Source organism: Epinephelus moara, chromosome 17 (genome assembly GCF_006386435.1).
Source record: "Epinephelus moara isolate mb chromosome 17, YSFRI_EMoa_1.0, whole genome shotgun sequence".
NCBI classification, from domain to species: domain Eukaryota; kingdom Metazoa; phylum Chordata; class Actinopteri; order Perciformes; family Serranidae; genus Epinephelus; species Epinephelus moara.
The window spans coordinates 14,068,916-14,213,094 of NC_065522.1; the positions used below are offsets into that span (position 1 = coordinate 14,068,916).

The window sequence follows — 144,179 nt, forward strand, 5'->3', positions numbered from 1 at the left end:
ATAGCAGCGAGGGCCCGAGGCGTAAATGGGCTTTCATCACTAGCTCATTTTTCCATCCTGCTTTAAAATCAATAGGATGCCTTTGTTTTTACACGAGCAGTGCAGAGAGATGGCAGTCAATAACACAGACCATTAACAAATGTGGAACAAGCACATTGCAGTGTGTTTCTAGATCTTTGCTATGTCACAGTACCATAGTTGTTTGGCACAGTTCCAGTTAGCTTGTAGATTTACCCATTATTTGGGTTCACACTGATGTATCTCGACAAATATTTGATGGGTTGTCTTAACATTTTGTATAGACCTCCGTGGTCACCAGAGGATGAGGCCTGCTGAATTTGGTAATCCCTTTACTTTATTCCTCTAGCATGTTCATGAAGTTGCTACTTTTGTTTTTTAGTGAAATGTTTCAATTACATGGATTTGGTGCAAATATCCATGGTATCCAGAGCATGAATCTTAATAACTTTCGGAACCTCCTATATTTCATTAAGCACCACAAGCAAGTCAGAATATTCACTTATCCAGTGAAATATCCCAACATCTGCTTGATGGATAATTTTGATACAAATGTTCATGGTTAATGCACAATGTATTCTAATGACTTTGGTCATCGCCTGATTTTTTTCTGAGGCGCCACCATGAGTTTGATATTTGTGATTCTGAGAGAAATGTCTTAACAAATGTTTGATGGATTTCCATTACATGTCATACATACATTTATATTCTATTTTTTCTTATATTCTGTACTCTAGCGCCACCACCAGCAGGTCAAAATTTTAATTTGTTCAAGATTCTTTGTTTTATGACCATCTGCAAAACTGACATTCCTATCAGCCTCAGCTGTACTTTGCGTTTAATGCTAATAGCAAATGTTAGCATGCTAAAACACTAAGACCATGTTCAACTTTAGCCCCGTGTGAAATTAGGCTAGTTTAACGACACAGGGGTGCCAACACAGAGGGCCCCAGCAAACAAACACAGAGTCGTCCAAAAATAATTGAACCTGGCTTAGCTTTTGTCCAATCACAACATTATCCGGGAACGTGCTGTGATCAATAAGTGAAAGTGCACATTATAGATTACGTACATAAGTATGTTAGCTTCAATATGGCAGCATTTACCCGGCTATTATCATGATGAAATATAAAATAACCGCGGTGGTGATAACTTTCTAGAGTTGCAAATTCCAATTTCAAAGTATTATAAGCGAATGTGCAGAGTTTGGTGTCCGATAATAAGTCTTCAAACCCATGAAACTGTTACTCAGACTTGACCTCATGGATCTTTTTTCATGTCTCATCGTTACCTTGCCCAAATCTCATAGAGCTGCCAGACTGGCCATAGGATGTTGTTCAGTTAAAAGAGCTCTGTACAGTATTTTGAGCATTAATATAGCAGCAAACAACCATTTGCAATGTAAAGATATAGTGGAATATATTATGGTAATGGTGTCCTGAGCAGTGTTCGTGTGTAAGTTCCATGTGTGTATCCCACTGGCTAGCTAATCACTGCCACTCTGCACTGCTTTCATACCCCTGATATCTGGATGGCAGTGGTGAGGAAGCGTAGCGCTCACCCTCCAGTACCCCCAAGTTAACACTGATAGCTTTGTCAGCACTGTTGCCTTGCTATGTTAGCACTGTTAGCTGCTAGCTGCCAGCTCAGTCACCTCCATGCTGAGAGCCATGTGCAGACAACCTCTGAATATTGTATAGATCACCTTTAAAAACAACATGAGTTCAGGACTTAATTCTCATAGTATGTTGAATTAAATTAATAATCTGTTTGTATGAAGATAAGGGATCAATATTTGGCATGCATCATTTGATTTAATGCCGTCCTTGGTCTATGTCTGTATTTTTAGTCTATAAATGCTGGTCCAACAGCCCTGCAGTCGCGTCCTTATACAAGGTCAGACATGTGCACCTCTCATGGGCAAACAGGTGATTCTTCCACCCTCAGCTCTGCAAACATTTCCCAGCGGCTGTGTCACTGCATTACTTTGCACACAGCTCATAAAATGATGATTACACACTCTACCTTATCAGGCCTCAGTCGCGGTGATGTAATTTGAAGCTGTAACTGAAATGCAAACATACCAAGAGAAATACGCAAGGTGTGTTTGAGACAAGCGATGGCCTTACGGTGAGGCAGCTTCCTGTTATCAGAGATAGAGTGTAGTTTACTGCATGAGATGGGGCCATTAAAAACCCGACCTGTCTGCTGTGTTGTTAAGTCTGAGCTGACTCGACTGTTTGTATTGCTAACATGTAATAACTGCACTTTAGGGCTAAACACCAAACATTTAATGTCAGTGTTTGGTGTTCCCTCGCTGAACATGTGCTCTGTTGTCTGTGTAAACAGCAGCCTCAGCCCTCACACTCCACTTTGTGCAAACACGCCAAAGGTGAGGAGGAAATCCGATCTTGCATGATGTCATCGCAGCTTTGGTTAACTCCCAGCTTTATTTTAACAAGAATGCATGAGTGTGTGCTGAGCTGAGCTCCTTGAAATGAACACACTGTAAATCATGATAACATCCAGCTTCCTGCTCGCAAAATATGACTCTGGCATAATTTGGGGTTTTGGAGAAGAAGGAAAGTATGTGTTTGTTTGTGTCTCGACTGTTTACTCGGAAAAATATAATTGTTAGCATCTAAATAAAGGAGCATAGTTATATATCTTTTTGTTTGTTCTGGAAACAGGACACCAGAGTGAGGTATGTAAAACTAGAGTAAACAAATGAAAACACCATATACGCAGCGCTGGATGAAATTTGTCATGCAAAAGGTTTTCATTCTCGTTCCTTATTCATTCTACTAGCAATAATTCCACACTCCCAGTTGTTGTTAATCAGTATTAGGTAATTTTCCCTCAAGGTTTGGCCTCATTTCCCATTGTCTGTGGTTATCATTAAACCTTCAATAAAGTTTAATCAAATCTAAAAGTTAATCACACATACTAATCACATAAACAAGAACCTGGCATAATGAGCTGCTTCCTCGCATTCCAATGTTTATTAGTCATTTAATGACACTAATTCACAATACATTAATTCGAGAGGGCGATGTTCGTCTGACATGTTTGTCTCCAGATAGATTCTGTTGTCACCAACAATCTACACCCAATTTATCTGCAGTTACACCATCGCTGTGTCAAGAGGAAGAACTGTTAAAAAGCAACTAGTGTCTGCTGACTCAAACAATGCCGAGGATTGTGTGCGCCTGTGATGTGCTAATCTTTTTGACAGCTAAGTAAAGACTTAGGGTGACAGAGTCAACGTGCAGAAAGGTCAAAGGCTTGCCTCAGAAATATTTTTTCACAGCTCTTTCCTTCAAAGCTGGTGAGGGGGGGGAGGGGAGTATTGTCTCCCCGCAGAGTGGCGCGTTCATCAAACAGCAATTTTACACCACCGCCACAGTGGAAATTTAATTACGTTTGCCAGTTTGTGTACATGAGGCCACGTCATTGGGAGGGCAGGCTTTGAAAGGTGACCTTTTTGAGACCCTCTGTTCTCCAAGACAAAAAGTAACTCACCATGTAAAGGAGATGTCTGATTATGTCTGACTCTTTTCCATGACGGCGAAGAGTCCAAAAGGTGGATCAGGTAGTCAGGAGATGAATGATGTTGTTAAACCAAGCGTGTCTGCTGAGAGCTGTGTGTGTTCTCTGTGACAGTTTGATATGTCAGGGCAGGTTTGAGGGTGGCAAAATAATTTTAACACTTGTAAGAAAACAAATAAGAACTAGATGTTGTAGAAACACTCACTTTCCTTGTAATGTCATGTGAGGACATGCCTCTGTGAGACTTATGAGCTGCCAGTTTTTCATCTGGAATATTTAGAATAATAGTCTACAGCCAAGCTGGTTGTTCAGTAGGCCTGCACTAACGGCAGGCATGGCTAAATACTAATGCTAACATGGCAGCAAACTCACAGTGACAATGCTAACATGCAGATGTTTATTAGGTACAATGTTTACTATGTTCAACATTTTAGTTTAGCATGTTATCATTCTAAAGTTTGCTATTAACACAAAGTACAGCTGTGGTGAATGTCATTAGATTTGCAGGTATTTAAGAGGAAGGAGAGGCTATTCTTTAATTATTCCTGCAAGGGGAATGTTTTTTTTTTCAATCTGTTGATAACCTTAACTATATTCACACACATTCACAAACAAGTGAATACCACGAGATTTGGATTTGCCACCTGGGTTACACCTATATGCATTATGTACGTTTGAAGAGATGCTATAGCTAGGCAGCTTCACAGGATGGACCCCAATTAGTTTAGGGTTCTCTGCCTTGCTTAAGGCCACGTCATCAGTGCCGAGGAGGCAAACTGGCATTTTTCCACAGACCAGTCCCTACTCCGTATTTGGTCCATGCGAGTTCTTGAACTCGCAACCCTCTATTTCTCAAGCTAAGTACCCAAGGACTAAGCTTCTATTTGGTAAGCCAAAGTCTTGGACAAATTAGAAAATTGACCTGATTGTGGTGTTTTATGAAAAGTTACGGCATCAGCAAAGTGATTGCTATTCATCTGGAGGGGTACATGAATGTGTGTAACGACAGACAATCATGGCCGTCCAATTATGGTTGAGTTTTCTCAAAAAAGTGTAACTGTCGTGGTGGTGCTAGAGAAAACACTGGGTTGTCACCAAAGTCATTAAGCTTTACCCTCTAGGGACCATGAATGTCTCTACAACATGTGATGCCAATCTGGCAGGTAGATGTCGAGACAGTCTCGAAACCCACTGGCTGTCAGTCTGAGAACAATAAGACTCTGGGGGGAATAGCCAATATTTCAGGAAACCAGTGTAGCCAGCAGATATCTCCACCAAGACTTCCTCTTCCATGTGCCAGTCATTTCGGTCAATCTTTATAAACAGGTATTTGCATATGAATACAGATTTTTACTCTATAAATAAATCTCTAGACGATAGCCGATGTGTTCTGAGATTGCATTACGGCCAATGCGTCAAACTGTTACCTGCCGCTCAAACGTAATTGGTCAGACTTCAATACCAATATCTTGTCCTGTTGCCTACAGATAGTGCATACATTGCAGATACCTCTTTATAGAGGGAAATATAGAGTTTTTTCCATGGGACAAGTGAAAACTTTGACCTGCTAATGGCGTTATTTAGGAACAATCAAGGAATCCCCAAAGTCATAGTATTCTGGGCATCATGGACATCTGTATCCTTTTATGACAACCCATCCACTAGTTGTTTCACTAAAAACCAAAAATGTCAACCTGCTGGTGGCACAAGACAAAAAGTCAAGGGATCGCAAAAGTCATTAAGCTCCATGCTCCGTTAACCATGAAAGTTTGTTCAAAATTACATGGCGGTCCATCCAATAGTGGTTGAGATATTTCAGTCTGGGCCAAAGTGGTAGACTGACTGACCAACTGACTGACATTGACCCGTGCCACTAGCATGGCTACAAATTATAGTTGAATTACTGTCAGTTGTGGAGGAACAGGATCAGAATTTAGGGACTTTTTCTGTCAGGTCCATTCTTGTCAGTTTAAGACTGACGCACTCTTCCATCAGAAAAACTTGAGTCAAGGAAATGACATTTACTGCGAATGGGTATAGCCTACAGTTAGATTTGGTAGATCAAAGACTCTGGAAAGTGACAAGAATTGCATGCTTAGTACCAGTTCTTGGCCACATTTGTCAAAGAAATTCACTGTTTCAAGCCAGAACAAAACATACTTTGACACTGTCATGATTAAAAAAAATGTTTCCTCCTTTATTTGCCCTCTGATAATCAAAGCAATTGAGCAAAACCCCTTTCAGCAGTTGAACTAGGATGGTGGTATCCGGTTTGGCCTGTTTGCTGAGTCATAGATGGCCAACTAAAGGTTTCTGTTTGCTTAACTTCTTGATAGCCAGTGTGGAGCTAGCATGAGTCATGATGATACAAAGCTCTGAAATGTTTGAACGAGTGGAACAAAGTCATCTCACAGGCTGAATCTACAGCTGTGGTCAGATGCTTTAGTTATGGAGTTGACATTTTGCATGGAACAGGGCATGAAAAGTGTCTTTGTTATAACTCCTGTTTATGAGGTCCAGATAGAAGTCTTGTTCATGGCCAGATTCCATAAAAATGCACATAGAGGCCTGATTGACATCTTGATAACACGATCTCTAAAGCGATTTAGGTTTGGCGCCATTGACACTTTACACCATCTGCCCACATTCAAGCCAAGCGTGACGCGGTGGCAACATCTGATCTCACATCTAAAAGGCTTGTGCAGACAAGTCTTGTGTAAACCAACCAGCGTCTCCTGAACCTGGAGGGAGGCTGGGTAACCTTTAAACCCACCGGGACCATTAAAACAACAGGTGCTTGAGGCAAGCTCAGCTGTCGAGTGCTGGCGGTAGCAACCTTGCAGTTTAGCTAGCAGCAGCTGCGGCTAACTGTGTTGACCTCAGGGTGAAGAAGTCACCCAACAGTTGGCAATATACTTCTACTGTAAAAGAGTGTTACTCTTACAGCCCACTGAATCTGAACCGACCCCAGGCTTCATTAGAGAAAGGGCTTCAGAGGTCCTGCGTGACTCGTGTGATTAATTGGTAGCCCACATGTTTGCTGTAAAGCGACTTAAGAAATGAACTTCAAGTACAGGACTCCACACAAAGGGTGTGACAGGCTGTGAAGCAGCTGTGCTTGCCAGTGTACAGACAGATGGGATGCCATATTTTAATGGAGCGCTCCGGCTCTCTCTATCCAGGCTTTATTGAGTCTCAAGTGACAACAGAGAGTCTATTCAAGCAAGTCCACACGTGCTGTTCCATATCATCCCATATCTATAAATCTTTTTGCATTTAATTTCAACACGTTTGAGCTTCTGACTTTCAACCATTTGCCTCTCATTTAAATGTGACCTCCTGCAACAGTGAATTGCTTTTATCACCTGGCTGGAAAATGTATTCATGTGATGTATGGCAGATGTGATGTATATACTGTACAATAACCCAAGTGTTCAGTGAGGAGCAGTTAGATTGAGTAACAGCTAGCGCACTTGGAGAGCTGCCCTACGTTTCATGCTCGGCTATTATTCATTTAATAACATTATATTTTTATATTTAAGTTTATCGTCACTCTGCAGAGTTTTCTGGGTGGATTTATTTATGAAAATGCAAAGGCGATTGAATCCAAAGGTCACTTTTATTTAATTCAGTGTGAATAGATTCAATACTGTCACACTGACAGTGCTAGAGACACATATTTAAGGTGATAAGACAGAGAACAGACAACTCCCCCATAAACTAGACCACACAACACATGCCTAATGGCTTCAGAAACTACACACTCCATGACTTTGTTTTGGGTAAACAGTAAGGTTGATATGAGCTCAGGTCCTTTATATAATCATTTGACAAGTTAAACACTTCAGAAGAACCACTTATCCACTCCAACATAGATAGCAGGTCGTTTGCTTTTCTGTGCACATTAATTAATACTTAAAAAAAAAAAAATCCGAATACTGACATAATACCTTACATATCGGCTTTAGCAGCACTATATTTCAGTGAGTTGGTCACACACACACACACACACACACTCACGCACACACAGTTCCTCATCTTGTCAAATGTGCACTCAAAGCACGCTTCTTCGTTTAAGGATTTCACATCTTTCTGTGTATTTACAATATCAGACTTCTGGCCAGCAGCATTTCAAAATGCTCTATTGGCCACTTCTGCTAAAACAACAGTGACTTCATGATAAGTTGATTAACACCAGTTACAGTAGCATCAACCTTTTAGGAAAATCAGCATGATGAATTGCCAACAGCAGTGCAACATAAAAGACGAATAATGCTATTATCAGCTAATATAGCCATTAGCTAAATTCTGCTAATCTGTTAATTGCCTCACGGGTGTTTTCATGCTGTTTCATGCTCTGAATTTATTGGGAGGTCACCCCTATAAGTGGACCCCAGACTGTAAAGAACCTTGAAAAATAGGCCTCTCCTCTGTAGAAATATTCTGATATTGCTCTAGGGTTCTCTCTGTTGTAAAATACTTGTGTAAATAATGATCTTATAGTCCATTCATTTCAATACAGGAAACCGCAAAATACTTGAATCACTATGTTCAGTGAATACTTCAATCCAGAGCAATGGAATATAAGTCAGATGAGATAGCTAATGATGTGTTCACACAAAACACAAAGCAAAGTTTCACCTCACACTACTCCCTGAATATGGCTGCTGAAGTGTTTTTTGGGCTGTTTCACAAATGGCAAATTCGCCCTCAAGAGTTGTGCTAACATTTGTGCTACTAACTGGGGAAGGCAGCTAACGGCTAACTTGGTTCGTAGTTAAGTAAAACCAATAGTTGAACAATCACGAAACAACTCTAATTAGGCTACTTAGAGCATTAGCATGAGTAGTCCCACGGCTTCACTCACTTCAGCAGGATTTATACTTTCGAGTCAAATCAACTCCGTAACTACGGCGTAGGTCTGCGTTGACGTAGACACAGTACCTATGCCGTATCCTACGATGTGAATCTCCCCAGAAATGTAACTACACGTCACAGCGAGGCAGACCTCCTGTCTATTTTTGTAAGCTGAAACCATTTCCCTCAGTCGAAACGAAACTTTTATTTACTTTGCTTTCACAGATAAGAAACAATAAATGTGTGAATACAATGAAGCCTCCACAGAAGTAGCATTTTAAGTCTTGTGTGTGATTTATCCTGGCTTCATATGACTAGAGGAAATCTCCGCTTGTCAAGCCATAGGATTGTGCTAGTAATGTTAGCATGGTACATTTGTTTGGAAAGCGCATTTAGTATAAGACAGTTGTTTTGTTGGTGAACCTTGAGAGTTGTAATGGAGCCAAACTTTGTAACGTTACCATTGTTAAATGTTGCTGTTGTCCCTGGCTTCCCATGGGAAAAGTCCGCTAGCCACTAGGCTAATTTATACAATGTAAAATACCATAGGCTTCAGCTAAAAACATTAGCATGTTGTATTTGTGGGGGAAATGTGTCCAGATAAAGACAAGTGCTTTGTCTGTGAATGCTGCGAGTTATAGTGAAGCTGATTTGTGTACTTGTGTTTGAAATTGTCTCTATTAAGCCATGTTTAATGTGTGTTTTGAATCAACTAAACTTTACAGCACATCATAGAAAGTATAAATGCTTACAATGGCATAAGCTCTGCATAGAGCTGACACACAAGTATAAATCCCACTTTATCTTCAAGCTCTCTTCTGTCTCTGTAAGGTTCTGACATTGAGTGGTAGAGTGGGTGCCAACAGACGGCAACAATAAGTTTGTTCTCCATTTCATGTCAGGAAAATTTCAACAAGATCTCACCCCTAGTAGGCTTTTGCATCATTGCATCACACAAATTTCTTGTGTAAGTTTAAAAATTTCAGCTTGTGCAAATACCCAAATTTTGCATGTTCTCATCACGTCATTTGCGTTGCCCAGCACAAACTCCTGTCTATTCATGTTTCTGCATTAAGTTTGTATGTGATGTCGCTGCACGAAAAACTTGCTTAACATTTGGTGTGAACACATCATACTATCCTACTATTTACAACCTCTTGGAGATTCATGTAACAACAAATTAAAACTGTATGGCAAACTATAAATTCATACTTCATTTCTACTCTACATATTATTTTGAGAGCAATTGAGGTGACAGTGAAAAGCTCTTTTAGCTTTAGTTATCACGACATACATGAGTCTACTTACTGCAGACTTCCGTGCATCACAGTGTTCAAAGTTACATTGAGCAATAAACTTCTTCATGATTATCAGTAAATAGTTGTTCCTATTTCAGTGTGCATATTTTCACAGATGAACATCTGCTGACATTCACACAATCTTCCAGTTGCGAAATATTGCGGGTTCGACTTCTACTGCTAGACATGACATCACACCTGCGAGGTGTGTTGCTATTTTAAAGTTTGTCGTTATAGAAGTGGATTAACTTTGCGTGTGATAAGAAGTTTTGGAAAAGTAGTGAAGATAAATTTGTGCAATTGTGAGTCTATGAAAGCACAGTGAGCGTGACAGTTCCTTTGGTCCTCTTCAGGATGCCGACAGCTTCTTCATGAGTGACGCCCTCCAGGGTCTGCCCGTTAACCGCCATTATCTGGTCCCCTCGCTTCAGGCGTCCATCCTCTGCTGCTGCTCCCTGAACATGTGCAAATAGAGTTTCATTAACACCAGGCAATTTGTTAATTCTGCAAATGTTAAATGAAGAAATTTGCCAATTACCTTTCCAAAAACAGTTTTAACATAGATGGGCAAGTCTCCATGGGGGCTGCCATACCCTCCAACTATACTGAAACCCAGTCCGTCTGGTCCTCTTTCAAGATTTATAGTCTTATACTGAGGTGGGCTGATGGAAACATGGATACAGTTCAGAAAGACAGTTTGGTTGCACCTGCTATTACAACATAGCAAAATCGTCTTCCTGTGTAATAACTAGTTCATACCCAAGGTCATCCTGGAAGATGCAGCTGGGTGTCAGACTTGCAGCTGCCTGCTCCTGAGAGGGACCCGTCACGGTGGTGTCGCCGCCCGCTACCACCTACAGACGCATTAAAACATATACACACTTTATTTTTTTATTGACAGACTTGCAAGATAAAGACTGATAGCATAGTGGCAGTGCTGCATGAGAGAGTTTTATAGTACTTCAAAGTCTGCCGCTCGTAGCTTTCGACTGTTCTTTTCAGGTGGAAACTTTGTACGCAGATAAAGAATAAAGAACGTATTTAACTGGAGATTATCTAACTGTGTCTGTAGGTTTATCTAATTAGAGCAGAGAGGGTGAGAGAACAAGTGTGTGTGTGTGTGTGTGTGTGTGTGTGTGTGTGTGGTTTGAGACCTGCAGCTGTATTGTGCCTGTGGCGTTCTTGAGCAGAGTGACAGCCTGTGAGTGGGTCATGCCTTCAGCAGAGGTCCCACAGATACTGACAATGCGGTCCCCGATCTGGAAAAGTGAGAGTTTAGCACAATTTAAAAGGATGCATGAGAGGGGAAAAAAATAACTTGGCACATTCAGCAGTGAAGCTGTTTTTTCCATGTTTATGACACATCAGTGTTTGGGTTGGAAACAATGTTAACAACAATGGAAATATGACAAAACTTTGCTCTGTGACCTATTTTGTAGAATGAACACTCAAATGTTTTCTTATTCCCTAAAACTGGTATGAATATGTATCACAACAAGGGTACCGCTTTTTAGAACCGTGCAGAAGTGCTGTTATGTGATTTCTATGATTTCAGTGTTACTTGACAGAAGTCTCAGCATGATACCAGGATGTGGCTGATACTATTTGAAAATTTAATTCACCACGCCACACAAAAGCAAAACTATTCAGTTGAGTAATTTCATTATGTTGCGTTCTCATCTCTCACTCTGGCTGAAAAAAGATAAAGCAGCATGAATATACTATTCAAGATTTGCCCCTATTCATTTCAATGAGCTCTTATGTTGGCTCACTGATCTGAATGTAGGAGTGGGAGATTTATTATCTGTGTTTGCAATGGCTATTGTCCTCCTCCGGTCTGTGTCACACAGAGCTACAATTGTCAGTTTCTCTGTCATTTAACTGCGAAGGTCACTGCTTAAGGCTGTCGGCTCTTGACCTTTGGGAGCCACAAACTGAGTAAAGTGAGTGGGAATACGATCGCCGTACATAATTAAGATTCACATTAAATCCCACACAAGAATTACTGGCATGCAAATTCTTAGTTTTGTATTCTGCTGGTCGCTGAGTAAAGGTTACTGAGAGGGAGGTGTAAATCTGGTACCTTGAGCTTCTGGGTGTGAGCGGCCAGGCCGACAGGATTCATCATGGCGATAAAGATGGGGATATCACCCAAAGGGCTGCCCACACCCCCTGCTATACTGATCCCCAAAGAATCATTGGGACCTTTCGTGAACTCAACTGTTCTGGTGTCCTGCTGCTCCGGAGCTGTAAAGACGTGCAAAATTATACAATGCTTTGGCCACCAATTTTTTTTTTTGTGTGTGTGTGTGTTGTTATGAATTAATATCACTTACCATCAGGACTCCTACTTCGTTTTTCGGGATCACTGGGAAGGTTCCCAGAGTCCAAGCATGACTGAGAGGCCACCTTGGTGCTGCCTGATTCACTCATCTGAAACAAAGACATTCAGTGTCGGTTCTTCCTTTGTTTTGTTGATTTGTCAGTGTATTTTCAATGAGACATTAAAGGGATAGTTTGGATTTTTCAAAGTGGGGTTGTATGAGGTACTTATCCATATTCAGGGTATTACATACAGGAGATGTTGCTTGGCACGCCCCTAGTTTGAGAAAACGGCAGGAGTACTGACACGAAAGCTAAAGAATGCACTGCTGTAGAGAGAGGCAGAATCAAAACGCATTTTAGCCACCCAAAAAAATCAGTTACAGTTTAAGTGTATGCTATATTGAAAATATTTTCACTGCTTTACATTGCTGCAGACAGCCCTTACTGGCAGGGAAGCCATTAACAGCTTCAGTTCCCCATCAATGCTCTTGTCAAAGCCACCAAACTCCATTGAGAAAATGAGTAATTTTAGCTCCCTGAACACAGGAGCTGCTGGGCTACCACTGCCACGATCAGTTAGTTTGTACATGTTATTGTGTGACTTTGGTGAATCTGATCTGACAACTTTAAATGCCAAAGTCACAGAATAACACAAACAAACTCACCGATCGAGGCAGCAGTAGCCCAGCAGCTCCTGTGTTCAGTGATGTTAAATTACTAGTTTTCTCAATGGAGTCTGGCTTTGAGGAGAGCGACATAACAGCTTCAGTTCCCCGTCGGAAATCGTTGTCAGATGGCAAGGTGAAGAGCTGCAAATATTCTAAATATAGCATACACTTAAAGTGATATTGAATTTTATAGATGGCTAAAATACATTTTGTTGCTGACCCTCCTAAGCAGTACCTTAGCTTATGTGGTGGTACCTCTCCAAACTGGGGGCATGCCGACTGACATTTACTGCAGGTAATACACTGACTATGAGTAAGTACCTAATACAACCCCACTTCAAAAGATCTGATCTATCCCTTTAAATGTTATCTTTCAAAGATGTGAAATCACAGTACCTGACTACTTTGAGACAGCCTTCTTTCCGAGTGGAAGGGGCCTGCCTTAAACCTCCCTACTTCCATTTTTATAGGCCCCACGCAGCACTAAAACACAAGGTACGTTATTTTTAATATAGTCATCCAAGGCAGTTTAAAGCAGATGTGCCATTCACTAACTATGTCCTTCTGAGGGCCAGTGCGATAGATGTACCTTGAGTAGTGCAGCCACGGCCTCCTGTGTAGTCGACCTGACATCCTCACCATTGACTGACAGGATCTGGTCGCCCTGCATGAGTCGGCCATCAGTGTCAACCAAACCTCCTTTCACAATGTCGGACACAAACACTCCCGTGTCATTCCTGGTAGGACAGTTGAAAGAAATAACCGTGAAATAGCAGTTCACCTTGACTGTATCACACTGCTGACTTCTTTTGATTCAGCACTTTCACATTTTTCCAGTGGACCTCTGCACAAATGTGGCTTGTGCTCCTTGGGAAGCGGCAGACAAACAGCTGCTAAGATGGAATACTTAATAGCAAAGAGTGTGTTTACCCCCCAACGGTGCCCTCAAAAGATGTGTTTTCCATCTCGAATCCAGCGTATGCTTACTGTGAACATGTTGCAGTCAGACACAAAAGTGAGAAGCTTGGAAAACACTTCTTTTAATGACTTCACCTGACTCACACTTACTTCATGTCCTCTAAAAAGTGTATTGGCGAGAGTTCTAAGAATCATCCTTCACCAAAAAGATGCTAAGGAGATATGAAGCCTTTATGAGAGGCATGTGTTGAGGCTTGTTTGCTTGACTGACGGGTGTCTACACCTACCACAGCCAGCTATAGCGACTGCCACCTGCTTGTCCCTCCTCAGCCTCTCCAAGGCTTTCCCTCCTTTTGACCCAGTTTAGGTTTTGAGGCTCTATTATCTGCCAAAAAAGCAGTGAGTGGTAAACCCAAGCTTAAAAACATCCTTTCACGAACCATTTGGTATTGTCACAGGAAAATACAGCATGCCCTTGTTTGTCTAAAGCTAACAGTCCCAAAATCTGCGCTAGCTCTGAGCACTGACCTCTGGGAAATTAAGTTAACTGCAGAGACCTGTGTGTTTCCAAAAAGCACATCTCCGCTGTTGGCCTTGCATATCCGAAGTGCAAATCTCCACGTGGATAAAACTACCACGAGCAGAAGCTGTGAAGCAAGGCAACTTGATCATACAATCCCCAGTGCCAGAGACACTTGGCTGTCACAGCTCCTCACCACTAACTGCTAGCTTGCACTTTCCGTTTTAGCCCAGGATTTTAGGTTGTCTGTTATGTTGCTGCCTTTTCCATCCTCCTGAACTTTGCAGTTGTTTTTTCCACTTGTGCAGCAAAACCGCTCTGACAGAGGCAAAGATTTACAACTGCATTTAAAGTTGATCTACATACTGCTGTCCAAGCTGTTCAACCCATGACCCCAACTTTTACCCTGCAGCTGGCTCGGATGTTACTGAATTTTGTATTTTTCTTTTTTGTAATGCACAAACATTTGCACACTTGGACAAACCCAAACACTTATACACACATACAATCAGCAGTGCATATGCACGTGTGGTCTGCAGCCATTCCTGAGGGTTATCCCAGAGGTGAGATCAATCACCACTCTCTACACACCTGACTGTTAAAAACTGTCAGCATGTGGACCAGCAGACCTTGTCCCACATGAGTCTTAACCCATAAATGCTCCATCGAGAATAGAAGCCTGAGTTAAGTTTATGTAAGACGGGCTACAATTTGTCAGCCCACGTTCCTTGTAAGACTTGTAAATCTTCAGTCACGGGTCTAATGGGAACAAAAAGCAGCAACATTCCCAGATACAGCCAACAGTCACTGGCAACACACCGCAGTCATGATCACTACTAGTGCCGCTAGAAATGAGCCGCCCAGCCAGGCAAATAAACAATTATTCAACCATAAAATAAGATTTATAGACATCATTTTGTTGTGATTTTTCACAGTTAAGTGTGACAGTACAGAGTGTTTTTTTTCTATTGTGCTTATTTTATTTTTACTGATGCTAAAAAAATAAATAAATAAATAAAAAAAAAAAAGAAGAATTAGCTATGCCTGGTGCAAACCAGTCAAGTTGCAGTTACAGTTTGCATCCATGTCTGTGAAAACATGAATGCCTCGCATATATCTTCCCCCCGGCGGCACAGACGATCTCTAAAGGTGGAAACCCAAAATTAGTGTCACCAATTCAATCTGACCAAAGGTCTCCCCTCCTCTTCCAGAATTACGATGTTGAATAATGGCCAGAAAAGTGTTTTTTTCCGGAATATCATAATGTCCCAGTGAAGCTGACCTTTGACCTTTTTGATATAGAATGTCATCACTTAATTATTTTACACTATTAGTTATTTTGTGAAATTTTGTCATAATTAGTGTATGTTGACTGTTGAGTGTGAGTTATGGCCAAAAACATGTCATGTGAGGTCACAGTGACCTTGACCTTAGACCTTAAACCACCAAATTCTAATCAGCTCATCCTTGAGTCCAAGTGGACATTTGTGCCAAATTTAAAAAACAAAAACAAATTAAAAATCGTGAAGGTGTTTCTGAGATACTGTGTTTATGAGAATGAGTCGAAGAATCGATACAGCATAGTATCGCAACATTTTTGTGTGGCAATATTGTATCGTGCCAAGTATTGATTTTTTTAATTATATGAATTATTAATATTAAAATTCAAAGAAAACTTTAGTCAGCCTACTAGAAAAATATAATCAGTTGCTTTTTCAGTCCTACAGATACAGTTTTCTGTTGTAAAAAAAATGGCTTAAATGAGATAAACAGACTGAAGACTTTATTTTGTTAGGTAAAACGGAGTTTTCCTTTGGGGACATAATTCAGAGTTGAAAAAGGTAATAAATCACAATATATCGCACCATATTTTATCTCAATACTCAGCTCATCGCAACATATTTGCATCGTAATAATACGATACGATACGTAATAATCCCACCCCTAATATCTACAGGTTAACACCAAATATAATACTTTACTATTTTAATTACACCTAGTTGTGTTGAGGGCTCCATAAGCACAAGGCCCAAAAACAAATACAGGGTAGCAAGTCATGACTATACAGTTGGCGATTTATTATCTATTGGAAGATCTCAAAACTCTTTTTTTAAGCCTGCTGTGTTTTAAGTGTGAATAAGCTCTCTATCATCTAACTCTCTATATACTACACCCTGTCTAAATATACAAGCCTTTTAAAAATGATTACCTCTGATCCCGTGATCTGCATTAAAAAAAAAAGATCATACAGTTACTGTCAAACTGTGCTGACTCTCAGATTATTTGCTATTGATTATATTACCGATACCATTCTATATCTAGTTATTTATATCTGTAGTCCCACTTTTGGGGTTTATTTGCTCTAATGCCTGAGCTATTTATTTCTACTTGTACTATTAATTGTACATGAGGGTTTACCAAGCTTCCTAATATGCTACCTTTTTTTTGTGACCTCCAAAAGCAGCGTAATAATAAATTCCATGCTTAACATTATGCAGTACTACTAATAACAAATGTCTGTCACCTCCTCCCTACGATGCTCAGGCCTAGGCCCTGGCCAGGCTGCTTGTGAAGCTCCACAGTGAACGAGTCCCACAGATCTTCCTCCTTGTACTGCGTCTCGTCCCTGAAGACCGTCAGACGCACTCTCTGCGGTGTCTGCCGCAGCACATTGATGGCTTCGTCATGACTGGCTGCGCGCAGGTCGATGCCGTTCACCTGTGACGAGAGAGAAGGAGGTTAGTATACACTTTATCTGAGGTTCATTTTAAATGTATAAAAACAGAAATGTTTGGGCCAATTTCCATTTTAGGGCATTCTGCAAAACAGCAAAGCCCTTTCCTTCCGTCTCTGATATAAAATGAATGCAGCAGAGGGCTGTAAAAAGTGCTAACAGCCTAATTTAACGCTAAAGCAGAATTTTCCCCTACCCACTGAGATCACATTTCTTCTTTAGAAACCCAAACTGCTGAGCTATCTGAACACTGGATCATAATATAAAAATATTACAACACTAAAATCTAACTAGAGGGAAGCAGCCTTCCCACAAAAGTCTGTGAGACCCTTGAGTGGTCAGTTGATGTCGAAACTTCTTTTACCACATTAAAGTGGGGGAAATAGCCCATTAGCTTCTGCCATGGACATGCAAAGGATTTTTCCCATCGCAGCTAATAGCATTGCTGTGGACTGGGAAACCGCTCTTTTCACTTTTCCTCTCTGACCCTGTTTTCTAAACACAACGGCTTGGCTCGGGGACAGAAATGAATAGCAGAGGGCAATTAAGTCATAAGGGTGTGTGTATGTGTGCGTGCATGCATGTGTGCCTCTGATTCAGGTCTACTGATTTGAGCTACCATAACAAAACTCCTGGGCTCCACCCCTGCCCTCCCTCTGTGACAAAGTATGAGGTCAGATGGAGGGCAAATCCAAGTTGAGCTGGGATACTTAACTTACTCTCCACGTAATACGTACAGGGTTCATACTAGTTGGTGCTTTCCTCTCACTTTTTTTCTGGGAATCACTCACAAACAGCAATAAGTCTTTTGGTTTGAGTGTTTTGTTGCCAGATAATGATATAACTTTTATATATGTGAGACATATATCAACATATTTATCACACTGTTTGATACTCGACTGAACCTGGGAGCCAAAGCTTTGATGTTATGTCTCCTCAGGCAGCCACGTCTCAGTTATTGCAATGCGTTCAGCCTCTTTTTAATCTAGGTCATGCGAGATGCTCATTATACTGCACCGCACCTCTAGGATTTGGTCTCCTGCCCAAAGCCTGCCATCTTTCGAGGCTGCCCCTTCTTCATAAACTTCATGGATAATGATGGCCCCCTGGAGAGACGGAGAAAAAAGACAGTAAATAAGTCCAGAGCAGGAGGAGAAGGTGAACGGGAACTGACAGAGACGAAATGAGAGACGTGATGATTTATTTGGAGGAAATGAGAGGGAAACAGGACAGCAAATAGCGGAGGAAAAATACAGACTGTATTAAAGGAGAGAACAATTTAAAAAATTTTGCATTTGACAGCAGACTGACGTTATTTTGGATTCTCATTCTGTGAGTGTACGTTCCCTGACTTCCAGTGTGCTTTCTCTGCGCTCCAGTGTGAGTGTCATTTGGGGTTCAGAGGTTACATTCCTGGGCTGGATATTGTCTGCTGCGGCCGAGGCCAGACAAAGAGCTGCTCCCCCAAGCCTGACTGAGCAGACAGAATAGATGGGCCGAGGAGAGGACGGGAGGAGGAGGAAGGCTGTGACAACATCATTTCCTACATTCCTGAGCCGCCATGGCTATTTCCAACCTGGGTCGCACCACCACCAAAGATTCTCAGTGGGTGGCACGTTGGTTGGTAACTTTAAAGTACAGTCATGTAACTTTTTAAAGTTATTACAAGATTAAAGTATATTTCAGATTGTAAAAAGTGCAAATACTTATTTAATAACCTTATTTGTATCGTTAAATGAGTTATAGAAAAGTCAGATACAGCCTCATTAGCAGACTGTAGTCCATATTATTTTCAGTCCCTACCAGCAGGGTGTCACAGCCTCCCACGATGCTGAGCCCCAAGCCCGTGCGGCCCTTGGAGATGTCAATGGTGGTCTCACAGCCGGGGATGATGGGACAGGTCGCAGGGTCACAGGCCAGAGTGGAAGGGGTGGATGAGCGGCTTGGACCTAAAACAGAGGAAGCATAGAGTAAGCCGATTGATCCATTGTTTATCTTCCTGAATAAGAAGTAAAACGTCTTTAAATGGTCTTACCAGCAACTGCGTCCGGCTCTGGTTGACTCAGGGTAGCTGTGGCAGCAACAGGCATGCTAGGTAGGCTGGCAAGGGCGTCATCCGAGCAGTCCCCATCTTGGCTGGATGACTGGGGAAAGGAGAAGGAGGAGTGGGTCTCATTTGTAGAGAACGTTAGCTTCACTGGACCTTTGGCTTTTCTCAGTAGAGAATTGACCTAAAACACAGTAGGATTACTAATCAGACTCCAGCTTTACATCGTGACTAGTGTTGCTTTCTACGTAATTCTTACAAAGAAGAAAACTTAGGCAGATACTTGTCTTTATATGAGACATCATATGATGATTGCAGTGACACTGTACCTTTTTCACAGTGTAGCCGAGCACTGATTCACCATTCACAGCTAACAGTTTGTCCCCTGGTTTCATGCAGCACTCCTGCACACAGCAGATCACAGTTTTGTTAGCAACCAACTTTATAATTTACACAAACCATTAGCTGCAGTATATAATACAGTGCATACTTTGCCCGTGTGTCCTTTCACTTCAGATATACTCTGAATCTCAACTCCAGTCTCAGTGTTCCCCTCCACAAAGGAGATGCCAAGTCCTCCGTCCTCCTATTGAAGCAAGCGCATAGATGGGATTTAAATTGGTACCTTTTGGTACGGTGCATCCGAACATAGCATGCAGACTGACAGATATAGCTTTAACATGTGCTACTGTGTAATAAAAGAGCACCACCAGTTACCAAAAACCAGTATTACTGATGACAGTTGTTTCCAGAAAGATAATAAGCCCCAGCTTCACCTTAGATCCATCACACCTCTGATCTTTTGTTCCTAGTGGGGTATTTTCTTAAAGGGTCAGTTCACTGGAATCACAAATGATCTCTTGTTGTATGTGGTGATGATGTTTTCAGTTTAACGGGTAAGGTTTTGAGATACAGAGGGAGCTGATCTGGAAGGCGAAGCTTTCGATTTACTGGTCCATCTACATCCCAACCCTCACCTATGGTCATGAGCTCCATCTACATCCCAACCCTCACCTATGGTCATGAGCTCTGGGTAGTGACCAAAAGAATGAGATACAAGCTGCCAAAATGAGTTTCCTCCATGGGGTGGCTGGACTCAGCCTTAGAGATAGGATAAGGGGCTCGGACATCGAGAGGGAGCTCAGAGTATAGCCGCTGCTCCTTCGTTGTCGAAAGGGGTCAGTTGAGGTGGTTCGGGCATCTGATCAGGATGTTTGGGGCACGGGCCACTGGTAGGAGGCCCCGGGGCAGACCCAGAACGCGCTGGAGTGATTACATATCTCATCTGACCTGGGAACGCCTTGGGGTCCCCCAGGAGGGGCTGGAAAGAGTTGCTAGAGAGAGGGATGTCTGGGGCGCTTTGCTTGGCCTGCTGACCCTGCGACCTGGCCTTGGATAAGCGGATGAAAATGGATGGATGGATGGTTTTGAGATATCCTTACAGTGAGATCTTTGTAATATGACGGAGCTGAAAGGTTGCTGTTATTGGTGGTCAAAGAATGACATTTAAAACAATCTCTCAAGAATCCGATCACTTTACTGTAGAGCAGTTTTTAGTAGGAACTTTTCACTGGTAGGGATATTTGTCAATGCTTGACACGTTAAAAGTTTGGCAGATAAACCTGAAAACATCTCCAGGCTATAAAATAGACACCACAAGGGGTAAAAATCTGTTCCTCTTTTTATTATTGGGTGAACTGAGCCTTTATGTCCCTTTGGAACTGCTCTTCTCCCATTCACGTGTTGAATTGTTTAAGCGCTGTTTTTATTTGACAATTTTCTGTCTCTTTTCTCTTCCCTGGCAGCTTGTCAGACTCGACTGCTCCTATGTGCTCCCTTTCTCTTTCTCTGTCATACTCCATTAACTTTTTTGTGTCTACCTTCCTCATTATGGCGTTGCTTCCAAGACTTCCTCTCTATTATTATCTTTATTTTGGTATTCGAAAGGAACAGGGTTGTCCTATGCATGTGTATTGGGTGGTCCAGTGTATCTCACCTTCAGCTTTATGCTGTGATGCACATATTTTGACGTTTCGGCGTCGCCGTTAGCAGCAGTTGTTTCTATCTGTGAGGAAACAGTAGTAATAGTTGGTACAATATGAAGTAAACAAACTTGTGTTCGTGTCTGTTGGTTAGTAGGAGTACAGTGCCGAGTGTGATTGTGGTTTCTGGTTGTCTTGGGAGTTGCACACAGGCATGGGAGGTTGGGAACTCCAGGACCACACAAAAAGACTTTTAGGAGCAAACATACATGTAAACAATTCAGTAGCATGACACAGTGTAAAAACCTAATTACACAAGGGTAGAGTCAAAGTACTAATAATGGTTTGGGTGTGAGTTTTAATAGCTTGTTATTGAGCTGGAATGTCACTCCCCAAAAAGTTTTTCTGGCGTAGCGTTTGTGCATGTGTGCGACTCGTGTTACGTGTGTGGCCACGAGCGCAGACGTACCTCAGCGTGGGGCTCCACTGTGTCTCCCTCGGGTTCTCTCACAGGTCCCACAGCCATCTGGTTCAGCGCCTCCGTGTTCCTGTTCCAAAGAGTCATAACTCACGTAAATCGTCGCTCCTCTGCTTCGTGACAGCGGAGCCATGATTTACGTGGGCTGATCACAGTGTCTCTTTCAGGGGGGAGGGGTCAGGAAAGGGATGTGAGTTAAGTAGAAGGTTAAGTAGTGTGATCTTGGCAAGGGCTGTTTGAGGAAGGGTCAAGGGTCAAATGTGTCTGACTTGGTCTTCTGTGCCAATATTCCAGCTGCTATGTCACAATTCCATACTGCATACTGAGCTCAATAGCATTTACACGCCATACTAATCTTGATAGGATAGGGGAGACAGGGTTGGTTGTCACATTTATCACGTCTCCTTCCCAAGAGGGTGCTACTACAAACTGTTGGTATTGAATTATTCAGAATTGGGGTCAGAGTTCACCTACAAAGTCATTTCAGGAGTAAGACACTTGACACTGAGGTGAGATGACTTTCAGTGTTTTTGTAAAAATGTAAATAGCCATCTTTTGTGTGTTTCTCTTCTAGGCTTTCACACAGTGGGTTTATAAAAAGACATTATAACCATAACTAAAAAGTAAAAAGAGAGAGCTACAGGTTAGTTTTTTCTCAGTAGGGCCACGACATGTGGTTGTTAGATTGGTCGTTAGCAGAGAATCCTAGCTGGGGATACTTTTCACATACTCTGGCAGTAATCACATGCATTGCTCTTTTTAATTGGCAAATCACATTCAGGGCACCCTACTTAAACTGCTCTGGCCTGCCTACTGTTGCTGCTTCCTCTGCAAGCTGTTTTGCAACCCGCCTCCACCCCAGCTCCTCCTCGTTGTGTCTGACTTATCAATATCATTTCTGCCTGTCACTGACGCTGCTCTGTTTTGTTTCTGGGGGGTCTTTGCTGCTGCTCTCCCTGCATTAGGCTTTCCATGTAGGCACATGGAAGGGCAGGGAGGCTTGCTCTCTCTGCCTTGGGCTTTCTGCATAGGCCTAGGAAAGGCAGAGAGGCCCCAGAACAGAGCCATACCGCCAAATATAATACGGCAAATGGAAAAAAGGTTTTCTTTGACTAAAGTGGTCCTAGGTGAGATAAGCTTGACATCAAAAAGGGAGTCTACTGAGGAAACAGTCTTTGAGGGATTCAAATGAGTGACAAAAGTAACAGCCAACCCTGTTCTCCCCTACTGTTTTTGTGTTTAGTGTATAAGAAGTAAGCATTTGCTGTTTTTTTTTTTTTTTAAAAAAAGTAATATTTATTTTTTAAATATATATTCTAGGTGTTTTGGGAGCTTTTTCACCACCGTCAATACTAGTTTTAATTATTTGCAGCTATTAGGAGCTTTTCCATTTCCTTTGTGCATTGCATTGTGGGAGAATAGTATACATTCTCAAAGTTTTGATGATTGATTGCCAATTTAGTGAGCCAATTTAGCAAGTGATTGAGGGCCACACAGGTAATCTCAGTTCCACATTAAACTGCAAAATTGTCCACTGAAATGAGAACTTTTACCAGCAGCACTAGGACTGATGAAACAGCATAATTGCCATGACACTTGCAAGGTGCCAGTGTTTGCCATACAACCACCAGCTTTTTGCAAGTTGTCATTCCTGTTTAGACAGATGCTTGTGCTTAGTGTACTGACTGTAAGTTTTCATAAGGACAGTGGATGATTACAATATAATGCATGCATTTGGTGTGATGTTTAGGGGCAGCGCAAAATGTTTCTGAGGGCTGTGGACCGCACTTGATGGTGTGCATACTGGCATACTTAACTGTCCACATCACATGGACAAAACCTGTTTAGAACTAGTATGTAGTGCAGATTTGGCGAACTCCTGTAGTCAAATGTTACCTTGATTTTGTGGTTTTAAAACCCCTTTTTACATACACTTTGACAAATGCATACAAAATTAATAAATGACTGAAAAAACTGTGGTTTCAGCTAATAAACATGCTTCTTCTTGTCTGATGTGCACGAGTCTGTTAGTAACCACTGAATATGGATGGCAGTACTTCACCTTCAAGTGCATCCCTCTGTTGAATTACAATGGCTCCCTCTATTGAATTTTGAATAACATTACACTAGACTTGAACTTTTTCAGGTCAGTTTTCATTATATGCAGTCCGGCAATGAAATGCAGTTGCTGTTGCCATGGAAATTTATTCATAGAGGCTTCAAAAGGAAGAAGAAGTGTTTTCATACCTGACAAAGATGATTTTGACTTTAGATGGAGAGCTCTTGATTATGGAGGATGCATTCTGGTGACTGTGGCCGTAAAGGACTTGCCCGTTGATCTGACAGGATACAAAAATATTAAATTAAACACACTTTTTCCCCCAAAAGAAATATGTCACAAAACACGACCAAAAACATAAAACAGTTAGGTTTAAATTCTATAACTTTAGGGAGTCACATATCCAGCTAACTTTGTTTATGAACCCACAAGAGTTTAGAGCCAAAATCAATACACATCTTACCTCCAGCAGCTCATCCCCCACCACCATACGTCCGTCCCTGTTGGCCGCCCCGTTGGGGTCTATTCCCACCACGAACACACTCATGCGAGAGCGGTCCCTGTTCCCCGCCAGGCTGAGGCCCAGTCCTGTCTTGCCTTTCTCCAGCTCAATCATGTGTAGGACACCCGGCAGGCTGCCATATCGCTGGATTATGTTCTCTGAAAGAGGCAGGAGAAGTCGTGGCAGACAGATGTAAGCTGACAATACTGCTGAATAGTGCCAAATACATCTTGAGCCTGGGCCTCCGTATCAGTTTGTGTCGTGTTGCTCAAATGAAGAAGGCAGGTGTTAGGACTGGGTGAGACAAAAAGTCTGTGAGTGGCACAAAAAGTAAAAGTTCCAAATGTCAGACAGCTGAGTTTCTATCTCTTTGTCTCAATCTTGTGCCCATTGTTATCCCTCCCCTTCTCACTCCAGCCCCATCTCTCTCTCTCCACCTCTCCTGTCTCTGGTGTGTTAGATAGCCCCTGTTCAGACCAATGGGCTCCTGTTGTTCTGGGCTCCCTGCCACTGTTGGACCATCAGTCCTGTACTAATCTCCACAACTCACCTCCCCGGGCCTACCCTCATCAATCTTATCCCCGCAGGATAGGAGCACTCTCTCACACACACACATTCACCACAGTCCCAGGTGTTTGGAGGCTGGAAGTCTGTCCTTTATGCTTGTTGCCTGAGTTGAATGCGACTGGCTGTGACCTGTTCTCCTTGAAGCTTCGACTTCATCCTACAGTTGACATTAAAGCATCTGCAGGATGTTAATAGCTTAATTGGGACATTGAGTCCTTCAAGTTTTGCTGAGGTACAACCACCTCAAGCATGTGAATCAGTACTCTTTTATTGCACTCTAGATTAATTTATAAGTAGTCAAAAAACAAAATGTACCTTGGAGGACCTCTAGTGGCAGTTAGGTGATAAAGCATGCCAAAGAATGTCAGAATATGCTTTCTTTCTCCATCAAGTGATTCTGTGTAAGTGAGTGTATGTCTCTATATTCACACCAATGATTCACACAAACCAGGATTTACTTAGGATAGGCCAGTGTTAAATAAAATAAACCAGTTACAAAAAAATTAACAAAACAGGCAATTGTATTGTTGTTCCTAACAGAATATATAATTATAACCCGAGAAAAAAGACAAACTGAACTCACTCCAGTTGTATCCAAACTCATCCTCCGCCTCCTCCTCCTCCTCCTCCTCCACCTCTTCCTCTGCCTCAGCAGGTCTGCCAGGAATCTCTGTCAGCGTGTCTGTATCAGTCTCTCCCACATGGGGCACCACTGGCAGGGGGAGGACAGCACTGGTGGGAGATGCCTTTGCCGCTTCACGCTTCACCGGCTGTCACGCCGCAGATGGAGTTGGAAAATAGTTTATTAGCGAAAGGTAAAGAGAAAGGAGAAGGTTTCATCTTTGCACTTCAGTCTGAATCAACTTGTATGAGGTTTACAGAGAGAAGAAGGCTCGTGAGCGCTGTTGAAGCCATATGCTTGGTTTGCATAACAGCTTCATCCATTGTGGCAGGATTTGTTAGTTTTAGGCTGAGAAATGATAATGTGATGTGGCTCCATAGATGCCACAGGCTCAAATCAGCATTAGTATAATCAGCCTACTAAAGCTACAGCCTTATAATATATAGTAAAATTATGCTTACTGAGTCAGAAATGCTACATTTAATTGCCATTTATTACTGCTGTGATACAGTGACTGTATATAAAGATGGATGCCACGTCACCTCCTACCACTGTGCAAAAATGAAGCCAAAATATCCTGGATACAGCTACTGCCATCTTGCGCTTGTGATGTCATTTGGAGCCAGAGTCTGCACCGTAGTGATGTCAGCGGTATCGAGTTCCCACCCATACACCCATCCAACCAATTGTGAACAGCGCCACTGATCACAAGCGCACCAATTGGCGTACAATCATGTCACTGAACCCCCTTTTTATAGCATCAAAAAACAAATTAAAACCAAAGTTATCAGAAAAAAATTACGTATATTAGCTTGACAACTACCTAACACGTCAGTAACATGGAAGGGGTGGGTTTTACGACCCATAGTGCAGCCAGCTACCAGGAGGCGTTTGAGATATTTGGCTCCACCTTTAGGGATCTGTCATGTTGTCCATCTTTATATACAGTCTATGCTGTAATTACTTATTAAATTAGTACTTCAAATCAAGTATTCACCCATGAGATGTGCACTTACCTGAAAACTAGATCAACACATCATACTTTTAATTATTTTAATTCTTGTTTAAAAGCAAAATCTGTGTACAAACAAGATATCACGCTGTGATCCATTAAAGTGAGTACCAATTTTAAAAGGAAATGGCTAAAATCAAAACACAGAAAGGACAAAACATTCTGATTTCACAAACTGCACAAGGAATTCAGATGGAGGAGATGTTAGGACGTGTTTGAGTGTATGCATGTACAGCATGTTGGAATATATTCAACACACAAAGTGCATTGTGGTACATCAACACATCTGTACAAGCATAGGCAGAAAGGGGAGAGTGGAAAGCACAACACAGAGACCCACAAACCTTAAACGGGGTAGGAGTGAAAGGGTTAGTTGGGGAGAGGCGGAGGAAAAGTCTACTGTGACTGTAACCCTCCTACAGAGAAGAGACAAAGGGCAACAACTTTAGAAGACAGCACATTTCTGACAGACACCTCTATCTATTGACAGGCATACGCCAGTGTTGCGTTTGACAACATATTGAGTTCACGATGAAAAGTTGAACACATCTACGTTTAGTATTTCAAACCTGGTCTCTAGTGCAGTGAGCATTACTTTCCTACAGTTGAATGTGGAGCAAACATATATAAAAAAGATAGGAGTTGTCAGTGGAGGGTAATTGCAAACACCAACCTTGTCCTTGCTGTCCCTTGTCATAGCTGCAGCTCTGTCCTCACTGGAGTCTGTTACTGATGACTGCAGTGTATGAGACAGACATGAAGGTAAATCACTCCACTCTACATCACACACTCACAATAAGGAATTTCAAATTAATTTGTGTCACGTATGGAGAGCAAATTTATAACATTCACTTCAATGTCATCATACAGTGCATGATACTATATCACATTGTAATTCCATTATTATTAATAAGTTCATACAAAGTTACGAGTGTCCTGCATGACTAAAATCAGGACCATATGCTGTATCATGAAAAACAATGTTTATAAATGCTACTACTGAAAAAAGCTCACATTTCTTAAATAAAGAAAAACTTATTTTCTTAAGCAAACTTGAAGCTTGGCAAAACCAGACTCAGAGCAACAGGAAAGCACACAAACACACTCAGCCACGCCAAAACATTGATGTGTTGAGTGAAAAAGCCAATCCAGCGCTACATGTCTATCCAAGCTTGACCATTTCTTCCCAATGATCGAGCATAAAAGGTTTTGCCAGAAAGTCTGGCATTTAAAAAAAAAAAAAAGAAAGAAAGATATTGCAGTTTACAGTTCTTCACATAATAGTATTTGTGTTGAGTGCCGACTGTCTTATCAACTTGTCTTCTTTACGTTGGCAGCGAGACACTCAGGACAATGTTTGAGGGATAATTGGGAGAAATTGGGCCCCTCAAAGCCGCGGACAGGAGGAAAATAAAATGCACTTATAGTAAAAGCCTCGACTGTGATTTAACTTCTTGTTTGGTGCGACAGAAGGACGCAGCAAAGCACAGAAGGAGAGATATAAATAAGGCAGCATATGTTAACAGATGAGGGAAAAGTATAGATTCAAAATAGTCACACACACAAGTAGGACATAAAGTTTAGGATAATAATTTTCATGTCTGACAGCAGAGGTTTACCATAAAGGGAAATAAAGGTCACGTTATATAACTTGGCTGCACAATATGAGGAAGATATGCAGTACATGATAATGTTGCATATTGCAATAACAGTATTACTTAAAATAAACAGATTTAAAGTGTACTAATTCTTCTGCTACTTTCAGTATACTGCTGAGATATAGCCAATAACTTGTTGAATTGAAATACAAGAATTACCGCCTTGCAGTTGTATGCCTTCGCAAACCAGTCAAGTTGCAGTTTCAGATCCATGTCTGTCCAGACTTGTATAAAGCCTTGACAGTTGACAACAGTTCAAATATGGATGTTGCTTCAAAGAAGCTACATATTCTAAAATATGGAATGTCTATACACGTAACATCTGTACCCAAGATAAGTGTAACCAATTCAGTGTCAGACCAAAAATCTCCCCTTCTGTTCCAGAGATATGATGTTGAAGAATGACGACAAAAGTGTGACTAAAGAACATTTGATGTTTGTTTGTTTGATGTTTGATTTGATGTTGGTGTTACTACAGAACATTTGATGTCACAGTGAAGTTGACCTTTGACATTTTGGATATAACGTCATAACTCAATCATTTTATTCTACTAGACATTTGTATCAAATTTATCAAATAATTAGCGAATGTCTTCTTGGGGAAAAAAAAAAGAAAAAAAAAAAAGTGTGAGGTCACAGTTACCGTGACCTTTGACCAACAAATTCAAACCACTTCATCGTCCAAGTGGAGGTTTGTGCCAAGTTTGAGGAAATCCCCTCAAGGTCCTCTTAAAGGGATAGTGAACCCAAAAATGAAAATTCAGCCACCTAATGGAAGCTTGCAGCGCCCCAGATTCAAACATCCAAAGACATATAATTGAAACCACAAAATATCTCCATACTGCTCGTCCGTAGTGATCCAGGTGTCCTGAAGCCCCTACATAAAAAATTGTTTGGAAAAACATTATTTGAATGGACGAGCAGTATGGAGATATTTTGTGGTTTCAATTATGTGTTTTTGGACGTTTGAACCTGGGGCGCCGTAAGCCTCCATTAGGTGGAGTTTTGTTGCTACCCCCTCTCCCCTTGGATCTCCGCAAGTGTTGTGAGGACTCTAAAACTTCACCTGAGCCTCCATCGGCATATGGGTGAGTAGATAATGGCTGAATTTTCATTTTTGGGTGCACTATCCCTTTAAGATATCCTATTCCTGAGCACTAGACAAATGCAAGGTCATAGTAACTTTGACCATCAAAATCTAAAGTCCAAATGGACGTTTGTGCCAAATTTGAGGAATTCCCTCATGGCCATCATGAGATATTGCCTTCACGAAAATGAGGCAGTTTAGGTCACAGTGACCTTGACCTTTGAATTTTTGGCCATCAAATTCAAATCAGTTCATCTTTGAGTTCAAGTGGACGTTTGTGCCAAACATGAGGAAATCCCCTCAAGGCCTTCTTAAGATATTGTGTTCACAAGAGTTAGACAGATGAAAGATCACAGTAACTTTGACCACCAAAATCCGATCAGTTCATCATTGAGTCCAAATGGACATTTATGCCAAATTTAAGGAATCCCCTAATGGCCATTTTGAGAGATTGCCTTCACGAAGAGGCAGTTGAATTCACAGTGACTTTGACCTTTGACTTTTGACCATCAAATTCTAATCAAGTCATCTTTGAGTGCCAAATTTGAAGAAGGGTTCCCTCAAGGCATTCTTGAGATATACTGAATAAATTGTGAACTGACCAAAAAAAGGCACAAATAAAAAAAGAATGACAGCTACAGTTTAAAGTGCATTTTGTTTCAATTAACCAAAAAAGATCCCTGAGTGCAATGTCATAGTCTTTTGCAGTGTGTTTATTGCGCAAATTGAAATCGCAATGACAGTATGATATATTGCGCAGCCCTTGTTTTAGTGCAACACATGGCTATCTTGACACTGAAATGCCCTAATGTGGTAAACCTGCATGCAGACTGATAATGAATAATTAAACCAAGACTCCACACAGACACACAAATGCTTTCTTTCATTCTTCACGCATGTCATGCAGCTCATTATTGACACAATTTCAAAAAGTCAAGGGGTCAAGTGAAGGACACACCCATACACAAGCAGGCAGACACAGGGTAGCTTTCTAACCTGAGGGAGGGCAGGTGCTAAGTAGGTTTGATTAGTGCAGCGAAGACTCAACTCACGCTGGCTATTTAGCTGCGGAAAGGGCAGGGGCGGCCTCTAAAAGCAACACACAGGACCAACAAGCTGACAACATGACAAATATTTAATGTGATGGCTGAGCCCTTCTGACAGAATGGAATCGGAGGCCATCCGGGAGAAAAAAAAGGAGGAGTGTGTGGAGGACAGAGGCACCTCAGGTTTTATTTAAATGAGTAACCATTAAAGCAAGCGGCTTCCTTGAGGACAGCCATTCCTCTACATCAAAAAAAAAATCAGAGCAAAGTCTCTTTCTCTGAAATACTTTAACAAAATGTTTCAAAGATTCCTCCAGGCTACCTTGAGATTATTCACTGCTTACAAGAGAAGGATTTGAAACTTAAAGGGAGCCAGCATGGATACGCTATTATACTCTCTAGGTGGACCCCAGTGGCTGCATTTAAAAGCAGCATTACTGACCTGCCTGCAGCAGTTAGAGGGATCATCCAATCAAAATAATATTTTTCAAACTATTCAGTCCATTTTTATGAATTTTCAGGGACGCTGCAGCTCAATACCATAGACTTTATTGAAAAGATGTCTTCTTCCTACATGTCATAGGTAGAAGCAGTCTTGAGCATGTTTTGACAGCCGTCTAGTCACACAGGTACGAATGATTTCCCTTTTTGCTTTTTTATTGTTTACTTGATGAGTTACTTTATAAAATATAGCTCTGAAATTTCAATAACCCCCATGGTGAAATTGCATTAGGAATCTTGTCTGCATGTGCACTGAATGACAGCAATACACACCTTCAGTACAGGAGGTGTCTAAAATACTTTCCACTGCCGGTGACAAAATTGATTTTACCATTTGCAAACCCTTTTGATTAAACACATCATTGTGGGTCATGTCATTGTTACATTTAGATTACTCTGATAGAAAATAGGATAGGATATCTGGATATTAAAATAAACTCCTGGTTCTTTTTCTCCCAGAAGGAACCTCCAACTCTAGTTCGTCTTTATTTTCCATCAATACATACATTATGTGTATATCAAAGTCAAAGATGCAGTGAAAATGAAAGACTCAGCTAACAGTGTGAGGGGCAGAAAGAAAGAGGAGGCAGGGAGAGATAATGCAGCAAAGATTAACTGTGATGGATAGCTGATGCAACAGAAATGAGAGAGACAAAAAGCAAGAGACAGATTACCTGACATGTGCGGTGTGGCATGCATGTGAAAGAGGTGGTGTGTTTCTCTACGGCAGGCGGTGGACCTGGGTTATATATTGACTCAGGCTGGGAAAGCAGTGCGGAGGAACATAGATGCAGGTATGAGGCAACTCATAATGTAGTAACAGTAGAAAGAAAATAAATACTAAACATAAGGTGTTGACCTCTTTGAAGGAATTTTCAATATTTTTTGAAATATAGTTAGATGAGATGCCACTCTCATGCCTGTATGCTAAATACAGTATGAAGCTACAGCCAGGGTATGGTAAGTTTATTTTTAGCATAACGGTGTTAGCCTGGCTCTGTCCACAAATAACAACCATAGACTGTATGGTGGGAAACTGCAGTGTTAATGTGTAAATTAAAAAACTTAACAGGTGCTGATAGGCCAATTATGCCTCCAGACTATATGCTTTAGCTTTTTACATATTTCTAGCCTTTGAGCTAACTGTCAGCAGGCTGTAATGTTAGCTTCATATCTAGCTAGCACACTGATATGATTGGGTATCAATCATCTCTCACATTAAACTTTCAACCAAAAAAGTGACTTAAAGGATAACTTCGGTATTTTTCAACCTGGGCCCTATTTCCCCATGTGTATGTGTGCGTACAGTATTGAGGGAGGCGGATGCAACCGGGAGCCGCGAAATGAGCTAAAACGGTAACGGGGGCAAATATGTCCCGTATAAATTTGCGCAATAAAAGTGCTTTTTTTCGCCACTGACCGGTTCAGATCACCAGTGCTATGAGTGCTATGAGTGGAGTCAGCTGTCAGTCAGTGTTGGAGCAGAGAGGGGGAGGGCTGCCCCGCTGGGTACTGTAAGTGAGTATGTGTGTATGAAGTGTGTGTTTTTTTCGCCACTGACCAGTTCAGATCGCCAGTTTTATCTCTGTAAATAGCATACTAACTTAGCCTTTCCCTTACCTCTGGGCTGTGTGATGTCACGAGCTTTGCACTGTGTCTGTAGCTATCTCTACTCGTGGGGCAGCCGTTTTCTTGAGGAAGGTGTTTCGGGATTGGATGTCCTCTCTTCTTCGGCTGGCAGTAGTCATCTTGGGAGAAGTGAGCACTGCAGACCCGATGGTCTGCAAGGCGCAGTGTCTGGACAGGAGTGTTAGCATCCATTTGTAGCACAACTAGCCACGACATCTCGCCGTCCGACAAAGGCAGGCTGTGAAAGCTGTACGGGGTGTTGCGCGACATCTTGTTCTTGTGTTCGGGAAAAAGGCCAGTTTATTTGAGCACTCCAAAAACTCCCATAACACTCCAGGGGGTAGCACGTAAAAGACTCCGTCCCAAACTCTGACTCTTCTAGCGTAACACACACTTCATACACACATACTCACTTACAGTACCAGGGTTCAAACTTAACTTTTTGGCTTACTAGCCAAGTGGCTAGTAAGCTTTAAAAATCTACTGGCCAAAAAAATGTTTTCTCTAGCCAAAAATCATAAATAGCATTTTGGTATATTTTCAATGTGTTATTACTATAATAAACTCGAGCAATTCTCAAAATACAATATTAGCATAATTTTGTATGGAATTAAGGAATGAGTCAGATTTGATTGTTTAAAATACTTTATTAAAACATACTTTGCTTAATAAGCTTTACATTAAATGTATCAACTCATTGTTATATACTGGCGCATCTCAATAAATCACAATATTGTGAAAAACTTTAATATTTTTGGTCAGTTATTTCTATGGCTGTACCCAAATATTCGGATATTCGAATATTCGTTTCTATGGGTAGGTATTCGTTATGAAAATTTGGTATTCGATATTCGTTTTTTTATTTACTTTTTTTTTATTATTATTATTTATTTTATTTTTTTTATCTAACTTGTAGCTGTTTTTTCGTTATCTTTTGAATTTAATATGAATTATGGAACCGTTTTTGTCAACGTTTGTTTCCCCCATTTTGTACAATAAATTATTGTTTAAAGTTTCAACAAGTTTCTTTTGGAGTATGTGACACAAGTGTGTTTTGAAAATGGCCGCGGATTGTCACCTGCTCAATGCATCAGTACCTTCGGATGCCATGACAGTAATAGCCAATAATGTCAAAATATCATTTACAGACCGATTTAACAGACGATCACTGCTGAACGACCCACAGGTCCATTTGCGGGTCCCGCGGGTTACGGGCTGACCCGCGCATCACTACTCAGCTCAGTCTATAAATGCTGTACACAACAGTAGACATTATATTCTATTCAGGCCGGCAGAACCAGCAGCGCATCGGCTCTACAGTGCACGGCACTGCTGATTAACCATTTCATTGCAGAGTGTCTGCCAGCAACCAATTACTTGCAGAGGCTTCCTACAACTTGTTTCAACGGTTCCGATTTAATCAGAAGACAAATTAAACAGGATGACTAGCCAATGTGAAAATCAAAAGAAAGCATAGAATAATGTACTGAAGGAGACTGTTGTGCCATCACATTTTTTTGTGGTTTGAGAGCAAAGATCCGGTCGCTGGAGTGCTTCGCAAGGAGTCTTTGAAACGAGCCGAACCTGGCGTAAAACCGGAGAGAGCAGGCAGCACGGCCACAGCACCCCCTTATCAGCCTTTCTAGGGCATGGAAATGGTGGACCGCGGATCTCCAACTGCACGCTCACGTTCTAGCTCCCACTTTGCGGCATGTTGTGGGCTTGAAGATCTGTTGTACGACACCGGCACGCAACCAATGACATCACGTAGCCTACACACAGCCAGGGGCGGGAGAAACAACAATAACAGTAGTTTGGCCCTGTTTTTTTTCACTCGCCAGAGTGGCTGGTTAGGTGACTTCATTTACTGGCCAAAGGGTTAAAATTAGTCGCCTCTGGCGACTGGCGACTGCTAATTTTGATCCCTGTACAGTACCCAGCAGGGCAGGCCTCCCCCTCTCTGCTCCAACACTGACTGACAGCTGACTCCACTCATTCACACTCACCACTGCCCCAGGGCCGCTACAATATGCTATCTTCAGAGATAGCACTGGCGATCTGAACTGGTCAGTGGCGAAAAAAAACACTTTTATACGGGACGCATTTGCCCCCGTTACCGTTTTAGCTCATTTCGCGCCTCAATACTGAACCAATTTTAGAACGAGTGGTACCCATGAATCACACGCACACATACACATGGGGAAATAGGGCCCAGGTTGAAAAATACCGAAGTTGTCCTTTAACATATTTCTCAAAATGTTGAACCGTTACTTAAAGAGTAAAAAATGCTATGCTCTTGTGCTGTTTTTACTCTACTGTGGTAGTTAAGCTAACATTATGCTCAACAGGTGTAGCTAACAATTTTCAAACCTGCATTACCTGATTATTTGGCCACTTGGGACAACAAAAAAGACTGTAAACACAACACTGACAAAAGTGACTTAACATATTTCCAAAAATGTTGAACTTTTGCTTAAAGGGTAAAAAATGCTATTCCCTTGTACTGCGTTTACTTTACTGCGGTAGCTAACGTTATGTTCAACTGGTGTAGCTAACGTTCTCTAAATCTGACTAATGATTTGGCCTTTTGTGACAGCGAAACAGGCTGTAAACACAACACTGACATATTATTATCTTTTTAGTTTCCTTTTTTTACATATTTCCAGCAGACACATAGCAACATTAGTATTCATTCCCTGGTCTTACTCTCTTTGTATCTCCGTTATTGGTCTTCAACAACACCTGAGGGAAATATCTGGCTGCTAAGTTAAGCTTATAGCTGCTGCATACCAACGTTACTGTTGTTGCTGACGTTGTCTGTCTGCTGTTTATTTGCTAGGCATTTAGCATAAATTGGGTTATAAGTTTTTTCACCAAAACCAGCTGCATGTTATGGCTGAAAACTATTTTATGAGAAGTACACCTTCTGTTGTTGTTAAAAAAAAAAAGATTGATTCTAGCTAGGGGTGAAAGAAAAAAGGGTTGGGCAATATATATCGCTATTATATTGATATTGTGATCGTAAGTTCACTTAAGTAAGTGTTTAAACATTTCGTAAAAGCACCAATATTCAATCCTACAAAATTGTATCGATACTGAGGTATTAGGTCTAAAATATATATTGCGCAGCCCTAGAAGAAAATATTTCTACACTTGAGTATCACGATATTGTGTTTTATTTACTACGATTCTCAAAAATACTCTCAATTTTTGCATGATTATTTACATGCAAAGATTTGTGTCAGCTAGCTCCTTAAATTAGATTTAAAAAAATTGCAACATATTGCCTTCCTAACAGTATCACAGTATATTGCAATATATTGATTGGTTACCCCTGTATCATGATATAGGGGAGAGCGATATGGCCCTAAAATAATCACAATATTTCAGGGTATTTTTGCGATAACGATGTGAAATGGTTCTACATGTCAACCTAACAGTTTGCAATGTATCGCCTTGCTTATAGTATCACAATATATCCCGATATATTAACCCCCGTAACGTGATATGTTTTGTATTGTCAGATTATCAACAAAACACAGCTTTAAGATGTTTTTTAGAGTTCCCATAGTTGAGTATGATTTTTCATTAACATCTTGCCCCTCTTCGCATCCTTCCTCTGCATGTGCTACAATACATTATGAGTTGCTACAAGGCTTAATGAGTTACCGGAAAGCATGTGGGAATATCTCATAGATGACAATGCAGGTGATTGACTATGAGAGATCTGACACTGTAGTCAAACCAGTTTCAGCCCCAGCAGGAGACTCCTTAGTCATGCTTTAAAAGCCTGAGGGCACTTTCAAACAACAAACGGTGTTGTTGATAAGGTGATTTTCAATGAGTGTAGCAGTTAGAGGTTAAAACTTGCTAATATATTTAATATGCCACACAGGGTTTGTTGTTGCTCTCATAAAAGATTTCAAAATGGCTTTCTTTGAACTATCAAAAGCAAACTGAGGTTGTAACAGAGGTTGTATATTGTGCATTTTAGTTTTTGAAAGTGCCCTAAATGGCCTGTGCATATGAACTTGTACGTGAGGTGAAAATGGAAAAAGAAATTGTGACCTTTAGATTATGAGGTAGTTACTAGCAATTGTTCAGATTCTATTATATGGACTTACCCGGGGCCTGTGGATAATACTCTGGACCAAGAAGGAGACAGGGTTGCCTGCCCTGCGTATGGCCTCCACTGCCTCCTCGTGACTAGCATCTCTTAGATCCACTCCATCCACCTGACAAACAAAGAATATATCAGGGAAAAGACTCTGTCAGGCTGTCAGGTACCCACAATCTCCACTCCAAATGTTTTTTTTAAGGATTTCAAACTCTCCTCAGGCTTTTTTGGTTTTCTCAAATGAATGCATCTGAATAAAATAACACAGGGTTAAGTAAATAGTTCAAAAAGAAGTCTTCAGATTTATTTAAATTTTCTTCTACATCCAAAAAACAACTTCAAGTTTATTGGGTCTGTGACCTGAAATGTTCTTTTACCTCTACGATTCTGTCTCCAGGCTTCAGGGTCCCGTTCTGTCCAGCCGGACTGTCCTCCAGGATGTGCTTGATAAAAATACCCCTCATCACCTCTCCGTTGCTCAGCCGGCTGCCCATCCCTCGGCCCCCGACGATACTGATACCCAGGGACTTGCCTGGCGCTCGGAAGAGCTCCACTCTGAGGAAGGTACCAATATCAGCATTTTTCACTTCAAAGCTGTGACTCTGGCACTGAGTTGATGCTGTAACTTTTATTGTACGCTGGGCAGAAAATAAGATTTTTTATCTCAGAAATGTACTTTTCCTAAGTTTCTTTGTGTCAGGACTTCAAGCTTGTGCCATCATTCTGCTATACAAGGTCTCCAAACCGTATCTGTCATGGACATGTTCGCAGAATTAAATTAGAAGCTTAGATGCAGTGTGTACTCACTTCCGAGGTTGGTTCCAGTTGCTGTACGAGGCACTTTCCTCTCCCTCTCCATCTTCCCGTTCAGGGAGGTTAGGAATGTCTCTAGATAGACAAAAGCGGAAGGAAAGGGTTTGATAAAATTAGAAAAAAACTCATTAATAATTATTAGGGGTTGATTAAAGCTCTAGGGAAAAAAAAAACGAACTATAGATGTTGTTATATAGCATGACTTAAAGGTACCCTGTGGAATGTTTGACCATTTAGCTTTGTTTGCGAGTAGGTCCCTGTTGTATTTATGTCATGTTATACCACTGATTGGCAGTTGGTGGCAGTAACACACAAAGAAGTGTAGCATGATCAAAAAACTGGCTTTGCAGTGGATTCTGAGGAGGAAAATTCATTCAACATATTTCTTGGACCTCACAATACTCACAATGTGTTCTGATTAGAAACGCCAAATGTAAACATAAGTGGTTTGTTTACAAGGAATCTCTACAAGGCACATTTTAAGTTTACCCATTTGTAAATGTAATTACATGACAAAAGTTACTGAGGACATACTTTGGATCTGGAACTGTGACCGGAGCTGTTTCAGAGAAGACATCATCTTTAGCCTGCTCTAGGCTGGCCTTGTACTCCTCCAGATACTCTGCTGGAACATATGTAATGCTGAACACACACAAACACACAAGCACAAACACACACACACACACACACACACACACACACACACACACACACACACACAAGTGAGTCAAACATTTCTTAAAGCAAACAGCTTGGCACCACCACCCCCCCATTTTTAGACACTCCATTTCCCTCCTTAGTGGCAATTATGCCCCCGTTCACTGTGAACTCACAGGGCAATTTAACCAAAAATAGAGAACTGGCATTCAAGTGCAAACAGGTACGAAAGCACTAAAACCCCTTTTCACTGCACAAAAGAGCTTCTTTTAAATCTGCCTATTTACATTCAGAAACTTGTTTTTCTCAAACTCCAGCAAATGTACCCGTAAGCAAAAGAGTAACACTCAACTGTCTATTTCTCAAATGCATTCTCCCTATCACTCGCCCAAGGTGAGATGCAATGAATTCTGTATAAGCCTTGACATCTGACTGTTCAAAACAGATGTTTACCTTCATAAATGTCTGAGCAAATCAGGTCCTCTATCACCTACTGTGTGATAAACGTGACAAATTTGAAGGGCGTAACCATCATTAATTCATGAGCAGGTTACTAATTCATGCTAAGAAATGAACCAAAAGCTAGCTGACCAAATCTGACACCCACTTAAAGTCCCGTTTCCAAACAATTCAGAGTTGAAGCTGATTCTGAAGGGCACATTAACACATTTAAGTGAAGCTGACAGATCTCCAACAGATGGGTTGATTTGGTTTTTAAACACGACGGCAGGCAGACAGAGAGGAAAATGAATCCGACTGAAATAATGAAATGGATGAGTCAATTCATGGACACAGCATGCAGTGAGAGACATGGCAGAGCTTCAAAACCGGTGGTTAATATAAAAACAGTTAAGAAGTGAGTTATAAATGGTACAAGAGAAAACATCCAGGTAATAACTGATGTTAGTCACAGAAATAAAAGAAAAGAAGTTAGGTGGCAAGTTAAGTAAGTGATGCAGTCAATCAAGATTTATCCTGACTATATTTGTTATTTAAAGTTTTGTGGCCACAGGTCAAATTTAAATAAATTATGGTTCATAAACAGTGCACTGTCACAACATAATTAAAATGTTAATCATCGAATCCGAATGATATTTACAACAGCACTTTCATCAATTATACTTTCTGCTGTCAGTGTTTTGACACTTCACTAAATGGAACCGACTGTCTAATTCTGTGTCTGGATAAAGCTCTTAAAACAGACTGCAGTGAAGCCCGACAGCAGATGGAGAGAACGAGAGGAAGGGAAACCAAAGATGGCAGCTTTTTGCCGAAACGCCACCGGCGTGGAAGTTAGTCATACTCACACATAAAATGGGCACAGATCGTCCTCAGGTGCACAAGCAGATCTAGAATGTGAAGAGTTTGGCTTTTTATGCACCGGAGCTAACAAAGTGCCAAGTTTAGTTCAGCAAGCAGAACTTGTGCAACACCACCTCTAATTTTCTTGTGGAATGGTAATGGCAGGAATAATAACGTCAATAACATAACACTATGAAAGAGAAATTCATTTATTTTGCTTTTAGAATTACAATGCAACTTAAACAAACCTCTTTAACATCACCCAGTTTATAGTAAGAGTAATGGGCATAATCAATTACACACATTAAATGCTTAAAACTAAATACTTGATGCAAGCATTAAATAAATCCACATGTATTATTTGTAAGGCTTGTATTTAAGCCGTCCTGATGTGATTGAGGTTGGACCTTGAGGTACACCCCTGTGTAGGAGAAATACAAAGCAGCTCTACTAGCTTCTAGAGTTAAACTGAAGAAACGCTGAATATCTCACCAGCATTAGTTTTTCAATAGCAAAGAACAATTTCACAAGACCTTGATACAAGACTTCATACAACCCGGTGCTTTTTCACTACAAACAGAATTTATTTTGCAGTACAGAGAATTGAAAACTCAAGCACGACCAGTAGGCAAAGAATGCTTGATAGGATTCTTGACTAATTTGTAATCGCTAATGCAAACTGGTATGTAGTGTAATCAACAATGCTGTATCCTTGCAAGGGTGTCAAACAACAGCACGTTAAGAGGAATGCATATTTAAATCACAATCTATCTATACTGTATTAGAAAGAAATCATTTTGGTATTGTTTTTAAAACTCCGTTTCATCTGCTACTTCTATTGAACAATTTTACAATACCTGTCTGTTTGCATTTCTGGCAAAATCATCTCCTTCCTTTGCAGATTTTCAACAATACGTGTAAACATGTGCACTTTGGTTACTGCTGTCTAATTGTATTGTCTTACCCCAGGTCTGGCCCAATGAGCGAGTGTCTTCTAAGCATGGCGCGAGCCTGAGCATTGGTCAGGTTGGCTGTGGGCTCTCCATTGATGGCCAGGATGAGATCGCCGACACCCAGACGTCCATCGCGGCTAATGGATCCACCATGGATTATACTGCGGATCAGCATTCCCAAACCATCTTTCTTGGCACTCACAGTCATCCCTTGGAGTATGAGAAACTGTTACACACTAAACTTGGATTTTGATCAGAAATTGATAACAAAAAGTAACATTTAAGAGCTATCGATGATAAATGAACCCCTCAAAAATCCTCAAAACATCAATGCCACAAAGAAACATTTCAGGACTAATTCCATTACAAATGCAGAGGTACTCTTAATGTAGTATAATTTTACTGATAATTTCCACTTAACCCCTTCTACTCCACAAGGATGCAGATGAGTTAACCTAAGGAATCCACTGGTACTAATCATGTCATGCTAGCTTATCGGGAAGGGGGCTAAATAACGCTCCAAAGTTAGGCAAAATTTTGACGAGGGGAAAACTGCCATGGCCATTTTCACAGGGGTCCCTTGACCTCTCACCTTACGATATCCATATGACAATGGGTTCTATGGGTACCCACAAGTCTTCCCTTTACAGACATGCCCATTTTATGCTACTGCAAATTTGGGCAAAACAATACAGTTTTTTGCATGCAGTACAAGTGTGGTATTTTCTCCAATTGTATCTGAAGATTTCTGCATACTGGGGTCCCTAAACAGTCTTGGAACTGCATAAATTGGGTATGACTGGAAAGCTGAGACTCTTTTGGATTCAATAAGCCAAATTTTATTCATGTTTGATGATGTCAGCCCCCATAGCAGCCATTTCTATGTGGTGAGAGCATTTTTTAGAGATGGACATCACAGTACAAAATGATGTATTGTGACCTCTGGGTTTATCAGAGCCTCAAGAAACTTTATAGCCACAAACTAGAGACCTTGGATTCAGGGGATGTATTGCTTTCATAAGTATATTGACGATGAGAGGGTTTGTTAGCAGTTCTTACAGAAATCTCCAAACGTCAAAAGTTTTTTGATAGCAAATGATAGAATGGATTCTTTAATGGTGTTCGTCAAGGTCTTGGAGTATTGATGTAGTATTTTGGAGGGACTGACTGAGCATATGAATGGTCCTCATATACTTCCATCATAATTTTCTAAGCCCTTATGCACTCTTATCTTTAAAAGTTTGAACAGGTGCCTGACCAAAACACAATGTTTATTACATATTTATGATTAGAAAAACTTAACACACAGTCCTGAGAAGCATCTTAAATTAAAGCTTTTAGATGAGGTATACCACTCCATGTGGCATATACTGTTGACCTGCTATCTCCCCCTAAAGATCCCCTGTCCTGCCAATGAAAGACACAAATGGGTCTATGGTAGAGAGGGGTGGAGTGGAAGAGGTTAAAAATAAATCTGATTCACAGTTGTGGTCTCAGTTCTGAAACAAGAAAACTTTCCCATATCCCAGCAAATTATCCTAGAAACTGTCACAGTATTCACAAATTTGTGTTTCAATACACTCTCAGTGGAGTAACTTCAGAGTGGCATAATATATTTGGAGACCAGTCTATCTAAAACTTTCAAACTTTATAGCACAGCACGCAGGGATTCTTTTGCAAAGATCATAAAAATAACATCACTGTGTTCTATGTAGGAGGGGATTTTGGTTTTGAAGTCTGTGTGGTATAAAGATTACAAATACAAAACCCAAATGTATTATAGAAATTTTGAATAGAACATGAAATAGAAACCTTCTAAGAGTACTAAAAAGCAAAATAAGGCACTGTTTTCAGTGGGGCAATGAGGATTATAAACAGTGCCTTCATAACACCTATTTGTTTTAGAAGCTAAAACGTAGTATTCTCTGAGCCAGTAGCAGCCCCATGGGTCGGTTTTGAAATGCAAATACCCTGTATAGCAATGAATTTACCCTTTCAGACTGGAAAGCAGCCAGAAATTGTCTCTATCATTTTGCCTTGGATCTGGCATTCATTAAAAAAAATAAAAAATGCCACCAACGTAAAAGGCCAATACGCCTTTCAGTCCCGCAACCTCATCTACACTACTGTGAATGAAAACAAAATAAATAAAAGAACAAATAAAAGAATGTGAAGAAATTAACACAAACCAAGGCTGGAGTTGCCCTTGACAACTGTGATAGTCCTTTCAAAATTGCTCCCCGAGGTCAGTCCTTCCTTGTCACCGTCTTCTGCTGATTCATTCACACCAGCCTCCTCATCCTTGAGGGTGAGAATTCAACACAGTTATTCATGAAAGTTAATGAAAATATTAGCTCAGATACCAAACAAAGCCAGGGTCTCTAGAGAAAAGGGAGGTGCAGCCAATTGGCCATGGAAATGAAATGAAAACAAATAGGCTTGAAACTTTGTGTGTCTAATGATTAAAAAGAGTTTCACGTCTAAAAGGTTATATGTTACCTGAAGAAATTGTTTTCAACAGAAGATCAAGGATGAATTTTTATTAGTTTTTAAAATGCACCTTGTCCTATCTGTGATATTCAAGGCACCCATGCTCATTCATTAGTCACACAAATTACTCTCTGCTCATCTTTTTTCTTTTTATCTACAAAATCCTCCAAATCTATGATTTACAATTAGATTTTGTTACCTTGATCAAAATCTTCATGTCTGCAATATCTCCAAAAGTCATGGGTGGCTCATTCTGATAGTGAAGAGACTCCACGGGTTCATCTGGGACAGACGATCTGGTCCCTATCTCAGCAAACGGGCTGTATGAGTTCAAGCCCTCCACTGCTTCTTCTGTGGCCGAGTGCTGTGCCAGGAACTGATCAGAGCTGCTCAGTATGGCATTAAAAGTCGGGACGTGACCTCTTAAACTCGGAGGAGTGAACGAGGCAGACTCCTCCGGGGGGAACGACCGAGTGTTGTCTGCAAGGCCGGACGGTGTTGCAAAACAGGGATGCTCATCCAACAAGTCCAGGCGAGCTGTCAGCTGGGGTAAAACAAAGCAGAGCAGCTGAATGAGCGTTCCACTCTGATAGGTAGACAATTGCCCAACAGGGGGAATTCATCTTGCTCAGTCGCCATCCTGCCCTCCTTGTAATGAGCCATAGAAAAGCCATCAGTGGCCAATAGAGAGCAGCAGAAATTACTGGTGATCTTGAGCTCGCTGTGCACAAAATGTAGTTTTATTGTAACAGCATTTAAGACTTTATTAGAACCAGACTGAGTGGTGATGAATCTCAGCCAGCTTTCCCCTTTGGGAGCCAGGAGAGAAGTATAAAAAAAAGTTAAAATATGCAAAGACATAATACAAGTGGGGCTCAAAAAGCAGACATGAGAAGCAGAGTAGAACAAGAAATAGGAGGTTTCATTTTAATAAGGTAGTGCTATAAATTTGGAGTGAACTGGGCTGTGACGACTACAGGTTTAAGTCTTCCTATACTGCAATTATGACAGTAAAAAGACATTCACAGGGAACAGTGTATTTTTGTGTGTTTTGAGAGAATAAGTAAGGAATTGCTGTACTGTAGTGGTATAATATTGGTATGTCTACAGTAAAATCACACCATTAAAGAGTATATGACATCATTATATGTATATGTAAATGATTTTATGGCATTATCAGAGAGAGGCTGACACAAATAGGAGACACTTTTGCAAATATCTAAGAGCAGGATCTTTAAACACTCCATTAGCATCTAAATTAATTACATTTGATATTAAGTTATTATCATTAAAACAATTCAAACGGGCGTACCCAAATAAAGCTCAAGAAGCCATGAAATCCGTGATTTTTTTAAACCACTTTGTAAATTAATCTATTCATAACAAGAAATGATATTATTATTAGTCTGGTTTGGTCTGTTAAAGTCATCTTTAAAAGGGCACAGTCTTCCTTAGCGTCGGGAGAGGTGACACCATAGTGCTTTCAAAAAAGGCCTTAAATATATTTTTCTCTGATCTTGAACAGAGCAACCAATGCATGAACACATGAATGATTCTCCTCAAAGCCAGACACCAGAAAAGCAACTGGCACGACTGTAATCTATCAACGCGCTCATGAGAGAAAGAGCTGTCACTGCTTTATTGACAGTGGCTCGGAGGCTGACTTTGTGGACTCACTCATTTGATCTTTAACACCCAGTTGACTTTTATAGGTATGGGCCAGACAGAAGAAAAACATTCATATTCCTCAAAAAAAAAAAAAAAAAAATCACCCCACTGTCAGCGAGCCTGAAAAAAGCGGGCCCACCATTTACTGTCACTGAAGTCGATTTGAGATTTATCAACAGACTTGTTGTCTCTCTCTGGAACTTTAGGGAAAAAGGAGTTCATGATCACAAGAAGACAGAGCTGTCTGACCTCATATAAACATTTGAAATCTGTTTTATGAAATCCCCCAGTACGATAAAATGCCTCACGTTGTCCTGCCACATGTCTGTCCCTTACGGCTGCTCTATTATAATATAAATGTCTAAGGAAAGCCCTACAAATAAGGTCAGCTGTGACCTTTGGGAAAACAGTTTGTAGGGCTCTTCTTTGTTTATTTGCCTTATAATTGAATTTCCATTTGGGGAGTTGCTGCTCTTGGGGCACCCAGTGCAAACAAAAACACCAACAAACTTAGTAATGTTGTTACTGCCTTAACAAAGACAAAACATTTCTCGTGACATTTTGGCTCTCGATAGCAAAAGACAAAGAATAATGACTACAAGCTGTAGAGCTCATTGTGACAAAGGGCAGTTGCTGTTGCAGTAACATTTAATGAAATACGGGAATAATTTCAAGTTGTGCTTTTGATTTCAGTTGTGGATCTTTACAAAAACAAAACAAACTGCTGCTTACCTTGGGCGTAGATGAGTGCAAGTAATCCAGGTCTGCGCTACAGCTGCTGCCATGAAGAGCAATCATGGATGCCTGGAAAGTGTCGTCCTCTATCCCAGAGTAAGTGTGATCTAACACCTTCTCATCAGACAGGTCTGCTTCGCTGGTGTCGATCTGTGATAGTGAATGAAAGTAGTGTAACCAACTGGGACACAAAACTGGACTTTATTGCTGATCAATTTGGTGAACTACTTATCTAACTACGATATAACAACATATATGTATCCCTTAATCCCTTAGTGGGTTCTACTTGTCAGAATGATGCTCACATAAGATAACTGTATGCATGATTAGGCAGAAGCAAATATCACATGTTAGTACAATTTGTTTTCCATTTTCCATGATGTTCTGATTGATTTTTCAGTTTTATTTTTCCCCCAAACGCTAACTAACCAATGCAGGCTCTGCTCGGTAAACGATGCCCTCAGCCAGTCCTTCTTCCTCTCCTTCTTCAACCAAAATATTGTTGAAGTCAAATGAATGGATGGTGGATGATGATGTAATCTCCTGCTCACCATATGGGTGTGGAGAGTGGGAATATCCACATATTCCCTAGGAAAGTGGAGAAATTCTTTCAGTGTCTCCAGCTTCATGTAATTTGATTTTAGACTTTTTTTTATTGTGACCAAATCGAGTACAAAAAAATCGTAGAGAGTAAAAAAACACGTTAGAAGTTATTATTTTCATACACTGATTATAGCATTAAATACTGATTTGGTGCACAAGTGTTCAGGCAGAGAAATTGCTCAAAATTGCACATTCAACATTTCATATGTATTCTTAAGTCTAGCTCTTGATATTGATTTTGTGTAGCAAGCAGACTAGACAGGTATCAGAAAGCCAAAAAGGCATACTGGAGGATTACACTTGTCAGACTCAATTTTGAGAGACAATACAACAGAATACCCCTCAGAAGTATATTCCACGTCCTGCAGGAGAGTTGGATAACTCCGCAGAGGCTTCCTACAGCTCTGTAATCCAGCTAACCTTGGCAGCCCACGGGTCTCACTGTGTAATCCAGCGGCAGATTCAATACAAGAGAAATGTAGCTCTAAAGCTGAAGGAATGCGAGCAGTTTTGCAGAGAGAAACATCCCATACAAAGAGTACAGGTGCCTGGAGCGATGAGCAGGCCGTTGGACGGACCCAATATTTTGACAGGTGCCCCGATGTGTTTAAATGTACAAGAGGGTCTGTGATCTTGGAAAGTTCAATAACATAATATATGAAACAAAGGGCGCAGAGCGTTTTAGGCCGGTTGCCTCCTCTGAATGAACAGTGGGTGGAATGCTAAACCGTGCAAGCCAACCTCCACTCTTTTTCCTGCATGAAAAATTCAAGCCCTCGTAAGCTGAGCCCTCATGACTGGATATAAAGACGACCTGACTCACAACCTGCAGTGATAAATCCCCAACATGCTGAACACATTTTACATTTGAAAATATCACAAAAACATGTACAAAACTCTTTTCTTTTTTTCCACACAACATATTCTCCCCTCAATTTGCAGACAGGTTTAAATCAAAGAAAAGAGAAAGAATACTTATTTTAATCCTTACAGGCAGTGGTTTGGCAACTCCTATCTGGACCTTTCCGAGGTTGGCTCCCTTCAGGGCCTGGACGGCATCCTCCAGGCTGGCGTTCTCCAGGTTGGTGGCGTTAACATACATGAGCCGGTCTCCTGGCAACAGTCTGCCATCCTGCTCGGCCACACCGTTGGGAACCAGAGATCGAATCACGATCACGGTCTTGGCCGGGTCCAGTGGGTCCTGTGGCGGAGTCAGTCAGTGAGGAGAGGTCACCAGGTGAGCTATGGCAGCCTTAAACTTAATTTAGTTAGCATTATACTTCTAGAATGTCCTTTTTTCTGTGGAGGCAATTAAATATAGATAGAAAACAATACTCCAACATATCAGAAACTATTGTTTTACCTGGGAGGCATCTTACTGCTCCATTAGGTTATTATAGAAACCATATAACATCTATAGAAATACAAACACGTGGGTGTAAAATAATGAAAATCAACATAAAAAAACTAACCCCAGGAAGATTTCCCACCTGGTAGTCCAGTATGCTGAATCCCAATCCCCCTTCTCCCTTTTCGAGCTCGATATTCTGGATCTCCAGCTCCCACATGGCCAAAGGAGATCCTATCGCCTCCTCTGTCACATTATCCTGTGTCGCTGCCGCTGTGTTCACCTCTGAGTCTTCAGCAACCAACACGCTGCTCAGGTCTATTTGTTTCTGCAGAGGAAAAGCCCAAAATCTCTATGAGGCAGCATGCCTTCCTCACTTTTACTCCCAACCCAAAGGCTGCTACCCTCTGGTTGTGTTCCTGGCTCAGGTTTCTGGCAGTAGATAAAAGGGAAATATCTTTGGGATGCTCGGGCCTTAGTACATTATCACAGATAAAGCTGGTGAGATGAAAACCCCCTTCCCCAAAGGGAAGCCGCTTTTGATGTCTCATATCTCGAGCAAATTTTGTTGGCTGCTGCTGCTGCTGAGGTATTACTAGAATTGGTCTTAATAAACTTTCAGCCTCCCCTGCTCACTGCTAAGTCTTAATCCATCATGGCTGACAATGTGGAAAGCCAATGGAGCGATTGACAGCTCGGGCTGAGCTAATAACGCTTGATGGGTTATAAAGGAGGGGGAGGACTTTAGGAGCAATGCTCTCCAATCATATTCCCTTGTTTATATGCAGAGGCGGGGGAAACATTTTTCATGATACATTACTGCGTGTCGAGGTGATGTAGGGAGTGTCCCACTCTACTTATATGCATCATCTGCTGCAATAGCCTGCGTGTTTTTAGCCTTGAGAGGGCAAAGCTTCAGTCACTTTCTAAAGGTTTTTTCTCTTAAACATAATGCTTGACGAAATCTGTGTCATGATGAGTCATCACAGTTGAAAAATTTGCATTTCAGAGATAACACATATGAGTAGAATTGCCAAAGCTCAGCAGTGCAAATGCAGTACCTTTAATTTAGACACTGTAGACAAAGTCTCAGATTCTGGCTGGACAGCATCCATGTCAGTCTGCAGGTGAGGGGCGGGCCTACAGCATGTCATGTATACGCAAAGTGGAAGCTCCTTCAAGATTCTGACTACTTCCTTGTGGGTTTCACCAATCAGGGATATACCATTGACCTAAGAAAGGAGAGGTTAGTAGAACAATAGCTAAAGTTTAAAGCAGCTTTAATTGATTTTTGAGACACTCAAGGGCAGCGGACAAAGTTTTACAAATGTGTTAGCCAACAGTTGCATACTTGCAAATCCAGCAGACACAGAGCAACATTTGCATTTATATGGAGTCACCTCTCTGGCCACCTGATATATTTAAGGGGACAGATTTTTTGAAGTGCCGTTGTATGAGGCACTTATACATAGTTAATGCATTACTCACAGTAGATGACCGTTTCTGACAGGGAACTTTATCTATGCTCTCCTCAAAGCCAGACTCCATTGACAAAAACAGTCATTTTACCTCGCAGAACACGGGAGTTACTTGTCTACAGCTGCTTTGATCGGTTCGTTTTCGTTTTTTGGTTGTTATTGTGTGACTTTGTTGTTTCAAAAGGTCAGTTTGATTCACCAAAGTCACACAATTACACAAACAAACTACCGATCAAGGCAGCGGCACATCAACAGCTCCCGTGTTCAACCAGATAAAATTACTGTGTTTGTCAATGGAGTCTGGTGGCTTTAAGGAGAGTGACGTAACAGCTTTAGTTACCTGTCTGAAAGGGCTCTGACAGCAAGTTAAAGCGATGAAAATATACTAAATATAGCACATAACTGATACAAATTTTTTATGTGGACCTTTTTTCGGGTGGCTAAAATACATGCTGCTGCAGTACACTGCTTAGCTTCTGTGGCGGTGCTCATGTCTGCGCTGACCCTCATCTACTTTAAGTAATGCATTGACTATGGAGTACCTCATACAACCCCACTTCAAAAAAATCTGACCTATCTCTTTAAGTCATTTAGCTCTGGTATGTGTATATGTAGTAACACAAACTAAATGTAGATTTTGAACCTTTCAAAGTATTAACAGCAAAAATGGCAAATGCCACATATAAAGGTTTATACTGTTGTTGATAAAAAGCTCTCTTTCATTTAAGGAACCACGCACCTCAAGCAGTTCATCTCCACTGAACAGCTTTCCACAGCGACCGACAGGTCCCTCAGGTAGAACAGAGCGGATGTAATGATGCCCACTGTTGGCTTCCAGACTGATACCCAGGCCACTGCTCTCACTGAACTTCTCCACCTGAGCTACCTGGGGTAAAAACACAAACATCACATCTCAGTTAGCAGGTGAAACATTTTGCTGTGATAAGGGATTATTATTTCACTTTAAGTGTATTAATGGCTCAATCATTATTGTAATGACTAAGGTCATTTTTCCCTTTAAGATACCAGTTTGGAGCTGTTAACCATTAGGAAGTAATTGCCCAGGAACCAAGTACTGGTGAGTATAATTCGATGCATGAGAGAAAGGAATTCACTTTGAAAAAGAAACTTACAACAACTTCATTAGTTGGACCCAGAATCTCTTGCCACTTCTTCATTAGTTCCTCCTCTTCAAAGGCTGTTAGCTTCATCCCTTGGAAAACACAATACAAAATTCTTGTATTAATATACAAAACAACATAAAAGGCAAATTTGTGATAAACTATTCACAGCCAGCAAGGCAGCATACATTCCTAACTATTTGCAGAGTATTTATCATGTCTTTGAGATCAGACCCGCAAAAAATAAAAATAAAAAAAATACAATTTTTATCAGCGCATACTAAAATATTTAAAAACTTCAGCACTGTCTGTGAAACTACCAACAACACCCGTCTCAGTATTTCCTCTCTGTGTGTTTTGCTCGTCAGTGTCTTCCTGACAACAATGACCCTTATCTGTCAGATGTGTGCCCAGTATCTCTGCTGGTGTACTTAAAGAAGAATCCCGGCCTCCTACCATGTTTGTCTTCTGTTAGCTGATCCGTGGCTGGGCTGACATCAGATCCTTCACTCTTTGTCTGCAGCGCCTTTTCATCTGCGGTGACTGTAAACACACAATGAAGAGTGAGACAGACAGAAGCAGGCAGCGGCACAGACGCATGACAGTACAGGTACACAGCCACTGGAAAAAAGTCATCTACTTTCCACAAAGAGCACACACACACACACACACACACACACACAAATACACAACAATGCAGAAATTACTTGAAATAGTTTCTTTTTACTTGATACTCTACTACTTCATTCTTCTGAAATAGTTTGAGCATTTCCTATCTCACGTCCTTATTGGTCCGAAAAAGGATATAAAAAACATGCTCTTGCTGATGTTATCTATCTATAATGACAGACTCTAAACATTCCAGGACTTCAAATATCTGTTTAATGACCCTGGTGCTTTTTTTTTTTTTTTTTTTTTTACAACTTAATGCTACTGTTTATGTCTTTGGAGTTCCACAGGGCACCGAAGTGGTCGCCCATGAAATTACTACCCATGCGCCCGAGCAAGACATAGTCTACATTGTACATCAGCACCTTTTAAGTGCTAACATAAAACTAATACTAGCCAGTTTGGTATGAGAAAAGGAGCTCAAGAACCTTAAGACTGTCCTGACAACAATTTAAGTGAGTAGTTAAATTTCTTTCGTTAATCCCAACAATTTAACAACCTATTACAACTTTGTACATCAAGCCCATGATCTCATGCCCTGTAGGTTAGCTTAAATATATTCTTACTTACCAAACTATTTTGTGTTTTTAATAAGAGAGTTCTAGGGATACAAACACATATAATACAGAGATGCAATAATTTAGTCCTCTTTATCATCTATAATACTCAAAAGCTCAAACCTCTGTAATTGATTTTTTTTTGTACTGACAGTGTTCACATCCGCCAAGAAAATCCTGGCCTCCTTTGTCTGTCAACTGATAGCTGCTAGTTTTTCTGCAGGTTTTTGGGCTAGAACTTTGTGTTGCCAGATCGAATCACTTTCAAGCTCCATCTATCACTATTGACAACTTATGCAAGTTGCTTTTCTTGCTTCTGTGCTAGCCTGGAGGTCCTGTCAACACAGCGGGGGACGAGGATCTTTCTGTTTACTCTCTGTCTGTTTCATAAGATGTTAACATTTCAAAATGCAAGAAGTTGTTTAAAAAACAAAACAAAAAAAAAAACAACATGAAGTATTTAGTGGGTACCGGCACACATATGCAGACCTCAGTTGTAACTCAGCTCTCAATGTCTTAAGTTATGTGGATGCCTGTCAAGTGTTGAGCATCATATGTTGATTTATTACTGGATATATTTCAGGGTCTAAACATGATGGAAAGCTCTGGGTTCTTTCTTTGCTGTTGAGTCAGACCAGCCAGTGCAAAATAATAACGAATGAGGGTGGCAGGACTTGACAGAAATTGTTTCACAAAGTGACTTTTCCCTTTTTTTAATGTTAGAAGAAATAGTTTAGTCCTCCTGGCCTCTGTCAGTTATTATTAATAATGAGTGCATTTCCCTCTCTTATTAGGAAAAGATGGCCAGTAACGTGGGCGTACTTGTTCTATTGCTGTTATTAGGAGGAGCCCTCTAACAGACAAAAAGTGATTCATTTTTTGGTATTAAGAACGGTGAAAAATGTTTTCACAAAATATTAACAAATAAATCCTCTCTGGTGTGATAACGACACCTGCTGCATATTCAGTAGCGGGCCACCTTTCTCATTAATGAATCAAAATGTTGACATCAATTTGGACTGCATTTGAGTAAAAGTGAAATCAGTGTTTTTCATAGAGACATCTCTGTTTCTGGATTTTAGCTATATTGATAAAAATGACTGAAATTTCCATTTGGAGTCACTTGTTACTGCATCATCCTGTCTAAGCTGCATTTACACATCAAATGACACCTTTTTTTGACAGGGCGATGAGTAACAAGGAATGTGTTTTCGTCTGTCCTCATTAAATTTCTCGCACTTCATCCCTCCTACCTGGAGCAGCCTCCTCAGCCTTCTTCCTCTCCAGCTCCAGCTCCATCATGACCATGGTTGTGGTGGGAATGGTGATGGAGGGGGGCAGGATGGTGACACTGGGGGCCACGGCGGGGGGGATCTCGTCAGGCCTGAAGCCCCTCCGGATCAGCTTAAGGTGGACTGTCTGGCCCGTGTGTCTGAGCACCTCCACTGCCTGCTGATTGGTGTATCCCTGGATGTTTACGCCATCGACCTGCAGAGGGCGATCATTTGTGAGCCCGTGGATTAAACAAGGGCCAGAACAGCTTGTGCTGACACTGTGAGTGTGCTGACTTGCCATCTATATTCTTGTTGATAGAGGTGAAATTGAAACAACATTAATCAAAGTGATCATAAACACCAGCAGGCATAGAAACAGATTGCTGCACATGGGTATTCCCATCTATTTTAGCTATTGGCTTTAATTATTTCCATCATTTAAGACAGGTAAATACTGCATAAGTTAAAGAATTCACAGTCAATTAAGTGTTTATTAAGTTCCTAAGTAGGGTCCCAAAGCACATTATCATTTACGCTTAGGAACAAAACTTAATCAAGCACATACACACCAGAACAAAACATGAGTTTGTGAGAACTTTGGAAATCACAGGGCAACATTAACTCATGTTTGAAATGATCCAAGAAATTACACACAGTTTAACTCCATTGTTAATGTCCTACAGTAATGCAAAAAAAATCTTAATTGCTCTGTGTGCCAATTCAAGACTCAAAACACTTTATGAACTATCAGTTAATTGTGAATTATTCATTATGCATCTCATAATTACCCTCCATTGACTAAATGTGATCACTATAATAGATTATATTAAACATTCACTGCATATTTTACCTCATGCCACTGAAGACAGAGGAAATAGTAATAGCTACAAAGAGCATAATTGGGGTACTTACAGCTATTATCTGGTCTCCGACATGAATACGGCCATCTTGATCTACGGCACTGTCTTTTGTTATGCTCTTAACAAAAATGCCAGAGGGCTCTGAGGAGTCAGAACAGGTACAAAAAAATTAAAGAGATGAGGAACATAGCCATGAATCATGACCTTAAATAAGACCCAAGGAGAAGAGCAAACAGATGTTTCACTTTGATGTCAAAAGGCACCATTAGTGAGCCTGTTTCAATATTACATAAGTCATAAACAATGATGTGATGAACCCAGCGTACTTATGCTAACCTTGAAAAATAAAGGATTTGAAGCCAAGGCCATTTAATATTCAATTCCATACGATGAATACAGCAGCTTAGAATGAAAGGCTGTCTGTCGTCTGTCCCAATATACTGTGCCTAACTGCTACATTTTAAAGGGAAATCAAAGTGAGAGGATTTTTTAAAGTTGAAATTATTTTGGACAGTTTGGGGGCAGTGGAAAAAGCTAAAAACACAGACACTACCTGCTATAAATTAATTGGAGCTAATATATGAGCAAACAGTCACATCCAGCAGACATGGAGCAACAATGACATTCTTTTGAAGCTGTGTGTGTCTGTTTAATGCAAGTGCCATCTACACCTGCCGTCGGTGATATTCTCTGCTAGCGTCTCCTAATTTTACTGTCCTGCTATCGTCCACTAAAACGATATCCAATCTGGCGTCCACCTGTCTGCCTGATTCAATCTGAACGCATTAGCTGTGTTTGCACTCTGTCTCTTTTGCTGCTAAATGCTCCAAGCTATCTTTGTCTGTCCACCAGAGCTTCGTCTGCTGAAAAGAGCTGCTACGGCTTGATAAAAGCAGAGTTCACTGGCCTAAAAAACAATACAATCAGCTAAAAGATGCTAAAACACTACCTGAGCTATCACTATGACCAGCCCCTTTCATATTATACATTTCATCGGTTGTTTACAGGCTAGAAAAATATGAGTCATCGCAGCTTTAATGTGTATTTGGTGAAGCACAGAGGTAGTAAAACATCAGTATGATAATTAAATTTAAATGGTCATCTATTCTTTAAAGGCAGTCTGACATTTCTCACCTGAATTTTTATCTCCAACATAGCCTGCAATAGTGATACCCAGCCCCTGTGGGTTTTTGGTAAGGCTCACATCAAATGCCTCATCCTCCTCTTCCTCGTAGCCCTGTGAAAAGATTAATGGGAATGACAAATAAACCAAATAAAAATAAAGGATGATTCACTTGACAACAGAAGAAAAGCAAGTCACGGCACGATGTCATCCAGCTGCACCACGCGGGCACCAAAATACTTTTTTTTTTGTACGTTAACAATGAGTGCTTTGAACCTGGTAGCCATAAAAACACTAATGTGTGCTATCAAAAGGATATGATGTCATTCGTATAGTGAGTCACTGAATTTCATTCATGTTTAAATGGAGTGTTGAGAATAGCCATGAAATTGCTGTTTTTAAGTGCGGTTTTTCGAGTAAGTAAAGCAATGTTTGCTCTCCAACGCGTGAGTCACAGGTGATGTAACATGTTATTTTCTTAAAATCCATTTATTCAGAGCTGTCAAGAGTACAAAAAGGATACAAGTGGAGATGAAAGACCTGAACTTTAAGTCCTTAGTGTTCTTGTTTTCAGCGTATACCTCTGTGTGTGTCGGATATGGTGATCAATCATCTGTTTGATCATTTGTTAACTTGAGAACATGCTGTACTACAGTGATCCTCCAAATAATGAAACCATTTGAGTGTGTCACATTTCCATATTGTAAGAGTTTGTATCAAATGCCTGCCATATTCTTGGTTCAGAGTCAAACAGCCCTTCTAACCTGTTCGTTGACAGTGGGGAGCACCACAGGCATGACGGCAGAGAGGGAGGGATTCTCGTCCACGGGACCCCGAGTAACCACCAGCTTCACCCTGTTGCCACACTGCCTGAGGACCTGCGCCACCTGCTCGCTGCCCATGCCGTGCAGGTCAGTGTCTCCTATTCTCAGGATGTGGTCTCCACTGCGCAGGCGGCCATCCTGAGGTAAAAAAAAAAAAAGTATTTTTCTGACTTAGATCATGTAGCTTCACTGGAAATCAAACCCATAATGACACTCTCAGTTCCAAACAAAAGATGAGAGTGACAGTTAATTATGTGCTTGCTTACAATTCTTATTATACCTAACTGACAACAGTCGTCTCTCTGGAACATTAAAAAAAATTGCCTTTAACACTGCATAAACAATGCGAAACTCTCTGAAAGCAAATTCCAAAAGAAAGTGGCGATGCATTTGTGCAATGACCTGATCAGCTATGCCTCCAGGAAGGATGGTTTTGACAATAACGCCGGTGGTCTTTCCTCCCACAATACCAAAGCCAAGACCAGTGCCATCGTTGACCAGCTCAATCGTCTCCACGTGCTGCCACTAAGCACAGTAAAAGAGAGGAAACAGTAAAGATAATGAATGTACTGTAGAAAGAGATTTATTTATCCAACCAAAAATGTCAGATCAGGCTTTGGCTGAAAAATGCAGATGGTGTTTTTTCCTGAGATATAGTGTTGTCTTGTCCAGTGTAAAAATAGAATAACTTTTAATCAGTAGTTTTAGCAAAGCTGCATTTTTTCTGATACGAAGCAAGTATTTATGTTCGCTGTGTGTCTTGTTGGATTGCAGGAGCTACTTCTCTGCTCAGTTGTGTCTCTGTGTATCTGTGTGATTATGTTCCATGTGTGCTACACTCAAAGCAAGCATGTGTATAGGTAGTCTCTTCATGCGGATCTTGTCAGTTTGTGCACCTATTCCACATTTCTTGCAAAGATCTGTTTGCACATTTCTTCTCAAACTAAACAAGTGGGCGTAAAATTGCAAGTTTCACTCGTGACATTAGTGTGAATATGTATCTGTACCGCGCTGGAGTTGGCTGACAGTGTACTGGCAGCAGAGGGCGTGCGGGACACCACCGGACTGGCCAGCTGAGGTATCGGACCTCTTGCCACCGTGAGCTGCACCCTCTCCGCAGCACTCTGCAGGATGGCTATAGCCTGCTGGTGGGTCACTGTGTTGTCCAGGGGCTGGCCATTGATGGCTAAGATCTGGTCAGCTTCTCTGAGCTTCCCGTCACTGTAGGGGAGAGGAGTATGCAGTGTCATGGTGAAAGAGCAGGACATAATGCGATAAAAGGTGTCAAAGCCTCTGAGATGTTCACTAATTCTGCCTCTGATCAGGTAATTACTCTCATCTGTTTCCTCATTTTCACAGAGAGTAAAAGAATATTTCACTGTCTACTCGCTGACAGTTTAACTTTGTCATTTGTTCTTACAGTTTTTCCAGTTTTTGTCAAATTTCTCTCAGACAGAAATGTGCAGGTAATAACTACACATTTAGTTATGTTCCTGTTTGAGTAACATTATTGCAAGCAAGTTCTGAGATGTTTTGAAGGCTTGAAAAGTAGTTTTAATTTTCAGAAAACATCAGAAAGCCACAGTCTGTGCAAAAATATTGACTTCAAACAAGTTGTAAAAACTTTCCTTTCTGGTAAAATGGCCAATTTGTAAGATGGAAATGGACTTCTCTAATTCCTTAATTCTATTTCAGTTTTATTTCATCATCCAAATATTGAAAAACTTTTGACTTTTAACTGTTGACTTTATGTGCTAAGATTCAAATCAGTCTTTGAATGATGGCATGTTGATTCTCACATACCAGTCAGCCACACTTCCCGGTTGAATTTCCTGTATGAAGATGCCGAGCTCTCCGCGGTTCTCGCTCTTCAGGCCCACCACGCTGAACCCCAGGCCTCCTGACGCTGGCTTCAGCAGGTCCACGTGCGTCACGAAGCGCCCCTGGGTCATACACACACGCATATGCAGTGTATACAATTTGGCCCCATACTGATTCAGCATAGCATCAAAGCTGCAGGCAGCCTTTAGAAGTCTATTTGAAGTGCCTCAAGAGTAAAGAACACAGCGTGCAGCCTGTAGATATCGTCTTTGACTATCTTTGAATATTTGATGTGAGTTAAGAAAGACCTATTCAAGGTAATCTAGCTGTTTATAGATGAGGTGTTGATTTTTGTGTGTGTATTAAAACATATAGGCCAATTAAATGGCTTTTCAGTTGTCTATACCTGCGCCATGGAGTGAATCACGTGTTCGAATTCTTCAGATGATGTCTTGCCATTGATGAGTGTAGAAGCTGATATTTCTGCGTAGGAAACATGACCGCCATTGGGCTTGACTGCTGCCACGTGATCGTCAAGGTCACTCGCACGTGACGCTGGGACACTCCCCTGGAAAAATAAAGACATAAACATGCAGTGAGTTACGTTGAAAACAACAGATGCTGCACTGACAGGTTATTCTGATTTGTATTTTCACCTAAACATAAATGTTATGCTGTGTGTTAGGTTTCCAGTCTGCAGCTACATAACAGCTTTGTGTTTCTGCAAAATGTTCCTGCAGAGAGCAGCAATTGCTGGCGATAATCCAATCAAAGATAATTAAAAGTTCAAAGGAAAAAAAACAAAACATCGTGACTCATTCCTACTGTGGAGGTAAACATTTAGCAAGTTTAATTTTAGACACCAAAACCCTGAAGTCTGAGTGTCTGAAACCACTGGGATGCCAGACAGTTTGTTATCCTACCATGATTAGCTGGATCTATGGCAGCCTAATCCTTCAGGGTATAATGGCTCTTAGCTGATGTTCCAGCAATGACTAGGCTCCAAATACAATATTTCTATCATGGTGGGGGAAAAGCATCACTGGCCATCTGGATGCCTTAATATGCTTGGGTTTTAATTACAGCAATGACTTTACTTGTGTGACAGATGAATTACATGAACGAGACAACTACATAAAACAGTGTTTTTCCAATTTCATTAGCCAAAGGGCATAATGTTTATGACCATCTGAAATGGATTCAAAAGGACGGACATAATACACAGCAATAATTTCATAAACACTCCATTTGGCATATGGCATTGCCAAGCTAAAGCTGTCCTTGTGAACTTGTGCATTTGCATTTTGAGAAGTTAACTGCACAACTTTCAGCTTTGGAAACGTGTACTGTAAATTATGGCTCGTTCAAATACAGTCCCAGATTAGTCCTGAGAAACAAAACTCCATTGGACAGGACACATTAGTGCTGCACACTGCAAACAAAAACCCTATGGGCCGGGCTAACTTAGCGTAGCATGCTGCTAAGTTGCTGTCCTCATGCATGAGCTTTGTTAGCTGGGGCCTGGCTAAGAGGATTAAAGTTCCAGTTTGGTTCTTGCACATTTAAGAAATTGTTTCTGCCCCACTTCACACAGCGGCCTCTTTCCCATTGGAGAGTGGGGCCTTGTCGCCATAGCGACATGGGCCGTGCATGGCCTAACTAGCAGAGCCAGAAGACGGACAGTGTGTGTTTATGTGTCTGGCTCTTGTCTCAAAACAAAACAGAAAACGCACCCTCTCTCCAAATTGGTTCTGCTTAAAGGGGGCCAAACAAGTGCAGTTGGGTTTGGGAGCTCTATAAAAACCTAACACTGACTTGTTGCAGTTTTTCAAACACATCTCTTTACCATTTTTACAATGTGGAATGGGTCCATTTCAAGATCTGAGGGGAATTTATGATGAATGGCTGCTTGATAAATTTTGCTTAGTAAAACAAACACACACATCAGCACACACACACACACACACACACAGTAGGAATGTACCTCTTTTGAAATAAGCTAAATCGCCAGCACACAAAAATGCCAGCAGGGCTTTTATAATCTAAATTCCACAAGGGGTAAAAAGCTCTAGCATCCCTGCCTCCCACTGCATAGCTCACATATTTTCGTCTCTATTTCTCAAACGCTTACCCTGGCCCCTTTCCACTGTGACTTAAGAGCTCTTTCCTTCCACTCAAATGTTCTATTCTCAATGGAGAGAATCAGCTTGAAAAAGAGTTCCTGACTTAGACCAACTATCTCTGCTCGTGTACCCATATTATATCTGGCTCATGTGAACCCTGACAGCAATTTGGCCATAGCAGCAACACTATTGGGGATGGGGATTTAAAATTGGTGGGGGTGTGAGCGAGCGAGCCAAAAACAGAATCAGTGAGGTCACCCAGGAAACAGAGAAGATAAAGGCAGTAGCAATTGTGGAGAATATGGGTATGGGAAATATTGTAGCCTTGCTGTGATACAGGTAATGCAGCACTTTCAGTTGTACCTCCCTCTGATCAATGGTGCTGTTATTATGTAACCACTGACATGTGACTTCAGATCAGTCTTAAAACAATACTTACAAGCCCATATGTACATCAAAAGCATTATAACATGCTGCAGTTGTTTTGCTTGCCCTTCTTAATGTGATTCCACAGTCGTGTTGATAATAGTATTAAAACCTGAAAAATATCCCTTCAAGGTACATTTCGAACAGATAAAAAATGTGGGATTAATTGGGAGTTAACTATGGACAATTATGCTATTAATCGCAATTGAATATGTTAATCGATTGACACGCCTACTTTTTTATAAAACTGGGCTGTCTATGCAGTAGAAAGACGCAAACACTTTTGAAATTGTTGCTAAATGGGTAGAGAAAACAGAGAAAAAGGGCTGTGGCTTTTGTTTTTGCCCAAGAGGTAGAAAACCTACAACTACCAGAATGCACAGCACCGTAGCAGACCAATAAACGCTCCTGCTGTTAGGTGACGTAATGTAAACTTGTCCGTTTAACACAATGTTGGCCAGCTGGTAACAAACGATCTTGTATTACAGTTAAAAAGTAAGCTAAAACATGTTTCTGAAAACATATGACGCAAGAAAAATTTGATCTCAATTTTTGCAGGAAACAGTATGGTGCCCGCTTCCTGTGCACTAAAATATGTTTCTAAAGAAGATTTAAGGTGAGAAATAGGTAACACGGTAACAGAATTTTGGTTTATATTTGATCAGCACTGCCTAGTTTTAACATTTGTTCAGAGATTCGTCTAAGTTTTGGGTGGTGGTGTCTCGATCCACTGCTATACTCTTTGTGTCCGTGGTGGCGGCATGTGTGGCAGGTGAAAATGTGGAAGTATATCCTATAGTTTGAGCAACAGCCCGAGAGCCGGCGAAACTCCTCTGAATGGCATGTTTTGCGTCACTCGATGGAGCTTTGCTGGGAAGGGAACAGGGAGATCTAGGCACTGGTTCAACAGAGGGGAGTTTACCACAGTTCATTTACACATACAACCCACATTGTAAATCGGCAAAGTACCCTCTCAAGGATGGGAACTCTTTGTGGCCACTACCAACAGCGACCAGTAACTCTTTCAGTGTACATATGGGCAAGCTAATATTGTTTAAAGATAAACCTGAAAAACTGCAAACCTATCCTTTAATATCAGAATGCATTGTAACTGACACATATACAGTATTGTGATTTTATCTTGCCTTCTAGGTCTGGGTAGGTTCATATCTAAACATCAAAATGTCACCAGAGCTAAGCCATGGGTGTTGGTGTTTGGTGTCTACATAGTCTGCAGGGTGCAAGCACTTCTCTACACAAACACAACAACTATGACTGTCACTTTATATTACCTCTGCCTGAGTCCCACCTCATCCAACATGATGATAATAAAAACAGATAAACTAGCTCTTATTTCTCATCAAACAGGACGACTTCTCTTTATATTAGTTATGTGTTAACACAAAGTGATGCTGCCATCTGGCATTTTGGCAGTTTATACTCATATACTTTTAATGCAGGCAGAACTCTAAATGGCCATAACCTTGTAACCTCTTAATGACCTTTCATGGGGCCATAGCACCCTGGGAACCCAGCACCACTTAGGTGAATTCAGCACTGCCATTCTAATTTAACATGTCCACAGTCTCACAGGCTCAGTAATGAGTACTGCATTGTTTACATGTCAATTAAAACTGAACAACTCTTAATAGGTGAAATAGTATTGTTTATTGTATTATCATGAATGCGTGGGCCTACAGGCTACGATGACAAAACCTGGATAAAGTCAGATAATGTGGCGTTTACCTGGTCTCTGATTTGCTGGACGGACTTCTGCAAGGCCAGGATCTGGTGGAAGAGGGGGCTCTGGAGCACTGATTTGAGCAGGCTGAGCTTCTCCTCAGTGGGCACCTCCCCCCGCTCCTTCAGTTTGGCCTGGAGACGCTCCACCGCCTGCAAGGCACGCTGTGTATCTGCAATCCGTCGCATATTTCAGTGACAGCGCCGGCCCGAGTGAAGGAGTGGATGCAGGGAGAAGCAGGCGTGGGAGAGATAGAGGTAGAGAGAGGTGATGAGGACAGAGGCTTTATCAGTGCATGGGCAGAGATAGCGAGACGGGGAAGGGTGTTTGGACATGACCTCATTTTTTCATTTAAATATCCTTATTTAGTTTTGCTTTATGCCACATACTTTTCCAAATATATATATAGTATTTCGTACCTTATTTAACTTATTTCTTTGTTTACAATTATATGTAAATAAGCATAGAGGAGGGATGGAGAGAGCCACACATCTCAACCTGTAGGCTTAGGTACAGCTGGTGCTCGACAGACCTTACTATATTGAAATCACGTAGCATTGGGTTTTGCACCACAGGGGGGAAAAAAAAAATTGCACTGTTTGTCTTCAGAATAGCAATGTTTCCTTTTTTTGCCTTTAGGGTCAATGGTGGGTTGCACAGGAGCATTGAATGGGTATCAGGAGGAATAGATAAAAGAAGCAGACCCTCCACAGTTTGCTTGCTGGACCCTGCATAAGCCCCACAATCGAGCAACTCCAGAGTGGCTTGTTAGTGAGGATGGGCCAGCCCCACGTCATCTGGACAAAAATGAAGCAATTTCCAAAGCTCACCAACTGTGACTAACACCTAATAGGGCGTGCACAAGGTCCAAAGCACTTTTTGCACTTAGAAGCTTTGTTGTTTGAGCAAAGGTTGTAAACAAGCAAATAACACTGAGGCCTCAGCAGGTTTTTCTTTTTTTTTTTTTGGTTTGCCACTGGTCCTTTGCAGGTACCTATCATTTTCATTGCCCCCGCCTCAGTGAGCATAATGAGGAGTCCTACCAAAATGTGGCATGCATGTGTGTGGTACTCTTTTTGCATTAGAGTGTATTCCAGACAGGCTGGTCCTGGAGCAGAGCATAAGGATGACACTATTAAAATTGTCGAAATTGGAGTCTGAGTTTGATTCACTAAAAATATATCACATTTTAAATTGAATTCCTTACTTCCAAATACAGTTTCTTTAAGTATGAGGTAAAATTGAAATTATTTAATCCTCAATTCTCGCACTACCAAAAACTGGCGTGTAATACACCATTTCCCCAACCTGCACATTACAGTTGGTAGCTCATAAGTACACGGTCAACACGCCAGTCTTGAGAGTGACCACAGATTGCAGCTTTAAAGAAAGAAGCTGGCAGCACCAATTTGGCTCCATGCGTGACAGTTGGACAAATAAATCTCTATGGGGACAAACAAACAATCAAGTATATGGCAACATTATCAGATATGGCAACATTGGCAGTCCACAAGCCTTGAATTGAATCCAGTGCCTCTTACACTGGTTGAGAGAAACTCCCAGTACGAGCCAAATACGGATGCGGAGCCAGCAAAGACGGACACCCAACTGACTAGACCGAACCCCTCTGCAAAAAATGCTCATTTTAGATATGGAGATTAAAAATAACACAGTGAGCGTGCGAAGGCAATATTTCATGTTTTGTCTTGTTTATTATGATGGTTTTGAATCTTAATTAAACTGAGTATTGGCGACACTAAAGCGCAGCCTGTTTAATCAGAGATAGAGGAAGGAGAGAAGAACATTTGATAAAAACAGGATACACAGTCATAAACTGCTTTCTTCACAACCATCATTTATTTATCATATATTTTCAATCATCCTAAATAACACACTGACTCAGTCTTTTGTAACTGGCTGCCATTAAACAATAAAAAACATTACTTACCCATTGTTTCTATCATTTTTAGAACTCCAGGTAAATGTGATTTCTCCCCATTAACAGCAATTTCAAACTCTTCCCCTTTTCCAAGGCCTGCAAAGAACAACATAATGTGTTACGTCTTTTCCTTAACAGTCAGAGAACTGAATATCAGGGCACAAATTCACTCTTCTTTTTTGAACTTCCACAACACGCTTGATACAAACAGGAAGTAAGAGCTGGAACGGCTCATTCTCCTCTGCACCCAACTTCTTAAAACCTCTCTATTCGAAAGGTCAACATGAAAGGGAAAATGGATTTATTTCCGTTCCGTCAGGGCCATATTTATCTCTTAAGAATGCTTCACCATAACATCACAGAGTAACCATTGTGCAGAAGAACTGTGGGCTATTTACTGAGTCCCCAGCGCGATGGTGCAGTGCGTCTGTTTGAGCACACATCGACTGTAGGTTGTTAGTTCCCTTATATTTAACTAATGCTCTTATTGATGGATTAACATTTTGTAATTTACATTCCTGGGACTTCATTCAGTGCACTTTTGCAGAAGTTTTGTAATATGCACCGCACGTCTGCAGCCAGCATTGAATATGATTATCCATTTTACTCCTATCAGATAAATATAGCCATACTTCTTCCTGAAACAACACTCTGGTGATTAATAATCATATTCAGGCGAACAGTCTTATCAGTTATTTTAAAACTAGTACAACACCCTGCTTGCATCTTAATAGGGCTGCATGTATTACTTTTTATCATATGATTACCTGCTGATTATTTTTCTCATTTAATCGACTTATTGTTGTGTCTACAAAATGTCAGAAAATGGTGAAAATGCCCATTAGAAGTTCCCACAGCCCAAGATGATCTATTGCAATAGCTTGTTTTATTCAACCAGCAGTCTAAAACGCAAATATATTCAGTTTACTATCACGTATGACAAAGAAAAACAGCAAATCCTCACATTTGAGAAGCTGAATCCATCAAACTATTTGGCATTCTTGCTAGAAGATAACTAAAACAATTAAATCATTATCAAGTAATTGCTGATTTCTTTTTGACAGCTGACTTATCAATTAATTGTTGCAGCTCCACGTCAACATTTCAGTCACCAGTTGTAATTTTGAAAATATAGATATTTATCTATTCTTTGATGACCCACCATAGCTCTGCATACATCTGATTTACAATGTTTGACAGACTATACTTTGACATGTTGCCATTAACTGACATGTGCTGCTGTATTTATCACAGGCTTGAATCAGACTTTGTAAATATAGCCTGTGAAAGCCTTGACACATCACCTAATGATAATAGGTAGTTATGTGTTTTGTATGTGACTAATGTGGTTATCAGTGGTGTCATGGCTGTCAACTCCCATCTTAGGAACATCACACTTGACTTTAGAAGTGGCTTTGTTACGAGCATGACTCAGGGAGAGCGACATTACACGATTAAAGGAGATTGGTAAGACAATTAAAAGTCCTGTATAGGCTCTTAGAATAGCTTCAGTACATGTGAAAACAGGATCACCACAGCACTGGTTTGTTTACGTTCATTTCTTTTGCTTCATCTACCACTTTATAACTTTCAAACTGACTACTGAGCTTTCTAAATACAGTATGTGGTCCGCTGTGTTTTATTTATCTCAGACCTGTAAATAATTGGGTTTGTTTTGTTGTACTGGTATAAAATTTAACTTACAGGTTACAGATGTAACCACGTTAAATGTAAAACTTTTAAAGACCTTTCTAATACTACCTTATATGAAATTAAGGTAGTATTAAGAAAAGACCAAACCTGTACACATGTGAGTACTCTTTCCAAGTAAACACTCTGATGTTAGTTCAAAATGAATAGTATGGAAAAATAACAACAATTGGGTGAGTTTACGTTTAATGTGTTTAATGTAAAAAGAAAACAATATCACATCGCTCGCTGTCATAAATGCTATTTATTTTTGCAATTCTTTGGTCTGTCCAATGATTTTAAAGTGTCAGTGGGTCTGTAAGGCTGGAGAAAATTTCATGGTAATGTGAATGAAAATATTTAAGACCTATCGAATCTGAATTTAAGACAATTTAAGACTTTTCAAGAGAAAATTTCACGGTAATGTAACCGAAAATATTTAAGACCTATTAAATCTGAATTTAAGACAATTTAAGACTTTGTAAGAGAAAATTTCATGGTAATGTGACAAAAATATTTAAGACCTATCGAATCTGAATTTAAGACAATTCAAAACTTTTTAAGAAAACTAATTTAAGACATTTTAAGACTGCAGACACCCTGGCTTAACTTTTGATAGTGGCTGAATTTTCTGTAATAATATAGATGTACAGATACAATAAATTGTTGCGGGAAACAATATTAGTGTTACATGTATCTGGTTATCTTTACTTACTGCTACTGAAATGACCATCCAAATGATGATTCAAATGACTACTGGTATCCAGTAAAATAGAAATATATGCACTTAAGGTTTAATAAATACACATTAATAGAGTATTCCAATATGGTCCTGGGGCTATAGCAATGATTTTGTCTCTGTAGGTTGTCCAGTAATGGGTTTACACCATTTTTTTCTTGAACTATTACAATAATATGGCTATAGCTATATAAATATTAGTTATAGGTGTTGCCTTCAGGGACATTTGTGTACATATATGTACACATATATACACATATTTAAGACAGATTTTTGGCAGTGATTTTGTCTCTATAAGCTGTCCAGTAGTGGGTTTACACCATTTTTTCTTGAGCTATTGCAATAATATGACTATAGCTATATAAATATTAGTTATAGGTGTTGCCTTCAGGGACATATGTGTACATATATGTACACATATATACACATATTTAAGACAGATTTTTGGCAGTGATTTTGTCTCTATAAGCTGTCCAGTAGTGGGTTTACACCATTTTTTCTTGAGCTATTGCAATAATATGACTATAGCTATATAAATATTAGCTATAGGTGTTGCCTTCAGGGACATATGTGTCCGTTCAAATGCATTGAAGGTACGTGGTTTTGGATTCTTAAGCATGAGCAGCAGTGATTGACTCTTAAGGTTGCAGTGGCTTGTAATGATTCACAGAAGGCCGAAGGAACTTAATAACTACTGTTACACAGTGGACTTCAACCCAAAACACACGGGAGCTTCGGGAGGACATTTGCCTCCGAGAATAATCGTTGGTGAAGTCATGTGTGAGCTTTGCGGTGTCCACAAATAGCTAATAATAACGGGTTGTCATTTTGTCGCGCGGTTCTTCTCCAACATAATGGGCAGCGTCGGTCGGGTACGTCCCAGTTCAACACTTGCTGGTCGTAATAAAGTGTTTACTACAATAGAAGTAAAGGTATTGTTGGTAAATCCTGTCAGGTTTGCTCGTATTTTGAATAAAGTCGCCCAGGCACTTGGGACAATCCGCTTTTCTCAACTCCTCCTCCTCCTCCTTCTTTCCCATCTCATCCATGGAGCCAGAAAGCAACAGGCTTCCGACAGGGACACGGTGAAGAAGTTACACAGTATGGCTGGTTTACGTCACAAAATACCCACGGTGGCTACAAATAGTGCACAGGAAATACTTTATGATTGAAACGAGACACTAAAAGCAGCTTTAACACCGTCTTTTGTTGCTTAGTGACCCACAGCAACAACAGGCGTCTCAGAGTATTTTCCTCTCATTAGCGACAGTGTAGCTAACAAAGGCGACTCTTGCAAAAGCTGAAGTTGTTATATCCCCAAAGTAACATTCCCTCGATGGAAACTGGTCGGAAAATGATCACTTACATGAGTGTGGAGCCGACAGTTCCCCGGCGGCCAGTATCCTATCCTATCCTCTGTTGTCCTGCGGCTAACGGCGCACTGACTGGGGCTTAAAGATGGGGCGTAGTGTAACTCGATCCTCTCTGGACATGTTCAGCGGTAGCGGCTCACACAGAGTTGAGCTGGGGCTGAAGCGCCGCTTGCTGGTTGCCCTGACACTTAGGCCTGACATGTTAGGCCTGGCTCCCAGCTCCAGGCTCGGATATTAAAATACTGACACTCAGCTGAGTTATTTCATGTGCACTGAAAACATTCAGAGAGGAAATAAACTGATAAACAGGCTGGGTGATCAATTATTATTACTTACTGGTGGGCTTAAACCATCTCAGCATCTCTACCTCATGTATCTCAGGCAGGGGCGTAACTTGGTTTGAGATGGGGGGGACACAATTCAACAGGGTCTGGGTGGGGGGGGTGGGGGCTCCTGCCTACGGGTGGGCAATATGGCCCTAAAATAATATCTCAATAGTTAAGGGTATTCATGTGATAACGATATTCTTGACGATGTGACAAATTAGTAAAAATATAAGTATATTTTATTATTAAGAAAACAGTTTTGCAACAAAATAAGTGGTATAGTTTTACATGTTAATCAGTTCACCTTCAGATATTCAGTAAAAAAAATAATCAAATAATCATTGTTTAGTTTGTAAACAACAACAGTAACTCAGATACTGCATACAATATTAATAGTTCATTAATAGTTTTTTTTCCACCTGGCCCTTTATGCTCTGCCATTTCTCCTCTAATCATCACGCAGTAACCTGTGACAGACTGTTATCGCACATTCACATATACTGTATGTAGTTTTTGGTCGAGCAGTGAGTATCACATAGGTTTACATTACCAATGTTTTATTACAAAATCAGTTGACGACACCAACTACCATGTGCGCACAGTGAGAGAGGAGAGGGAGAGACACTGTGTTGCTGCCAGAGGAGCCACTGATTGAGTTCCCTCTGCAGGGAGGGTAACTGGCTGTAACTCGCTACAAGAGTCTGAGAAGTCTGGGGCTTTTTCATAAAACATTCAGGACGCCACAGTTTATTCCACACTACTGAGGCTGCTTCTCTTTTGAAACCACTGCAGAATCGCTAATTATTGCGCTTTCAGCCATGTTTGTTGTTGCCATGGGTAACAGTATGACGTCAGTTTGTCAACAAGTCCAAATATCGTATATTACAATATGAATTTTTCTTATGATATTAAAAAAACATACCGGTATTATCGTGAACAAGATATTATGGCCCACCCCTAGTCCTGCCTCAGAAAAAAAGTGCTATTTGAATTTCATTTCTTGCATTTATTCACACATTTAGGTAATACAGTAACAAAACAAAAACGTAATTAGGCTGGTCATCATGCTAAATTCTGCCAGTGTAAAGTAGTGCAAGATGAGCTTCTCCTATCAAACTAGGCCCCTCAGGTCTGCTAGTCTGGATCTTCCAACTGCTCCAGAGTTCAGATTAAAGACAAAAGGTGATCGAGCCTTTTCAGTTCTCACTCCTCCACTTTGGAACAGCCGCCCACTGAGTATCAGATCAACTGACTGTGTTCACATCTTTGAATCTCATCTGAAAACTTACTTTTACAGAGTGGCCTTTAATGACAGTTGATAGACTTCTTGTGTATATGAGAGTAAGTGTATCTGTTGGTGTAGGCATATGAATATGCTTATATTTTATTAGTATCACTTTTGTATTTTCTTCACCTTCATTTTTGCACTCATTTCAAAGTTAATGGGTTTTTTGAATAGGTTTTTGGCGAACTGCCTGAAATAAGGTCTGTGGTTTACACAGGCTTTTCACGTTTTTTTCTATGACATAAAATATGTCGGTAAATACCCTACTCATGAATTTTGAAACCTTTAGGTGTCTTTAAAAACATTACATTAGCTACATTAGCTTTTTGCTTCTGGCGATTGCATTTATGCCTCAGAAATCTTAAAAAATTGTGCTAATTTGTGAAAATTATCTTGCTGGTGTAAGTACAGGTGTAAGTATCATGAACTTGTTTGCCACAGAGCTTATTTTTTACAAAAATCCAAAGGGCTTTTTGCCGAGGGAACCAGAGCGACGCTAAGTTCCACACTAGCCTACAAACAAAACGTCTTACTTGCAGCACATATATTTTGCGTGCATTTGTAAATCCAATCTGACGCTCTACAATAAAAAGAGAGCCCTATTGTTCGAAGAAACAAGGAGTTGGACAATGGAAAAATCTCATTGGCTTTTTGTAAAGGGAACAAAGGTGACTTCCACATCAGCCTACAAAAAAACCTCATTCTTGCGGCACTCTATAGTGCAAAATATATCATACTCCATTGTAGCAGTTTTGGAGTATATCAGAGCAAAATCAACAGCTCAATTCACAGTGTCCTCCCAGGTATTTTAATTTGTACAGCCCAGTTAAAGCACATGTTCTAAAAAATACAATAAATAAGCACCAGGGACATCCATGCACTAAACTAAGACATACAGGCCTATATCTAACTTTTATACCTATCACTAAGACTAATGGTTTACCAAGTGAGTACCTGCCCTATGCCCCAGCCACCCAGAGGCCCTAGTTTAATGGGTCTCTCGATGAAATATTGTAGTCAGCACTGTGCACTTAAGAGGTATTTAGAGACAACATGTACATACACAGAGCACCGTTATCAGGGTCAACAGAGGCCTAACATCTTATATTTGCTCCAGGGGCCCATATTGTGTTAATCCAGCCCTGCCTATCACACAATATTTTAGCCTAGACTGTACTAAACCACTCACATAGTTTTCATAGGCCAAACAATGATGAATTACATTAAAATGGATTTGAAGGATAACTACTTAACATGCATGTTTGCGAGAAAAAAACCCTGCCAAAATCATGTTATTTTGTCTAAGGCAGCTGGATGAAGTCCTTGAAGTGATAACACTGGAAGACACCTGGCCTCAGTGACCCATAAGTGTCACAGATGCAGTAGCTTTTGTAGTTTATACGCCCTTGAGCAAAATGCTGTGCTCCGTATCTAACTCATATTATAAAGTAAGAATACTACAACTGTCTGTCTTTTCAGACATATTGGAGTCATTGTAGGGCAAATAAGTAAGGGAGCAGACCTGAATTCTTAATGTAGGCCTATTACTAACATTGCTGCAGGGTATCCATTCTTGGCAGGATTCATAAGAACTTCTGTTTTGATTTAGATTTCATCAGTGTCTGATTATGACCCTTTTTTTGTTGAATCGGGCATGTCGGGCAGGCAAGAATTGTGTGGTTCATTCTGCTAATAAAACACGAGTAAGCCAGTCCAATACACATTCAGCGTGTCTGTCAACCACACGCAGACTCACAGTAATACTGTACAAGTAAGATATCATTAATACACCCACATGCTCATACACAGTTAATGCTGACACCCACACAAGTATGTAAAAGCCAAATGTATTAGACTAATAAGCACTCAAGTGTAATAAGCAATATGTGGTGTGAGTTTGATTACAAGTGGAAAGTGAAGTATTTTTAGGCCCAGGAAGCACCTTGGTAAAGGACACGGCATGCTGATAAAACCAGGATTCTCTGTCTGTGTCCTGTTTACAGGATTATGCACTCCATTTCAGGCGGCAATGCGCCATGCTTATCAAATTTGATATGAGCTGTTACTCGAAATGAAATGTATCAAATGCCCACTGGGATAGAAGCTGTTGCCTGTTAACTCATGACTCAGATCTAACAGCACCAAAATAGCATCGCTCTGATTATATTTGCATTGTTTTCTCCTTCATTGGAAGGGAAAAACAAGGACTGTATTTTGGGTGATTGGCTGGTCAGGTACATGCCAACGAGCTGTCGATCAGCCCTTTGACCCCAACTTCAGAACTTTCAGTTTTCAAAGATCAAGACCCCAGAGGGGAACAGGAAGGAGCAAGGTCACTGCCTAAGAAGTCATTTCAACAAGGGGGAAACGGATACAAGCTGCTTTCAGAGAGCTGATACTGACTAAATCCCTTCGCCATTTATATCTTTACTTCTACCTCCCTCTTATCCACCCTATAACTCCCCCCCTTACTTTGACAATAAGCCACTTTTATGTGGGAGGTCTGACTCAGCCAAACGCTGAAAAAGACAAGAGATTGAAACAAGAAAGAGAGGAAGAAAAAACATCTCAGCTCGGTGCTAGGCAGCTTCAGCATTTTGTATTTTTATACCTGCCTATCACAGGCCCTCCGCAGCAGTCATTGTGTGAGACCGCTTAGTGACACCAAATCTGCGGTAACTGGATTCAAATCTGCAGTATTTTTTTCCCAGCAGCTCCCAGCTTTTTCTTCATCTTTGCTCATACTTAGGCGAGGTTTTCACTTCAGTTGTTCATTTCTTTAACCTTTTACAGTAGACCAGTTCAGCATAGTTAAAGGAGCTCTATACGATAGAGCAAATCTATAAGTTGTGTCTCAATTCAAGGGCTGCAGCCTTTGAAGGACGCGGCCCTTGCGGTTGATGTCGGCCACATCCTTTGAAGAAAGCATCAGCTAAACCGAACCGAGTCTCCAAAATGGGGCGATCTGGTCTACCGAGGATTTTCTGGTTGCATCGCCAGTTGTTCTTGCCCCAACCTGTTGGCGTTGCTGTTTCCTAGCAATGAGCTGCACTTGACGAAAGAAGGAGTAAGCTAGTGAGTTAGTTAGCGCTAAATCATGGACCCAGAGATTGTTATTATAGATATAGATTTTAATTTAATACTTGAGGAGATGATTCACAGATGATATATTTCAGGCTGATGGAGGACCGTTTTCAGGTAAACTTATTCAATTAAGATTGCTCAAGTTGTGTGCTTTTAGCTAATAGTAGTGTTAACAACGGTTAACCGTTAGCTAGTCAACAACCGTTAGTTAACTTAACTTGATATATAATTGTCACCGATGTGCAATGCACGTGGCTGGGCCATGAAGGATTCATCTGTTGCATCCTCCAAATTCTGGGAAAGACGTCTGCGTTTCTAACATTTAAAGGAGCCTTCGAAATGGGACAGCCTTGGTCGTGCCAATGTGTCGCAATTGGTCTTCAAATGCTGCCTTTTGAAGGCTGCAGCCCCTGAATTGAGACACAGCTTATGATTCAGAGGTTGTCTACACACAGCTCTCAACATGGAAGTGACTGAGCCAGTGGCTAGCAGCTAACGGTGCTAACAGCGCAAACAGTGCAAACAACAGCAACAATGCAAACAGAGTGACAGAAGTAATGTAAAATGGGGAGGGGGGATAACCACTGCATGAGTGCATTGCAGAGAAGCAAAGATTAGCTAGTCAGCGCGGGGACTCACATGAATTAACGTGGCTGACAACTAGTAGAGAAGCTTGGATTACACACAGAGGTAGCTCCAGACACCATTACTCCAGTATAGCTTTACATAGCATATTGCTGCTATATTTGCTGCTCCTTTAAAGCTAAAGCCGAATAGGTGTATTTTGTGCCAAAAAAAAAATACACCAATCAACCTGTTATGTGGCGGCCAGTGGGAGATGTTGTCCATGACTAGAGGTGTAATTATTAACATTAATCAAAACAAAAGTATAGCACACCTAAATGGCATGCTGTCATGATTAATGCTATTAGAAACACCTGTTTTTGACAGGTCAAAATGAATAGTTTATAGATAGCTGATATACAGGACTTTGTGTCAGGCACATTGACATCACTTAGCTGACACTGCTTGATTGCAATTTAGTGTGGTGATTAATCGTGGAAGTGATTATTCAAGGTCACAATGATTTAGCAGTGAAGTGACAACCATCTTTGCCATAAAAATGAGTAGGCTGCTGGAAAACCACACATTTTCTTTAAAGGAACTCGCTTTGCAGATATCATACTTTATTGGATACCAGCTTGGTATATAAAGTCATATGGTGTAATAAAAAAAGCCCTGAAGGAATCACAAATTCAATGATTGACTGCCATATTGGCTGAGTGAAAGCTGGCATTGTCAGCCTGTCTTAATTTATTGCCAATAAATCCATCAACATTCAAATAGCTTTTGAAACTATAACATCCCAAAAAATCTGAAAGTGTTCACTCTGACATCATGACAGTATTTTTCATACAATAGGCTAACCAGAGAATAATAAAATAATAAGTCACTGCAGCTTCAGATGGGGGACTGCATATTAGGTCAATACTACTAAATAGCATACAACAAGAAAAAACAACTGAAGGTAAACAGGATTTAAAAGCTTGGAAACTAGAAGATAATCCTGACCTACGGGGAATTCTAGCTTTGTGTCTTAGGGTCTTTGGGGTCATAGGACTGACAATTGAAAGTTTGGCCTGATAGTGTTTTAGAGCAAAGGTTATATGGGTCATAGCTTATCGATAGGTCTGGGAATGCGAATATGCAGATGAAGTTTAACGGGAATCTAGCGTCTACTTTCAGAGATTTTGGAGACTTTGAGAGGCTATGTTGTCCACAGGAACCTTGATGTAGAGGGTTGCTGCCGGACTATGCTCAGGATTTTCTATGAGTCTGTGGTGGCCAGTGCTATCCTCTATGCTGTTGTGTGCTGGGGCAGCAGGCTGAGGGTGGCGGANTATGTCAGAAGAGAGGTCATGGGGTCATCAAAATCAATCAGCTCTGGCACCTTAGGAGGATGAATGTGCACACCAAATGTCATGCCAATCCAAACATGAAAACAAAATCAATTGTACACGTTCGCTGATAACTACTGAACTGTAACCTTCATTTCTCTGGTATTTATTCATCATGCAGGAGTGAACACCTGGCAGCTGTGTTTGCTTAACAAAGTTCCAATATAGTAATCCAGTCGGCATGAAAAAAAAGTCGGCATTGTAATGTGTGGTTAGGTTTAGGCACAAAAAGCCATTGGTTATAGTTAGGAAAAGATCATGTTTTGGCGTAAAATACCCATTTTTGGGGGCACAATCCCATCTGGAAACACAGCAATTTCTCAGTAAAAAAAATAAGCGCTTTTCGTGGCGTATCCTGGCAGACAACATAGTGATGTCTCGGTGAAAAACAAATGCTTTTCATGGCATATCCTGGCAAGAAAATCCAGTGATGTCTTACGAAAAAAACAACCGTTTTTCATAGCATAAGCTGGCAGGAAATGCAGATGTGTCTTCCCAAAAAAACAACCATTTTTCGTGGCGTATTCTGGCAGAAGACGTAATGATGTCTCAGTGAAAAACAAATGCTTTTCAACGCATATCCTGGCAGAAGACGTGGTGATATCTCAGTGAAAAATAATTGTTTTTCATGGCATATCCTGGCAAGAAATGCAGCTTTGTCTTACTAGAAAACAACTGAATATTTTCTTTCTGTGACTGGGCTGTGTATAGTAAAGGTACAGTCTTCTAGAATATATTTTTCTTACTTTTTCATCATTAATATAGGCAATAATTGAAGCCCTACATAAAATGAAAGACATTATTCCCTCAAGACGAAGACTGGTTCCCTCTTCTGACTCATGCATTCATTAACATGACAACAAATGAAAAAAACATTGACCAGTGAAAGAAAGCGAGAAAACAACTTTAGGTCGTAAATGCATATTTTCAGACTTTCACAGTGTGATAAATAGGAGGTGCATTGTGAGTAAATGTGATTGGGGTCAATTGCAGTCAATGTGTGAGAGTTGGCAGCTGTGCAGTTGCTTGCTTTTGCTCCTTGATTGCTAACCTGGCATGGTAGCTTATTACGAACAATTTATTGCCTCTATCTTCTTTTCAAGTTTCTGTAACATCACACTCGAGATGAAATTACAACCTGCATCACTTGAAAGGGCTTTTAGAGAAGTTAAGCGACCCATATCTCCTCAATATCTGACCTCAGTATATCTGACAACTGAAATTAGGGTCCTAAAGCCAATATTCAACACCGTGGCACTCTAAATGTCCCACGAAGCCTAAGCTTTTAAATGCACCCTGAGTAACAACAGGTGACAGTGAGCATAATAGCAGTGTTGGGGGACAAAAAAATCTGACGAATGAATGATGAATGAAATGTCCAAACATTCTTTGAATGCAGGGGTCGGTCTCTGCTGAGGAAGAAAAAGTCACCTTCGGTTCATTTCCATAAAACAGCAGTTTGTGCCTCTCAACTAATCCTTGTCTATACATCTGAGACTGCATTGATGATTACATTCAAGTCACAGAGCTATAGCATCTGTTTTTGTCAAAGATAAATTGCAAGCCAGACTTTGAAAAATGCTGCAGGTCATTTAACTACACTTACTGCCGTTGTGAAGACATATCCTGTTTCCTCAAAGACTCCTTTATCCAACTGCAACAAAATTATTCAGCGAGCTGCAAATTAAAACAAAAAAGCTTCGTAACCTGTTTTCCAAAATTACTTTTTCTCAGCTGAACAAAGATGGTAGCTGGAAGTGGCATCAGCCCGCGCTCATATTGTATCAACAAATTTGAGAATCTTTTCATTTATCTCTATTAAATATTTAGCATTATTTCTTATCTTCAGACTGTGATTTATTATCTCAAAACGACTGTTTCATATTGTTCTTTCTTTGTACAAAACAAACTGATGCCATGTTTTTTTTGGATTAAAGGTCCAGTGTATAGCATTTAGGAACATCTATAGGCAGAAATGGCACACTTTTCTTAACTATGCTTTCATTAGTTTCTAATCACCTGAAAATAAGAATCGTTGTGTTCTCCTTATCTTAAAATGAGCCATTTCTATCTCCAGCTGTTCCACAGTTACCCAGAACACATAAATTAGGCACTGGCTTTTAAAGGGGCAATACAAATTTTCGTTTTGGTGCCTGTAGTTCTGTTACACACTATGCGCAGAAGATACAGGGTCCTGCAATGACAACTTGTTTTTTTGTAGGCTGGTGTGGAAGTTAGCATCGCCCTGGTTCCTTTGTCAGAAAGCCCAGTGAATTTTGGACTAAATGAGCTCTGTGGCAAACAAAGGTTTATGGTACAGGTTTTGCTCAGCATTAGTCCTCACATATTAACACCTTTTATAATTTTTGGAACATAAATGAAACCACCAGAAGCAAAAACTTAATGTAAGCCCACAAACAAACTACACTTTGGTCACATCGACGACTTTTATTTTTGGTAGGCCGATGTGGAAGTTAGCATCGCCCTGGTTCCCTCGTCAGAAAGCCCTTTGGATTTTTGGAATATTGTAGAAAATAAGCTCTGTGGCAAACAAAAGTTTCTAACACTTGCACAAATTATTCAGCAAATTAATTTTCATAAATTTACGCCACTTTTATGATTTTTGAAGCATAAATTCAATCGACAGAAGTAAAAAGCTAATGTTAGGCTAAACTCTATCTGCGCAACTGTCGTATGACTTAATGTTGCCACCACAACAAGGCTGTAAAGCTATGTAGTCTCATTTAGCCACTTGTTAGCAACTGCCATTTTTATGACACCTAAATGCTTCAAAGTTTATTTGTGGGGTATTTACCTACATATTTTATGTTGTAGAACAACAACAGACCTTATTTCAGGCAGTTGACCAAAAACCTATTCAAAAAAACCCCACTGACTTCGAGACAAGTGCAAAAATGCTAACTTATTTTCAGGTTTAGGACACACTTTAAATGACCACAGTAGTTTACATCTATGCTAGCAGCTCTGTTAGCCTGTACGTAGGCACACCAGTGCTAATTGCTAATGTAAGCATGCTAACATGCTCAGAGTAAAAAGGCTAACATGCTGATTTTCAGCAGGTTTGCAGTCTTGGTGGGTCCATGTCATTGGTCCGACAGCCCATTGGTTCGACATCCCATTAGTCCGACTGTCCGCGGTGCTGAACAGCTCGCNAACAATGGGATGTCGAACCAATGGGCTGTCGGACCAATGGGCAGTTCCCGTCTTGGTTTAGTATTTCACCAACCATGCTGGTGTATTTGGTCATAAACCAAAATATGGACAAATTAAAACTGTGACATATTGATGGCATTAAATGAACATGAAAGTCAGTTCACAATTTCATTGCAAACCATCCAATATTTGTTAAGACAACAGTGCTACAACAGCAGTCCATGTTAAGTGGCTAAGGTTTTCATATAACTAGCTTTGTGTTTCACATGGCTAATAGGCTGCATGTAAGTGCATTTGTGCTTTGACATATTTCTCCGGAGAGAAGATGATAAATGGGAGCTCAGCTGCTGATTTTTTGTTTTAATGCTCTTTATAATGTTAGGTTAGCCCTTAATACGGTTTGCCTTCTGTATCCAGCTGGTAATTACAATTTTTTAGGATGTCTTTTTTCATTACACTTTCACAAAGTGGTAGAAATAAATGTTAAGTGTTCTGTGTTTAATTATATGTTTCTGTAACTGGATGACAACACTTTGGAGCCACTTTTGTATCCATGAAATAACAAGTTATTTCACTGATCATTATGTAGAAAGCTTGTGTCTACAGGACAAAGTTACAGTAATGAAATGGGACTTGTGTATGGTCTGCATCTGTTGTATTTAAACTTTTTTTGTGGACATTTTCACACCAAACTTTAAAGATAGAGCATCACAAGAGAGTTGTGGATGCCTGTCATGGTGATAAATAATGTAGTGTTGTTTGTGGGAATGCTTTTAATTGCTTGGGAAGTGGCTGCCATGCTGTATGTGTGACAGGGTGGAAAAAAAAGTGTATCTTGTCAAGAAACTCTGCAAAAAAACTGTCTGCTTGCCGACTGATCTCCCATGTAGCGATACACATGACCACCTGCATACTGTTGGGCAACCAGCATTTTCAGACAGCCAGTTGAATTTAGGGTTGATAAGGACACGATAAATTAATGCGATGATGCACCACAGCACAGGAGTGTGTCAGAGAGTTGTCAAAACAGAGAGATGAATATTTCACGATAGTATTAACTATTTGATCAGCTAACCATCACTGTTTTTGTCTTTTTTTGTTGTTTATTCACATCATCATCATCATCATATAATACATTTATGAAGGAGCAGACACATCAGAGTTCTAGACTTAATTATGTTGTTGATACATGTCATTGCTTGCTTTATCTGTTGTATTTCATTTATGTGCAACTTTCTTGTAATAGCATATACCGTTTTGAGGTAATTGTAAAAGCTTTCAGCACCATATGAGACAGAATGTTCATACTAAATTTAAAGCACCTGCCCTATGTTAAATAGTTAGAATATTTAAACTTGAACTAATGATTAAGGACAAATCTGGACCCCATGGCTGGACCAATTGGGAACCACTGTACTAGAGTGTACCCATCGAAAGCCTTGTCCCGCCATACTGTGGTGTGATTAACTAGCACTGACCATAACCATGACCTCTTTGCCCCAACCCTAACTGCCTCAGACCCTGACACGTCAACGTGACAAGCACAAGTCAGTCACAGCACTGAAGGGTGCAACGAGGCCAAACACTCCATCTATCAGCTACAGAAATGGCTCAGTTAACTACATACCTCCTCTCACACAATATAAAACTCCTGGTCTTTTGATCAGTCAGGAAGTGAAAGAAAAAGCAAGACCCGCTGCTCTTGTGAGTACATCCCAGTACGAAACAGACAGGCATTGTATCACCTTGGTCCGGAGACGGAAACCCTAAAGAAGATGCAAGAAGAAAAGAAAAATAGAATTTAGCTAGCTATGAAAGGTTAGGTTAAAAGGCAGGGGGTCAAGGTTAGGGTTAGTTTAAAGCCCCGTTTCCACCAAACACTTTTGGTATTTGGAACCAAAAGTAACCCTTCAGACACTGTATCTGGACACTAGGTCCACTTCGGGTTTCCACTGCAAACAGTACTCTTTCATGTGGGCAGGGTTGTTGTCACTCACTGCTCCGTCCAGTACTCACTTTATTTTCTCTTTTATCAGTCTGCATCTTGTTTATCGTCCATAGACGAGGTTGCATGCTGACATCTTAAGAACAAAAGGCTTCAGTGAGAGTCTCTTGATGGGATATTCAAAAATAGCGTGTTTGTGCCTCAGGGAAGCTCAGGGGTTTAGTGTTTCGTAGCCCAAAGGAACGACCCTCCCCAATGTTTTTTTTTTTTTTTTCTCTGGGTGAGGATTGGAATATAGCATAATCCGGCTGAAATTAATACGTATATATAAACACTTGCAGATCAACTCATTACTAAAAGTTTATATCATCCAAGAGAGACAATAAAAACTAATGGATTGGTCAAAGTTGTCACACTGAAATTTAAGGTATGCCAATGGATTCACGTTGTCAACTCATGCACTGAGTTAACGTTCCACCTTTAAATTTGCCGGCAGTCGGCCCAGTGAATTGAGATATTTTCCTCAGTCCACAGCTGCTGCAAGAGGCAGTAAAACATCCTTTCATTTTATAGTTATAGTTTACAAATACATGTAAAACCCTTCATGGTACAGACAGTGGTAACATGAGCCTCAAAACCAGCTACAACTCAGCCCTGAGCAGAGTGAACATCTGCTATTGACCAATCAACAGACTGCAGTGTTCACAGCTCCACCTTTTAGTGCCAGATCTGTGTGCTAGGTACCCCAACAGAGGGGGGACCAAAAATGGGGACACAATGGAACAGTTTCATTGGTACCATCCACAACTTTTCACAGTGGAGACAGAAAAAAAGCGTACCAAACTGATCTGTACGGTATTGGTGAAAAGGAGGCTTAAGATTTAGCGTTAGATCTCATGACTTACAATCTAATCACGTCTTCATGTATAATGAGCTATAAAATGGATTATTGCTACATCTGACCTCATATTCATACACTACAATGTCACATTGTAGCAGGGTTCAAATTTACTGTTGGTGGGTTTGTCTTGTACTGGTTGTGAGCGTGGTTTGTTGGGGTGTGCTGAATGTGGCTGCAGCTGTATGTCTCCTCGTGACAGGGAAAGCTATGACATCACTTCTGTGACTTTTGGGTGTGTAGTTCTGTCTTTGTTTTTCTAAACATTTCTGCCTATATCTGACAGATGACAAAGTAGATTGGAAACGAGGAGAGAGAGGGTTATGACATGCAATTAAGTTCGTAAGGCGGGAATCAAACCCAGGACACTGCAGTTATGCAGCATGCCCTGTGAGCACTCAGTTACCGAGGCGTCCCGGGTATGTACTCTTCCTAATTAAGTATTTTCACAGTCTTAAACTTCAACAGTTTTCCAGCAAACTGCAGCTTTCTTGACTCGCAGAATTATCTTTGAAACTGACATCACAGACATCATATGTGTTATTCATGGCACAATTCGAATGGGAACAAAAACATATTTGTCTCTCACTATTGGGGACCATGTGTACTTTTATTAAAATGAGTCCCATGGTGGTCCACCAGAAGGTGAGGGGCTTCCTCTGTGTGCTCCTGTGCAGCATCTCCCCGTTAAAACAAGGCTCCGAACTGACGTTTCTAATGTTTTTGTTTTTTCCCAAAGCAAATGAGATACACTGTGTTAATTAGTGAACTTTAGAGGAGCTGGTAGGCATATTTTTGAATTTCGGAGAGAACTAGGCCCTGCCTGGAGTCTTTATGCTGAACTAAGCTAATTGCCTCCCACTTTCACCTTCTTAAGTAACATTAAAGCACAGACCTGAGAGTAATATTGATCTTTTAATTTAACTCGCAGCAAGAAAGTGATTAAGCATATTTCCCAAAATGATGATTTATTCCTTTCATAATTACAGTCAAAGCAATTAGCCAAAACATAAGTCTAGTTTACTTAATTGACTCATATCAGGCTACAATTCATGAAGGGAATTATTGTTTTTCTGTTCCTTTCTGTCAGACTGTTCCTGATTGCATCCCCATATTTGATGGCAGATATTTTCTCTACCCTCAAAAAGGTGCTGAATGTGTCTCCATTTAGACAATTTAAAATGTATAATGTCTTTTTATCAGCCTAAAACAATGTGGATTGCATATCAGCATCACAGAAACAGTAGTGGCACCATTTCATTTGCTTTCCAGTGATCTCATTTCAAGGTGAAATGCGTGGAAACCCATCCAACCAATGAGAACTCTAAAACAGGAGAAGTAGGACGTGTATCATTCTGTGTGTCTGTTTGAATGTCTGTAGATTTGATCTCTTCTCTCCCAAACTTACCTTTAAATAACATGAATGGCAGTTGTGGCACGGTTAAGATAAATTTAACTTTTCAAAATAAACTTTTGAGCAAGTGTGCAAATTTTGCATGTTGTGCAAAAAAAATAAAATAAAAAAAGAAGAGTGCAACTAGCAGAAACTGTTCTGAAACAATGTAGGTTGCGGGGGTCTCTTTTTAGCACAAAGCTCCAGTCTTTGCCTTTGTGGTGTCTCTGTGTGTCTCTGTGTGTTTTGCTGCAGTGATTTTTGAGGCATGTGGGGGTTTAAACACAGCAAAGGTCAAACCCAAATCTCAAGTAACACACAGCTGCACTGTAGGTGTATTCTTACACTCATGGTATTTCGATATATTTGACATAGTGCAAACATGAACAACTTTTTTGCTTTCACAGAGTTGGCTGAATCAAATCTTGTGACATCAGTGTGATGAGGAATTATTAACAATTTATATGCAACTAAACATGACACAAAGCTTCAGAAACTATGTTAGCCCAAGTCTTGAAAAAAAATGAGATGATAAAGACACCAGAAACTTTTAAACACACCCAGGAACAGAGAGTGCATTGCTCTTATAATATCTTTTCTTTCCTGTCTTCCACTCACGCACACACACACACACACACACACACACACACACAACCTCTGCCTACATGACAGTAGGTGTGTGTATCTACCCTCGCTCCCACACACTCTCACTGCAGACACACAGACGCGCTCCCAATAGAGGAGAGAAAGAGAGTCATCAATCCAGCTTTTAATTTCAGGACATTGAATTATACACTCATTCTTTTTTTTTTTTTTAAGTTTGTGTCGAAATCATTATACCACTATTCATTAGGACACAAATTAATCTGAAGTGGATAGCAGCCGATATTCTGATAGGGGAATTGTGGTCGTCGATTAAATTATTCAAAAAAATTCTATTAGGGCTGAGTCCAATATGTCTTAGTCATCGTATGAATGAGATTTAAAAGAGAGACCTTTACCTTTATCCAAAAAGAGGCTAATACGTACACGGTCATCCACACGCCCACACACAGAAACACAGTCACTCACGACCAGCCTGTTGGACAGCACTGTGTTAACTGACTCGTGACAGTGTGAAGTTTATTTGTATAGGGACAAGTACGTAGCATAAACCAATGGCACACAACACAGCATTTATAGCCTGTAAGCTAATATGAAATGACCCCTGGTCCCTGGATGGGCCTTTAGAATACACAAGAGACAATACAAAACACAAACTCAACAATAGATTTGAAAAACTCAGAACTCAAGAAAAATACAGAGGTTACAATTCAAGCCACACACTACAACACAATAAAGCACCATTAAACAAAAGCAGCAGATCATTCATGACTACATGTCTGATCCCGTTTAAAAACTAAGTGCTAGACCAGCTTTAACCATTTATGTTTTGATCCATTTAAGTTAATGGCAAGTCAACTGATTCTATTAGTCAATAGCAGTTTTTGCTGCATTGCTTTTTCTAAATGTGGGGGATTGACCTTGTTGCTAAAGCTTTTTGCTAAAAACTGTAATATTCCCTTGTTGCAGAATTAAGGCTGCAGTGGGTGAAAGAAACGTAGGTGTTGCTTGGTGAAGTTTATTGCAGCTGATGTAATGCTGGATGTAGGCAGGCATGTTATGCCCACTGACTGTGGGTAGCCATGTGCGTGGCACGTATTGAAGTTAAATAGCACCAACTATTCGACACATTAAGAAACATCTACATAACAGGTTTAGCAATGAGTGGTGTTGAGAGATGCCTAATTTTACCCTGTAGAACTCAAATCAAAGTAGGTCATTTTTTTTTGGTAATAATTATATGTTTTAACCATGACACAACAGAAGGACAGGTTCAAAATGCTATATGTATGCTGAGAGAATTGTGGGTTGCTGTAATCCTTCTTCCTCTTCATACCGGCCACGAACTAACAATTCCTTTGTTGGTCAGCTACTCTATAGGAAATGGGACAAAAGGCACAGTCCCATTTCTGTGCTAATGTGTTCTTATGTCTAGCCAAAGCCAACATGAGGCTTCAGTTTGGCAGTCTAAATTAGCCAAATCAATATCAAACTGGTATCTGTATCCTGGAAGTCCCATATAGATTATTGCAACTGATCTGTCCTGGCAATGCAGCTATCTTGATATATCCCTTTAGGGTGGCTCAATAAGGAAACAGCACCCAGGAAACACAAAAAGGGAATGTTGTAGTAAAAAGACTGCCATTTTTAAGGACACCCACTGAGTCTGACTAACTGATGAAGCCTCGTATTAGCTTTGGCTGGACTTAAGAATGATCTGTTTCCCATTTCTTACAGTGTAGTCGTGGCACTAGGGGATCTCATCACAGCCAGAATGTTAAAGGGACCAAAAACTCTATCAGTGTACATATGGGGAGGACTGGATTAGGATAGGCTCTAAGAAGTCTGAACCTATCCTTAACTTTGCACTTGGCTTTGATGAGAAAGGCCTTGACTTAAAGGTCCAGTGTGTAGGATTGGGGGGCATCTATTGGCAGAAATGGTGTGTAATATTCATAACTGTTTAGGTTAGTTATTATCACCTTACCTTAGAATGAGCTGTTTATGTCTACATACATAGGAGATCCTCTCCGATTGAGTACATAGTGATGTCTACGGTAGCTCAGAGTGGTCAAACCAAATACTGAGGCCATTTGTGTTTTAGTGTATTTGTTGGCCACCGTAGTTCTTCTACATGTTTAGCGCATGGTAGTGCAAGTTTAAGTTCTGCAACCTCACCACTAGATGCCACTAAATCCTACACATCAGGGACTGTATTCACAAACATTCTGAGAGCACTCTAAGAGAGCTCTTATCTTAGCCTGAACATTTTTAGTAGGAGTCCTAGCTTAGGAGTGATTTGGAAAAGTTCTCAGAGCAACTGTGAGCGAGGAAGGGACAGCAACCTCTACCTTAGTGAGGAGGTGTGGTTGACCCTGTTGCTAGGCGTGATGCATTCTTTTAACAGATGTGATTGGTTGTCAGAGACACACCCTTTTGTGAGCCTGCAAGGTGTGGACACCCAGTGGAAATGAAATGTACTGCTTACTGTGAAAGTGTTGTCATTGTTAGTGTAATCAATGCTGATTGAACGTCGAGACAGACTCAAGTTATCACTGCTGCACTGTTGCAATTTCCAGTTTTCCAGATACCTTAGTGTTGTGATCATGTTTATTTCTGGCATTATAGTGTTATTGCATTGGGAAATGGGAAATGTGTGCATACCCCTCATGAGATTGACCACAAATATTATCCCTGCATGATCTACTCAGTCATTCAGTGTTTAGAGAATATTTCTCCTACCTCTCTGTCTTTCTGACATGTACTTCTCTGCTTAAGAAACTCTTAACCTTCTTAAATACTTCAAAGTCTTCCTCTCTACTCCTAACACTTTTTTTTTACCTTAATAGCTAAGACATTTTGTGAACAACTTTGATCTTTACATGGACCTATTCTTAACTTTAAGGAGAAATTCTAAGAAAATATCACAATTCTAAGAATTTTCATCACGAGGAGCAACTCTTAGTGCTAGGATGCTTTGTGGATACGGCCCCAGACCTTTAACTGTGTCAATGTCTCAGCAGTTGCAACTTGGTTGTACCTAATTTTACTTTTTTTGATATTTGATGAATGTTGCAAGACCAAATTGTAAAGCCTTGTTTTGATTGTGGGGTCTTTCCCTTTACATATAGGCATGTAATTTTTCAGCAGAGACTGTCCTCATGTAAAAAACACAGCTTATGTAATTTGTTCAAATACCTAATACAGCATATGTTTAGTGGAGCAAGTCCTCCAGCCCGTATGACCACATAAGTCGTATGTTCCTACCCTCTAATACGAGTGTGAATTATGACTCCTGTCTGTCGGGGAACAAAGGCATACACAAGTAGTGTGACATGGTTGTTAGTGCAGGGGATCAAAGTGGATGGGTAGGTCAAGAACAGCTGTGACTTAAGCAAGGAGATTGTTGTTCAGCTGCATGTGGCAGGTGATCCCGATTTAATTTTACCATCACCTGTATTTGTCTTTTCCTAACCTTGACCAAGTAGTTCCTTAACTTTAAATGCAACCAGGATTGTATTATATGATGAACTTGTATCTAACACTTTTTGAAAATGTTCTCATTTTTATACTTTTAGTGCTAATATCACCAACACTTTTTTTCTGTAGGCCACTTTCCTAAGCCAAGTGCACATGCACACATTTCCCCACAAACAGCTGAAGGAGAGTGTCTAGTTGTCTAAGCACTTTAAGCACTGCTGCATATGTAAGTGTCAGCACTGTGGAGATGATAATTCCTAGGCTTGCTAGCATGGATAAACAGGGAAAATGGCTTCGACATTATTGGATTCACTTTGCACAACAACTGTCCCCATAAGCCTTAATTTTCCTGAACAGCTTTATATTTGGCAGGAGTTTCTTACAACAGCATGGTGAGTAGCCGTACAGAGGTTTTATGGTGCCATGCATCACTTTATGGTGTTCAATTATGACTGTGTCTCAGGTGCTTAACTCTCTGTATTTAGTAAATCCATTGTTGGCAGCTGGAAATTTAGTATTAGCATGTTACGCACACAGTTATACATATTGCCATGAACTGAAATGTTGGTGTTTACAAGGAAATAGACATTGAAATGAGTTTGTCGTTGTACAAATGACTTGGCTCAGAAACTGTTTGTTACATTTTTCACCCTTTCCTTATGCACATATTTATTCATTAACATTTTATAGTGTTTAGCTTGTGGCGTACTTAAGTACAATTACAAAAATAAACAGAAAAGAACAGACTATCTTTAGCATGAATATCCTTCAATTCTATTTTCATACTTGGCTCCAAATAAAAACTAAGTTTGTGACACTAAATACAATCTACTTTCTCTCATCAGTCTTAACTTTGTGAATACAATATACCAGCTCAGTCACCAGACCTTGTCATCAGGAGGTGGAGGAGATGGTGGATGGTATAACACTTAAGCGAGATGGCTTCCAAGCTGCAGATCACCTTCTGAAACTAACAAACAAAAAAAAACAGCTGTTTTTTGCCAGACATTGGTGGCGTTTCCAGTAGCGATTGTGCCAACAGAAGCAGTTGTTTTTTAGTGATACATTGCCAGCATTTCCAGCAGCAGTTGTGCCACCAGGAGCAATTGATTAACTATGCCACCAAAACCAGATCAACCAGATTTAGGCAGATATTGGTGGCATTTCCAGCAGCAACTATGTCACCAAAAGCTGTTGTTTTTTCGCCGGACATTGGTGGCATTTCCAGTGGCAATTGTGCCAACAGAAGCAGTTGTTTATTTAGCGATGCATCAACGGTATTTCCAGCAGCAACTATGCCACCAAAAGCAGTTATTTTTTAGCAAGACATTGGTGGCATGTGCAGTGGCGATTGTGCCAGCAGAAGCAGTTGTTATTAGTGATACATTGGTGGCACTTCCAGCAGCAATTGTACCACCAAAAGCAGCTGTTTTTAGCAAGACATTGGTGGCGTTTCTAGTGGCGATTGTGCAAGTGGAGGCAGTTGTTTATTTTTAACAAGACAATGGTGGTGTGTTCAGTGGTGATTGAGCCAACAGAAGCAGTTGTTTATTAAGCTTTACATTGGCGGCATTCCCAGCACTAATTGTGCCACCTAGACTGTTTTTTTTTAGCCAGACAGTGATGTCATTTCCAGCAGCAATTGTGCCACCAAAAGTAGTTGTTTTTTTAAGCATTTCCAGTGGTGATTGTGCCACCAAAAGTGGGAGTTTTTTAGTGAGACATAAGCAGCATTTCTAGCTGTGATTGTGGCACCAACGCTGGGTATTTCAAGCCAAAACATGTTCTTTTCCTGACCATAACCAAGTGGTTTTTGTGTCTAAACATAACCCCACGTGGACCACAGCATTGTTGAAACGCAGGAACATAGTCTAACATATCAGTGACATAATAATGTACAAATATAACATATCTGTGGTTTGAAGAAACATCCAATTCCAACATTTGTTCTTTTGGGGTTGATTAATGCATATTTGGTCATCCATAGCATCCAGTAAGACACAAGCATTCACCAGTTCACCCGTTTTGATATAAGTGCACTAGCTTTGATTCTGAATAAATACCAGAGGATTGTAATCGCTCCAACATGTAATGCAGCATGTTGCTATACAGACTGTTTTTACAGAAATGCAAATGCTCCATGATATGTTCACCAGCTATTTGCTAACATTGACTCCTGGCTGATTGGTGTTGGGCAGACAGAATACAGTACTTTTTTCCTCTAAAAACAGCTGCCTGCTGCTGCCAAAATATATGCTGATGAGAGCTGTAAGAGTGAACCAAAACCATAAAGTCCCAGGCCCAATAATGAACTGAAAGACACTATAAAGCTCTGCAGAGTTGACGGTAACAGAAGTCAGATGATAATTATCTTTGGTTTCACCTCTATAAGCAACCCCTGTCACATACAAGTAGTCATGCGGTCAACTTTAATGTAATAATATTGATTATGGCAGATTTAAAGATGTAAATCAGCCCAGGCTCCAACTTATAGAAAACATTTTATCGCTCTGTTCCCTCAATAAGGATTATTATAATGAAAAAGGTTTCAAACCATCTGTTTTTCAGTTTATAATATGAATTTTAATCATGATGTTTGTGTCATGATGAGCGTGAGTATGTGGGTGTTGAATTTGATTTAGTTAAAACACTTCACCTCCAAAATTGAACCCATTCTAATTTTGCAGTTTAGAGGAGGCATATGAAAATTAATGTATTTTATTTTAATTCCTGGAAGGATACTTTATCTGAATTGAAAGGTTTTTTTTAATCTGACAGCAGTAATGTTATCTCTGTCTTGAGGACAGTTAGTTTAGAATGTGCACAAAGAAATTTCTTCCAGCATGAAGTAGGGGGAACAAATCCTCGTGCTGTTCCACTTACTGTAAATGGTAGACTGGCAATACTAGAATAAAAGTTATTTTAATGCTGCTGATAGGGATATTTTATAAGCTTAAAATCTGACATGTTGGATTTCTCACAGTAAGCTGTTGATTGCCATTAAGTTGTTGTCTGATCACAGTTTTTTCTTTGTTTTACAACCTTGAAAAAGGGTTTTTTAAAACTGACATGAATTCAATAGAAATACCATTTATTCTTGATTTGTGATTTGTGATTCAGAGCTCCCATTCCTTTCCAGTTTTCAAAAACCAAACTGCTATATTCATGCAGTTTAGGGATGTTTCCTATCACTTTCATGATTTTCTGTCTTTTCCTGCAATAAAACTAGAAATAGTAGGGTCTAACTTGCCCTCATTTCCATGTTTTTGAAATGCCTTTCCATTTTAATGGAGGACGTGCAAAGCTTTTTTAATACTGTAATCATGAGGAGTGTGTTATTCAAAAGATAAAAAGGAACTGATCCGAATCTGACTAGAATCCTATTAGTCTGGAGGCATCTGCATCCCCAATACTGGTGTAGCATTCATGTTACTGCTAATGTGGAGACTGTTATTTTGTAGTTCTTGTATATTTTATGTAGCCGAGATGGCAGCAGTGTATTAAGGTGTCGCTTTGAAGCTACCTGGTTTATGCAAGTGTAATGGCAGGCAGCTTTGGTCAGTGCTCTACCTGGAGAAATCCATTTGCATCGGGGCTGCATGGAAAGCAGTGCCAGGGAGAGATAACGCTGCATCTTTTCAAACGCAGGCAGCCAGTTATTTTTCATCGGGGCGTTCAGGAGTTCAAGGTGTTTCTCAGACAGGAAACAAGTGCAGAAATGTGCTTTACCAGGTCTGTGTTCGCATGGGCTCATTAGTGGAGCACTGGGTGAGTGATTGGATGATTACTTGTTATTGTTTGATTGTAATTAGGATTATTAAAGTGATTAATTGGCTATAGGATGATTGAGATGTTGAATGCTGGCTTGCTCCAGCTGGAGATGTGCAGCTGGCACACTGTTCAAAGGTCACCAGAAACATTTCTTAGTGTTTTTTTAGCCCACCTTTTAACTTGGGTTTCACATATACAGTGGTTGATGGAGCTTTAACAGCCTCCAGCTAATTGATCGATATGAATAACAAGCTTCCTGCAAGAAAAAGGACCTTGAACCCGTCTTTGAGGACATGCTGTGAACAAAAACTGCTTGCATATATCATGCAACAGTATTCCCCAGGAAATGTAGTTTATAAACTGATTTACTTTTTACATTGGCAAATATTTTTCATTAAGCTTGCGTATCGACCACCATGGATGGATTATTGAACGGCCCTAGGCTACCAGGCACAGACACAGGGGCCCAAAGAGTTTGGGCCCTTCCCCTGGCATTCACTTGAAAATGTCATTTGAATTAACGTGTACTGACCAGAAGGAGACATAAAATGACCACAAAGAGACACAAAACAACCACAAAGAGATGCAACGAAACACAAAATAACTACAAAAATGGGCAAAACAATTACGAAGAGACACAAAGCAACCACCAGGAGACACAAAATGACAACAAAGCAACAAAACCACCAAAATTTGCTCAGAGACACATTGCCTCAGTAAGACAGAAAATTACCTCAAAGGGACCCAAATGACAAAAAGACACAAAACAACCACAAGGAGATGCAAATTGACCACGAAGAGACACAAAACAACCACAAGGGGACACAAAATGACCACAAAGAGACACAAAACAATAGCAAGGAGACACAAAACAACCACAAAGAAACACAAAACAACAACAAAGAGAGACGAAATGACCACAAAGAGACACAAAGCAAACACAATGAGACGTAAAATGACAAAGAGAGACACAAAACAACATGGAGACACAAAATGACCACAAAGAGACACAAAACAACCATAGGGAGACACAAAAAGACTACAAAAACACAAAAACAACCACAGGGAGACACAAAATGACTGCAAAGAGACATAAAACAACCATAAAGGGACATAAAATGACAAAGAGACACAAAACAACAACAAGGAGACACAAAACAACCAAAAAGACAAACAAAATGACCACAAAAAGACACAAAACAACTGCAAAGACAAACATAATTACCACAAAGAGGCACAAAACAACCTCAAGGAGACACAAAATGACTACAAAAAGACACAAAACGACCTCAAAGAAATAAAAAACCACAAACAGATGCAGAACGACTCCAAAGATACATAAAACTTCCACAAAGACTGTGTCTTCCTCCCATGTCAGAGAGGTGGTGGGGCCTTTTGCAAACCTTTGCCCAGGGGCCCATTGTGTCATAATCCACCCATGTCTGCCACACCTAAAGTCAGTGTTTGACATGTTCTGTCAACAGCTAAAATCTGGTCTACATTTCTATTATTGCACTGTTGATGGGCAGTTCTTATACTAGTTGCATTTTCAAGACGCATCGAAACTTATGAGAGAGAGATGCGGTGGATTTGGCATAAATATTGCAGGCAGGGGCGCACAGACAGAATGTAATATAACATAGGTGTCCTTGCCAGCCTCAGGCGAGATATACAGTACTGTAGGTAGAGAGGCTCTGGGTTGTAGCATGTTATCTAGTGTTTGCTGCTAGGTGGAGCCCGAGTATACGGCGAGAGCGGCAATCCACATCCGAGTTTTTCCTCTCACCTTTCACTGGCTCTCCAAACCCTCGGTCTCCATACAGAATTACTCCCAGCCAGTGCGCACAATTGGTTTGTCATAGTCGCAGAGAGAGCTCAGTTTTTGGGACCCAAACAACTTAGATTCTCTTCCCCTCACTGCGGAGCTTTTCCCTCACAAGACCCCCCCCCCCTGCCTTTGAAATTCTTCTGGATACTCTTTTTGTGTGTGTTTGCGTGCGTGAGTGGTGAGGGCTGCTGGCGTTTCGCCTTTCAGCTCCATGGGACGTGATGTAGCCCCCGCACAGAAGGACGCCTTGTGCCATAAAGGGATGTAAGGGGACAGAACCGTGGATACAACACGAGGAAGCTGCTGTTTCTCCCGGCGACATCACCAGGACTCGGATTCTGGACGCACAGCACATTGAGCCGAGGCGCTTTTTACGGGGATATTGAACGGAGCGGCTGGAGGCAACTATTTGGATTCGTTGTTGTCTCTCCTTCGACCCCTTTCATCAAGTCCATTCCTCACACACAGTGCGTAAGGACGGTGCCCCAGCGCCTCAAAGACACTTGAGAGAGAAATAATCGGTAATACTTTGAATGGAAGGACGCGAGCTATCCCTCCTTTTCACCACTCATGTCTAAATCCGCGGTAAGTGTGACTTTCCGCTGCAAAATGCATGTCCCTCTGTTTGTGCGCACATCCTGAATTATCTGCAGATTCAGCTCAGGGCGATAATAATGCCCATGAATGAATCCCCGCAGCAGTGTTCATGTGCTCTGTAATGTCAGTCTTGGCATGCACTCCACTCTTAATTACTTTAACTGGGCTATTGATGCGTTCAGGTGTAATCAGCGCCGATCATTTCGCAACATATTGATAGCCAATATGAAAATTTCAATTTCCTGTCGGACTAATTAATCCGTTCTGTAAGAGGGCTGGATTATGATCTGATGTATCCGGGGGATTGTTGAGCAGTGATAGGTTTCACATGGTGCTTGAAACAATAGCTTTGCAAAGAAGTTGCAGATTGGATGCATACCCATGAATGAAGTTTTTGCATTATAAGGTCATGCAGTTTAATTGTGGGTTTCTCTTCACTTTAAATTGGATACAGAGCAATTATTTCTATGGGTTGAAAGCATAAATTGTGTGTCTCTCAAAGGTGCTTGAATCAAGAAACAGATGCAGGCCTGTGTTTTATGTACTGGAGTGTGAGGGGAGATGCAGTGGTGTGAGCATCTGCATTTTTCATGATAGGTTGTGTTGAGAATAAAATATGCAAGTTATTCGTTACGGCTGTGTAGAATTCCATTTATATTTCACTGAACACTGCACAGCAAATATCATTATTTAATGCACACGTATGGAAAGACAGGGTGGTGAGTGGATGCCCCTGCTGAGGAAGACATGCTGTCCTGTGTCTGAGAGAAGTGCAGGGTTGAGGGGGCCACTGCACTGCATGCTTTGATGTGAGGACAGCTCTTTCAACATCAGAATCAAAGTGGGAAAGGTAACCATGCCTATCACTTTGAGACGGATCTGAAGTTTTCCTCATCGCCGCAAAAACGATGCCCTTCGTTTCCAAATCAGTGTTTGAAATGTAGCTCAACCTTCATTGGATTTCATCCTGAGTAATATAACAGCTGTGAACTTGGAAGGGGATCTGTCATGAGTAGTTTTTCGACCAGGGTTTGGCTTCTTTCCTTGTGATTCAGATGTGTGACTAACATCCATAATGTATCCCCCCCCCCCCCCCCCCCCCCCCCCCTGCCCTATTTCTGAATATCATTAACATTATTGCTGGTTGTATCCTTATTTGACAATTACATTCATTATGTCCTGGACTGCAGCACCATCTGTCATATAATCTGCATTGGTAGAAGTGCCCTGAAGCAGCTGACACACACACACACACACACACACACACACACTCAGTTTCCTCTACCAACAGTAAAAACCTTGACTTCCTCCGCCAGGGGAAACTCAAGGGGACATTTGATGCGTTCTGCCTAAACGGTTATGTCAACCTGCACTTTGTTTTCAGTGTGTCTCATCCATTCTGATTCAGCTAAATGCTGCTCCTTGTGGAATATAATCTAGGTTATATTTAATATAACAGCAGTTGAACTCAGCATCTGGTGTGATACCTGATGGGACGGCACTGTATGAAAATAGAATAATTGTTCCCATGCCTTACTTGAAGCTGTTGTTATGCTGCAGTCCATTGTAGGGAGGCAGTGTGCTGAATATGAGACACTGTGCTACATATTGATTGAATTGGGAATCTTGGGTAAAGAGACACGTTGAGATAGTGATATGTGGTAGAAATAAAAATGGAAACTGGCAGGGTACACATTGATCTACTGTATTTTAGTAGTTGTTAAATGTTCAAGAAATGTCTTTTTTCCCTCCCAGCTCTCGTAACTGGAAATATCTTTTAATTCACAGAAATGGTTTGAACCCTTAACCTTTAAACGCTTTACTGGACTCGTCATTCAGTCCTCCTTCTGTCTGTATAGTGACTCATTCTGTCGTATATTTTGTAGACTCCAACACTTTGTGCCTGCACACATTTTTTCCTGCTGTATTGTATTATGCCAATATGGGTTAATTTGTTGCCCTCATTGGGACACATGCCCTTTCTTCATTTCTCCATTTGTATTGTTGCTCAGAAATGAGCCCACTCTCTGTGATCACCCTGCTGATGTAGAGTAGTTTTTCAGCTTGTGATTTTTTTCCATCTGCAATTCCATTTATTTGATTTGATTTTTTGCCTTTTTGGACACGATTGCGAGCCAGGAGGAATCCAATTTTGTCATTGCGGTATGAATGGAGACATGGGCTCTTCAATTCCGTCATTAGGTTAGCTTGATGTGGGGTACAGCTTCATGGCTCGTATTATGTACAGTGAGGGCTTTTACTGGTGTATCAATTTGGATAACCATTCTTCAAAGAGGAGTGTTTGAAAAAACCTGTCAGTCCCACACACAAGTTTTCAGTCTATTGTCAACATCTTTTGTGCCACAAATGTAAGGGAGATACGGTCAGTCTGATTTTTCTTTAGATGTGCGACACCTATTGCCGCTTTAAACTCATCACCTAAACTGTAAAGACACTGAATTTCCTTTTAGTGAGACCTTCACTGTCCGACTATGCCCAAACACTAATCGACCCCGGTCTGAAAAGAAGTATTGCAGCGTCGCTCAGTGAATGAATACCTTTTTTATGTCTTTATCTAACTGCTTTGTCTGTAGTGATGTAGCACACCAGTGCACATTGAATATAATGCTCAAGGTCATACCGTACATACTTTTTCAGATGTTGGATTCATATTTACTCACATTGAATGTACAGTCGTCTCTCAGGATGGAAGGCTGTGGACTGGTTGTGGTTAACTTTCATGGTCCCATGGACGTTAGCACCAAGGGTAAAAATATTTATTGGAGTTTTTATTTGTTAAAGTCGGAAAGAGTCCATAAAGACACAGATTACAAAAACTGTTAATAGATTTAAACACTTTTTGGTAGTTAGGAATTACACTTAGGTTGTAGCAATTTGATTACAATTCCAACAAACTGACAGCAGTGGTTCCCAACCTTTTTCATTAAGGGACCCCTTTTCAATCATTGAGTAAAGTGACATATTTAATGGATATTTCACATTATATTCAATACAATAACAGTATGGAACAACTGGTAAACTGTACAATTGCCCCAAATAGTGAACGCAATAACTGCAAAAATGTAAAAATTTGAGTTTTCCTTGTATTGTTCAGAAATTTCTATACAATTCTCTGTCTGTATTATGCTTTTTTATGAGTTTATATTTTTTAACAGTCATACAAACGTATTAGGCTTTTTATTTGACAAATTTGGTTTAGTCTTCTCCTTGACCTCCATTCTTCCATTCACTCCTTGAATGTTTTGATTGTGTACTTTTCTAATGCAGGACAAGGCTGTTAAGCAAAGAGGGAAGGCTTCGTGGAAACAGCTTCTGTTCAGGCGCTCACCATGCCCTTGTCCTTTGCCACTTTTTTAAGCTAACTTTTGAATAGTTATCTTACCTTTAAGAAACAACAATTTTTAAAAAGTTTTCTTCATAGAAATGAATGAAATGCTGAGATTTTGGCCCACTTTTTTTTGTTCTTCCATCCCTTAAAATCAAGATGGCCTTGTAAAGATTTGGTGACCCCTAACGTTGGGAACTAGTGACCTACAATAATGTACGCTCACTCCTTGTCCCATTTACTTCAACTGAAGCTAGCTCAACGGCATGTGTAATCCGTAGAGCTGAAACAGTTGCCTCGTTAATCGATTAATCATTTGACAGAAAATGACTTTGCAGCTTTTTTTGAAAACCCCTTAATGGCTCTCAGCCTTTCAGCCTCTCAAAAACAAGAATATCTTTGGGCTTTTGACGTGCTGATCAGACAAAACAAGACATTTAAAGATGTCACCTTTAAATTTTACAGTATTTTCTGACATTTAAAGACCAAAAGATTAATCATTTGTCAAGAAAATAATCAGTAGTTCCAGCCAAAGTTCCCTTTGTTGGTGTGATGTCGTGGCTGTAATTTGGCAGACTTGCAGGTCAGATTTCACCCGTGTGCAAATTTAAATGGCAAATTTACCCCGTGGGCTGATACGAACACTGATGCGCTGTTTCTGGCACGAATCTGACAATGTGCCATCACCTTATTTTGCAAAATGTTACACTACCAGACTAGAAACTGCAGTATGACTCTCATACACTGTTCATGTTCTACTTGATAGTTATTTATTACTCATGTTGGATCTTTCTCAGGGCTGAGTGTGGGGCTGTGTGTAGGTGAACTTAACTGAAGGTCATGGTTTCCAGCATTCATAAATCCTTACATGGCAATCTTTATGTTAAATCTCCCTGCATGTGACATGACCATTCTCGAAAGATTAGACTTACTCATCATAGGCAGCTCTGCATGAGATCCTTGACAAGTTAGAAAATAAGGACTACAGAAGAAGAGAAATCTGAATTCTCACACAGGCGGTCTAAATGACGGATTTTAAAACGTATTTTTGCAGTTGAATGATTGTTTATCCCTGCGGCTGGATGCTGGCATGTTGAGCATCACAGAAACATCTTCACAGAGGGGAGATGACGCTTTATATTTTTTGGCAGATTTTTCCCCTGTGATTTTTAAAAAATGGGTGGCTCTGTCTCCAGTATAACCTCATAGACAAGGTAGCCTTGGTGATTAAAAAACACACTGGTTTATATGCTTTGAATTTATATATGATATTTTTGGGTCTTTTCAAGTAGAATACTTAGTCCTTTGGCAAAAAAGATAAAGCAGACCACCTACTGTACTGTATTAACATTCCTGTGGACCAAATCACACCCACTGCTACAGTGAGGCCCTTGGTTTTTCTAAGGTCCCAAAGACCAAAGTTATCATGCTGTTAGGAGGGAGACAGGTTGGTCTGACGGGGCCCTTTCTCTGGCAGGAATGTCACAAAAGAAGAAAAGCAAAAGCCGAAAATAAAAAAAGAACGCACATGGCCGAGGAAAGGTCCTCAAGGTCCACGCCTCTCAACACTTTAGCTGTCCTGTCTCATAAAGAGCTGGGACACAAAGGTTTTGACACAAGCTTTCACAACCCCCTGCAGGAAATGGAGGTTACGGTTTAGATGGAGACTTCAGCCAGTGCTTGATGGAAAGAACAGACAATAAGTTTTTTGATTCTGTATAGTTCTGCAAAGATTGACCCCAATGTTTGGGAGCATTTTAAGTGTAAAAGTCAAAGAATATAGAGGAAAACACACACAACTGCTTTTTAAAAATCGCATTTTTTGCTTTAGATACAGCACAAATGGTACCATACTATTGAATTAGAGCTATGATAAAGCCGACCCTACATGAACTTGCATAGTTTCTGTCCGAGCCTGACCCGAGCCCTTAACCACGACATCAGTTTTAAACCTGAGCTCGTTTGCAAACCCAAATTTCCACTGTAAGAATACAAAAAGTCCCCCCTATTTTTTAAATATTAAAACATTTCTTACAAGCCCCAGTCAACTGAAGTCTTTTCAGTGCAGTAGCAAACATTCGTGACACAGTCGCTGACATGCACCGGGAAATTGGAGCCAACCTGACCTGGTTCTGGGGAAATTTGAGAAATACAGCCCAGCCTGGCCCAAACCTGTCAGGTTGGGCCCAATTGGGTCCAGGTTGAGAATCAAAGCTCTAGGTTGAATATGTGTTCCAAAGTTACCAGGCATGGGCGTACATTTCGGGGCTGGGGGACGCAGGAGAAAGTATCTTCTCATTATTTAGAACAGGTCCCTCCAACCGAACACATGTAAGTACCACAGTCCTTTTATTTTGACAAAAAGACATTTCCACCCTAAAATGATGCAAAAAATTGTACACAAAAATTCACCAGAATGTAGGAAATCGTTTGAGGCTCAAAATTTCCTAAGAGAGGACCCCGACCCCCCGTTTCATATGCGTCCCCCCAATGTTGAAACAAAACCTGTGCCCCTGTCAACAGGTTGGGGCAAATGATTTTAGTGGAAGGGTTTGAGTGTTTGGCATCAATGCTTTTTGTGTGCTTATCACACCCCTGCAAATAACACTGAGAAATAAGAGGGTCTCTGCAGACCTATGAAACAGAAAGTACAGATGCACCCTGGTATTTGTGATAAAGAATAATCAACTGCTGCACTCTGTTGAGAAAAAGAGAAAAATCAACACTGTCTCTTCATCTCCCGTATTTGGTAAACCCAACTGCTATTTCCACCAGTGCACCTATTATTTACCAACATGATGACGGGGATTATCAAATTAATTCCAGGCCCTTCTCTGTGCCTGGTTTACGACCTAAAAAAAAAACGACACAAGAGTGGTTAGAGGAAGGGTGTGTGGTGTATCGATGAGCCTCTTTAAATCACTAATGGATTTGCGGGGGATTTTATACCACTCCAGTGAGTCTGTGGTGTGCTGAGGATAGGGCGAGGTCACGGAAACATTTCTCTACCATACCTCCAAGTTAAAACTCAGAGCCAGGAGAATGACAGTGACAATGAATAGGAAAAAATGGGCAAATATGTGACAGTGTGTAGTTGGAGATAAGATGACTGGCAAACCATGAAATCAATTGGGGCATTTTGTACTGTCACATTTACAGAACACACTCAGCCTCGACTGTTTTTTGAATTGCCCTCACACGTCATTTTAATCTATGCATTCAATTTAAAGAAAGGCCTGCAAGGCTGGTACATTGTCAAGCTCAAGTGTAGACGTTAGCATGACCAGTGACAGTGTGCTTTGAAAAATTCTTATGCTGCAGTTTTTATTATCTGCGAGCCACCCCTCCACCCTTAATTTGACACATAGTTAAGTTGTCCCCAGGGGGGTCAAAACACTTAGCAGGCGCATTTTAACACCCGACAACTTCTGCAGGGAGAGATACAAAGACAGCATGCCAGGGAGCGCAGAGCATTAACTAGCTCGTGCAAATGCAGATGATGCATTCATTTTATGAATGGAGATGAAGATGCCATCTTTGCATTGCAGCAATGATTCTTTTAAGACTGTTGCTCGCAGATAAGGGCCTCTGCAGTATTCCTGACCAGCAAACAGAACAGTGATCAAATCAGTGGCCCCTTACTTGATAAAATCAGCGCAGACGTTCTTAGCAAGTATATCTGTGTTCCAAAAAAGTTTGTTGTATAAAATTGTTAACCCTAGCCCCCCTAGACTGAACTGGCCCAAGGAAAATGAACGCCTACCAGTGAAAAGGATACATTCTCGGCTGAAGTGCAGATATGGACCCAAAAATGTCAACTTAGCATTTAAAGCAATCCAAGCCACTCTTACGACCCTGTTGGTGGTGTTAAAAGGTACCCAAAAGCTATCAAACTGACAAAGCCTGACGGAGCCGCAGTACATCAACCTCTTTACTACTCTGTAAAATCTGATACATTTGTCTATGTGCATTTTACAGTATGACGTTTTTTTTCCAACAATATTGATTGCTTTCCTTTGTTCTGAGGTTTTTTTTCCTTGTGAACTTTGGACCAGTGAAGAGGATTCAAACAAAGATGCAATGCTTCTCCGAGACCGAAGCTCTAAAAGAAGTTAATTTATGGCCTGTTTGGGAGGCAGGTTAGGGCTTGAATACATAATAAGGTAGTGCACCTGCAGCCGCATACAAATGAATGGAAATGACGGTTAGTATTTACGCCTCCCTAAACCATTGGGACCTCCTGATCTGACCACTAATTGGCCAGCGAAGAGAAATGAAGATAGCTTTCTTGTTCACAGGGTGCTGTCTCTGCAAATATCAGGTGCAGATTTGCGCATAGCAGCTTTGCACCCCGAATCCCACACAAGTCATCGATAAGTGCATCTTGAACTCATAGGAAAGCATTACAAAAGAGAATTATTCTAATGGAGTGATGCCAAACGGTCACTTAAGTTCATAGTTTGTGCTGTTAAAGTAATCTAATGTAGGTAGATAAGACATATTATTTATAAAGAACACACCTTTCCGAATGCTTTATAAAAACAGTTCTGTCAAAACAATTTGCTGTATAACTTGGATGATACAAAATACTGTAGCTCCTTAGCATGGACGAATTATAAGACAATTGGCCCCTGGGCACAGACACGTAAAAGACCACCCACTGCTCCCATATGGAACTAAGACCTCCAGATTGAAAGAGACACAAAATGGCAACACAATAAATTGTATAGTCTTTGTGGTTAATTTGTTCCTTTGTAGGTGTCTTGTGAATCTTTGTTGTTGTCTTGGTTCTCTTTGTAGTTATTTTGTGTCTCTGTGTTGTTGTTTGCCGTCTCTTTGTAGTTTTTTTGTCTTTGTAGTCAATTTATGACTCTTAATATGTGTTTTTGCGACTGTAGTTTTTGTTGTGTCTCTTTGTTGTCGTTCGGTCTTTCTTTGTAGTTTTTTGTCTTTGTAGTCATTTTATGACTCTTTATAGGTGTTTTTGAAACTAGGTTTTTTGCATCTCTTCAAAGGTTTTTTGCATCTCTCCGTTGTCGTTTGGTGTTTGTAGTTTTTTTGTCTTTGTAGTCATTTTATGACTCTTTATAAATGTTTTTCAGACTCTTTGTAGTTGTTTTGCATCTCTACGTAGTTCTTTTGCATCTCTTTGTAGATGTTTTGCATCTCTTTGTAGTTCCTTTGCATCTCTTTGTAGTTCTTTTGCATCTTTTCATAGTCTTTTGCATCTCTTTGTAGTTGTGTTGCATCTCTTCATAGTTTTTTTTGCATCTCTTTGTAGTTGTTTTGTGTCTCTTTGTTGTCGTTTGGTGTTTGTAGTTTTTTTGCCTTTGTGGTCATTTTATGACTCTTTATAGGTGTTTTTGCCTCTCTTTGTAGTTGTTTTGCATCTCTTCATAGTTTTTTTGTATCTTTTTGTAGTTGTTTTACATCTTTTTGTTGTCGTTCTCTGTCTGTAGTCATCATTCTGTCTGTTTAAAGTCATTTGCATCTCTTTCTAATCATTCTGCATTTAAATTTTACCCGTTTAGTAATCCATCAATGCTCCTCAGTACTTTAAAATCTTCGAAAAATGACGGCACATTGAAGAACGTCAAATTTGATAGTGTAACTATTATGTTTGGATAAATTCCATTACAGCATTTTTTTCATTATGCTTTACTTTCAGCCCGTCACTTCAAAAATGCTTGTAATGAAACACAAAGCATGAATGCCTTGCAGAAATGTTGATTACAATATCCTGCTGAACCTTTTAGATTAAAATACCATTTCTCTATTCATACTTGATCAAATTTGCAGAGGGTAGAAGCGTTTCTGCAGGTGGATAATTAAAGTGTTTTCACACAGGTGGTTGGCTTCACAATGAGGGATTTATGCTTTGTTTATGTGTAAGGTCATTTCATCTTTTTCTTAATTAAGAGAAGGCACATTTATCATGCACTAAACTAGGGTGTATTCTTTGAGTTGATCAGAGTCTGATTCCACTTGTGATTTCAAAATGTATTGCAGCGTTTCAGCATCTCCCTCTGTGCTTGTGACTTAGACCAAATTGATTTTCCTAATCAATAGCATAGGATTGGATTTAGGAGTGTGGGAGTTGGGGGTGGGGTCTGGCAAGGCCGACTGCCTCAGCCAGCAGGCTCCTCAAGAGTAGTCCCTTGTTTGTTCCCGTCTTTATGAGCTTCTGCTCACCAGGAACAGTGCATTTTAAATCTGGGCGCTTTGTACACCTGCTATCCTGCTTCATCTCAGGTTGGTATAATGACAGCAGAAATGTGTATCCACTGGCAAATATAAACTTCCCTGCCAGCCCTTTGTCACCTCTGGAATGGAGATGACTGAATTGATGCACCGCCCCAGTGGAGCAAAACCGTTTAAATGACAACACATTTTTGTCTCACCTTGAACTTAATTGACTGCCTGAAAGCTGGCGTTTGAAAAGTGCTGACAGAATGACTTCTCTTGTTGTTTGGAAACGGTAGCTATTGACAGAGCCTGTTCTGTGTTGTTTTCATACTGCTGTCACACCTGCGTGCATCTGAGTAGCACATTTATGAGTAAGGATGGATGGTGTCTTCATACTGCTGTGCATTATGGATGGTTCATGTGACATGTATTACTCCTAATGGGCTTAATGTCTGTATGCATTAGTATGTATCGCAGTTCTGCAGGGAGGAGAAGTGGCAAATGTGCTCCTTACTATTCAAGGGCGAATTAAAGTACATGGATCGCTATTTAGTCACATTCCGTGCAAGTTGGCTTTGGAAATGGAAGTATCTAATATTCCCACTCCAGCCTGTTAGTTAGAAAAAGCAGTCGTTAACAAGGCACCTGATGACAAGTAGGTTGATGACCCAGGTGTCCACCAGTGTCCCTGTCAGTCATGACAGCTGGAGGACTGGGTAGCAGTTACGCTGTCACTGGAAACGACCAGCTACCCCCACTCCTCGCCATCCATTCGTACACTGGTCTTGCCTGTGATGCTGAGCTGCTACGGCGCAATGGTGGCAACTGTGGGATTTCTTAGAGGGGAGCCACAAGACTGTAATCAGTCATTATGTCAGAAGCGAACCCCGTGAGCCCCACTCCAGCTCATTCAGCCAAATAATAAGCAGCAGATAACGGCGCTGGCGTGCAAGCAGGAACAGAGCCCCCCCGGGCGAGGAGCTGGAAAACGGGGGGCCTTTTCCTTTCGGCTGCCTACGCAGGGACGTCACCTTGGTTCAAGGGCTGGATCGAGCTTCATACGGCGGACTGAAAATTTCGGCAGAGACCTCCCTCTGGGTTAATGGCAAACACACCTTGAGGTGCTGACAAGGAATGTGTATTTCTTTGTCTAATGATTGCAGGCAGAAATATGCTGGAGAGTTAAATGCTGTGTCAAAATATAAACTCAGATCAGGTAGCACTACAAAGGGAAAGGCTGAACCGGCGGCTAGATGGTGCTTCCTAATAGACTGTAGATGTCTTAATGTGTTTTTCACATTTGACACTTGAACAAGGTTCTTTTTGGAAAGCCCATTAAAACTTTATATTGTATGCATCCTGAAAAAAAAAGTCCACTGTGAAGTTATAGCTGCGACCAGCTTTGTTGGTCAGTTGATTGGTCTCCAAAAATTTCCCCACCCTTGTCGGCCACAGTTTTTACCCCAGGAGGCTGAAATTTGGCATGGCATTCAAGTATGTCTTTGTATTTATGCTAATTGGCTAAAAGGGGGAGGGGGGGTGGGGGTGGCAATGGCAGTGGCCTATTGCAAAAAAGTGGCATAACTTCCAAAGGGATTCACAGCTTGTTTCGTTTCTATTTCCTAATGTTTCGTAATAGGCATTTTGGACCAGAGGAACTTTTTCATAGTTCTTAGAACCCCACTTTTTTGTGCCTTTGTTGGGGCCATCTTACAATGCTGTTCTGAGGGACTTTTTAGCTCCTAGTTTAGAGTAGGTACTTTCTCAGCAGAAGAGGAACAATGAGTGACCTAAGTATGTAGTGATTGGTCCAGAAGTCAGTGGATGTTGATTGGATGAACACAGCCAATGCCGCACCGGCAATCGATGTTTTTAAAAATCCATTAGAAATACATTAAACAACATCTTGCAAGAAAATAATGGAAGAAAATGCAGCAGATGGACCAACAGTGAAGTCCAGGCTTTATTTAGCATATATGTGATGGTGGAAACACAATGCAATTTGGACTCGTCAAAGCAAAATTGGCGGTACTATACCAACTGCCGGCTGGTGCACAGTACTTTGCTTACAGTATTTCACCAATTGATGTTGCAAATGGAAACAGAAAAAAACCCTGAAGGTATGTAGTTCTTTGGGGAGCCCCAGAACTGAAAATGCTTGTGAGACATTGAAAGATCGCCTCAGTCTTAGTAAAGGTTGGTGGACTGCGTAAATACCAGGGATAACAATGGAAACAAGTCCAGCACTTTATTGTTCTGGACTTTACAAACTCTCATATATGTTGGATTTTACAAACAATGCTGTAAATTAATCAAAATTTCCAGTCACAGATCTCAATGAGCATTATTTCAGCATTAGCATTGACATCCTTGCAGTGTTTAATCATTCAGATGCCTCCACAAGACTGCTGACTATGTGATATTGAATAAAAAACCACCCCCTCCTCTTTTAAGCCCCATTCCTTTCCCCTCCACCCTCATGGAGTTTTGTCATTCCATAACAAGGGTCACAGTCCCCCATTGTCTCGCAATAGCATTCCTCGACATGGTAGTATTGACTGGTTCTGCTGGGCGAGCGTTGCTATATAACATCCATACATCACTGGGAAGACAGAATGACAGACAGTGGGAGTTGAGATGTCAGATCGTCCTCTCCAGGCTACTGACATCCACTCCCTTCCTGCTCTCCACAGCATTGATAGCCCCCTGCTTCCGCACCATGCTAGTGCACTTGACATGCCCGTGATATAAATTTTCTTATAGTGGATGGTGCAGGAATAATTCTGCTTCCGATTAATGTTGTTTTAAAGGTTCTCGAGCGGCTCTGAACATACATTCACAGAGATATGAATGTTATTTGTTCATCGACTGCTGCATTATAATTGGTTCACTACTGTATGCATGCAAAGATTGATAGCTAGATTAATCTCATCAAAATGTTAAGCTTTTATAATCTTCTCATGGACCCCTTTTACTCTCTCATACATAATAAATGTAGGTAAAAGTCAGGCTGATATAGAGAAATAGCTTAACACAAGAGCATGCTCGTTCAACATGGAAAATATGAACCTGCTGCATGCCACCAGACAATGAGCTCATACAGGTCAGCGTAGGTCCACCCTTTATGGAATTTCTGCCCATAATGATTAATAAGGTAGGTGTAGTTATTGCCTTGGAAGTCATCAGTGGAATGTTGCAGTTAATTTTCAGTACACCTGTGCCTGCAGTTTCTCTTTCTTAATGCATTGTTCTGTCTATATTATTTCTGTGTGCTGTACAGTTTCTACTAATGAACAGCCCATTATTGATTTGTATAGGGCAACAAAGATTGCTTTGTTCAACCGTTTCTTATCAGTCCAGTCTCTCTCAAAGAGGTGTCGAAAGCAGTAGAAAGACATCCCACTACTTTTGGCGACTCCAGACCAAAAGTCCATTTAGCGGGGGTTCTGTTGTCACTCGTGAGCGCTGTGAAAGGTTAGGCTCCTGTAATCTTGTTTATGTTTTTGGTCAGTAGTAAGCCTCCCTAAGCCAGCTTTGTGTCAAACACAGCTGGAGAGGCCTTTACAATTGCAGCAGAGCAGAAATAATTGGTCCAGCAGCTTGGATGCAGCCATGACACACAGGTAATTTGCTAATTTCTGTCTCTCAGCTGGTGTTATCAGTGCAGGAAGCTGTGGCTTTTGGAAAGAGTGTGTTAAAATGATTTATACTCTTCGTGCTGCTTTGGTAGAAATGGAAATTAAATGGGACGAGCAACTTGAATAAAAGAGGCTTTGGTGTGGCTTTTGTACCAAATTACAATAATTAAACATGACCCCCTGAAATCTCCAATTAAGTGTCCTCATCACATCTCCCTGTTGGGTTGGTTGTGTCCTGCTGTACTGTATCTATCACTGCAAACAAAGTGCACATGCTCATCCAATGAATTGCCACAGAGTAGTTGTCAATAACCTGACCTTCCATAGAGGGCTGGACAGTATGGAGAAAATCAAAGATCACAATTAAAGATGTCAGTTACAGTTCATTTAAGTTATATCACACCAGAAGGAGTGCTGTTGTACTGTATATCAGGAGGCCAAGTGCCGAAGATAATCACAGCCGTGCTGATATTCAGTACAACAGCATGACCTCGAGTGTGATATTGCTTTTATTGCTTTGTTGCTTTTACTGTCGCCTAAGTGTAGTATTCAGACTTCTTTCCCTCCCTTTGTCCTTTTGTGAACATTCACTGTTTAACTGAAATGTTATTTGTGGTAATGTGTTTGTTTTGACAATCCTTAATGTTGGCTAAATAACGGTTAACATAATGGTTCACAAGACCTGTGAAGCGGAGTGATATTTGCATAGTTAAAAAAACAAGTGCTGTTATGCTATATATCAGAACTCACGAAAGGCCTCCTGGCCAGGCACAGTGCTCGGTCGGAACTAACTGTTTTGTCATTTGTTTTTGATAGCAAAAATAACCCCCTAAAAACAGAAATCACATGAAATACAAAAGGCTTTTGGTCCAGCGCTCGGTTGATTCAGTGAGCTTTAGTACTACATTTTCAAGGGCTATCAATTTAGAGAGGGGGAAATTTAGTGTTTTATAATGTAAATTTCTTGCCTTTTCTTTTATTTGCTGTTGGCTTTACAATATTGTAGGGTTGACTATTGGTGCTTCCACAAAATATTTACACAAGATTTTTGATAAAATATCATCAGTAGTGTGGATATGATGACTAAATAGGTAAAGGCAAATAATAGAGCAGCTTCAACAGTGTGGTATGTTCAGAAAATTACATCACTTTACTGTAATGCAGCACTTAAAACCAGGAAACACCTACGTTATATGATTTCCATAGTCTAAGATAATATCTAGTCTTACATCACTGTGTCAATATAATAGAAATATATCTCCCAACCTGACTTCCATACAATCAAAATGAGTCCTGGCTATGTTATGTCTTAACATTCCCAAGAGAAACCTTTTCCCCCTCAATTTAGCCCTCATGACTTAAAGCAGGCCACCTCCAACTGACGGGGAAATTTGAATTGGAAAGTCCGTCGAAGCCACTTTTAATTATACTGGCAGTAAAGGATGAAACTGAGCAGGAATGAAGTGCTTTTTGTGCATTGATTTTTTTCTCTGCATCTGTAGATGCACTAGAGAGAGAGAGGGAGAGACAATTGTAACCTTCTCTATCGCTGCACTGCAGGCAAACAAGGGGGCTCCATGCCCTTTTTTCTGCTTTCTTTTTAATACAATGAGAGCATGTACATCAAACCATCCTTCTCATCTAATTAGGAAATGCCAGTGAATTGAAAAGGAACTCGGGCAGGTCTGGAAAGAGGCCACACAAGCACTTTACCTTGATAGAGTTTTGATGGTTTCTATGATCTGTTTTGACATCTGACAAAACTTTGGCTAACCTTTGGTGTGGATTTTTGTAAGTTCGATGACAAGGTGTGGCAAGGCTTGCGGATCCTTTGCGCTCCCTCTGTAGCTTTCCCCTAAGGATTTATGCCCATTCCAGTTGCTGTTTCCGGGGATCTTAAGACTTTATTTTGGCAGAATGTCACCTCACCTGGGTATTGGGAGAGTGACTGCCACCTTGATTGCCCTCAGGTCCCTGCAGGATTCCTGCCCGACTCGGCTACTGCAGATGACTCCAGACTATAAAAAGATCAGTTACTTTGGAAACAGATGACAGCCTGGCTTTTGTTTGCTTGTTTTCAGATGACGCTTCCTCCTGTTTTCTTGAGAAGTTCCCCTGACCGCGTGCTTTGCACAGTCACACCAGCAGATGCGGCAATTCGTCATGCATAAGAAACCCCACTCCGGCAGCCATCTGTCTACTTGTGTCTGTTACCATGCACCGGCAGTTTGTTTTGATACCCATTACCCATATACAATTTTAATGGCATGCAAAATATGCTGAACCAATCTCATGACCTCCGAACCTCATTCTAAAATCTCATTCCCGACCTATGCCTGACCCAAGTAACAGAAACCAGGAAATATACTGACTGTCACCATATATAGTTTCTGAGACTTGCGGAAAGGTTTGCCATGTGGTGCCCTGATATACTGTTACCTCCACTGGATGGCTGGAATGAATTATTATGCCCACTTAAAATGAAATAAGGCTCCCCTGACCTGATTTCTAGATGACCTAACAAAAATAACATGCTAAATCACAGCAGGTAGAAAGCAAGGAGGTCAGAGGGATTGCTCTAACTGCTCTGGGAGCTGATACCAAATTCAGAAGCCATTTCACCCAGTCAACTGATGATACAAAAAGCAGTGCTACTTCTAGGAATACGTAAACACAATGGAACAAGGTGTATAAGCAACCCAAGAACATCAACCCTGGACTAGTCTGTAAATCTACATATTGCATTCAGGGACAACACAAAAAATCTTGCTTTCTAAAATCTCCTATATGATTCAGATTAAAAAAAGAATATGTTCATAACAAATAAATGATTGTCAAGATATAGTAAGGGTTAGGCAACTACAACATTGGCCGAAGGTTAGGGCATGGTTGGAGTACACAACTTTATGTAGGTAGCCTGAACGTTAGCTTTGGATGTAAATCATGAAGTGCAGAATCATCTAATATGTACATAATTCCTGGGATACTGGGATGAATTATACCCTCTACCACAATTAGTGCATATATGCAGGTTTTTTAACCTTGGGGAAACCTGCTAAAAATAGGCAATAATCCTTTGCCATTGCCAGAAGACGAGTATGCCTTTTTTTTTTAATTCAGTTGTATCAGAATAGACGTCACAAACACCCCAGAAAATGGGGTTAGTGAATAGTAGAAAGCAGCATGGAGACCAGCAAAAATGTTCTTTTTTAGAACTATTACTTACTCGTTCTTTCGTTTCGAACTCGGCGCCAACGGATTCTGAACAATGTTGGAGCACTACTTGGATGGGGATGGATGGAATTTGTGGCTGAGATGATAAGATTTGCAGAAGTTACTGACTGCCAGAAAAGGGGCGGAAGTTAGATGTCCACTCAGATGTCATGTTTCTATCACTGTCAATTGGAGCTGGAGCTGATAAATACTTGTGACGACTGCAGAGTCATGTCCTGGGAATTATGCCGATTGTAACCTTTCCCACTAAAGACAAAAGCCAGATGTTAGTGGGTGTTAGTGGGGGTTTTTTGTCCAGTGGGAAAGGGGCTTTAGACAGTTGTGGCAATGACTCTTCTCTTGTTGTATTAGCTGCTAGCTGCTTCAAAGATCCGGGTTTCCATTAGTATGCGGCTTCTCTTTCAGTTGAGCACCAAGCACTGGTAACCACAGCACACTGCTGCTTACCATTATGATTGTTTCTGGTTTCTTCTTCCACCCCCACCCCACCTATTTCCCCCTTGCATAGCAGCCTCTCTGTTTCCCTTGCATAGCAGTCCCCTGTTCAGATGACTAAATTTGACATTTGTGCGATGTTGGAGGTGGGATTTGGGGGGCTTTCAAGGCACTTTCAGAGTATAGCGTAAAGGTTATCCATACCTTGTTCTGTACTGCCAGCAAATGCACACACTGTAGACCTCCAAAGCTTTTCATTTCTCTCTCTTTTATGCAGCCCTTTCTTGTATTTCGGAGCAGAAACACCTTTTCTCTTCACATTGTGTGGCCGTGCATTAGTGAGGCCAGCTACTGTTTCTCCTCCCATCCATTCAGTTCAGTCACATTTGCTCATTGCAGGTGACCTGATGAGAACACGGCCCTTATCTCTCGCTGTGCCCAAGAAGAATTGAACACGTTTCCTCGGCCCATATTGTAACATTAAAGCAGTCGATTGCCACATGCTATCACATCAGCCACTAGCATGGAATAATGCAGTGCAGGCTTTCAGTGATAGAAAGATGCCTATCATTCTTTGCTGAGCTTTTACTCTCCTCAGGGCTACATGTTTAATATGACTCTACAAATGTGATTTAGTGGGCAGATAGCCTTGGGACTAGAGGTCGCTGCAGCAGAGACCTCTGGTGTGTAGTATATGGCAACAACGTATGTAGGTTAAGGTTATCTTGCCGATGTTGTGGAAGTGGATATTGCGGAGGGATTCTAACAGAAAAAGCATGTATGAGGTTGGGGTTAGTGAACAACTACTAAGGCTTCTTGCATCACTATCAAGGGCACAGAACTTTTAGAATTTTCTGGATTATTTCAGCAGTTTCTGTCTTCTGTGATAATTCGGTGCTTATTCCTTTGAGCAGCCTCGTCCGTCCTTACTGCATATTTCCTGAAAGCAGTCTCTCACAAAGCATCAAATTCATATGACATGTTTTCCTTCAGCTCTCATCCCACCCCCTATCTTTATTCATCCTCGATTCAATTACTTTTTGGTTTCAGCAGAGACTCGTTCTATACTATATTGCTCTCCGATGCGTGTTGCTACCCCACAGATTTATGTCGGAGCTGAAGGATGGCTGTCCAATTTTCTGCATGGATAGCAGCGCCGGTGGCATTGTGTGTGTTTTAAAAGCTCTTGTCAGATGTGCGTTAAGGACGTATGGACCACGCAGCCATGTAATTCTTCCAGACAGTGGCCATTTCTGTCACATCCTGCCATTAGCTTGTGTATGGCAGTGATTTGCCATGTGAGTTCTTATGGTCTAGAGGAAACGGAGTGTCTGTGTGTGTGTGTATTGGTATGCATTAGACTGGATTTGAAGCTATAATTCAGTGGCTGTGGGCACACATGTCTTAGTAGTTAAATTACTCATATTGCCAGCTTTTTTTTCTCCTCACCAGTTATTAATTTCAGAGATAATAAAAAATGTTACCACCTGAATGGCCACTTCATTCATCCTTGTAAATAGGGAATGCATACCAAATTGGAAAATTAGTCAAACCAGTTGCATTTGTTGTTGAAGTTTTTAATTTTTGCAGAATGCCTGATGGTGGAAATTGTTTTTCGGGGATGTATAGAAAAGGGCAAATGTATTTTTTTTTTTCATCTTTCAGTGTGCTTGTTTTCTTTTTGACATATTTGGCACGTTCATAAATAAAGTCTGTGCTATAGTGTAGGGTGTATATAACTCCATAATCATTTATTCTGACAAGTCTTCCAAGTGTTTTCACTCTTGGCCTATATAATGTCACAGCTATTCTCAGCTATCCGCCTATTAAAGGTCCCGTATTGTGCTCATTTCATCATGCTTGTATTTTAAGTTTCTACTAGAATGTGTTTACACGCTTTAATGTTCAAAAAACACATTATTTTTCTCAAGCTGTCTGCCCGACTACACCTGTATTCATCCTCTGTCTGAGATGCTCCATTTTAGCACCTGTGTCTTTAACCCCCCCCCTCCCAAAAAAGGCTAGTCTGCTCTGATTGGTAGCTGTTTTCAGGTCTGCACCATTATTGTAGCCAGGGGATGACTGTATTGGCACTGTATTGGCACTTTCTACCTTTATAGACCATTTGGTTGTCATTCTGTTTCAAGAACAACAGATTTGGTCCCTGTTTACTTCCTGTCAGCAACTGCATTAACAAACATTGGAACAGCAAATACAAAGGGACTCAGTCTATATAGTGTAGTTGTTTGACATCACAACTTCATGGAAGTCCTGGCAGGTCATTTACAGGTACAGTTTCTCTAGCATCTACACCTGCTTTATATATACATAAAATAGACATAGAACTCTGACTTCTTACATTACAGAAAGTTTAGACCCATAGCTCCACATTAAACCCAATTTTTGGCCTCAGTAGTCAAGTTATCTCAGTAGAATCTGTCTAAAATTGTAGACAGCCTGAATCTGTCACATACCAGTAGACAGCTAGCCAGCATGGGGTCACACAGCCCATTACTGTGTTGATGCGGTTATAGTTATGTCTTCCTTTGTAGTCGCAGTGAAAGGTTGACGTGCCCCCAGCTGACCGCCCCCTCCTCACAGGGGTCCTGCGATATCTCGGTTGTCTCCTTCCAGGCCTGAATGGGCACATTGTGCTGCTGCCTGCCGCTGCTCTGCAGACCACTAGGTCCTCCACACACACCTGTCAAGCCATGTCCTTGGCGCCTTGGGTGCTGAGACACTCCAGAGCCCCCCTGCTGCACACATGGTTATTGAACCCTTGCGCACCCATACAAACCCATACACTAAAAAGCAGTCAAACATGAACAAATAAACACGTGCGGCTATGCAGACCTGTGTTAAGACACAGACACGAATCCACAGAGACATACACAATTGAATTTCACATAAACACAGAGCATGCATACATGCTCTTTCACACACTCCGACACACTCAAAGACTTGGCTTTATTGGAAACACACCTCTCTCCGCTCTCTTATGCCAAGGTTATATTCAGTGTGCAGGTTGGCTTTAGAATTCAGAAGGGGTCAAGTTCCGTATTTGTCAGGGTGGGGAGGGCAAGGGCACGTTGGGCTGCTTGGGGTGCACACACTCACACATGGAAACAAGATTCAGAAGTAAACTACCTGTAACTCGATCCACTGCTTCAATTAGTTGCAGATTTTCTGGTTTTGAGTTGACAAGGGAACCTTTGTGGGGCATAGTGTCCTTTGCTTCCATATAGCAAATATATATAGTTTATGAAAGTGCTATGAATAACTTTTTTATCATAAATTAATCATTGTATTGCAAAAACAATTAGTTGATTGACTGATAAGGGAAAATGAATGGCAACAATTTTGATCATTGATTAATCGCATCACCAATCGACCAACTCAATATGAAAATAATTGTTAGTTGCAGCTCTAAATCATTTTTCATTCCTAATGTTAATCTCCAGTGTCAGAATTTCTAGCTTCTCTCTGTCTTGTATGATTATAAATCAGAGTTTTTAACTGTTTTCAGGCCAAAATAAGCAGATGGGAGATGACACTTTGGGGTCTGTGAACTTGCAGTTGGCATTTGTCCCTTTTTTCTGACATTTTATTGACTAAACAGCCGTTCTGTTTAACAGAAAAAAATGGATGGATGAATGAAGAATGAAAATAAATTAGTTGCAGCCCTGGTTTAAATCAAATCAGTTTAAAAAAATACACAGTTTTTTAGTGGCATGACACATTTTGAGAACACTCAATAACTCATGACCCATTGAAGGTAATCCTCCTTTTTGATGTCTTGCAGCACTCGTCTCAAGTACATCCTCTCTGTCTCTCTGAGCATGTCTCCATGGCCTTGGCCGGTAACCCTCCACAGAACAAATGTGCTTCTCCGTGTGGTGTTACCCTCGCAGAAAAATGCTAAATGGCTCATTGTAAATGCACACAACGTGCACCCTCATGAAGGACCTACGGTGTCAAGTCCCACTAGTGTCACCCATACAATTTTCCCCTCTATTGACTTTTATGTTCTGCTGCAAGGTTGGTCATCGTGGTGGGAATATGTATGTATTCCAAATAAAGACAAGCGTGATTATCATAATAATATTCCCTTGCTAAGGTAAACAGCTCTCTGGCCCCATCAGAGGGGAAAATTTCCATGTGAATGTATGCCATTTTGACAGCTTGTTTTTGACGATACATTTCATGCATTTAGTATTGGGCGCCGTGGACATAAAGCCTTTTAAAAATCGACTCTGAGCTGGGATTTCCAGGTGAGATCATGTGATAACTGAAATCTCGTTTTGGCTTAAGAAGCAATCTTGGGCCTGAGGACTACAAAAACATGATATTTACATAAATATTCAAACACATGAGCTGGCATACACCAACAAATAAAAATTTAACACTGAGGTGCTGTGGACCACTTTAGCTGCATGCATTATTCTGGAGGCTGTGTGTGTTTGTTATCTCTATCTTTTCTATGTTTCTACAGACAAATCGACGAAATCAAGAACACACATATGCACACTGTACATAGTAACCTAAATCCCTTCCCTTGACCCTTTTTAAGTCCCGCCCCTTTCAATCTGTGCTCCAATAACAGTTGAGCAAGCTTGGCACACGTCAGAACCTCAGTAACCTTTCCCCTTCCCTTTTATTTACTTAGATGCTATGTGCTAGGCTCGTCTATATTGTAAAGAAACCCACATTTTAAAGATGGATAAAATATGTGATTGGGGGGCCTATAATTGGTGTCACAATCCTCATGGACACATCACGTCATATATAGTCACATCTAAGTTGGCTAATGTTACCACAATGCTAGCTAACTGGCTAGCTAATGTATAGCTACATCAAGAGGAGTTAGTCTATTGTCAGGTCACCAATGTCAGCCAGATTTGCTTCCTCCTTATTTCTGTGATAATGTTGAAGAGATTTCAAAAAAGACGGATGAGTTGTATGCAGACATATTTTTTAGGATGACTTGAATTATTGGAGGGATGCCTATTGTTCCAATGGCTCAAAATCTTGAAAAGCAATTAAAATGCCCCATTGGACCCAAAGCCCATTTGTATGACAGTTGGTTATCCCAGGATAAACTTGCATTGCTTCAAAAGGCTTTTGTTTTTTCCGAAAATACAGGTCAAACTCTACCATGCTGAAGCACATGACAAATAATTATGTAGAATGACATCATCTGCCCTTTCCACAATGACAAAAGTATGACCCTCCCTACTCTGCCTCTAAATGGCTACTTGCTGGTTGGGGTTGGGTAGGTTTAGGCATTAAGAGTGGAATTGGTTAGTGTAGGAATATCAGGGTAAGCCAATCAGAAGCAAAGCATGGCGGGTCATGCCTTCACCATAGTAGGAAGGTCCCATGACTAATTAGCCATGTGCGGAGAAAAGGCCCTTTGGAGTAATGCACATTTGTTTCAGGATAATAGTCCAAACGTGCTCTTGGTCTAGTGGGGCATTTTTTAACCTATTGGGGTTTCGGAATTATGAGCTGTTGGAACAATGACATGACACTCAATTATTGTGAGCCAAATCAAGGCTATACTTGTTTATATTATCTCTGTAAGGCTATGTGCCACCCTAAGGTAAATGTTGGTGTTACTTCTTCGGATATATACACTGCGTCATCTGGTTAAACAGAACGGGCATCGCCATGTTTCGTTTTGTCAATTTTGTCCAATTTAGCACTATCAATTTAGGGGAGCGGAACTTTAGATTGGTCAATTTAGACCAATTGTGACCCATGAATATAGAAGCCTTTGGGGTGAGGACTGTTGTGTTTGATGTTGTATGTCCCTCATCGCATCTTGTCATTGGTAACAGAGTGCAGGAGAAAAATGTAGAGTAGGAGAAAAACATAAAGATAGAAGAGATGTAGTAAGATGAAATCTGAGAAAAATAAGCAAGAGAAAGAATCCTGGACACGAGACACGAAGTGTGTGCTGAGAAAATAGAGAGGCAGAGAATTAAAGTGAGACTAAAGAATGAGAAAGCAGACATGTAAGTATACATTATCTTCCTGCAGTTGCCAGCAACCTCAGTCAATTGTTATCAGCTTCCCTGAATTTAATGTGACCCTTGAGGGTAGGGATGCTGCCCATGCATTATAAATGCTGCCCATTGACTTCGGTTAGTAAGCTTTCTCTCCCTTCCAAGCAAGCACGTCCTGACTGGCAATGATTACTTAACTGATAATAGTAGTGCGATGTAATTTGTGTTAAATTTACATTTCATGAACAGAGGGCTTGTTTGTATTTCACACTCTCATTCTCCTTTTCCATCACCTCTTCATAGTAGATTTAAACCCTTGAAAATATATTCAGACTCATTCTCACAGTGTGAGAGGTGTTGTAGTTACATTTGGTGAAAGTCATGGTATGTTATACTAGAAGTGCAGTTTACCTGAGGGTGCAAACAAAATCTTTATGAGGCCTGGTTATTTCTGTCTCTGAGAGCAGCTCATTTGAAAGTCTGTATAATCTATGAAATAGCTGCAAGTAGTCGAATAAGCACTAACAGTGCACATTGCGTACTTCATCCGGGAGTATGTAGGTTACTCAAGGCCGTCTCTACTTGTAAAAGATGCCACAGTTTCAATACATTTTCTGTTCATTAGCCATATCTCCTTTGCCTTTGGCCTCAGCATGCACCGACCGGCTTGTCAGTTACAGTGTCACAACCACAGGGTCATTTAATTTAGAGCCCTGCTCCGCCGATTAGAGCTTTTGTTGTGAGCAGCCGTGACTACTGTAACGCGGGTGTTTGGGTCAGCGATGGGCACAATAGCTTAGTTACTCTCGCTGACTTCCTCACTATTGCCTCTCCCTCTCTTTCTCAGCACATTTTCCACTTGGCTGATAAAATAAGCCACTCTTTGATGAGCTTTCGGCAGGCCACGGTGCTGTGCCTCAGTAAATGCTTTTATAGAGACACACCACAGGCTGTCGACTTGGATCAGTCATACAGCGGCTGCATGTGTCCACTGCTTTCTCATATGTTCTTTTGTCTCCTGATAGCACTTTTCTTTTTTGACACACAATGATAAGCTGGTGTTAGAGACACTAATGTATTTCAAGAAATCCCAACAGCTACAATATGCAATTTTTCGCCTTGAGGCAGGAAACGTATCGTTTTTCCTGCCTTGTTTCTCTTCACTTGGTCAAATTCATGCCCCTGAACTTTTCATCATGATTACCTTGAAACAGCATTGAGCCAGGGGGTGAGGTAACCAACAGCTGCAAAGCCGACACAGTCTGTAGAGAAGCTGACAGCAAGTGCAGCCAAACCAAAAACAAAACAATTGATGATGTTCTTGTATTCATCATATTTAGCCATGCACTTGTGTTTGGTACTAATTTCCCCCACTGCAGCAGTTTACCCTCCTTTTAACATGAAAAGCAGTTACACTGAGTGTTTAATTTGGATGAAGTAGAAAAGGTCTACTTTCTCTTTCTCATTGTCACTCTTGTTCTTCAGTAGTGCTTTGTTGCCCTGAGGCTTGTGCTCCTTTTTGTTTTTGCATTTTACACATCCTTTTTACCTGTAAGTAGTTAGACAAAAAACACTCATGTGTAATTGCTTGTTCAGATTAAACACACTGTGTTGTACTTCTACATGAACGTATTTGATGAATTCAAACAGTTCATCATCATGACTTAGTAAGCTTATTGAGACGAGGAGGTCAAGTCATGATAGCTTTCTTTTTTCTCTGTTTTTGTTGGAATGAACATCATAAAGGATGATGGAACATTACATCTGTCATGGCAGAAAAGCATTGTTACGCCCAGCATCACTGTCGGGCGTGGTCAGAAATATGGTCAGTTGCACTTGTGACCACACTCAACACTGATATCCAGCACACTGTACTGTATGGCAATGAATCACTTTTGGGGTGTGAAATCAAATTTAGGTGTTAGTTCACGGCAGTGAAAGCAGGATAGACAGCCTGTGTTTCATCACTTTGTAATTTAGAAAACACTCCTTTCACCATGGGAACTGAAAAACAGAGAGTGGTAGATAATGCGATGAAGACGGGGGCCAAAGGCACCCTTCCTGGAACAATTGAAGTTACAGTACCTCCTCTTGGGTTTGTGCATTCCTTCAATGGCGAATCATTCTTTTGCGGATATCCAATGATTCTGGCTGGCTTACTTGGCAGTCCAACAAAACTTTCAAATCACTTCATGCTCTATGTAATACTGGCTGGTTGCATATCCTGAGCAGTCAGTGAAAAATAAATAACATGATGTCAAACCATTATCCCACTGTCAGACTGTTTGTCTCAGAGTATCCCAGCAGCCTTTAACATGCAAAATTCTTTGGCATTATTTTAAACAGCCTTTATAAGGATGTTCTAACACAAAAAGAAAATTGTATTTTTATTTCTTATATTTTAATACATGGCAATTTTTTCGGCATAAAAAAAATGGTGATCACCTCCCCTCAGTTTCCATAAGGAAGCTAGCAGCTAGCTCGGTACTTTTCAAATGTAACTTTTAAGGGCTAGGCCACATGGACACAGGTATTTTTTATCAACAGTGTTTTCCCTCCTCCTTTCTGGAATAACCCCCATCCACACATACTTTTTAAGAAAAATCACTGTCCAAATTAAAACACAATTGAAGTGCTGTCAAGAGTATGCCAAACCCATACTACCGCAACCCTAAAGCCACGCAAAGAAGAAGAAGAAGTAGCTGTTGGCCGATTAGCAGCCTGACAAAATGCTATTACCAGAAGGCTACCTGTAGCATTGACCTTCGTAGCACATATGACGCCTCTGTTCCTCACTGTATCAACATGTAAAAAGTCCTGGTAGCAACATTAGAGTCAGCACTATTTTGGTCCACCATTGCACAAAATGGCCGCCTCATTTGTGACACCTCACAAAACAGATAGCACACTCTGACATTACAGGATAAAAACTCAGTTTTGCCTGTCTACATATCGAAACTGAGAAAGGGAGTTTCTGAAAATCTTAACCCTGGATGGAGTTTTAGGAAAGAAACGTTTTTAGTGACCTAAAATGCAATTTGCGTGTGGACAAAAGGCCAAAATGCAAAAATCTTTTGTCTGTGTGGGCTATGCCTAAATGACAGATAGCTAGTGTACTTTAAGCATAATTATTTTGAGCTTTAACATAAAACTGTCAAATCTAAAAATAAACCAACGTAAGCTAATGTTATGTACGTTAACGTTAGCTTAAGCAGCTACAGCACAGAGGTGGCAACAGTTACTTTTGGTGTTGTAGGTCCGATACCAAAAACATTCAGGCATGATTATTCTCCAAGTGGCTAGATACAAAATTCTTAATATATGTTTTTATTTTATTATTATTTTATTTGATTTTAGTCATGTTTAAACAAGATAAGTTTGTACTTGGTTCACTCATAACTTGTTTAATGCCATATACTACTTTAAATACAAGCCTCTATAGAAAGTTAGCAATTTAATCACTTTTGCAAAGTTACTCAGAAATATACCAATTACACATTTTCCCCAAATTGTTCAGCACTAATAACAGCTATGTGTTGTTGCAGTGTAAACTCTGCACATTCCTGAGTAATGTTATGCTTTCATTAATGAGCAACCTGGCATTAATAAGCAGCTTTCTCACACAGTGTCACACTGGGTCATCCATGCCTAGTACTTCAATAGAATTGCATATCTTTGGAATGAGCATCCTAGGAGTAATGGTACAAGATTGCCTTGAGAGCCTGGAACTGCCTGGTGTACATTTCTCTAGTCCAAAAGCCTTTGAAGATATTTTGGAAGCTTCAGTTCTCATCTACTGCCAGAACTTAAACACAGATGATTATAAGAGAGCAGGTCTGAATTGGGCTCTGACGGTGTCTCCGCTCAGCGAGGAAGATCAGGGAGAGGGGCAGCAAAAATGGGTTTTATAAGAGGTAAATATGTAAAATAAAGATTTGTACAATTGCTGTAATTACTGTGGATGAAGTCTGGATAAAAGTGGTCCAGTGTGATGCGGCCAACTTTGGAACATTAAGCCGTCCGGAATTTCATTTTTATTTTCTATTGTCTGTGAACTCTGTCTCTCCTTTAGCACAACAGTTTGTGGTTAGAGTTGTTGCAATATGGTGTGATTGTGTTCCTTTCCAAACACTTCCAGGCTTGCTAAATGACTGGCAGATGCTCTGTTGACCAAACTAGCTTCGGCAGTTCATCTGAATCGACCTATGGCATCTGCTTTCTCTGCCAAAGTCTCAAATTTGATCAAACATAATGAACAGCAGATTTGATGAAGCACGGCCCCAGCACTTGTTCGCAAGCCAAGATTGGTCAGCCATTGTGCCCAGATGATATTTGGAAGTTTGGCAATATAATTGCATTTTTTTTTTTGTCTTTTGTAGCATCTCTGCATAATTTGAAACAAAAAAGCATTTTACTCAGTGTGTGAGAGATCGGGGATGCATGCACAGTATCAAACCTGATGACAGCTCCAAACAGAAAGCTTTTTTTTTCATGTTTGTTTCTCTGTTAATGACTTATTATGGACGTAGAAGGTAATTTTTCAAGCATGTGCCAGTGCTATTAAAAGATATGTTGACAAGTGACAGACAGCCCAAATTAGTTAGAGTAGAAAAACAAAAAAACAAAACCTTTTTTAATTTCTGTGTAATCCAATATCTACTGAATTTGCATAGTAAACACAGCAGTACTGATTAATTCTTTTTTAATTTTGGCTGATTATTCATGACCCTAACCTGCTATAGACACCTCAATTACAAAAGCTTTGGGGCTCATCGCTTGTATGATTGCAGCTGTGATTTAATTATAAAACATGTAAAGATAGTTTGCATCACAATAATGGAAGCGAGAAAGGTGACATGTTTTTTCTGCGCTGAAGGTGAAGACGAAACGTGGTTTTCAATTTCACTAAATTTAAACAAACCTCTGTGAAGCCGCTCATGTAACCTATTAATTCAGCCATAATTAAACTTAACCACTTCACCTGTGCACACTGGTATCAGAGCAGCAGAAGGTTTACGTTGAATATGATGAGCGAGAAATGTAATGAGCAGATTGACGTGAAGGCTGAGAGAGAGAAAGTGGCACACGCGAAGGATGGATTGATACAAAGGCTAAGAGGCAGAGCAGGGGAGCAAAATGTGTGCGAGGGACAACGAGGCGGCTAAAAAGGTGACTGGGGGAGGCAGTCATCAAAATGCTAATGTTGTATGGGATATTTACTGCAGAGTGTTAATGCAGTTTAAAACAGGCTCTTTGTCCTGCAGCCCATCACCAAGCCCCTGTTGGGCCCTAATAAATCAGCCATTAAAAGCTGATGTGACCTGAATAGCACTTCATACAGCGGCAATCGGGCTCTATCACCACTATGGGAACCAGACAACAGCTGAAAAATTTATGAAGATGCCACTTAATAATGGGCGACCCAGAAGAGAGCAAAATATAGAGTTTGTGTGTGATGCAACTGTGACTAACACTTCTGGCATTGAAAAGTAATGATTCTTTTTAGTTTTTTAAAATAAATCTATGTCATGGATGGTCACAGGACTGTTAAAGGGTATGTTCGATATTTTTCAACCTGGACTCTATTTTCCCATGTTTTTGTGTTTAAGTGACTAATAGGAACAATTCGTTTTGAAATAGGTCCAATGTTGAGTAAGAGTGCTCCAGCCGGCAGCGGCGAAACAGGCTGCAGTGTAATCACATGGGGCAATTATGCACCGTCTATTTACGTCCACTAAAAATGTTTGTTTTTGCCACTGATGGTCAGATTATTATTCTAAAGCCCTTTTTACATTGCCAGATTTTCCGCGAATGTTGGGCAGTTTTGCTGGCAAGCTGCGAGCGTTTAGACACACAGAGCCGGATTGGCGAGTTTATCCGCGGTGCCCAATTTTCCGCCTCATAGGGTAGTCATATTGGCGGAACCCTTTTAGTTTAAACAGACCGAGGCAGCCTTCTGCAACGGGAGGGGCTGTTGATGACATGTGGGAGGAGCTGTTGATGTGCGACCCACTGGTGGTGGATAAACAGGAAACAGCTGATAGCAGGAATTAGCAAGCAGCGAGTAGTAAGAGGAAAATGGAAACCTGAAAGACACTGTAAAGATCAGCAACTGAGGAGACAAGGAATTGCACAACCTCCTTGCCCTCGCAGACGAAGAGGCCGTTAACCCTCAGATGACAGGAACGGTGAAGAACGGGCCGACTTACAAGAGAATCGCCGAAGGACTGACCAGCCGTGGCTTCCCTCCACGTCACTGTTTACATCACGCGCTGAGCTACACGTTTTGTTACTTGCTCACACCCCCATTGCCCCGAAAAAGGCGCATTCTGTATAAACAAAAGTAGGTAGGTGGCATTTACCACACTCCCTGATTTTGTTTTTATACTGCCAATGCTGAAAAAAAGACTGATTGGGCTTTCCTGCAAATTTGCACAATTCCTATCTAAAAAGGGCTTAAGTGTCTGACAACATTATGGAAAGATGTTTTTGTTTAAGAGTAAGATCCTTTTTGTTTAACCAGAAACAGCACTGAAATTGCTATCTCCAAACTCACCAGACTTCTTTAAAATAACCAGTAATTTAATCATGGTAAAATACGTTCATTCAAGTTAACAGAAACAAATTAAACTCACAAAACCATCTTGGTTTGTCTTTCCATTGTCCCAACAATCACCAATTCTGGTTTGGTTTAAAAAAAAAACAATACACCCAGATAGATGTGGAAATACGCTGGCTCTGTATGCGCTGAAATAACTATTTATTTAAATGGAGTCTGGTGGGTTTGGTGATGGGGACTTGGGGGCTGTTTCTGGTCAAACAAAAAGGATGTTACTCTCAAAGAAAAAGATCTGTCTCTGTAGGGATCCTTTCGATATGTTGTGAGATAATTAGAATAATAATCTGACCCTTTTAGTAGATGTAAAATGATGGTGCACAATTGCCCCCAGAGATTACATTGCAGCCTGTTTTGCCGCTGCCAGCCGCAGCACTCTTGCTCAATACTGGACCTATTTAAAAAATAATTGTTCCCATTAGTTACTTAATCACAAAAACAAGGGAAAATAGGGTCCAGGTTGAAATACTGAACTTACCCTTTAACAGGCCCTTTTTATGACAGTATGAGCCTGTCAGTGGCAAAAACAAGCAGTTTTAGTTAATGTACATTGACGTGTGAACTGTGTGGTTACATTAAATCCAGTTACGTGGCTGCAGACTGAAGTGGTCTTGCTCAAAACGGGACAAATTCCAAAAACTGTTGTCACTCAGACATAAAAACATGGGAAAATAGGGTCCAGGGTTAAACAATACTGAACTTACCCTTTAAAGGTTACTTAAGGTCATGCTGGGAGGCATTAAAGGTTTATATTGCTGCACTGTTTATTTCTTCTGTCACCTATTTTGAAAGAATAAGTGTTGCCATGTTTTACTGACGCAAGATTATCCTGCTCTGCCTTCTAACCTGCTTTCTTTCTCTGTTTACTTACAGGATAGAACATGGTTTTACTATCTGGAATGTGATACACAGGATTTGTGAGGAGAACACTCAAGAATCACACTCCGCCTCACACCAAGGTATTGTACAATTTTATCACCATTTCTGACAGCATCAGACTGAGCTGAAAACGTCTCATTGCATGTCATGAATACGTAACAGATCACAGATTAAGTACACAGGCAGTTCACCCCCCCAACACGGCGCAGTAATGAAGAGCATTCATGTGGGCCAATTGGGCTTGTTCTTTGTGTGCAATGGGATGTTTATGAAAATGATTCATGATAGGTACTCATCTTCATATGCAAATCTGTGGGACATCGCTGGTAAGCCTTTAATTTCTGCCGCCAGCGACAAGGAGGGCTTTTTTGGTCGGTAACCATACGTATCTACCCTGCGTATTTGGATTTCATTCCCTCATGCAAATGATGTTTTCGGTGTAATCATGCAAAAGCGCAGCTGGCTTCCATTTCTCTACCCCTCGAATCTTGTGCTCCTTGTACACCCCTCCACCCCCCCCATAACCACCAAAACCTTCACGCACCGAGCTCTTTCTCCTCTCCCTGTCTGTTTGTCATTGTTGTCTTCTACAACCCTGTGTTTGCTCCCTGCTTCTTGTACTTATCTTCCTTCCCTTTCCTCGCTCACTTGTCATGCCGGCTGAAGCCCTCCCCTCCTCATCCCGTCAATATGCACGTACACACACACACACTTCCCTCCGCCACCGCCACCGCCAACTCCACCAGCCCTCTCCACACTGAATGGAGCCACTAGCCTCGGTGCCTCCTGTGGTGAGCCTGGATTGAATTCAATTAGGGAGATTGTTTGCCCTCCAGAGTTTACTGGTGGGCTCCGTGGATGATAGGTTTGCCTGCCGTCGCCCCCCCTCTCTCCTCCTCCTTCTCGCTCACACACACAAACATACCCTGCTACATCCATGTAACCAGTTTCCCCTTCATCTACCTCAACGCAGCCACCCCTCCTTCCCTCTTTCCCTAACAACTTCCTTGCGGCAGTGCAGATTTATTTTTTGTGCATGCAATGTTTACATTGCTTTTCGAGCCCTTGTTGATGTAATTTTACAACATTGCATTCAGTAAGATCAAGGCATAAAAAGCTGCATAGTGAGAGAATGTGTCATCATATCACCTTTTTGATAAGGCCTCAGGGGCTCATATTCTCCACATGATGGGACGGAAGATTTCAGAGGAGAATAATTGGGGACTACTTTTGAGCTCAATCCCAGCAACTACACACGTTCCAGGATAATCCCATTTTTAGAATTAATTTCCCAGTTCGCCAGCGTATCCGGCACAAACGACAGAACAGTAAATGTTGCTGACATAGGAGTAGTTAGTTGCAAGGTGAAAATAGAATTGTACTGTCATTTGAATAACATTGAGAGCAGCGGGTGATAGTTACGTGTGGCGCTGGCTCGTGCTTTTTAGATATGAAGCGTAAATCTGGTGCAGACATAATGGCCTTGGTCTCTGTTCTGTGTAGAAACACTTTTCAGCGACTTGTCCTGCAACCCGCTGCTTTCCTCCAGATGTCACGCTGTGTGACTGTGTACTGGTGCTTCTCAGAAATCAGATACTGTATTAGTGCTGAAAGATGTCAAATGAATTAAAAGCTGGGGATCGCTTTGACGATAAATACCCTAATGCGCCCCGGCGTGGAATTACAACCTTCATTTGATGCACCTTCTTTTGCCTAATTTGTGGTCACTTTGGATTAAGTCTAATCTACTTCAGGGAGATCTTTTTTGGGTTAAGGGAGGCAAAAATCCGGGATTTACAAGCAAAATATTTTGTAATGATTCAACAGATCATAAGGTTAGGGAGTAAGAGATCTTTGGAATTAAGATGTGAGGGATATTATCTGGGTAAGGTGTTTTTTTAGTATTCACAAACTCTACGAACCTTCTTCTCCACTCAGTGTGAACCTCTGCACCTCCTACAATGCTTTGCATACCCAACATGGTTGCCCATAGCATCACCTATTCAAGTTAGTTTGACCATAATGGCCTGTGATGACATTAGCCCCGCCAAGTTTTGGTTCTGTTATCTTAAAGCCCTGCCGTTTGTTTTCATAGTGTGATCCTGCCCGGACTTCTCCAAATGATGCAAAACAGGTCATTTGAATGGAAAAGGAGTGAAATCCTTTTGGCCGATGTCAGCAGTGTTCTTGAATTTGAATCCTGTCCAGAGGTAGTTGACTTTGCACGTCTTTGTTGTTGTGTCCTGTTACTCAGGCAACTACGGTCAGCACCAAAGCAGCCTGGCTCAAGGATACCGGACAGAGCATCTAAACCCTCTAAATGACCAAATTATTTAAAAGGCAGCACAAATGTTTATTGTATGCACCAAACACCTACAATTCCTTGAAGGTGGAAACCCACCTGACAGTAAACCTCATACTGTCTGATTGCTTGATGTAGTGCAGGCCTGATAATGACAGATTTGTTGACCCTCCATGCAAATTGCTGTCGTCTTGACAACTGCTGGAAATATATTTGCTCAGACATGTTTGTGGTCATTTTGTCCAAACAGGCACAGAGTTCAAGTGAGAACACTCCTGCTGCTGCATGAAAACGTCTCTTAGTCATCTCATTTTCACTCACTTACTTGTAAACTGGGGTTGAAGGGTCAGTGTTGTGCAACAAATACAATCTGTTGAGATATTTTAGGTATTGTTTAATGTATTGTGTATTTTGACCTTTAAATGTACCTATGTTCATTTATGTTAATTAAGGAGTAATATTAGTTCTGCCATTTGTGTATTTGCCTCTTTTGGAATTAATTAAAAGTAGATTTACACATATCACACTACCATAGACTGTTTAAAAATAGTAGACGTAACCACTGTGATGTCATCAAGCCCACAGAAACACCGCCAGGATTTGAAGCCAATTTTTTATCGTGGCCAAATGTAGAATTAAAACTTCTGTGGGTCCCAAAAATACTTTTTTCCATAGACTGAATTCACTATCCAAATTTTATGCATTCGATCAGAAAACATTTTGAATGTCTGGAAGAGCCACACAATTCAAGTTAAAGTTGAGGGAGGGCTAAAGCGGGAGTTAGCCACCTGGCCATTGGAAGTTAGCTGCTCAGTCGTGCTTGGGACATAATTCTCTAGCGAGCTAGCTCTATGGGTCCCACAGTGTGAGAGATCTGAGTAATTTCATACCATGGAAATCACCCTGTTTGGGCTTAATGTGCTACTGAGCAACTTTCATAAGAAAAAACACTGTGACTAGGTTGCTTTATACATCCATGGACATCACTCATTGATTTGTGGACTCTGGATTGTGGACTGTGGATTTTTGGCGCTAGAAGTGACCATATTTGGACATGGTAATGGCGTTAACTCTAATGCTAGCTCCTAGCTTGTTTAGCATGGTGTATTTACAGTCTATGGCTAACTGTGCGAATGCTAATTTTTCAATTGCAAAAAATAGGCTTGAAAACATTAAAACATTTTTGGAGCCGGAGGTGACCATATTTGGACAAGATTATGGTGTTGACCCTGAAACTAGCTTCTAGCTTGTTTAGCATGGCGTATTTACGGTCTATGGTTACCTGTGCTAATGCTAATGCTAATTTTCAATTGAAAAAAACATTAGAACAAAATATACTTACTGGAAAAGCTGTACTTCGCCTTCTTAGAAGGTCTTTTAGTACAACTGTGGTAGCAACTTGTCAGCAGATGGCACCTACCTGTCACTCAGAGTGCCCATGCCCTTAATTATGCATAATTTTGAGCCTTAAGAATAATTAAATGGGGCGGTAATATAAAAATTCACCCCCTGTGCAGTTGTTATGAACGGGAAATTAGCTATGGAGACAAAAACCATTTTCTTTTAGGAGGCTGTAAATGTGTTAATTTCTGCTGTGAAGGAGATTGATTTTCGGAACCAACCCCAAGTGGCCGTTTGAGGAACTGCAGTTTTTGGCACTTAGGCAATGGCTTCATAATTCAGACCCAGTGCCCACACTGCCCCTTGCACACCACACTAGGGCATTACTTTTTTTTAAGTTTGATCTACTGTTCTGAGCTTAAGGCAGCTGTAATATTACTAGTATATACTGTGTATTACACAGTGCTGAGATATTTTTATGTATGCGTGTGTGGTGGTCATGCTTGATTAGCACATGTGTGCATGTCAGCTGGCATGTGTGTACGTACATTAAATTTGTATGTACATCTGCCAAGTGTGGTGTTTGCAGAGCATGTCCACCCCTTCCACCCCTGCCAATATAATATTCATGTCTTCGTTGCCCTCTCTTTTGAACTGCATTATCATGGGATTTTTTTTTTCCGACTGTGGTTTCCGCATGCATACATGCATTTTTAAACCCTGCTAATTGTGTATCTCACTCAGGAATATTTAATATACAGTGCTAAGAGGGTTTTTCACACATTCACACAACTGTAAAAATCAATCGTTCAGCCACAGCTAATTAAAAAGTTAAAAGAGGTTAAAGGTAGTCATTTTGGGATGTTAGCCCGTTTTTTCTTTGGTGAGAAGATTGATACAATTCTCTTATTTTTCTGTTCAATATGAAGCTGCAGCCGGTTACCTTAGTTTAGCACAAAGCATAAAGACTGGTTAACAAGGGTGCACAGCTAGCCCGGATCTCTTGCTCTCTAAATGTAACAAAATCTGCCCACCAGCACCTCTAAAGTTCAGTAATGATATACATTTTATTTCTTGTTTCTTTAAAATGGAAATGGACAAGTCTTTTGCTTTAACTTATCATTTTGAAGGTGTTGATTGCACAATGATTGGATAATGGATGACACCATTGGCGCTTAGATTGGTTCCCTATTAAGTGCTTCAAGGATGACGGTTATTTTTATAGGCCTACACCAAAGTTAGCATAATCTTGGTTCCCTCATCAAAAAGCCAATGGGATTTTTCCATTGGGTTTTGGATTATTGCAGAAAATAAGCTCTGTGGCTTACATACTTACTTACATGTTTTCTTCAACAATATAATTTTCACAAGCACCACTTTTAAAATTTTTAAAGCGTAAATGCAATCGGCAGAGGTAAGAAGCTAAGCTTGGGCTATAAACGAACAACACTACGGTTGCATGAATTAACGTCACCACCCAACAATGCTGTTAGCCACTTGTTAGCAGCCGCCTTTTTTTAAGACACCTAAAAGCTTCAAAATTCACGATTGGGGTATTTACTGACCTATTTTATGTCATACAACAAAGCATTAAATTCTCAAAAGCTTCTGTTAACCACAGACTAACCAACAACTGATTCGCAAAACCCAAGACGAGGGAACAGGGAGTGCTAAAATGCTAAGTAATTTCAGGGTTTTAGGACTTACTCCTGCAGCACTCTATAAGCCTCATTTTCACAATGCAATTCTGTCTACCACCGGGTACGATCTCCAACGAAGGCTCGATTTATGTCACAGAGGAAGTGTGTCAGCCATTGCGCAACCAAAAATGGAAGAGGATAGTTCTTTTGCTTTCCCCAGTAGCTGTATCTGTAGCTATCCCCACTCACCAACGAGTGTCAATGTAAGTTCTTCTGAGTCACTATCCCAAATAGCTGGAATAGTGGTTGGTGGAACTGTCAAAGTAACTGTGGAATCTCTACCCGTCAAAAGACAGAGAGTCCCGTTGCTAGAGTCTGAGGAAAACAGAAAGCGATTTGGTGGTTGTTGCGACAGCGGTGCCAACGATAATGAAGAACAATTTGTGGTTTTAAGGGAGCAAACTCCGCTGGTTGCCTGACAAACTCATATTGATGACAAGACAAGACGTCACTGTGCCCAGCCAAGAAATACACATCACCCTAGCTTTAAAATGTAATATTTACATTTAAATCTTGCTATTAACCTATTCATCAGTGGGTGTTAGAGGTGCTGGTAGATGGTTTTAGCTTTGGACATAGCCATGCTGGGCTAAACTAACTGAATTATGGCTGTAGCTTCATATTTCATGATAGGACAAGTATGAGAATGATCGATCTTCCCATCTAGAGTGTTGAACCATTCCTTTAACGCTGATCTAGTGGCGTGATCTCTGGAAAAATACACTTTTGTAACAACTTGTAGTTTTTCTCTTCGCCAATCCATCTCTCATACACAAACGCACATTGTTATTGCCTGTCACAGCCCACCTCTCCAGTCCCAGAAGGCTATGCAGGTGAACGTCTCAGTGTCTTGATTGGTAGAGGTGAGTCCCTTCGACAGTGGTGTGCCCCCAAAGTGTGACAGAGAGAGCGGTAAATTTGGATGGAGCTATTTCGGTATGAGAACGGGTTACTGGGATGTTAGCACAAGTGTCTTGTCATGTGCCCGGCTGCTCTCCTGATACCTGCCCTGACAGTTTGGCTGTCTTAATAAAACAACACCCTTGACAGCGAGCTCACACAGCAGCTCAGTGGTCTCTCTCCATCACCTCCTGCCAACCCTTCCTCTCCTTCTCCTTCCCACTGTGCATTCTATCGCCCTCCCCTCCTCACCGTGACCATTTATGCTAATGGGAACGAACAGGACGATCGGTTGATGACGATTAGACTAAAGCGCTGCACGCACCTCTGGGGCTACGCTGATATCATCTGACATGACAGAAGAATCCAAAGCAGCTATGGCCCTAATTTGAAAGACACCGATGTTATTTGAGCTCCGAGGCACCGGGTTAGAGATATGGTAAGTGGATACTGAAGTCAGTATTTGCAGTCACATGCTGATTTAGTGGAAGCTGTTCAAATGCATCTGGTCCAGAGAGATGCCCACCAACTTGAAGAGTTTTCCTCTTTGGTTTTTGTAACACTGAGTCTCTCTTGAACTTCGGCTGCACCCTGTCCAAGGCTTCAGCTCCAGCAAGGTGTGCGGCTCTAATCAGCTCTGTTTGATGTGCGGAGGCAGCAGGCTTTACGGAGGAGCCAAGATCTCTTAGGACATTAAGGGGAGAGGAGCGGGAGGAGAGGAAGAGATTACTGCTGGTCTTTTTATAGAGGATCACTCCATCTTGTCCTTTTTAGCTCACTCATTAGTTCTCGCTTCCCCCCGGACGGTGATTCGCTCTTTCTGTCTCTCAGCGAGACCAAGGCCACTTTCCCTCACTTTGGCGACAAACCTGTCTGGCGATCAGTTAACCAAATATGATTCCCCAGCCTTTCCGCCATTATCAAGTCACAGTCAGAAAGCGCATGTGTGGTCAAAGCTACTCGCGTTCTGGCAGGTGTGGCAAAAAAAAAATCGGCCCAGGAGAGGCAACGGAGACAGATGAATAATGATTGCACACGCTTTCCTTTGTTGGCAGCGGAGGCTGTGGAGCCCATGACATGCCTTTTCTTCATTTTCTTCCCCCAATTCCCTCCATTTCCTCCCTCCCTTTGGCTAGTACCTGTGAAATCAGACATCCCTCTGTGCCCGTCAGAAAATAACCAACACTGCCACTCTGTAACTGGCTGTCAGGGGAGTTCACCGCCTGACAACCAGCGTACACGCTGAGGTAATCAGAAGTTGTCAAACGTGAAGTGTCCTCTGCTATGACTGAGAGTGTGCTCTGTGTTTGCCTCTCTCCAACGTCACAGCTTTGGCTACAGTGTAGGTGTACTAATGGCCTCTTTATCAACAGGGATCATTAAATAATGTCCTGTGACTGCATATTTGGCAGCAAAATTGTTGTTTAGCAGAGGAAAATGGAGACACAGATAGATAATAGGTGCTTGTTGTCACTGTCAGCCCTGCTAGCCAAGCCAGTCGTGTGATGGAGCGCTTTCATACACTTTCATGACCTCTTATGATTATACATCATTTTCAAGTACATCGGCCGCTGTTCCTTTTACATATTCCCAAGTGGTTTATGAAAATTGAATTTGCATATGTGCTCTCCATATGCATGCCCTGCTCCTTAGCCCCCTCTGAGGGGAAGCGCCTGTCTTATAAAAACACAACCAGAGGAATTATTGATTTGCATCTGTTTATCTGGAATGAAGCAGAGCACCTCCCTGCTGTCAGCCCAGCGGTCTGTGCGTGAGGATCCCAAAGGTGCCATCAGAGCCGTCTGTCCTTTTTACGGTGGCTCTAAACCGTGGACAGGGGCTGCAATCTGCTTCCGCCCTCCCTTGAATTTTATTTACAGCCGCAGCTTGGCAATAAAGCCCAAAATTTATGACGTACTTTTTAATTAGAAATAATGTCTTGTAGAGTTTAAGTGATGGATGGTTTAATCAATATATAGACTGCGGCTGGCCCGATGATGAACGTGGCTATTGACAGCGTACAGAGTAGCCTAACTTAACACTTTGTCTTTCAAAGAAATATGTAGTGTTTTGTTTGGTGATGGAAACTGTACACTGCCCCTCTCTGTGCCTCTTGTCATTCTTTCTCCATTCACTTAACTGTCTCTCGCTACTCCGTCAACACTTGCCCTCAACAGGCAATGTTTTCTCCAGAATGAATCAGCCTCCCCTGTCACACTGTATTTAGGCAATTATTTTACCTCAGTGAAGCCCCATTGTGTTGTGTGCCACATTTGCTAAGGTTTAAATAAAATAAGGGCTGAAGGTGGGTTCTCATGAATGGAATCTGACAAGCTGGGAGCAATGCAATTCTTGAATAGGTGGAGATTTTTTTTAATGGGTAAAGCAATTTCTTTTTTTCCCCCCTCTCTCTCAGGTTGAGAGAAAAGAGTGAGCAGAAAGGATTTTCAAGTAGAATAATTAAATAGGAATCAAGTCAATGGGATTTGTTTCCTGGCGCCGGGGATGATTGCATAATATACACCGGGGATGGAATTATGGCACTTGACAACTGAAGTTCAATTTTGTCACTTGTGGCTTATTGTGAAGTGCTCGAACAGGACTATGCGGGGACTCAGTGTGGCTTTTCATTTACCAGACAATGCCAAACACCGATCAGACACAGGGACAGTGTTTGAAAAATTGTATTTTGTGGCAGACTTAATTCAGACCAGATGTCACAGTTGGGATGGTTTTAAAGTAAAGTAGGATTGTTGCTGGACAGATTTTTAATGTATGAAATGAGCTAGAGGACTACAAAAAAAAAATGTTGGTGACTCCAGAGGTAGTATCAAAGAAGGCACTTTTTGGATAAGCTAGCAGACCTGTAACCTAAAATGTTGTTTATTAATGTTTTTATTAATTTTTTTTTTAATTTTTATTATGTCAGTCTTTGCCTGAGCCCCAAGATTAAACCCACAGGAGACCTAATTGGGATGTCAAATGGAGTTTTTGTTATGATTATCAATTTATGAAGATACACTTAAAATTCTTCCTCTTTGTACTGCTGGCACAGACTTCCCTGCGGATTTTCAAATGACTTTTACCTGATTGCTAATAGATTTCAAAATTGACCATTGTAGCATAATATTGAAGTATATGTACAACTAAATAGTGAAAAAATATATTTAGATGGACTTAATCAGTGGTTCTCAACCAGGGGTCCTTGAGAGACTTCCAGAGGGTCCCCAGGAAAAGGGGAAGAGTTTATTTTCACTATTTAATTCCCGATAGAAGTGAACCCAATGTAAGAAAGAATCATAAGTCTGTTTATCCTGGTCATAGGATTAATTTCCTCCACAGTTATCCCCTCAACTGTAGTTGGTGACTAGAGAATTCTGGTCTTAATCATATGCAATCAAAATCTTTTCAGATGGAGGTCCCTGAAGCAAAATCCTATCAAACAGGGATCCATGACCTGAGGCTGAGAAAGAGGCTGAGAACAACTGGACTAAATTAAACCCAAATTATGCTACAACAATAATCTACACAGATGGGGGGTTTGTGTTCTGATATAAATGTAGTATTTTGCATCAAGAGATGCCCAGCCAAAACGGGCATACAAGGCTGCTGTGAGACCAAATATGCAAATGATAGGAAAACAAGAGTGGTATATTCTGTATGCCTTCATACTTGTAGTAATTTTTCAAGCTTTAGAAACAAAACCAGCCCATACTTTGTCACTTAGTCTAACTTTTTTTTCTTTCTTTAAACCCAAATCACTTTTGTTCTGCATTCTTACAAAGGTGCATATTAAGTATTAATGTGCACTCAGAGCAAAGGTAGGGATCAAACCAAGTTTTTAGGGAGTCCCAAACAGCAAGGCATGAACTAGCTGAAACAAAAAATGGTTTAAAGAACCTACCACATTGTAAGAGTAATGTATCATACAGGCTCAAGTCTGTTAATAAAGTTAATAATTAAAAAGTCAAACAAATGCAGAGAGTGAGTCATTTTTAGGCCATAGAATTTTTGTGTCCTTCCTTCACTGTCACAAATTAATAGCTGCAACGTGATTCTTGCTGATACCCTCCAGACCACCTACCTCAAAGAGATCACTAATAGACAGGATAATCTTATCCATACGCACCAACATAATATCACCTGTCCTCCAAGACCAACCACAATACCTTCCTTTCTCATTGATTACTGTTGCATTCACTGCCCAGGGCAGGTAGAGGCCTTAATAATGACTTTATGCTTTGTGTTCATGGTCTCTGGAATAGAATAACCATGAATGACATGGATCCCATGCTATGTAACTTGTCTCGTCCCTCTGGTCAATGGTTAATTGTTCTGCGGCAATTCAAAGCATCCGGGCTCTGTCGCAACTGACCGCACTCCTGTAGATCTTGACCTGGGTATGTTTTCTTCAACTCCCCCCTCAGCCTTATTTCCACTCTTTACTCCATTCCCTCATCCTGCTGGCATGTCTTAGCTTATCTGCCTCCTTTGTGCAACATAAGCTTGTAGATAAGCAGCATATTGGGCCGGGTTACTCATGTCTGTCTTGTTCATTCATCAGAATCCTCTAATTCCCCCCAGAAACCTATTTCCCAGACTGCAGGTGGCCCGTGTTGTAACACAGAGGGCACGCCTGATCTCTCCTAAGCAAACATAGACATTTAGTCACCACCACTGCTTTTGTATTCCCTATGAATTCCAGCAATACCCCAATATGTACGTGCACTGCAAGTGTACACACGACTAATCTCAGAGACAGTGTAAAAACACGTCACTGATAGGTACGCAGCTTTAGCTGAGATTAACCATGAAGTCAGGGAATTAGTCATTTGTATTATTTGCCCCCTCTTTATTCCTGGTTGACAGATAGGTGGCACACATCAAATAAACAGAATCACATCAGGATCTTTTAACACTGGTTACCCATAAGCCCCAAAGTCCTCAGGTGTTTCGTCTTAAAAATGCCTCCAGCAGGCTTTAGGTCGTCTTTCTGAAAGCATGACCCATTTCCTTGCAATTCCATGACACACGGTAGGTACATTAACTATGTTGGAGGAGGGTTTATTCGGAATGAGTGCGTACAATCCTGAGTAAGAGTAATACCCTGAGACTCTGACTGGTTCTGTTTGCCGGTCAGGGTCACTGCCGACCATGATCTCTGTTCTGGGCAGTTAATTAGGAATTAGAACATGGCACGACCCTCAGGATGGTCTCCATGGTTAGAATAATGAACACCTGGAATAGGCGAGGAGCAAGAGCTAAAAAAAAAAAATTCATTTGGCTTGTGCACAAGTCATTCCATTAAGACTTTTGAACTCCTGTAGCCTCTAAAATTACACACCAGCATTTTTTCTCCATTCCATCCCAGTCTTTCAGCGTGAAAATGTATATATATATTTTCATTAATTTGAACTATTTAAGGGCATGAGGTAGTGTTCTCTTGTTGGATAAATTGGATTCCTTTTCGATATGTGATCTATGGTATAATACAGCTAGAGATACATTAAAATGTATTAAGCACAGATCCAGTGGCACCCCCAAGGTGGTCCCAGGGGGGCCATGGCCCCTCCGATAAAATTATTAGCCACCACACTGGCCCCCCTTTGATAAAATTGGAGACTGAATTTACTGTCTTTAATGGTTGGTGGCACACTATTTTTTTTAAGCTAGCATGAAGGTATCCTGTGAAACTCACCAACTTAAGGCATCCATTGTTACCAACGATGTCAGCATAGCTTGAAAGGGGAGGGCGAAAGAACGTTCCAAAGTTAGGCTAAATGTTTTCATTTTTATTTATTTGTTTAACCTTTATTTAACCAGGGAGTCCCATTGAGACCTGGTCAAGGTAGCAGCCAATCAGAACACATATAAAATGCAACAAATACAACATGTAATACAAAAATCTACAATAACATAGCGGCCTCTCAAGAAGGACAAGCACATGTCGCTGTCACCATATTCTTTATGATGCCCTTAAATTCATTGATGGATAGAAGTGTTTCTAATTTTAGATCTTTCTGAAGATTGTTCCATGTCCAAGGTGCAGAGTACATTAAAAAGCAACCACATGGAGGAGTGTAGCTGGTAACTACCAGAGCTGACACATAACAGGGTGCAGAGGTAGGCCGGAAGTTTGCCCAATTTTACTTTATAGATAAAAATAAACCAGAGTTGTTTGCTGGCGGGTGGTCAATGATGTCCAGCCCACCAAATCATAAAGAATGCAGTGATGATTAAGTGACTTTGCATTTGTAATAAAATTTAGAGATGCATGGTACACTGAATCAAGGCTACGTAAAATGGAGGAGGTTGCATGCATACACAATATGTCACCGTAATCAATCACAGACCAAAAGGAAGTTTCTACAAGTTTTTTCTTAGCACTAAAAGTAAAACAGGACTTATTTCTAAATTAAAAGCCAAACTTCACTTTAAGCTTCCCAGCTAGAGTAGCATTAGTTGTAGCATTTTGGCAAGGGAACAACTTGCATGAATCGGTTGAACTCTGACCTCAAAGATATCGGAATGAAAATGGGTTCTATGGGTACCCTCAAGTCTCCCCTAAACTTGAGAAGGCTTGTTCCCAGTAAATGTTTTGTTCCTTTCAATCAATATACTCCTTCAAGCTAAAGCTGTAAAGTAAGCAAGTAAAGTTGTCTTTTTAAGGAAAGGGACAATCAGCCTATTTGAAGAACAATGAATCGTCTAACATGTATGGATACATAACACATTGAAACAGGATTGTTGTTGAACTCAAAATTCTAACTGTACAAATATTAGTCTGTGCACATCAAATAATTAGTAATATTAACTTTAAATGAGAAACCAAAGTATATCAGTATCTGATTCCTTAATGTTCATGTTGACATGGTTTTCAACCAGCCCATGTACTTCACCAGTATAAGCGTACTCCTGAAATTCAGTTACAGCTTTTGGTTTTGTTGTACCACCCCAAGATTTTCTATGACGACCTCTGGCCACCCCTATGTCAAAATTCTGGGGGCTGTACTGCACAGATTAGAATTAATACACTCCTACCCAGTGCCAATGAAATCATTTGCTGAGCAATTCATCTCTCTTCACTCTTCACAAAAATTAGATTACTGTAATAAAAATGTTTGATCATTCCTTAGGTTCGCCTGATTGTTTAGCACCATTCCTTAATTTTATCAAGCAATTCATCAAATGGCCTATTGAGAGAAATGCACAGCTATTTAATGTTTGCTGTAGACTATGAAAAAGCATTTCTCGTTTACCACATCCCATGGTGTCACACTGTTATTTCAAATATATCTATGTGCAACAGAAATAATGTCAAGGTAAAAATAAGATTCGAGGAAAGTATGACTGGAGATAATGCAAGTAAAGGAAAAGAAATGATATTTTGCTGAAATACACCCTGTTGTTTATGTTGTTTGGGGAGTTTTGAGCAAAGCCTAACTGTGAATTCCTGGTGAAATCTGTTTTCTGGTTATATCTAGTATTCTATTTGTATTGTCAAAACAAAAAGTGTGCTGTTTGGGTATTCAGAGAGGAATGCAGCACAGGTGGAGCGTGGGCTCCACGGCTAAAAATACAGACCCTAAAAATTACATATACATGCTCTGTTTAGGGAAAAAAAATCCAATTTAACCTATAATTCTCATATTGCTTTTCTAGTGCAGCTGGTGTGTTCATGTGGAGCGACAGCGATTTTAACATTCTCCCCGTGTATAAGGCCCAGTTTTGCTCCCGTCTGCCATATCATAATCATTTGGCCCGATGCCTTGATTCCAATTGGTGAATTGTTACACCCCGAGTAGGTAGAGTGTGATACATCTGCTCACAGGCCACATTATTTTCAACTGCATTTGCAGGTCACAGTGCAGTGCAGAAGGTGGTGTTTTTTCTCCCCCCCTCTGTCTGTGCTGGCAGTGAGTACGCCCCAGTACACACAGTCCCTAGATGCAGTCTGGCAGGCCTAGTGAATCATCTTCCCGTCACAGGTGGGGGAAATACAACAGAGGGATTGGCAGTCCAAAGGTGGCGTCTGGCCCACTGTTGAGTGAGGTGTTTGGCTTACTTCCGCTGGAAATGAGGATATGTCATATTTTTCCTTGCAGTCGAGGGAAAGTAGTCATGCAAGTTTTTATTTTCCTCTACCCAGCAAGAGTAAACCAGTGATACTGTAGATATTAAAGAAATATTTTAAGATTATATTCCAATTTCCAAATACATGTAGCATCCGTCTTCGCGGTGCGAATCTTAGCCCTGCTTGTTTGTTTGTGTGTTTGCACTTCTTTCAGTGTGGGTGTGCTTCTCTCACATTCTACGTGTGTGTTTGAGAGGCCGTTTCATCTGAGCTCTTGTCGGAAGGTGGTTGCGAGGGCTGCTGATCAAAGGCAGAATCCTCAGGGCCAACAAGGGCCCAGCACGAGCAGCAGATGTTTCCCGTCTCTGTTAGCACCTCGGTTAGAGCTATCCTTATTTAACCAGCTCCGGCTAATGGCCCCCGCCGGTGTCGAAATACACTGGATCGCTTTTCTTTCTCTTTTGTGTGCGGAACAGGGGACAGAACGCGAAACGCCAGGGATATCTTGTTCCTCGGTGACACTCTCATTGTGCTCCTCGGTGGATTTCTGGCCAGAAAAATCCCTTTCACAGTAATTGGGTGTGAATGAAACACTTGTGCTCGCCTATTGTCTAAAGTGTAGTCTTGCATTCAGGCCAGTGGTTAAACAAGCCAAGAGAGAAGGCAGAAAAGGGTAGAAAAAAAGTGGGTGGGAAGAGGGGTCGTAGGAAGTGTTGTGCAAAGTGAAAGGGATCAAGGGAAGACAATGCTAGAAAAAGCACAGTGTGTGTGGAAAGTGACAAAAAAATTCAGTATTGTAGCTTGCAGTAAAATGAGGCAAGCAAAGAAAATATTAACTGCAAAAGCAAGGAGGGAAAAAGCACTTTTTAGGAACAGCGAGGCAACAGAAATGGTTCGCACTGTGTGAGAATAAAGACATTTTGCAAACTAGGCACCGGAATACAAAGCGGACAAGCACGTTGGTTTAAGAGAAACAGCCAGCTCAGAACCAAGTTCTTCATATGGCATCCAGGAGATTGATTGAGAGATTCGGTGGGCCTAATTGTGCTGTACCATCTGCCCAAGTTACAGAACCTGCCAGGCATGTGACAGTTTCCAACAGGCTCACTGACGAGCAGATGTGTGCATGAGCGCGTTCGCTCGTGTGTGTGTATATTTAAGCATGTCAGTCTCTCTTTACTTTGCGATCACATCTTCTTCTTTTTTTCCAGAAATTAAGACAAGAATTCCCATCTTGAATTACAGAGAAATGACAAATGCAAATGCACATTGTGAAAGTTATTTTTTGAACATAATTAAATCCCCATATGTGTGGCACTTTTTGTGTACTTAATTATTTGTCGGATCTATCAGTGATGTTGGAGTGTTCATTGTTGCTGTCAGTATTGCTATTGATATAACAGCCTGACAAATGTCATAGGCACAGAATGAATTTTCATAAATCAATCAGCCATTTCTCCCCCTCACTTCCTCAATGAAACAGATCGCCAGTGGAATGAAACAAAGGAAACCAACAAAATGATCTACATAAAACATGCATACTAATTCATACAGTAAATTAGTTTGGTATTCAATGAGATGGCTGTGGCAAATGTCTTCTAACAAAAAAAAAAAAAAAAGGCGTAATATGTATTGACAAGGCACCTACCAAGAAACAGGAAATTCTTTTCAATTTTCAATCTGTTAGCCCACTGACATTTGTCATTTTAGAGGAATAGGTTGACATTTTGGGAAATATGATTATTTGCTCTGTCGCTGAGAGTTAGGTGAGAAGATCGATATCACTCTCATGTCTGTACGGTAAGTATAAAGCTAACAAGTACCGTCGGTTAGCTTGCGTAGCACAGAGACAGGAATTAGGGAAACAGCTAGCCTGGCTCTCCTAGCTCACAAATTACTCAAACTGATGTTAGATGTGCTGGTAGGCAGATCTTGCAACAAGTCCTTAAACCCATATGACCACATACATCATTCGTTTCTACCCTCAAATAGATTTGTACTCAACCAAGGGTCCAGGGATTCCCCAGGGTCCTTAAGAGAGTTACAGGGGTCCCCAGAAAAATGGGGAGTGGTTTATTTTCACTATTTAATCTATTTTAGATGTGAGCCCACCGTGGTTAAGAGTCGTAAGAGTGACTCTTCTGATCATAGGTTTCACTTCCTCCATGGTTATTTCCTCAACTGTGGTTGACGAAGACAGAATTGTGTTTTTAATCACATCTAACACCCAAAATTTTTTCAGATGGGGGTCCCTGAAGTCAAATCTTATTAGATGGGGCTCCATTTGGATACTTAACATGATAAAGGTTGGGAATTACTGCTCTAATATGACCCACAGGAACATTACCTGAAATAGTGCCCCTACCAGTTAGGTTCAGGAAAAGTATCATGGCTGGGTGATATAACGTGCCGACATGACGTTGCATAGGCACGTAACTTAAAATATTAACTTTTGGTTTCATACGGGACACAAACACGGGTCTGCTGGGTCAAAGTCCTGTGTTTTTTTTGACCCATCCAACCTCCCTGACCATCTCTCATGGACTTCATTGCTCTATATACTACACCATTTGACTTCCTCCTTAGCATAAGTATCATAAGTACTGTGGCCACTAGAGATCGCCGCCTACACTAACATAAACGTGTCATGATAGGTTGCTTTTAGGAAATACCTATGGTGATGTTTTTGGGGAAAGGAAGGTCTCCTATCTTGTTACCTTTGGACAGAACTATGCTAGCTGTCACCTTGTTTCTAGCCTTTATACTAAGCTAACTGGCTGCTTGCTCTTGTTTCATATGTACTGCAGCTAGAAAGTGAACAATATAGTTCCCAAAATGTCAGACTATTCCTTCAGTATGTCTTTTTTCTCTTGTTGTGGAGGACAGTTAAACTCAAAAATATGCCATACCCCCAATACATGTACAAACCCACCCATTCCCAAATGGACATTACATCTCAAAGTGCTGAAAAATCCAAGCACAAGAAATCAATCAGTACATAATAACATCTTAATTAAAGATAAACAGCGTTAATGACTTAATGAAACAAAAAGCGGGGCTGAATCTCAATTATGTCACTAGAAAGTTACATGAAGCTTTCAAGGCCAAAATCTCTCCGATCAGACATTGGAGTGTACACAACAAACAAAGGGAAGCAGTTTCATTAATGAAGCTACAGCACACTGCTCCCTACTTAGAGAAAGGATGGTGATAGGATTCACCTGAAATTGGACACCTTTATGTTGCCAAAGGGGGGGACATTAGATTAGTAAACAGGGTAATTGCATTTGCATATCAAATCACCAACAACTATCCTTCTGCTGCTCTGTCCATGCCAGGGGTTTGATTCAGCTTTAGTTCCTCCTCGTACTCCGATGGCTAAAAGGCTCTTCAATCAAACAAAGTGTCATATATTATTGTAACTATAATTAATTGATTATATATTATAAGGCATTAATATAGAGTTGCTCTTGGCTTCTTTCACTCGCATAAAAACGGACATATTTCAGTGTCTATTTCATTAAAACCACATGTTCAGCAGTCAGTTCATGGCCACAGTTTCCAAGATTTCCATTGATTGCTACTTATAAAATCCAGCTGAACTCTGCTGTCCCCAGTGTGAACATTTAACAGCCTTATTCATTGAGTTATCAAGCTGCAGTATCTCCAGCAAAAAAAAAAAAAAAATACATGGAAACCTTGTAAATGTCCAACAGGGATCCAAGCCACTAAACATGACAATAAAGTAATGGATTGTTAATTTACATGCCAGGCTGGGGACTTCACTGGTGCAAATCATGCAGATGATGTTAGCAATATGACAGCTAGAGCAGTCGGGGTTTAAAGTGTTGAAAAAGACAGGCTGTTGAAGTGCAAAACAGTTTGAGAAACATCAAGGCAAAGAAAGAAAAAGGAATCAAAAGTTATGTCTAACTTTGACACATTTTTGTCTTTCATTATGTTCCGCAGGCTCTGTCTCCTTCCCTTGATTTGGCCACAGATGACAGGGGACGCTGGCATGTGTTTCATATTCTGCATACTCATATCCCCAAGTCCCTCTAGTAATTATTATTCAGTAGATGCACTATTTGGCACAAGGACAGAAGTTTGCATAATTTATGCAAGGCCGTCATCAATTTTTGAAAAATGGCCCCGGCCTTTTCTTGTGCTTTTAACTAAATAGATGTGCTTCAGCCTGGACATAAAACGAGCACAAGGAACAGAGAAAACTTTATTTATATCTTTACCTAAACTTTGAACCAATGCAGACTTCAGAGAGTATATTAGACTTGTTATGTCCAGCTCAGAAACTCAGATATCTTAGTTCTCCTGAGTGTGCTATGCTCTCCCATTGGGATAACGCTACTACGGTATATGAAAAATGTAAAAGTGATACTTTGTAAGGCATCTTCTCTGCCTCCTGAAGAAGTCAGCTCCTCAGATGAAGTATTTGGAGATGAGCCGGGTATGATAGCATGCTGCACACTTCCTCCGGATGTGTCCCTGAGGGCTCTCACCTGAGGACTTGGAGTTATTTCTAGCATAGTTCTCACAGGAGGAGGTCCTCTGAGACAAAAGACAAGGGACTTTGTTATTCCATATCCCAAGAGAAAGTGCTCTATATTTACTTTAATGAAGGGGGCGATGTAAATAAACTCCCTTTATTGTGAGCCTCTTCTCTGCCTCTTGTCCATACATCCCACTTTCCATCCCTTATTCCCTAATCCTGGTTGTAAATGTTTTTTCCACTGCATTGTCCGCTGGTTTGGATTTCACTAGTCTATGGCTTGGGCATTGTAATCCATCTGTGTTGCCAGACCGGGGAAGGGATGTGTTTTTTCTGGCTCTTTTGTTTGATGTCCTATAAAGACGGAAAACTGGCACATGTCCTTTAATTTCTAAATACTGTAGGCTATGTTTAGTGGACTGGAGACCATTATCCAGAATTCTGGAGGTAAATTGCAAGATTGAATAATAAGCTTTTTGGCTCCTCTGCTTGTTCTTTCAGTCTCCTGGTGAGTGAATATGAAAGGGAGCATAAAACAGTGTGTTTCTGTTTTATTCCTAAATCTGCTATGTGGAATTCTAAGGTACTTACTAAAAGACATTTTTAATCTCTCCCAATGTGATTATGTTATTATATTTCCCTTATATGGACACATTTGAGGTAGCTCTGTGAATCTATTTAAAAAAATAATTGTTATGTAAGCTGTATTTGGATAAACCACGTCTTAAAAGGGACATTATTTCTCATCATATTTGACATTTAATCAATCTTTCTGGCTAAACTGTTACTGCAACAACCTACCCACTACTAATTTTTATTTATAGGGGCTAAAAATTCATGATGTAGTGTATGTTTTTGCCACACAGTCGTTTCAGTAACGATTTCAAGACGCGCTAAACGAGCTGTGTTTCCATGCAGACCGAGCTCATCAGATCACATTACTTTTCCCTCCATGCAAACTTAGCATTTCCATTTAAACCTGCTGTTTGCATCTGTGGAACCAATCAATAACCCAGCAGAGTGTGTTATTTGCGTTGTAACTGCCATGGAGATGACAAAAAAAAAAAGTACAGCTATTGGAAGGATTCTCGTGCAGCTGAGTCTGAAAGGTTGCTTGACAGCAGTTTGGCCTTTGACCTTTAAAAAGATATGTTTGGGAATTCAGCAACTTTGACTGTGCTTAATAACCGCTTGACTCTGCACAGAAAAATCAAGGGCAATGATGCGGGGATATTTTGAAAATGGCTCACTAGCAGTGTTTTTTTTTTTCCCCAATCTCTTTTTTTTTCCGAAGGAAAACAGATCGATGTGCTTCAATTTGTTAGGGGACTCTTGGGATATATTACTTGTCCGTGACAAGACGCCACAACCATTTTTGCCCAGATTTGAGGATGCCAGACAGATATTTCAGATATGTCTCACTTCATAGCATGACCTCCAGAGCTGTGTGAATTTGAATACATACATAATAACAAAGACTAATGTTTGGACATGGACGGACTTGTCTGATATCCCACTTACTCTGCGCCATCTATTGTGTTGTCAGATTTGTTCTTGATCATTTATTACAGCTCATAAGAACTTGTGTGGGGACAGTGATGGAGGACGCTGAATACTCAACTGTATTTCTTAGTGAGTCTTTCTTCAAGGAACACAGCAACATCAGCCATATATATTCTACAGCGTACAAAGCGGGGATGAGCAAGTGTTTGTTACCTCTGCTGAGGTCTGTAGGAGGAAGAAACTTTAAGATACTGAAAACAATAGCTTGGGGACACTTTTATTAAGAGTATTTCCTTTTTTTTTCAGCTACCAGAGACAGCTTGAGTTTATCCTTTTGTCCATCAGTTTCCACACAGCCCTGCTGAAAGTGGATGTGAAGCCATATGGCACTGTGAACCCTCAAACTACAGTCGTCTGAGTGCTAAGTGCTTCATTTTTCACACTTGCATGAGGTCCGTTGTATTTATAATTCATTTAGCGGAAGGGCAAGCTTCACGCGGTAAACGGGACATTATATGCATATTTAGGCAATTTAACACACACAAACTGCGAGGCCTTGTTTCTGCTAATACATAACAACGTTCTCATTTTTTTCCCTAGCTGTTTGAAGATGTGACCCAGGATATGTTGCCCTATTAGAAAGCAATAACGGATAAATTGCTTTGCAGAAGTATAATAAAGGAGTGCTGTGAAAGACTGCAGGCGCTAAATAATTTCATTTTCAATCGTTCAAATATGACACATTATTAAAATTTAAAAGCCTGCGTTTTCTTCTTCTTCTTGTTTTCTTGACCTGCAGGGTGTTTCTGTGTTTATTTATTGGGAAATAAATACAAGTCTGACTCATTGCTCAGACTTTATCTGTCAATACTTTTGCACTGAGTTGGGGTATGTGCTTAACACTTGTTTCCTGTCATGCACAGGCTGCATATGAACACAGATGTGCATTCATGCTCCTCACACTCAATTTAGCATGAAACATGAGCCGACTCTCAGAGCTCAGACTAATGACTGCTGCTCTGGTGTTTTAATGTGCAGGTCCCGCTGTTGATGTGGTGTGATGTGCATGTGCTACATGTGAATGAAGACTTACTTTGACTTTGGCATGTATGGCTTGTGTGTTTTCATTACAGCTGCACAGTGCTGACATAACTCTGTAGGAGTTAGTTGATGATCCATGTGGTGCTGCGCAATATATAGTTTTTTATTGTCGTTGTGGTGTTAACTTGCGCAGTAAACAAATCACGACAGACTGTGATATTGCACTTTTTTTTTTTGCACTTTAAAATGTAAATAACAGAGTGAGAAAGTGCAGCTGGTACCAGAGTATTGATACTGCGGAAAATAATAACTGTTTCAAATATTCAGAATCAATATGTATCGATACACTGATATTTCTGACAATACTGCGCAATATTCAACAAAGTTATCACATATCATCCTCATATTGTGCACCACTATGGAATCAATAGGGTCAAAAGTATCGTAGCTGTGTATTACCATATCTGAATGTGTAAACACACTTGGTACGATTACATTACATTCATTGTGTTAAAGTGTTTAAATGAAATGTTTAGATGTGCTAAAAACATCTGAACACATTCATTTCATTTTTGAATCCGTAAGGAGAACTGTAGCTATGTATGACATTTTTGACTAAATGAAAAAAGATTTTTGAATACACATTAAAAGCATTTGAAATCGTTTGATCAGGACATTTTTACATATCACAGATTTGAATATATTCATACAAAATGTTTTCACACATTCAATATGATCATTCAATAACATTTGACTCATAGCCTGTAAAGCCATAAGCTAAAGTTGCTAATTAATGACGTTCTAACATGCTAGTCACCCGGGCATGTTAATGCTGCAACTTACCTTTAAACTTCAATTAGTAGCCCAGGCTGTTATTTTCTTAAATCACTTAAATCAATGGGCCTATATTTGGGACAGGTCTTTAATTCCTTTCACAGAAAAACTGTTGGTCAATAAAGATCGGGAAAGATAATCAAATTGTTTATTTAAACCAGTCTGAATATTAACTGTATAAAAAGTAGGCTAAAGAAATCTGAATAACTTACAGGGTTATTGCGGAATGGACACATTATTTGAGGTAGCCAACAACTCCTTTTTATACATCCTAAGAACTTCTATTAAAAAAATGAACTGCTTGACAACCAGACCAGGCGTCTAATTGAGAAAGGTGTATTTGTCAAAATGTGTAGCCACACTGGGCTAGTAAAAGAGACCGGGCGTTAAACTGGGACTAGGCTTTTAATTGAAACACACCATTTCATCTGTTTCTTATGCTTTTATGTTTTTGGTTTTGGAAGGGCTAGAAAAAAGAACCCACCCTCTGCACTTTTTAAATTCCAAGTATCACTCTTGCGCCATCTGTATGTAGGCCTTCACAGCTTTATCATGTTCTGAAATCCATAGCTGTGATTAGTTCCAGTTGCTAAAGCTACGATGGGATGACTGCTGTTAAGAGGAGGGGTGTTGTTTAGGATGACTTAGAGCTTGTTGACTGTGTGCAGTGATTCAGGTGTATGCAGTGTGTATACACATATCAGGTGTATATCACTGACATGATAAGATATATTTGCATAATACTCAAAACAAGACATATCACACAGAGCCTC

The 144,179-nt window shown here is 40.7% G+C and overlaps 2 protein-coding genes across 12 annotated transcripts in view; one reads left to right on the forward strand and one right to left on the reverse strand.

The window, feature by feature from the left end:
- Positions 1–7,167: 7,167 nt before the first annotated feature.
- Positions 7,168–66,648, reverse strand: LOC126403943 (multiple PDZ domain protein). Of its 6 annotated transcripts, none has more exons than XM_050066808.1 (48): positions 66,514–66,648; positions 62,729–62,815; positions 60,786–60,952; positions 56,897–57,058; positions 56,473–56,612; positions 55,677–55,890; positions 55,072–55,194; positions 54,610–54,807; positions 53,857–53,959; positions 52,775–52,863; positions 51,842–52,076; positions 49,819–49,905; positions 49,375–49,454; positions 48,981–49,127; positions 47,825–47,995; positions 46,906–47,091; positions 46,407–46,616; positions 45,242–45,400; positions 44,810–44,962; positions 42,609–42,953; positions 42,109–42,220; positions 39,931–40,129; positions 38,972–39,013; positions 37,542–37,649; positions 37,002–37,082; positions 36,572–36,749; positions 36,202–36,312; positions 29,898–29,990; positions 26,830–26,892; positions 25,106–25,292; positions 23,917–24,113; positions 23,642–23,733; positions 21,386–21,464; positions 20,931–20,999; positions 19,425–19,520; positions 19,264–19,338; positions 18,923–19,031; positions 18,691–18,836; positions 17,910–17,993; positions 16,678–16,871; positions 13,305–13,452; positions 13,112–13,198; positions 12,059–12,155; positions 11,806–11,969; positions 10,877–10,981; positions 10,482–10,576; positions 10,261–10,384; positions 7,168–10,177 (listed from the first exon to the last, which is right to left on the reverse strand). In XM_050066808.1, the coding sequence occupies exons 2-48, from the start codon at positions 62,742–62,744 to the stop codon at positions 10,031–10,033; spliced, it is 6,267 nt and encodes a 2,088-aa protein (XP_049922765.1). In that variant the 5' UTR covers positions 62,745–62,815; positions 66,514–66,648; the 3' UTR covers positions 7,168–10,030. The 6 variants fall into 6 exon arrangements, with proteins under 6 accessions (XP_049922765.1, XP_049922763.1, XP_049922768.1 ...); XM_050066806.1 differs by having other exon boundaries at positions 18,923–19,118; XM_050066811.1 differs by lacking the exon at positions 47,825–47,995 and having other exon boundaries at positions 18,923–19,118.
- A 23,612-nt stretch (positions 66,649–90,260) lies between these two features.
- The window catches only part of LOC126403954 (adhesion G protein-coupled receptor L3-like), a 278,598-nt gene continuing 224,679 nt past the window's right edge, over positions 90,261–144,179 (forward strand). For all 6 annotated transcript variants that reach the window (XM_050066833.1, XM_050066834.1, XM_050066836.1 and 3 more), the window contains exons 1-2: positions 90,261–90,850; positions 121,199–121,284. The gene's annotated coding sequence lies outside the window, so the exon portion shown is untranslated. The remainder of the gene's footprint in view (positions 90,851–121,198; positions 121,285–144,179) is intronic.

Bases quoted from the DNA above. Each gene is read 5' to 3' on its own strand.
- LOC126403943 (XM_050066806.1), bottom strand. The intron at 47,996-48,980 runs GTGCGTGGTTCC...CTCCTTTCTTAG, and splicing joins GTGGAGATGAACTGCTTGAG to GTCAATGGTATATCCCTGAT. The intron at 10,385-10,481 runs GTATGAACTAGT...TGTTTCCATCAG, and splicing joins ATCTTCCAGGATGACCTTGG to CCCACCTCAGTATAAGACTA.